At 40.3% G+C, this 101148-nt stretch overlaps 4 protein-coding genes across 4 annotated transcripts; all 4 read left to right on the plus strand.

The window, feature by feature from the left end:
* The first annotated feature begins 7166 nt into the window (after positions 1–7166).
* Positions 7167–18296, plus strand: LOC123249596 (keratin, type II cytoskeletal 75-like). Its single transcript, XM_044678670.1, has 9 exons — positions 7167–7673; positions 8358–8572; positions 10827–10887; positions 11500–11595; positions 12865–13029; positions 14071–14196; positions 14827–15047; positions 16426–16460; positions 18046–18296. Exons 1-9 carry the CDS (start codon positions 7167–7169, stop codon positions 18294–18296), a joined length of 1677 nt encoding a protein of 558 aa, XP_044534605.1.
* Positions 18297–20715: 2419 nt separating this feature from the next.
* LOC123249587 (keratin, type II cytoskeletal 5-like) lies at positions 20716–33662 on the plus strand. Its single transcript, XM_044678658.1, has 9 exons — positions 20716–21177; positions 24267–24475; positions 27157–27217; positions 28183–28278; positions 29293–29457; positions 30365–30490; positions 31424–31644; positions 33022–33056; positions 33460–33662. Exons 1-9 carry the CDS (start codon positions 20716–20718, stop codon positions 33660–33662), a joined length of 1578 nt encoding a protein of 525 aa, XP_044534593.1.
* Positions 33663–42971: 9309 nt separating this feature from the next.
* Positions 42972–56785, plus strand: KRT82 (keratin 82). Its single transcript, XM_044679250.1, has 9 exons — positions 42972–43376; positions 47640–47848; positions 50121–50181; positions 51079–51174; positions 51994–52158; positions 54035–54160; positions 55295–55515; positions 55857–55888; positions 56550–56785. Exons 1-9 carry the CDS (start codon positions 42972–42974, stop codon positions 56783–56785), a joined length of 1551 nt encoding a protein of 516 aa, XP_044535185.1.
* Positions 56786–75198: 18413 nt separating this feature from the next.
* Positions 75199–85316, plus strand: KRT84 (keratin 84). Its single transcript, XM_044679456.1, has 11 exons — positions 75199–75514; positions 75584–75828; positions 77729–77937; positions 78961–79021; positions 79460–79555; positions 80306–80470; positions 81890–82015; positions 82879–83099; positions 83748–83779; positions 84937–85080; positions 85114–85316. The coding sequence occupies exons 1-11, from the start codon at positions 75199–75201 to the stop codon at positions 85314–85316; spliced, it is 1818 nt and encodes a 605-aa protein (XP_044535391.1).
* The last annotated feature ends 15832 nt before the right edge of the window (positions 85317–101148 follow it).

Genomic DNA, 101148 nt, shown 5'->3' on the forward strand with positions numbered 1-101148 from the left:
TTTGCTTGGAAACTCTTGAATTTTGCAATGATGTTTCTTGGTGTTTTCCTTTCTTGATCGAATGCCGCAGGTGTTCTATGAATCCTTTCAATGTCTATATTGCCCTCTTGTTGTAGGACTTCAGGGCAATTTTGCTGAATTATTTCTGTTAGTATAGAGTCCAGGTTTTTATTAATTTCTGGTTTTTCTGGAAGACCAATTATTCTCAAATTGTCTCTTCTAGACCGGTTTTCTTGGTCTGTCACTCTCTCATTGAGATATTTCATGTTTCCTTCTATTTTTTCAGTCTTTTGGCTTTGTTTTATTTGTTCTTGTTGTCTTGAGAGATCATTAGTTTCTACTTGCTCAATTCTAGCCTTTAGGGATTGATTTTCGGCCATAATCTTCTGGTAATCGGCCATAATCTTTTGGTTTTCGGCCATAATCTTCTTGTTTTCGGCCATAATCTTCTGGTATTCCTTTTCAATCTGGTCATTTCTTGTGTTCAATTTGCTTATCAGTTCATTTGGTTTCTGAGCCTCGCTTTCCAGTTGCAAGATTCTACCTTTTAAGCTGTTATTTTCTTGCCAGATCTCTTCCATTTTCCTCAAAATCTCAGATTTGAACTCTTCCATAGGTTGTGAGGAGTTTTCCTTATTTGGGGAGGGTCTGGATGGTTGTTTGTTCTCCTCCTCTGTTTGCTCGGTTGTCTGGATTTTCTCTGTGTAGAAGCTGTCGAGTGTTAAAGACTTCTTTTTTTTGTTATTATTCTTTCTCTTCTGAATTTCCTGTAACTGGTTAGCCATCATTAGCCCAGCAGCTTCTCAGGTTTATCCTCGCTCTCAGTGTCTGTCTGAGATCTATTGGCTCCTGAGGACTGAGTTCTAGTTTTTTCCAAGGTCAAGCCCCCTGGTGGATTCCCTTGCTTGAACCTCTGCAGGAGGTTTCTTTACAAGTCTCAGGGAGCTACTTCCACAGTTGTATACCCGTCTGCACTGGTTCCCCACTTAGGCTTTAGTTCCTGGTTGTGTTTGCCTCCACCCAAGCCTCTGCTCAGCCGGCACCCACGCCTCTGCTCAGCAGGCGCTCCGCTCCCAGCGTCCGCTCCCGCGCGCGCGCGCTCAGATTTCGCGTGCGTTCTTGACTTAATGGGGTCCTAAGTCTTGCTGCTCTCAGGAACAGGTCCCGGAGCTGCTGATGACTCGATGGGTGCCCCAAACTTGCTCTATTTCTTTTTAGCTGGGTTCGGAGCTATAGGTGAGTGTGGAGGGGGTGGGGGTGGGGCGGTTGCTCAGCTCGCGCTTGAGTGAGAGCCCTTTTTAGCTTGGAAATGTCTCGATTCCACGTACCTTCCACGCTGTGCCCTGTTGTGGGGTTCCTCCGTTCGTCTGGACTTGTTTTTATGTCCCCTTGAGGAGTTTTGTGTGTTTCGGTCAGGAGAGGTTTAGAGCTGCTTCTTACTCTGCCGCCATCTTAACCCGGAAGTCTCAATGGTAACTTTTAAAAAAAAATTGACAACTGTATATCAATATAATTTTGCATTTAAAAACATTACTTTGAGCTTTTTTATGTGTGATGTGTGTATTCTGTCATGGCATGGAAATATGTATTGCAAGAAAGCATTGGCCTACTCTATATTAGATTATTTACTGTCTTGTGGGGGAATGGAAGAAAAAAAGGGAGGGAGAGAATTTGAATCATAAAATGTCAGAAAATAATTGTTTTTACAAGGGGAGGAAGCTGTCTTTGGTTGGAATGGTCCCGATATCATGACGGAGAAATTTGCCTTTTCACATATAGAACCAATTTCTTTGTCTCTTAGCTGTATGGATGGATTATATCACAGATTATCCCAGAGATTATACCACACTGGCCTCTGGCCTCTGCCATCTCTGCATCTTTCATTTTAATTTTTCCACAAGGGTTTGAATGAACTTTATTTTCTTTCTGGAAGCTAGGATTTCCAGGGAGTAGAGGACCCTCTGAGAGTTTATAGGCCTGAGAGAAAACTCCAATGCAGTGCATAGTAGTTTCAATTCAGTGCTCCCACTCAACTAGATCATAGTTCGTGGGTGCTATCTCTCACTACCTACCACTTTCCCCCACCCACTCAACCCTCTAGGAAAGCAACCTAACTCCATTCTTATCTCCTTCTGCCTTCTCCTTCCCAAGCTTCATGGTGGCCTGGAACACCTCTCCAATATATTTGGAACCCTTAGAATCCTTGGAGTGGGAGGAAAAGGGAAGAGAATATGACTCTTCCGACGTTGTGCCCCTGAAATATGTAAAATATTCCTTTGACTTAACATACTTCAAATACAATCGTTCTGTGGAGCTAACTACTCCTAGATACACCTCTAAAATTGGGTAGATGCGAATAAGATAGAGACTAAAGAATGAACCTTGGCTCCCAAGAAGATTATAATTGTTAGAATTGGGAGCCTCTCTTGCTGCATAATCAACAATCCAGATCAGTGATTTTTAACCTGTGTCATGAACTTAGATGAGAAATATTTTTTTGAAAATTTGAGTTTCATAAAAGGAAGAAAAGAAACAGGTATTTATTAAAGACCTTCTATGTGCAAGATACTGAGCTATTTTTTTTAACAAATATTATCTCATTTGATCCTCACAACAACTCTGGGAAGTAGGTGCTATATATAATTGATTTTCTTCATAATCATATGTATTGATATATTACTTTGAGGTTTGCAAAGTACTTTACATCTAAGTTGCTCAGAAGGTAGAGTACTGGACTCAGAGTCAAGAAAGCCTGAGTCCAAATCCAACCTCAGACATTTACTAGCTGTGTGACTCTGGACAAGTCACTTAACCTATCTACCTCAGTTTCTTCATTTATAAAAGGAGGATAATAATAGCAGCTACCTTACAGTGTTGAGGTGAGTATCCAATGAAAGAATATCTGTAGAACGCTTTGCAAACCTTGAAGTGCTCTATAATACTAGCCTTTTGTGATTATTATTGTTATCTCATTTTATTAAAAATACAGTATTGTTTGAAGGGGTCAGTAGGCTTCATCTGACTAAGAAAGGGGTCCATGACCCAAAAAAAGGTTAACAACCCTTGACCTAGATTGAACTCCTCCCTTTCCCATTTTGGAACCCTATCCAGGGTGCTGACTTTCTAGAAGAAGCTGGAAACAGTCTTGTCCTTTTAAGGTTAGCACAAAGCTCCAGGACACACGTAGAGAGAAACAAAAGTTAATACAAATATTCTAGCAGAAAGTCAATTTGTGTGTGTAAAGAAAAAGCAAAAATCAGTAGAATGGAACTTATCTAGATGTGAATAAATTAAAATTTTAAGAAAGATGTTAAAAGAGGCAAGGGACTTAATTTTGCAGATGGGTAAAGGGTAGAACAGGATAGAACAGCATTTTGCAGAAAGACTTGGGAATGAGTGGGAAATGGACCTACGTTGAAAAGAAGGAGGTGACATGGTTTGGCAGAGAGACCAGAAACCTAGGGAAAAAATTCAAATATTAAAGGGAAGGATCAAAGGTAAAAAGAATTGAGGATAGGGAAAAAGCATGTCTATTTCCATTGATGAGTGAAATAATATTGAATTGGGCAAATGACGCTCTTAGTGGAAAATCTTTCCAATTTCTAGAGGAGGCAGTGAGATCACCCACCTTGAAGGTGACATTTGAAGAAAACCCAGGATTACAATGCTTGGGAACAGGGTTCCTAGGACAAGGTCCAGGAAAGAAGTAGCATGACCCAGAAAGTCCCAATCCCAGCCAGATTCCCACAGGGAAAGAGTCAGCTGGGAGAGTACTGTAACTGTCTCCCATCTGATAGGCATGCCAGATAAAATGAGATAATTAAGCCAAGCTGCTCTCCTTTTAACCCTCTGCCCGTCTTTGTTCTATGGAAAGCTCTTCACATAGCTAATAAGCACCTCTCAGGAAACAAATGTTCCTTCTTCTGAGAGAAAGATTATTCCTGATAATTAGGCCTATAGAAAACAAAGACAATTATTATTTCCACTCAGGCAACATACACCACCCCTTTATGGCTGCTTGGTGAGACTTAGTTGCATTAACAACAAGATGAGAGATTCTCTGTGGTTCTTTATGACCTGTATCAACAGATGCTATGATTCATAGGCTCCCTATGGTAGGAGAGGGTTTCACAAAACAGCAATGGAGGAGATAACCCCCCTTGGTCTCATCCCTGAGGAGAAAACCATCCATAAGGATATCTCATTGCTGTACTGATTGATGGAGAATCTTATGAGACCATCCTTTGCCAAAACCCTTCTTCTAGTCCATACTTCCTAGGAAGAGGGGAATGAGAAGTTAGCAATAGAGAAGACCTATCATCTTATTTATTATGTGTGCCTCCTTTTGCCCTGTGGTGGGATCCAGGGATAGGGAACTGTAATGCAAAAGCCTCTTACCTTCAGGGAATATCTACACTAATTAGAAATGAAAAAGATGAGCCTTAAGCTTGAGGACACAGATTTTTGGAAGAGAGGCAAAGTTAGGATGAGGGACAACTTGTCACCTCTTTTTAGACCTGGCTTTAAATTTCAGCTCTGCCATTTATTCTGTGGCCTTTCCTCATTTGGTATTTTTTTAAATTTTATTTTGTTTTTGTTTTCAAATTTTATTTTTGTTTTCAGATTTCATGTCAATACAACTTTATTAATTGTTTTCTCACATTTTGCAATCCATGTTCTCTGTGACCCTCCCATCCCTTTCTCCTCAAATTCAGGTAATTTGATGTAGGTTGTACACATGTTATCATGCAATACATATTTCCAGGGTTGTTGTGTTGTGAAACAAGAGACATATTGCTTATGCTAGAGAAAAAATCATGGAGGAAAATAAATGAAGAATATTATGACTCAATTTGCACGCAGATTCCATCAGTTCCTTCTATTGCAATTGTTGCCTTTTTGTCCTGAGTCCCTCGGCATTGCCCTGGATCCTTTGCCTTTTTGATAATGATTAAGTCATTTGTTGTTGATCACATCTGTTGTTACTATATACAATATTCTCCTGGTTCTGCTCTCTTCACTTTGTATCACTTCAAATGATTCTTTCCAGTTGCTTTTTTTGTGGTCATTTTGTTTATCATTTCTTATGACACAATAGTATTTCATTGCAGTCATATAACACTTGTTCAGCCATTTCCCACCTCATCTGTTAAAGAAGTGGGTTAGACTAGGTGACTTCTAAGATCTCTCCTTGCTAAATCTGGGGACCTTAGGAAGTGAAATGGTGCAAGGATCCCTCTAGAATGGTAAAGAAAAAAGAGTGGAGCTAAGCAGAGAAAGTTTCCTGAAGGAGTTGTTTTAACTGACATCCAAGAAAATGGGTTCAATACTGCGTGGCATTTATTTTATGTGTAATCTTGGACAGGTCACTTCCCTTCCCTTCCCTTGGCCTCGGTTTTTTTTTGCACTAGTCGTCCCCCAAACTTGGCAGAAAATATAAGTTAACATTACACAATGCTGTACATATATTTTATGCATTTTGGAGTTTCTAAACTTTTTCTTGTTTCTTGTTATCTTCTGGCCATATGGCTTTTGCAAAAATCCACAAAAATTCCCACTTAATTTCTTATGTTGACTTGCAATATATAGAAACCATGATGGGAAAAGTCATGATGTGGAAGAGATACCTGTACTTGTTTCCTCCCTCATTAAAATGTAAGCTCATTGCAAGTCAGGCTTATTTGATTTTTTTTTTGTCTTTGTATCATTGCAGCCTAGCACAGTTTCTGGTACATAGAAGACACTTACTAATAAACTCTTATTAATGATTAATTGAAGATCAGGTCGGATTAGATGGCCTTTGAAATCCTTTACAGTTCTTAATAGTAGTATGACTTATAGGGAAGATTAGAAATTTACATGGTACAATATGCTGCCTTGTTCTCTGATTTTCCTATGGACATCTAGCTTGCTTCCTTAGACAGTTTCTTAAAAATAGAGACCGTGTCTAATCCTTCTCTTGTACTCTTCAGAGCCCTAGCTAATGTACTAGATTGAGAAGTAGCATTCAATAAATACTTGACTGGTGGCTGGTTTAGCAAGAGAAAACATGGTGCTTATTCTGAAAGCCCATTCGTTGTAAGCTACAATAATGAGGATCATCATAGCTCACATGTACAAACACATATAAAGATGTGTGCAGCCTTATGATTTACAAAAGACTACATCCATGATCACATTTTATCTTCAAACAATGAGACAGGCGGTATACATATTCTTATCTTACATACATATCTTAAGGGAAACTGAGATCCAGAAGAAGGAAGTGAGTGACCCAACGTCACATAAGTGATGGATGGAAGAATCAGTGTGCAAATCCAGGTCTTCTCGTTCCCAATTCAGCATCTGGCAGATGAGAAGTGTGTATGTGTGTGCAAGTGCACATGTGTGAGAATGCACATACCCTCCCAAAACTATTTAAAAGAGGAACCAGTATAAGTATGATGAACAAAGTAAGCTAAAAAAATATTGAGAGGGTGCAATGTTAAAGCATGGGAAGACATCTAAAATTTCCTAGAGAAGGTGAATGTAGATCAATGTTTTCAAGGAAAGAAATAAATGTTTGTTGAATTAGACTGAATGGAAGGAAAGAGAAGAGCTTAGGGATGGAAAAGTGGGTGACCTCCCCTTCTCCAGGTCAGAGGAGGTGGGAGTAAAAGTTAGAAGAATCCTCAGAGATGGGGAACAGTTTAAAGAAAAGGAAATAACCAGTAATAGTGACTTGTACTGGCAGAGTACGTTTGGACAGAAAGGAGTCAGTCTCAGACCTAAGAAAGCAGCTCAGAAATGAGGCATCTTAGTTGAGTTAACAGTTGTATTTGTTGTCATCATTATAGAGTGCATTACTAGGACATAACTGAAAGCAATTAGCATGCCTCTTATTTGTCTGCAAAACAAGTTGAGACTAGAAGCCGGTTTCCACACGAGGGCAGGATGCCAAAGTACCAATGATTTTTGCACCATTTCTAACCAGGAGTTGGCTGTGAGCTCAGTGCTGGCAAATGCCAAGAGGATGCCATCAGCAAGCCCTCCTTCATTAGCAATACCCCGCCTTCTTCTACTCACCCATAAAAACTGAGGGGACCTCCAACTTCTCAGCCATAGTGTCTCCTCTCTTTCTGCTTTTTCATTCAGCATTTCTTTTGGCCATCCTATTTCATCCCATCATGTCTCGCCAGTCCACTGTCACCTTTCAGACAGGGAGCCGAAGGGGCTTCAGCGCTGCCTCTGCCACCACTCCTACTGCTGGACGCTCCCGCTTCAGCTCTGTCTCCATGGTTCGCTCCTCAGGAGGCCATGGAGGGCTAGGGAGGATCAGTGGTGTGGGCACTGGCTTTGGCAGTCGAAGTCTCTACAATCTGGATGGGTCAAAACGAATCTCCATTAGTGGGTCCAATAGTGGCTTTCGGAGTGGATTTGGTGGGAGAGTAGGTGGCTATGGCTTTGGTAGTGGCATTGGAAGTGGATTGGGCTTTGGAGCTGGGGTTGGGGGTGGTTATGGGGGTGCTGGGTTCCCTGTATGCCCCCCTGGTGGCATTCAAGAGGTCACTGTCAACCAGAGTCTACTGGCTCCCCTCAACCTGCAAATCGATCCCACCATCCAGAGAGTGAGGAAGGAGGAACGAGAGCAGATCAAGACCCTCAACAACAAGTTTGCCTCCTTCATTGATAAGGTGAGACTCAAAATTTGATTCTGTTCAGTAAGGATGAATGAACTCTACAAAAAAGACTAGTCACATTCTCATGGTACTTGGCTACTGAACAAACTTCCTTTGGTTCAGGCTACCAATGCTATCTTCTTTCCCTGGGAAGGCACAAAAATTTAGATTCATTCATTCGATAAATAGTATGGAATATCTACTATATGCTTGCCTTATATACTCCTGGAGAAATGCTCCATTTTCTTCTAATCCCAAGTCCACACCCCACCATTTCATGAGTCTATGGAACTCATTTTCCCGCTATTTCTGGGTGAAAACCATATATCAAGAGATGATAACACTGGAAGTGGGGATAGCGGAGTATTTGTTGTATATAGAGTGAGAAAATTTCCACAGTGTAGAATTCTTTCAGGACCTTCAGTCACTGGAGAGAATTAGTTCAATGGTCACTCCTGATTTTGCCCCAAAGAATCTAAGCAGTGTTTTTTCTTCCATAAGCCACTGGGCTTCACATGGTCCTTATATCCAGCTCTGCCAAAGCTCTGGAGAACGTCAAAGTTGTCTTCAGGATCTTCTCTGATTTAGGTTTGGGTTGTGACTAATATATATTTCCTCCAGGAAGATTTTAGATGGAATTTGTCTATTTCTGTAGATAGAGCATCTCTCTGGACTTAACCTTCTTCTTATGGCCTTCAGGTGCGGTTCCTTGAACAGCAGAACAAGGTGCTGGATACAAAATGGACACTGCTCCAGGAGCAGGGTGTGAAGACTGTGAAACAGAATCTGGAGCCACTTTTTGAGAGCTACATTAGTGATCTCCGGCGACAGCTAGACACTATCACAAGTGAAAGGGGGAGACTTGACTCTGAACTGAGGAATATGCAAGATGTTGTAGAAGATTTCAAAGTCAAGTAAGTAAAGAATGTGTGCTTACAACCAACCACTGGCTGCAATCCTTCTCCTGGGTTGGAGGGAAGAGGCATGGGAATGCAAGATGGTACCATGTAGGCTTGAGGAGATTGTCTCTAAGCATTGGAAACTACCTGGTTTGGAGCAGCAATGTTAATGGCCAAATTCTGAACTAGCTTTCTGCTCTCCAGTCCTATTTTTTTAAACCTTTACCTTCTATCTTGGAATCAATACTATGTATTAGTTCCAAGGCAAAAGAGCAGTAAGGGCTAGGCAATGGGAGCTATGTGACTTGCCCATAGTCATACAGCTAGGAAATATCTGAGGCCAGATTTGGACCCAAGATCTCCCATCTTCAGGGCTGGCTCTATCCACTGAGCCACTCAGCTGCCCCTTTGGGATATGCTCTAAAATGTGTTTTCATTGATATAATGGAAAGGGTGCCAGATGTGGAGTACTGTAGGTTCTGATCTTAGTTCTGTGTCTTAAAACTTCAAGAACTTTGTATGGGTCATTTCCTTTTTCTACACCTCAGTTAGAAAACTGTAAATTACAGAGGAAAACGAGAGGGCCATATTTGCCCCCTGTGTACAACAACAACAATAATAGCATTTATATCATGCTCTAAGATTTACAAAGTGCTTCACAGATGTGTTTTGACTGTATCCTCATTATTCCCATTTAAAAGATGAGGCCCAGGGTCAAACAGCTAATAGATGTCTCAGGTCACATTCGAACTCAGGTCTTCCCGACTCCATTTCTAGTGCTCCACTGCGCCACCTAGCTATGGTGTGATATAACTGAAGGGTGTGTATTCCATTAGAAAGGGAATTCTCCAGCCAAATTTGTTTTGTCCATGTTACAAAGGCCATGGGAAATTGCCTTAACCACTGTATATTACAACAACAATATATCCAAGTCCATTAGACTCAGGACCTTTGGTCTCTCCTAACCCAGGATTGCAACCTGTTGCAAATTCAGGTCATCTGAGTACCTGAGTCCCAAGAGATCTAAGAAGTTGTCTAATTTGACCTGTAGCTTCCTGATCCCAAATAAGTAGCTGTCCAGCCTTGGATAATTTCATGTAATAGTGAGCTCATTACTTGTATAGCTTTGGGCAAAGCAACTTCACTTCTCTGGGCTGTAGTTTCCTCATCTGTAAAATGAAGAGGGGATGGTAGACTAGAAGAACTCTAAAGTCTCCTCTAGAGGCAGTTGGGAGTCAGGAAGACCTGAATTCAAATTCGGTCTCAAACACTTCATAACTGTGTGACCTGGGGCAAGTCACTTAATCTCTGTTTGCCTTGGTTTCCTCAACAATAAAATAGGGACAATAATAATTTCTACCTCCCAGGGTTGTTGTGAAGATCAAAATGAGATATTTGTAAAGCACTTAGCACAGTACCTGGCACTGAGTAGGTTCTTGATAAATTTTTGTCTTTCCTTTCTTCCTGTTCAAAAGCAATGATCCCTGAACCCCTGACAGATTCCTTTTTAGGAGAGCTCTTGTTAGTATTTTTTTCTTATATAAAACAAAAACCCGCCTTTTGGCATTTTTGCTTCATTGTTCCTACTTTTGCCATATGAAACTGAGCAGAAGAGGTCAAATGGCATTCTTTTCTCTTCTGGCTAAAACATTTTCGATTCAGTTCCTTTCCAGGTACTCAAAGGAAGTCCCAATTCCTCCTCCCCCCCTTTTTATATTTTGTCATTTTATTTGGAATAATTTCAAAAGGGTTATGAAGAAACTAATTCACTATTGAGCTTGATTAAGTATCCAAAATCTATTAATGAAGTTCACAATAAACAATAAGACATATTCTGAACTATCATAAACTGGGCAAAAAGTCAGGCTGATGCCCAAAGCACCCTGTAACATAAAATATATCTATGAAGGAAGACAATCTGTTGCCACTATAACAGGCACCAAGAGAGTCGGTCCGAAGTAGAAATTGGGTAGGGAGGGTAGATTTTTAGAGAAGGGAGAAGCAACACCTGTACTCTCAGTCCCATGAGCTCTGCGTATAGCTTTAGTTCTTGCTAAAGCTTTCTGACAGAAGATGAAATCATTCTCTTTTTATTGAGGAGGAGCAAGCATGTGAATCATACAAAGTCTCAGATTAAGTTGGCGGAAGAGATGAGCTTGACCCTAGGTCTTCTGACCCTTGTTCCACCATTACAGTCTCCTTTATGACTCCCAACACCCTCAGGTCAGGCTGGTTGACTTGCCCAACCATTTCTCCTCTTTCCCAACAGATACGAAGATGAAATCAACAAACGCACTGCTGCTGAGAATGAGTTTGTGGCCCTGAAAAAGGTGAAAGTCAGACATCTTCTCTTAAAAAAGAGAAAACAAAAATTGTGCCATGGACTTTGGGCATCCCCTTCCTACCCTCAATACTTGGGAAGCCAACAAATTGTTCCATCACTTTTATTTTAAACCCTTACCTTCTGTCTTCGAATTACTGTTAGGTATCAGTTCCAAGGCTGAAAGGGATAGGCAAATTGGGATTAAGTGACTTGTCCAGGGTCACACAGCTAGGAAGTGTCTGAGGCCAGATTTGAAAGTGTTTGATCACTTCTAAAACTAGTTCTAAAACAAAACAAAAACATCGCCCAACTGTCCCAGATTATATTAAATCAGCTCTTCCCCTCGCTCAGTTCAAAGGATTCCAATGTTCACATTGTGCTCCATTTTCTCCTTCCTTCTATCCAATACATGTCCCATCCCCATTACACTCTCTCTCTCTCTCTCTCTCTCTCTCTCTCTCTCTCTCTCTCTCTCTCTCTCCCCTTTGGAAATTCCTAAAAAGGAACCAGAAAAGAAAGGCTTTCCATTTCTTTTAAGCTTGTTGCCTGACTTCTTTCAGGCTTGCTATGAGGCTACAAACACAGACCTCTGGCTAAGCAATCAGTGATATCTTTTCAGGATGTCGATGGTGCCTATATGAACAAGATGGAGCTGGAGGCCAGAGTCAACTCCTTGACAGAAGAGATAAACTTTCTCCAGGTGTTCTATGAAACGGTAAGGAACTCTTGGATGCGTTTGTGCATAAATCCATACATATACACACAGAAACACACACATATGTATTCTAGGCAGAAAAAATAATATATTGAATTATTTATACATATTATAAATGTATATAAATTTCCCTCAAGGTAGGACAACTTCCATCAGGAGAGGACAATGCCCTGGTTGTCAGGATATTGGGCATCAGTCTTGAAAACTACCAGCTTCTTTCTCTACCCTCCCAAAAAAGTACAAAAAAGCACAGGCACTGACCAAATGCCCCCTTTCTTAGGAAGAGTTCCACAGTAATAAGCTTCTCTGTGTAGTTAGGGACCTAAGTGAAAGGGAAGAGAGAGGTAGGGAACAGTCTTATCCTGAAAATTGCCTGAGAGTAGAAGAAACCTCCTAGATAGGTCAGAGGAAAGAATAAAAGGAAACCACTGTAGATTAATACTAATTAGTTTCCCCTTTGAATCGCAGAAGCTGTATACTGAAACGACCCTCAGGAAGGGGATAGTGGGCACTTCTGTTTTGTTGCTAAGAGGGTCTGAAATCTAAGTCTTCCCCTAACAATCACAACAATACCAATAAACAAAAAGAAAGACAACTGACATTTATTATTTTAAACCATCAAGTGCTTTTTTGATACATGCTCTCATTTGAGTCAATGCTCTAGAACAGTGATGGGCAAATGTTCAGTCCAGCCCTGCAACATTATACCTAATTTGATGAATACAACGAGCAGGATACAATACAATGATACTTCAAAAGAGTTGCCTTAGAACCAGACTGACAGATGAGCATTTCCTTTCCTTTGGCCCCCTTTAAAAAGCTTGCCCATCACTGCTCTAGAAGGTTTCTCTGGACATTTTTTTAAACAGTGTAGGGACTAGAAATCTAAAGGGATGACCTCCAAATAGAAAGATCAGAGCCCCTGTGTGCAGAATGAGACAGGTAATTTTTGTGACTGAGTGATATGAGAATTTGTATAATTATATATTGGTTATAATGGTTTCATCTTTTTTTCTTTCTTTTTCTTTTTCAATGGAGGTAGTGAGAAAGAAAAACAAAATTTTATTCACTGAGAAAATTTAAATCTGAAAAAAAAGACCTATCAGAGACATATCCTTAGGCATCTGTCATTAGATTCTCCAATTAAGATTGTATAGTCAAGAATGTAATAAAAGGGGTTATTGTGCTGGGTTTAAGAGAAGACTACTAGAACCTCTAGGTTCTTTTCGGTTATGAGGTGCTAAGATCCTGGACTTTCTGGCTTGGCAGGAGCTGTCCCAGATGCAGACTCAGATCTCAGACACTTCTGTGGTGCTGTCTATGGACAACAACCGAAGCCTAAACCTGGACAGCATCATTGCTGAGGTCAAAGCTCAGTATGAGGACATTGCCAATCGCAGCCGGGCAGAGGCAGAGTCTTGGTATCAGACCAAGGTGAGTAGGGGATGCTTTGGAAATGGGCTCCAGTGTACTGTCTCCCTCAAATTCCCCACAGTCTTCATGATGATGAAGCCACAAAACAAAGAAGACTAATCCAGCTCCTTTGGAATCTGGGATCTCTGACTTCTAAGACAATGTTTGAAAACATTCTCAACAAAAGTAACCAAATGAGCCATCCATAGTGATTCCTCTTGAGCTCTATACTTGAGTTGTAATCAGCACATGATTGTCCTTGATGACTGTAGATTGTCTTTAAGTTACTGGGAGCTAGACCCCTGGAGGTGGGGGCGCCATGCTATATACACTACATGGAAGTGTAAAGGTACTAAAGGCAAAACCCATTCTCTGTTAACAGTCTAGGGAAAAGGCGAGGAAGGGACAGACACATGAATCAATAAACCAGTGAACAAATGTTTAATAAGCCCTACTGCATACCAGACACCATGTTAGGCACTGAGAATACAAGTATATTTGAAAAAGGAAAACATTACAAAAGAATAGAGAGCATATGATGAGTGAGTAGCTATAGCTGGGCAAGGGGAAGGATGAGGAAAGATAAGATGAGAAAATGGGAGCTTTCCCTGACACTCATTGTTTCTGGACTTGCCTCCTCTAGCAATGGTGTTTGTGGCTTTCTTGCCACTCCTGATCGTGATCCTCTCTGTTTACATCTCTGTCCTGGCCATGTATCCCAGCTCTTCCATTAGAATGAGTAACCTCACTTTTAAGGACTGGAACTGTGAATTCTATTTTTTCCCTGGTCTTAGAGGAAGCATGCCACGAAGGAAAGGGTATTAGGATCAGAATGAGAGAATATGAGTTTTGAATTCTTGTTCTGCCACTTATTTACATGGGTAACTTTGAGCCTCAGATTACTCATCTGTAAGATGAAAGAGCTGGTCTAAAAGACATCTAAGGTCCCTTCTAGCTTGAAAGCTATGACCCTATTATCCTAATGATTCCCCAAATAAAACTCATACAGAGAGTGCTCAGGGAAGGGCTGGTACTTGACTGAGTCTGCTCTTGGTGCTCTAGTATGAGGAACTTCAGGTCACAGCTGGACGCCATGGAGATGACCTCCGCAACACCAAGCACGAGATTGCTGAGATGAATCGGATGATCCAGAGGCTAAGAGCTGAGATTGACAGTGTCAAGAAGCAGGTAAGGCCTTAGCATCTCTAAATGACCCCTGGCCCACTGACCAATAAAGATGTACAAACTGAACCTAAATGCGGCCCCCAGGGCTAGATCTCCAAAGCTGGTAGTGTCAATGCCCAAGTCATCCTAACAAATAGCACCAAGGTGAGGACAGCTCTCAAACTGCCACTATTTCTCCTCCCATTGGAACATCTCCAAAATATTGGAGAGACAATACCAATGAGCTTAAGCCATATTTAGTCTTTCTTTTTTTTAGGCAAATGCAATTTAATTCAAAACAAGCAATAACTGAGAGCCTGCTAGGCTAAATGAAAAATCACAAAAAGAGAAGATTTTGTATTGCAAAAAAATTTGTTTTCTTTTTGGCGTTATCCCACTCTGCCAATGGAATTTCCATTCAAGAGGCATGAGAGCCTTCATGAATTATGTATGAAGTAAGTTAGTATGCTCTAGGGAAAGTGTATTTCCCTGGGAAACAAGAACCTGAGTTCTAGTCTCAGCTCCTCCATAAACTTATTCTGACACCTCTTATTCTGTCTCCTCAATGGCAAAACAAGGGAGTTAGACCATCTATTTTTTAGGGCTCTTGTAGCTCTGGAATTTAATCAGATGTGTCCGCTGTCTTCCCCGCAGTGTGCCAATTTACAGACAGCCATCGCTGATGCAGAACAGCGTGGTGAGATGGCTCTCAAGGATGCCCGGGCCAAACTGGTAGACCTTGAAGATGCCCTGCAAAAAGCCAAACAAGACATGGCCCGCCAGCTTCGGGAATATCAAGAGCTGATGAATGTCAAACTGGCCCTGGATATCGAGATTGCCACCTACAGGAAGTTGCTGGAAGGAGAGGAATGCAGGTTAGAGAAGCTAAAACCATGTTGGTCTCCAAGGCAGGCTGGTGACTAAGCTGAGTTTCCAAGGAAGCTCAGTATCTCCTTTGGAAAATCTCACAGAATGAATACACATGTTTGCAGGCTAGTCAGTGACTAATGCCAATAGCATGCTTTTTACTTCTTGAGTCCCTTCTAAGGGAAAAAGCTAGGGCTCAGTTCTGTCCTTCATGCCAGACTAGTTTCTTATTAACTCTTCATTTCAGAGATTAACTTGGTTTTTCAACATAGCACAGAATTCAGGTCTCACCTTGCACCTAATTCCTGGCTCTTGTTAAAGGCGGGGGGGGGGGGGATGTTCAGATGTGGGAAGCAGCAAGACTGTAGAAAGAACACTGAGATGGAAGTAAAGAGATATGGGATCCAGTCTTAGCTCTTGCCATTGATTACCTTTATGCCATTGGGCAAATCATCTTTGCTTCTTTGGCCTCAATTCCCTTATCTAAAAAATATCTATAGTTGGAGAGGGGGTTGTGTGTGATGATAATGGAATATATGATCTTTTCTAGCACTGACACTCTAGAATTCAAAGCCTAGCCTAGCTTTTGAATGGAGGCTAATGCAAAGGAACTCCTTAATGTTCTCATACAGAGTCACTAATTGCTGAAATAAGGATGTGAATCATCTCACATCAAATTTTCCAGAAGGAAAAGGAGCTGTATTTTGCCTAGTCAGTCTGGTAAGAGTATAGGCACAGAAATTACAACTTCCTGTTAACCATTACATGTAGAATCTATCCAAAGGAATAATGATACAAAAGGGCAACCAACTGATCGAAGAGACATCGGGGAGGTTTTAGTTTATAAAGGGGAAGGAAGGAGAAAGGGAATAAGCATTTCTATGTCATCTACTATGGTTCAGACACTATGCTGAGTGCTTTGTCAATATTATCTCACATAATCAAAGGAATCATCAGCCATTATTTCCAAAGGAAATAATGGGTTCCATCACATAGGTGGTCTTTGTCATTTACTTCTGGATCTTGTTTTGTAGAGTGCTTTCCTGATATGTTATGCCAACCTGAACGTTAGCCAAGTACCTGACAATAGCTTATTATTAAGATAAAGTCCCCTCCTTAGGTGAGAGGTATCCAGAAGCCTTGCCTTCAGCCTTGATGCCAACATATATAAAGATCCTTTCCATGAGGTGTTTGGCGAGTTTATATGAAAATAAAGTTCCATTGCCCAGATCATTGCCTTTCTTTTGATGTTTCCAATCCACACCTTTTTTCCATTATTGTATGATCATTATTGTTATTTTGATTGCAATGGCTGGTATGTGGATCATTCTAAGAAGCAACCATTTGCTGACTACAAGATATAACTTTTCTCTCTATTGTTCTCAGGTTGAGTGGAGAGGGAGTTGCTCCAGTTAATGTCTGTGAGTATAATTTCCTTGGTCTCCTTTGAACTTGGGGCAAAGGGGTATTGCAGCAAATTCCATTCCTTTGCACCCACTTTAAGAGATGGTAGCCGAGGCTATTAGTCAGTTAATTAATTTGGACAGAGTTTTTATCTTGCAATTTTTGTTGTTGCCCTGAGGTCAGGAGGTTTTGAAATAGAATGCTGTAGGTACCATACAGGGAGGGATCCAAAGACCTGTATTTTGTTCCTAGTTTAATTCCTGATTTAACCATGTTGAACTTCAGTTTTGTTTCTTATAAAATGGGACGTATCACCCTTGCCCTAGAAGTTCTGGGAGGATCAGAGAAGATAAACCATTTATAAGGTAGTTGATAAATGGGGAAAATACTAAATAAATGCCTCCTATCATGAGGCTTTTGGTATAATGGAAAGGGTTCAATATCTAGAGTTAAGAAGACCTACATTCAAATCATGCCTCTGACATTTATCAGTTGTATGATCATAGGCAATCCATTTGATGTTTCTGAACTTCAATTTCTTCAGTGGTAAAATAAGACTAGCAATACATCTAGTAACTAATCTCATAAGATTGCTGTAAAATTCGAGTGAGATAATGTCTATAAAACACTTTGAGTTTTATTTATTTAATTTTAGTTTAATTTAATTTTTTTTATTTTTTGAGATTTAAGTTGTTATTGTTGTTCACTTGTTTCAGCCTTGTCCAACTCTTGGGGACTCCATTTGTTTTTGTTTTTTTGGCAAAGATACTAGGGTGGTTGGCCATTTCCTTCTTCAGCTCATTTTATAGATGAAGAACTGAGGCAAACAGGAATAAGTGACTTGCCTAGACTTATACAGCTAGGAAGTGTCTGAGGTCAAATTTGAACTCAAGAAGATGAATCTTCCTGACTTCATGCCCAACACTCTATCTACTATGCCACCTAACTACTCAATATAAATGCCTATTATAACTACTACTGTTACTAGTATAATTTTAAAGTTAACTGATTTTTTTCCCCGTGCCCTTTATAGAAAGTGAAATATACTTTAGTACTGAGATATTTCCTCCAGAATCCTTTTTACCACCATGGAGTTTTAGACACATGCTACCCTAGAATCAGATTAATAGATGAGAAAATATCTGAGGCTCCTTTCTAGTCTGGATCTCTTAAGATTTAATTCTAATTTTAATTCTTCTTTCCATAGAACTCAAATTGGAGTTGAGAAGTTTTAAAAAGAAGAATTTTAGGGAGGATCTAGATGGCTCAGAGGATTGAGATCCAGGTCTAGAAATGGGAGGTCCTAGGTTCAAATCTGGTCTCAGATATTTCCTATATGTGTGACCTTGGACAAGTCATTTAACTCCCATTGTCTATCTCTTACTGCTCTTCTGCCTTAGAACCAATACACAGTTTTGATTCTAAGATGGAAAAGTTTAAAAAAAAAGTTTTTAAAAATTAAAGCAGTTTTTTTTAAACTAGAGTTTTTTAAAAACTAGTTTTAAAATCAGATATTTTGGCCTCTGGACACTTGCCCATAGTTAGGAGGAAATTAACTCCATCTGTGAATCTGATAACACTCGTCTCTTTTTCCTTTGACAGCTGTGGTCACCTCAACTATGTCCAGCGGCTACGGTAGCGGCAGTGGTGTCGGTGGCACTGGCCTGGGTCTGGGTGGGAGTACTGGCTATTCCTACACCACCAGTGGTGGGCACAGCCTAGGTGGAGGGCTGGGGAGCTCGGGCTTCAGCGCTAGCAGTGGCCGAGGTCTGGGGGGCAGCTTTGGCAGTGGCAGTAGTTCCAGTGTTAAGTTTGTCTCTACCACCTCCTCCAGAAAGAGCTACAAGCATTAGACGCCCTCCACCAATATCACTCCCAATTTCACTTCATCCTGGATCTTGGCCTAGCCTTCTTACTGTTGCCCACACTCAGGGGTCATTTCTCCACTCCCAGATGCCTGTGTCTTTTAGTATTATTTTCTCTTCCTTGCCAGCCAGTCAAACTATCCATCTACCCAATCTATATACATTTGATACTGCTGAGGAGCTGGGAGTAACAATGTCACCAAAGTCTCCAAGTCCTAGCCAAGCCCTCAGTTCTCAAATAAGTCTTATTCTACTCCTAGACACTTAGCTCTGCCACCCAAGATACCAAGATACCAAGCCTCTCTCTTTCAAGACAATTCAGTTCAACAAGCCTTTAGTAAGTGCTTGAAGAGTGCTAGTTCCTGAGATGTCCAGTAATGCTCAGATTGTCTTGTTGAGTCCCAATTCAGTTTCAGAAGCCTCCATGCATGCAGGTAGGGAGGATTTGAGTTCCAGATCCCATTTCTCCAAGATCATTTCCATTAGTGCTTTCAGATGAGTTCCTCTCCTAGGAACTATCTGTCCTGCTGATGCAGCCAATGCCACTTTGTCATCTACCCCATCCTGTGGTATGGTATATATAAGCTGCTCTCTGAGGGTACTCCCTCCTTCCTTTGCCTTCTAGGAAATTGTCTATTAAAAAGCATGTGTAATTTATGTGGGCTCATGGATTCTGTTTGGGATGGTGAAAGGCACCAAGGGAAACTGATGGATGGGTCAGCTGCTCTTTCTAAGGCCCAAAGGCTGGCTAGATAATTTCATATCCTACTTTCACTGTCAAGACAGGAAGGATTCAGAGGGAAGGAGGAGAGAGATGCGGATGGGTAGAAAAATGAAAGGTTATATCAGAGAAAGGGAATAATTGATGTAAAGAACTGTCTTTACCAGTCTTTTCTTTTATTCATATATTTCTGATCCCACCCCTTTTATCTTCTGATTTCCCATCTCTCACTCCAGATGGCATTGCCCTAAACAGAGACCCAGATCCCATCTCATGGAGCCTCCCAGGTTGAGGGCAGGATTACCTTTTCTTCCCAAATAGAAAATATGTTCCACAACAGCTGATGCGGGGCGACCCAGCCCTCTACACCAGAGAAGCAAATAAAGGGACAGATTGTTCCAAGACAGTTTCCAACATGCCAACAGGAGTGGAAAAATAATATGCTAGGGAGAAGAGTTAAAAGCCAACCCCAGGGGCAAAGTTTTCACAAAAGAAAGAGTTTAGGTCCTTAATTGTTAGACATATCCGGGAATCCAGCAAATTCCTGAGTTTACAAGTTTCCCAGATCCTTTCATTAGGGCTTGGCCAGGGGTGTGGCTAAAATGGAGCAACATCCAGGATAGTGGTAGTAGTGATGAGGAGGGGGATGTATTCAGAATGGTCTCAAATAGGGAGCATTATGAGGGTCATTTAGTCTTGGGAAGCTGAATGGGTGAGAGATTTTCCTAGGACTAGGGGACAGGAAAATAATCAGTATGAAGAGATTATTAAATTACCAAGGTGTGTGTGTGTGTGTGTGTGTGTGTGTGTGTGTGTGTGTGTGTGTGTGTGTGTGTTGGGTGAGGGAGGGTTGGTAGGGGGACATACAAGACACACAGTACTAAGGAAAATTTTCAAATATTCTTTCAGTCCCCATGGGTAGAGAACTAAGAGCCTGGAATAAAGGGCTAATGACTCAGGGGCAGAAGAATAATGGGGAAGAATAGCAGCAAAACTATCAAAATTTAGTGTTTTAAAATGACAATGGCCTAACTTGGTTCCAAAAGAGAGACATGAGAAGACACTTCATCCCTACTTTCTTTGAAGAGGTGGGAAATCATGAATGTAGAACATGGTGTATGCCAGATTCTGTGCTAGTCAGAATGACTGAACTGTTTTTCTTTCTGTTTTTAAATTCTTGTTATAAGGGATGGCATAATGGGAGGGACAAAGAAAAGATATTTTTGAAAATGTATATTGAAAAATATATCAATAAAACATTAAAAAAGAACACCCCAAATGGGGAGGATCTGGTTGTATCATTAGTTAGGCTTGGAAGAACTAGGAACAGAGAAGACATTTACTGAACATGGAATGAGTGAATGTTAAGTGTCAGAGTTTGGGGGGAATACTTGGGGTACTTAGGAATCTGGTCTTGCCACAGGCTCAGAAAACCCCAGGTCTGGTCCTGCCTCTGGTAGGTGTGTTCATGATTCTCTCAGTGATTATTAGTGGGACATGAACAATGGACCATAGCCAGACATGCCAAGGAGATGAATTCAAAGCAGTGGTCTGTGATTTTCTCTGACCAAGCCCAGTTTCCAAAGAGAATATAAGCCTAGGGTTCTAGAGGACAAGATCGAGAAGTATCTCTGTTCTTTTCTTTGACAGTCCTACTTCTTTAATCTCTCTGCATCCACTTTTCCGATGGCTCAAAGATCCGTCAGCATCAAGTCCACTGGTGGCAGCCGGAGTTTCAGTGCCTCCTCGGCATCACTCCTCCCAGGCTGCAGGACCAGCTTCAGCTCTGTGTCTGTGTCCCAGGGAGGGAAGAGTGGGAGCCGTCTTGGGGGTGGCTTTGGGACCAGGAGCCTCCACAACCTTGTAGGCGGCAAAAGGATCTCTGTCAGTGGGGCATATCGCTCCAGCAGAGCTGGTTATGGGGGTAGTTGTGGCTTGGGGTATGGGGGCATTGGATATAGGGTTGGGGGTTATGGATATGGAGGTGGAATTATGGCAGGATCTGGTGGCATCCATGAAGTTACAGTTAATCAGAGCCTACTGGCTCCCCTCAACCTGGAGATTGACCCATCTCTGCAGAAGGTCCGGAAGGAAGAGAAAGAGCAGATCAAGACTCTCAATAACAAATTTGCCTCCTTTATAGACAAGGTAAGAACTTGCTTCCCTGGTGGTCTATTGATTAATCTGTAATTTAAAAACTATTACTGGGGATAAAATTTGGGAATAGAGATTGAGAAACTTTGACTTCAACCCAAGAAATTCTACTCCATGGACAGGTTGTAAGGGTCTTGATATTCTTTGGTCTTTCTACGGATGAAGCAGAAGATAGAGAATATTTGGAATTCCATATTCAAGAATGATGCTATTGGGTTAGTCACATGTTTAGAAGTCTCTCTTGCCCATAATAAGATCATTTCTTTCTCAGTGGATAGTGACTGAGAATGAAATGGCTTTCTTGCTGATAGGAACTCAGGCTAAATTAAGCTAAAAAATAGAATGAAATGATTACAAACTTGGTCAAGGGTGGACGTCTGCCTAAGAGCAATGAGGTATCTGCCCAATAATTCAAGAAGGATTCAAGAAGGTAGAGGTAAAAATCTGCTTTTGGTCCTTCTTTCATGGAGAGGGAATAGGTGTTTTGAGCATTGGAGCGCACTGATTGGTTTCTTGGGCATTTCCCATAGTTCTGATATACGATTATCTCATTTTCTATTCCTTTTCTCTTTCTCAGCCTCCACTTAATACTGGAGGTGCTTGATCATCTTCTTATTCAAGAAATAACAGAGGCAATGACATGAAAAATTGAGTTCTTCTAAATTTGAAGAGTCTGAAACTACAATTCAGGAAATCTGGATTCTATTCTTCAATCTGCTTCTCTAATTAGCCATGTGACCTTGGGAAAATCACATCACTTACATGTCCTTTAAGAATCCTTCCAGTTCTAGAATTCGGTAATTCTGTAAAATATTTGTGTCATTTTCCAACATTGTTCTCTGGGTAAACTATGCCAGGGACACTGCCATGAAGGCAATTTTTAATTTTTTTTCATCTTGTGACAGTGCTAATCCTATCTGACATTTTCCCTTCTGCTTCTATTTCTAGTCTTCCATGACATCCAAGAAGAGGGAGCTAGATCTTTAGTTGGGTTCAGAGAGGAATCAGGGTGTGATCATTCTATCTAGTATTTCTATTATTATTTGATAACAAGGAGGAGAATGGGACATGTCAGATATCATGGTAAGGAAAGAATAATAATTAGCAACACAATATAATGAAGAAACCCCTGGTCAGTTGAGTTCTATTTTTTTATTGTCCATAAATAACTATGTGACCTTAGGTAAGTCATTTCTCTACTCCTGGGCCTCAGTTTACTCAACTATAAAATGAAATGCTTGAAAGAAATGGCTTCTGAGGCTTTTCTTTTCTTCTTTTTTTTCTCTTCTTTTCTGTTCTTTTCTCTTATTTAAAAAAAACCCTTACCTTCCTTCTTAGAATCACATAGTTCCAAGGCAGAAGTGCAGTAAAGCTAGACAATAGGGGTTAAATTACTTGCACAGGGTCACACAGCTAGGAAGTGTCTGAGGTTAGATCTGAACCCAGGATTACCCATCTCTGAGCTTGGCTCTCAATCTACTGAGCTACTTACCTGCCCCCAGATCCTTTTATTTTTCATTTGTGAGTCTAAATAGATGGATGATCCCATGGCTGCAACTGCCAAAAAGCCAATGGAGCCTCAGTTGCTTTTGTCTCCTGACAAAAAGCTCAGTTTAAAAAAATGTTATTTAGGGATATGAGTGATTAGAACCATCTTTTAAGCCACCCAGGCTGAGTCCCAGAAGTTTGAATGATGTCAAAAGCTTACATTGGGTCAAGATTTTAGTCAAGATCTTGACTAAATCTAGAAAGTTAAACTAGTAGCATGGGATCCTAGAATGTATAAGCTGTCAAAGATCTAAGAGATCATCTTATGGAATCCCTTATTTTGCAGAGGAGGAAACAAACTCAAAATGGGGAAGTAATTCATCCAGGGATATCCAACTAGTTCGAGAAAGAAAGCAGGTACTAGAACCCAATTCTCCTGCCTCAGTGGCCAGTGGGATTTCTATTATATTTCTTTTTTTTTAAACCCTTACCTTGCATCTTAGAATAAATACTGTGTATTGGTTCCTGTCTCTGGGCCTGACTCTCAATCCACTGTGCCACCTAGCTGCCCCCTTATTACATTTCAAAAGAGCTATTACTAGGAATATTGGTACCTGGACAAATTGAGTTGGGGGTAGGAGTGGGAAAGAATCCTTCAGAGTTTGGACTGAGCCACTGAGGGAGATGTAGTAGAAAGCAAATGGACTTCTGGGAAAGATAACTCAATTGAGCACAGAATTGTGAGGAGGAACTACTCATCTCCTTCCCCTCACCTCCCACAAATAGCCAGAGATAGATCTCGTTAAAGGGACCACTTTCCTTCCCTCCAACTCCTTTGGGGACCAACCATAAGAGAATTATGAAATCTGAAGTATAATATGTTCCCGCAGCATAATAGAGAGAAAGCCCACATCTTACTCTCTACAATCCTAGGAGTTGGGGCTGATCAGACCTGGCTTTGCTCTACATCTCACATTCTCATTTCAGCTTTCCTGAATTACAGGGAGGACCAAAGCCCTGTAGATCTGAACCAAGTCTGTGTAACATGAATGACATACAATTTTTGAAATATTTGGCATAGTCTTCTTCCTTCTGCATATACGGTGAAGAGAGACAAATGTCTTGGAAATGAAACAAAAGCACTGCTTCTCCTGGGCATTCCAAACAGCTTGGACTTATTCTTTTTCCACTTCTCAGATGCATCCTTTCACTCACTCTTCCTATTTCATCTCCCAAATGGAACCACCACCACACAGCTGTTTAACATCAGTTCTTTTTGAGAAATGGAAGACAGGAGGAGATTTGCTTCCTAATTTGCAATATTTCCACTTTGCTAACAGTAGGCTTTTTTTCATGCTCTAAATACAGAAGAGAGGTTTCTTTCAAATAAAGATATTTTATTTTACCAATTACATGAAATAAAAAAAAAACTTTCACCTATGTTTTCTGAAGTTAGGTAGTACAAATTGTCTCCCTATCTCCCTCCCATTCCTCCTCCCAGAGCTGGCAAGCAATTCAATCTGGGTTACACATGTAGAAGGGAGGTTGTTGTTTCAGAATGCTTAAGGTTATCTTTTTTTCTGGGGGGGAAACAGGTTCGCTTCCTGGAGCAGCAGAACAAAGTCCTGGAAACCAAATGGAGCATCCTCCAGGACCATAAGACAACCAAAGCCAACATTGAGCCCCTGTTTGAAGCCTATATCAACAACCTGAGGAGGCAGCTAGACAGCCTGGGTGGAGAAAGAGCAAGGCTAGAAACTGAACTGAAGAGCATGCAGGATGTGGTGGAGGACTTCAAGAACAAGTGAGTGTGAAAGGAACAAAAGCCAGAAACTCATTTACCTCTTCTTTGTCCTGAGCACTTCTCATGCCCACTCATATTCTAGGTATTTCAGAGACCTGGAGCTAGAAAATACGGCTCCTGATCTCAGGGACTACCTAGGCTAATGGGAGAGGCCAGGAACACTAGGTGGGTGAAGAATAGACTAGATTCAGGAGGCGGGGCAGAACTCTAGATAGACATCATGTGGGAAGAACTTGAAATTCATTCAGAGTAACCTGATAACACTGTTCCCATGCACCTGCCCCAACTCTAAATGCCTTCTAAAACCAGCTTCTTTGCACCAGTAATGTAGCTACTATTTGTAGAATCCAGAGAGTATTTTGGATTGATGAATTAATCCAGGAGCAGCTGGAAAGAGCTCTAGGCAGACATCCAGAAGTCCTGAAGTCAGAGATAAAGGGGTTTGTGCAGGGTATGGGAGCAGACTGACCTGGAGCTGTGGAAGGGTAAGAAGGGGGGCAATATAATATTGTAGATTTGAGATCTGGATCAGAATCCCACATCTGCTGCTTACTTTCTGTATGACTTTAGTCATTTCACTCCTTCAGGAACTCAGTTTCCTCACCTATTAAATGAGGGATTTAGAGTAGATCATCTTTAAGGGCTCTTTCAACTCTACATCTTATGGTCATTTAATGTTCCCTGTATTAACAAGTGGGACTCAAGTTGCAGATGATCCCAAACAACTCATAATGCAAAAGTCATCTCTGTTGAGCGGTGACCTAAATTATAGAGTTATCTTCCTCGTTCTGTTCACATTAGCCCCACTGACGTTAGATCTACAAGGCCCTTTTGGAAGTTGTCTAGTCCAACCTACCGGTTCAAGAGGAGAAAGCTGATGAACTCCCTGACAGAGTGACTTTTGTTCTCACAAATAAAATTGAGTGAATACTCTTGCTATGTTAAATTAAAAGCTTGCCAGAAGCAGCAACAGCAAGCAGCAGCAGCAGAAAGACTTCAAAGGGTAATCCAGAATTAATAACCCATTTTTGAAGATTTGGGTTAAATAATAGCAGTATTTTCTTTTCTGGGCACCTGCTGGGGGTCATGGACTAGAGTAGGGCTGGGATGCATGAGACAAAGAGCAAGCAAAGGAGAAGTCTGTGGGGACCACTCCAGCTCTAAATCCCAATAATTTTGAGTTTGAACTGAAAAATTGTGGGACCCAAGAGCCATTGGAAGAAAGGTGCTGGGCAAAGGGACCGTGAAACTTTAGATGAGGAGTTTGGAATTAATGGAAAGGCTTGATGAGGAAATAAACAGAATTTGAACCAACTAACCAAAGAAGAAAGTGCAGGGAGGTACTTCATTAAGTCTTCCAAGTCAGAGACAGCATGAACTGCTTTTTGCACATTCACAGGCAGCTGGGTGGCTCAGTGGACTGAGAGCCAGGCCAAGAGAAGGGAGGTCCTCTGTTCACATCTGGCCTCAGACACTTTATAACTATATGACCCTAGGCAAATTACTAAGTCCAGATTGCCTATCCATTGCCACTCTTCTGCCTTGGAACCAATATACAATATTGATCCTAAGATGGAAAGGAAGAGTTCTTTAAAAAAGATCAGGCTAAAGGGGCAGCTGGGTAGCTCAGTGGAGTGAGAGTCAGGCCTAGAGACAGGAGGTCCTAGGTTCAAACCCGGCCTCAGCCACTTCCCAGCTGTGAGACCCTGGGCAAGTCACTTGACCCCCATTGCCCACCCTTACCAATCTTCCATCTATGAGACAATACACCAAAGTACAAGGGTTTAAAAAAAAAAACAAAACAAAACAAAACAAAAAAGATCAGGCTGGGATGATACCAGGAGAGCCACAATCTAGCCAAGAAGATGGATTTTTAGCTTTCGGTGGGTATTAGGACACTTTAGGACTGTGGTCATACAAACCACACATGACTGAGATTTCAAGTTGAGTTCATCCAGCATTCTTTCCACTGCTAAGCTTTTCCTTCTTAATTCTACCTGGTGATTTGGGGGAAGTGAATGAACTCATAGGAAGCCTCCACCTTGCCCTGACAAGAGCCAGGAATTCTCAAGGTTCTTGTGAAGACTTCCCAAAAGGGAGATGACAATGCCTCTCAGCTCCTTTCGTTGTTCCTTTTATTGCTTGGGAAGCATGGGGTACAGGTGGGGGGAGGAGGGTTGATCCCTGGACTCATTCCACAAAAATGTGGTAAAGGGACTAGGAGCCAGGGGACAGATAATTCATTCTGTGGGATCCTGGAAGACTGCCCAGAGAAAAATAATATAATTAACCTTCCTGACATCTCCCAGTGAGAGGGAACAGAAAGCGGGATATCCTACCTCCCCTATGATAGAGTAAGGAAGCAAACCCAGAGACATTACATGATTTTTCTGAGGTCATAGAAAATAAGGGTGGAGTGAGAATTCAAGTCTGGTTTCTCTGGTCCAGAACAATGGAATTCACTGGCTATGGTGTGATCTCCTCCCCATTCCCCTCCCCCCATCTATTTTTTTTTTTCTCCTTAACAAGAGGCCTTCTCTGCCTGGTGGCTTAACATCCATGGAGTCTTACCAAGTTGTTTTGGAGCAATGGCCTCACCCTCCTCACCTGAAAAGCTTCCTTTTCCTTAAGCTCAGATTCCCTGATGTTAATGTAAATTAACCTCTTATTCACTCCCACAGATATGAAGATGAAATCAACAGACGCACAGCAGCAGAGAATGAGTTTGTGGTGCTCAAGAAGGTGAGGGGGGAGAGAAAGATGCTCGAATACTGACTATTCTGCCCAACATCATTCCCATTGAGGGAAAAATTCCCAATTAGCTCAGATTTCTCTAGAATGAAACCAGGGAGGATATTCTAGTTATGACTCCCCAAACATGTCTGGCCTGATGGGGAAAAGAGGATACATGCCCAGGACACAAAGAGACTAAAACAGAAGCAGATGGATAGTGCTTTGTTCAGCAGAGCTTGGGAGAACCGAAATAGGTTGTGAAGAAGCAAAGCTGGGAGTTTAGACTCCAAGAAGGAATTGTGGGACAGCACTAGGAATAAGGAAAGAGAAGAAGAGGGAGGAGGTCATTTTAAGGCAGAGATTAGTCTGGGGGAAGGTCTCAGAGGCTAGAGAGGTCAAGCTGTTTGAAGAATGGGCAGCTTAATTTCTTGATAGTGCAAACAGATGAAAATGGTGTACTTGGAAAGAAGATTCTTAATCTTTTTTTTTTGCAATGTGGACCCCTTTGGCAGCCTGGTGAAGGCTGTATAGCCCCTTTCAGTATTCTATGTTTAAATAATTGAAGGAAATGATAAATGAAGTTAATGAACTTAGAAGTTAATGAAAATTAAGATGCAATTTCCCCCAACTAACTTCATAGATACCCTTACCCTCAGTTAAGAACTCTTTGACCTAGAGATAGCACTACAACTGATAAATGTCCAATAAGTTTTAATTTCTCTAAGGTGGATCAGAGAAAGAAATTCCAGATCCTACACATCCCCTCAGGGACCCCAAAGTGCTATCACCCAAATAATCATCAAACCTCACCCCTAGAATTCCCACCCCTAAGCTACACCCCATAATCTAGCATTTGGAAACTCACTCACTCAGCTGAGTAGAAGTGGTTCCAACCAGCCTCGTGGGCCTGAGGGGAGAATTAAAATGTGGGAAGAACAAGAGCTACAACAATAATTTCTGATTTTGCATTTCAGGATGTGGATGCAGCTTACATGAACAAGGTGGAACTGGAGGCTAAGGTTGATGCGCTAACAGATGAAATCAACTTTCTGAGGGCTTTCTATGAGGCGGTAAGGAGGGCTTTAGTTTTCCCCTCCAAACTTCTTTCAGTTCATTTTCATCTATCTCTTGGAATTGCTTGCTGGATTGACTCATTATCACACAAGTGAAGGTACCACTTCCTCTCCTTCCCCTTTGTACTCTATTGGAAACCACTATATCTTGCATTCACAGACTCATTCTTCCTTTCAAGGGAAGTCTTTTCAAAGGGCAAAGAGAAAGACAGCTAGATGGTTCAGTGGTTTGAGAGCCAGGCCCAGAGATATGAGGTCTTGGGTTCAAATCTGACCTCTGTCTCTTCATAGTTCTGTGACACTGGGCAAGTCACTTAACCCTAGTTGTCTTGCCCTTACTGCACTTCTGCCTTAGAACCAATACTTAGTATCAATTCTAAGACAGAAGGTAAGGGTTTTAAAAACAAACAAAACAAATGGGAATTTTATTCAGACAATCCATTTAGGATTTGTCTATACTATTATCTCTTCCCATTAGCACAGTTAAAAGACTTGGCTATAATTCTGTTTATGCAATTGGGAAGGAAATTTGTAGGTAATATAGGTTATAATATAAATTATATAGGTTATATAATCCAATCCCTTCATTTTATAGAAGAGAAAAATGTATTGCAAATTGGCTTGTCCAAGTTCACACTGTAGGTGGCAGAGCCACGTATATCCAGTGATTCCTTTCAACTAAAAAGGCAGCTCTCAATACAAGATACAATACCTTAATGAGCTTTTATTTAATGGTAAATGTTTTTAAGGAAGCCAGGACATAATCTCTCTGTCTTTCAGTCTCTAAAGGGACTTGATAAAGTGTCTCTTTTCTTCTCTTTGTCTTGCTAACCCCTTTCCTTTTTCTCTTTTCTCTTCCGCTCCATCTCTCTGTCCTCTCTTTTCCCCCTTTGTCTCTATCTCTCAGTTTCTGTTTCTTACACACACACACACACACACACACACACACACACACACACACACACACACACCCCCCAATTCCCATATTTCTATACTTCGGTTCAATTGCAGGAGCTGGCTCAACTTCAGGCTCAGATCTCAGAAACTTCAGTGGTCCTGTCTATGGACAATAACCGCAAACTAGACCTGGACAGCATCATTGCTGAGGTCAAAGCTCAGTATGAAGACATTGCCAACCGAAGCCGGGCTGAGGCTGAGTCCTGGTACCAGTCAAAGGTAAGGAATTAAGGAAGAACTAAGTTGGAGTCAGAAATCCACTCACTAACTCATTCCTTGGTTTTAAATTTCTCCTGGGGGTGGTAGAATCTTGTTCTGAGAACTTGAGTGATGGAAAGGATGGAAAAAGTATTCAAGTCACTCCCTTAGAGAATCTCTCAGTCTGTCAAAGGACATGGATTATATATAGTCATACAGACAGAGAGATGAGATCAAGGAGATAAGAAATGATTGAACTGAGTTATAGATGTTTATGTTGGTAGATGAGAAGGGAAGAAGTGAAAACATTACGTTTCACAAAGAGAAAAAGAATGTGGAATAAAGTTGTAATGTAGAAGGGAGACAGGGCTAAATGGAAAGGGAAAATATACATCCTATATGGCAAAGAGAATACCATGGGGAAATTTTTGATGTGGTAGGAAAAAGAATAGATTTGACCAACTGGAGCAGAAATCCTAAACCCAGGAGTCTTAGGTGATAGTGAGGGTGAATATGAGAGGATGCCATAAAGACCAGGGAGATAACTGTAAATCTGTTATTAGAGACAATAGGGAGCAAGCACATGTCCTTGAGCCTGGAATGGATGAGATTTAGATGGCACTTGGAGAAGAGAGTAGAAGTCATGATTCTAAAATGAGAATGCCATCATGGCAGTCTAGACACATGGTGAGGAAGGTCTAGATTAGAGTAGTGGCTATAAAAATGGACGGAATGGAGAAGGGCTAAGAATATTTTATACAATAATAATTTAAATACAATAATTTTTCAGGATTTGATGATGGTCTGGGGGAAAGAAATATTAATGATCTAGTCACCAAGAAAACCTCAGCATTCTTGTTTCTAGACTCAGCTATCCCTATTCCTTTAATGTTACCTATATTTGGTGTTTTACTTTCTTTCTTCACAGTATGAGGAACTTCAGCTTTCTGCTGGTAGACATGGGGATGACCTTCGTACCACCAGAATGGAGATCTCTGAATTGAATCGGATGATTCAGAGGCTACGTTCTGAGATTGACAATTTGAAGAAGCAGGTATGCTGAGACTCAATAGAGTCATCTTAGTCATGATCTCAACTTCTAAAATACCTGCACTTAACCAAACCAGGCCGTTAAAATACCCTAGAAATAGGATTTCATGATTTCAATTATTCCATTGAATTCAATTCCAATTTCTCTTCAGAACCTGGGATATTAAGAAAGTCTTCCTGAGATTAAATAAATAGGTGGCACAATGGATGGAATGGTGGATGTAGTCAGGAAGACCTGAATTCAAATCCGCCTCAGATATTCACTTATTCAGTGATGCTGGGCAAGTCATTTAACCTCCAAATGTCTCATTTTCCCCATCTGTGAAATGGGAATAATGATAGCATCTACCTTCTAGGGTTGTTGTGAGTAAATGAGATAACATGTAAAACATTTTGCAATCTTTAAAGCACTATAAAAGTGCTATATTATAATTATTAACCTCAATTCCTCCTCCTATGCAGGGAAAATTGAACACCTTTTCAGATTAAACAAGCTATAGCATAAACTCTAGATTAATTGCCTTCTTATTTATTAACCAGAAAATGCCAGAGGACAATAGAATGTTAAAAAGTAATGAATTGCCCTCTGCCAGGTAGATACCTAAATATCCATGTTGGTGGTGTCAATCTGATTCTCAAAGGTTCTCAGAATTGGAGAAGCCATGACTTCTCTGGGGTTGACTCTCAGTGTTCGTCGTGAAGTCAAACCTAACTCTATCTTGTTATAAATTGAGTTCATATCAAAATATTATATAATTTTAAAGTTAGAGAAAACCTTAAAGATTACTTAGTCCAGCCCACTCATTTTGCAGATCCAGAAATTGAGACCTGTAGGAAAAAAAAAACATTTGTAAGACCACATGGCTAATTAGAGATAGAGCTGATCTTTAATATTCTTCTGTCCAGTTTTAAAAATCACATTGTCTTCTTGCACTAGTGTGCCACTCTTCAGGCTGCCATAGCAGATGCTGAACAGCGTGGGGAGCTGGCTCTTAAGGATGCCCGAGCAAAGCTGGCTGAACTCGAGGATGCCCTGCAGAAAGCCAAACAGGACATGGCCCGGCAGCTCCGTGAGTACCAGGAGCTGATGAATGTCAAACTGGCCCTGGACATTGAGATTGCCACCTACAGGAAGCTGCTAGAGGGCGAGGAGTGCAGGTGGGTACTCAGCTCTTTATCATCCATAACCTAAACAGCAGCATCACAGTAGTATGATAGTTCCACAAGAAAATTAGACAACCTCAACACATTAAGCAACTTTTTTGAATTTCCAGAGACTAAATCAATCAGCTAATCAACAAACATTTATTAGGCACCTGCTATATGCTGGACACTGTCCTAAGCACTGAAGATTCAAAAAGAGACAAAAGAAAGTTCCTGCCCTCAAGGAGCTTTCAACAGAGGAGTCAATATGCAAGGAAATATATACAAAGCAATCTAAATATAGGATAAAAAGGAAATAAATAAGAGAAATATGACACCAAAATTAAGGGAAAGTTGAGGAATTTTTCCTGTAGAAAGTGGGATTTTTGTTAGGAAGTCAGGGAAGTCAGTAGTCAAAGATGACAAAGAAGAGTGTGTTCCAGGCATGCAGAGCAGCCAGTGAAATGCTCAGAAGCAAGAGGTGGAATGTCTAGGATAAAGCCATTATTATTCCTTTCTAACCCCTAGAAAAGTGTCCGCCATTTCCTGGGGAAGTGCCCATTACTTTCTGGGAAAGTCTTGGTCTGGCTGCCAAATCCTGTACTCCTTTTGGTCACAGGTTCCCAAATCCATTGTTAAAGGAATTGTTTGTTCATGATCATCCATGACATTCTGAGCCTAATTGCTTAGCTCTTGGACATTTTTTATATTGACCTTCAAGAGTATCCCTTATTACATGTTCAAGTAAGTCCATGCCATGTCCCAAGCTTTGAAACAATTTTTGAAACAAAAACTTTTGGAAGTGGATCTACACCATCATTCTTACTACTCATTCAGGGAAGGAACTATATACCAGTTATCTCATAACCTCTAACTGTCACTGCCTGTACCATTAAGGATCATTTCCTTTTTTTTTTAAACCCTTACCTTCCGTCTTGGACTCAATACTGTGTATTGGCTTCAAGGCAGAAGAGTGGTAAGGGTAGGCAATGGGGGTCAAGTGACTTGCCCATTCATTTCCTTTTTGTCATTCTGTCCTTCTGCCTCTATTTCCATCTTTCTCTGACTTTTGCTTTCATTCTTGTTCCCTCTTTTTCTTTATGTTCTCCTCTCCTCTCCTCTCCTCTCCTCTCTTCTCCTCTCCTCTCCTCTCTTCTCCTCTCTTCTCCTCTCCTCCTCTCTTTCTCTCTCTCCCTCCCTCCCTCTCCATTGTTGTCTACTCCTTCACTTTCTCTTTGTCCCTTTTTACCCTTTACTTATTTTGCATGGGAGAATCTATGTACTTCAGGGTATCTCTCTGTATACTTCTCACAATTCACATGAAAGAAAAAGGATAACAAAATTACTCAGTTTCTCAATTAAATAGAATGTCTCTTTTCCTTCTCCCCACAGACTCACTGGAGAAGGTGTTGGACCTGTGAATATATGTGAGTAACAATTCTAAGACACTAGTGGACTATGAGTGATATGGGAAGGGGAATATAAGTTGTCTCTAGTGGGACGGAGAAGGATGGAGAAGAATCTGTGAGATGGAAATTTCTTGGAAAAAAATTCCTGCAAAGATCCTACTTCTTATTTGGGCACTTTTTCCCAATCAAAGAAATGTTGGGGATTCTAGACCAATGAAAAGAAGGATTTGGGGAAGGGATTGGGGGATTGAGAAGAGAGAACAATGATGTAAAGATGGAAATTATGAGAGACAGATTTTAGCTCAACACAATAAAGATATATCTAACAATTAGAGCTGTTCAGAGAAGTAGCATTATGGACATTATGTGCAAATGAGAAAATGAGAGGATGGTCTTTTCCTTCTTTTTTTTTCCCCTACAGCTGTGGTCACTTCCAGTGGGGGCACTGGATATGGCGGAAGCAGTGGCCTCTGTGTGGGTGGAGGTGGTCTCAGCAGCAACCTCTGCTATGGAAGTGGGGTTGGAGGTTTCAGCTCCACCAGTGGGCGCAGCATTGGGGGCAGCAGCTCCAGCATGCGCATCATTTCCAAGACATCATCTACTAAGAAGAGCTATCGGAGCTAAAACTTCTCTCCTTGACTGCCAACCTTCCCTAACCGAGCTTCCCAACCCCAAGTCCTGATATTCTGCTAATGACCCAGAAAGAAGTTTCATTTATACTGTCAGACACAGAAACAAAGGGTTCCTAGGCCTTCTAAGGCCATCTTGTCCATCTTTTTGCATCCAGGCAAGCCTTCTCTAAGACCACTCCTCAGATGAAGAAGGATACTTGTTTTCAAAGTTCTTCAGGGTCCATAAGTGCCTCCCTTAGGGTCGACTAACCCTCAGAGTTAAGAAGTTCTACCTTATCTCTAACCTAAAGCTGTATATTGCATTTCTTCTTATTTCTTGGGGTGTGTATGTGTTAGAAATTGACTCTAGTTTTCTCCCTTCCTGGGTCTCAGCAGGAATTGATATCTTCTGGATCAAGACTTTTATACTACCAACTCATTGTTAAAGCAAACAAAATACCAGCCAGTTCTTGAAGAACAGGAACATAAAACAAAAGGAAAAACAGGGTGGGTTCCTTATGCCCAAATTCATCATCAAAACTTGCCTCTTTTGCACCAAATATGTTACTGTCAGTGTCCCATATTATAACAACCATAAGAAACATCAGTTCCCCAGGTTCTTCTCTTCCCTCAGTTTTCCATTTCCACAAGTAGGATTTTGGAATATGGTCAGTTTTTTATTATCCATACTAACAAGCAGATCATACAACAATTCTGCCTGAAAGTCTGGAAGGCAGTAAATAATATTTAATAGCAGATTCTATATGCTACTTTTGTTTGTCCTTGAACTAATATTATAAATGATTTACTTTATGAAATATCAATTGATAGTAATAAAATACTTATAGGAGCTACCAGCCTGGCATGAAACATTTGAAAATGCTTAAATGGAAAATCGAATTGTCATGTATTAGGAGTCTTTCTATTCACATAATCACCTCTTTCCCTCCCCTTAAAATCTCATCTTTCAGTAATAAGGTTTTGGACTAATAATTTATGTTCCTTGGGCAGTTTTATTTTCCTCTTTAACTTCCTTCTCTCTGACTCTCTGTTTCTGACTCTGTCTGTCTTGCTGATTTTTCTGTCTTTCTTCCATCTTTTCTTTTCATTCTCTGTAACTCACCTTGTATCTAGATCTTTGTTCTCCTTTTTCTCTCTCTTCCTCTCTACTCTTTCCATCCTGTTCAGAAGCTAGAATTCTATTTCTCTTTGTGTCCTGCATATCTCTTCCTCTCCAGTTTATTCCTGGATGACAACCCTTTTGTCTATTTAACTCTTATTGTTTGGTATCACCATTGCTTCTATTGACTTAGACTTTGAGATGCAAACTTCAACACAACACTAGCCAGACTAAGAGGACTTTGAAATTAACATGCCAAAATTACTCACCTCATAAGGATGGAAGAATCCAACAAGGACACCACATTTAGGGCTCTGCAGAGGTTGGTGCTGGGCATCTCTTCTGCAAGGGATGGAATCTAGGGAGAGTAGAGAAGGGAAAAGATTGAAAAAATAGGACCACTTCTCAATCCTTTCAGCTACTGTTGCTCATAGTGAAACTTTGTTAGTTTGTAGTATTGTGAATTGCCAAAGCATCATACACCACCATAGTCCAAGACCAAAACAAGATAGATGTCATTCTCAAGACCAGCAAAAAGAACTCAAATATTTCTGCATGTTTCCTGTTTCTCCACTAGTATGGATTCCAGAAATAACTGTTAGCAGAGGAAAAGACCTCATTTGTTTCAGGTCCTTTTCTTATGTTCCCCCCTTTATGCCCATTTGCTCAAAGAGCTTGAATAAAAGGCAGTCAAACTGGCTGATTTAGACTGATTTTTGTGTCATATATTCTGATGATAAATGTACAATTGAATCCATCTTATAAATCAGGTTTCAGATCCAGATACTACCTACCACTTCTGCTATCCCACCTCTCCATGTCTGCCAGTCTTGGGCTGGGTCCCCTAGTATTGGAGAGGGACAGCTTCCTTTATTAGCTCAGATGGGTTTTCTCCTGTTATTCAAGATCTCTTGTAATTCTCATTTTTGCATTTCTTACCACTGTATAACCTTATTTCCTCCTTTTGGAAAAGGACACCATTTAATTATTTTTAAAAGCCTTTTAACATCTGTTCTTCATTAAGCAACTTTGAATGACTCAGAGCTCGAAGGGCCCTCTCATTGGGCATAATTATCACACTACTCCTGGCACCTACTATACTCATTTCTGTGACACTGCTTTGGATTAAGATAGGTTCCTTTCCAGACTATAAAAGAGTGATTCTTCATTGTGTATATCTACCAATCACTATCAGAAATGCTCTGATGCCTCTAAGCTTGACTGATACTTCTTCCTTCTCCACCAACTGTGGCTGGGAATCTGAGTTATTAAAAAAATTGGGATCAGTGTTAAGAAACAGAGTCTCAAAGATATAAAATTACTTGACTAAAGTCACACAGGTTGCTCTAGGAGAAACAAGATTCAAACGTAGTTGTGTTTTTTTTTTTAACTCCAAATCCAATGAGCTTTTCCTCTACACAGCTATTAAATTTCTCCCAGAAAGAATCCAAGGAATCTTGATATAAATAGGTAGAGGAAGATAATTTTCCTCATTTAACAAATGAGAAAACTGAGGCTTACCCCAAAAAGGTTAGGAAACTTATCCAAGGCCACAAACCTACTTATTGGTAGATCTAGGACTTGAGCCTGACTTCCTTCCATTCCAGGGCTCTTTTTCATGATACTACTTTGGGAGAGAAAAATAGTTGTTTTTGCTGTTGTCAGTAACATTTCTTCCATCAACTCAAAAAAGAATCTGTGTGGAGAGGCAGCTAAGAGCATAGTAGATAAAGGGCCAGGCCTAGAGTGCAGAGGTCCTGGGTTCAAATGTGACCTCAGACACTTCCAAGCTGTGGAACCTTGGGCAAGTCACTTAACTCTAACTACCTAGCCCTTACCACTCTTCTGTCTTGGAGTTGATACTAAAACAGAAAGTAAGGGTTTAAGAAAGTATCTGTGTGGAACCCACAAAAATATGGATTCCCCCTCTTCCATCAAAGTAGAAGCTCCTGAGGGCCAGCATCGATTCCATTCTTCTTCCCTCTTCCTTCTAGTTCTTCCCCCAGATCCAGGATAGGCTTTTTTATTATTTAAAGGAGAAGCTAAGGATGTGGGGGAGAAATTTAGAAATTGGCTGAATCTCTTCCTCATACAGCATGAGAGCTAAAAGGGCTCTTAGAGACCTCCAACTCAATCCTTTTCATTTACAGATTTGTAAACTGAATCCTCTCTGGCAAGATTGACTTTGTCAAGGTCACAGAAAAAATTAACTATGATAGCAAGGATTCAAGCCTAGTACTTATGATTCCCAGGTCCAATAATTATAGGATTTAGGGATCATTTTACAAATGAAGACATAGATCCAGAGAAAGGAAGTGATTTTCCCAAGGTCACATATATAGAAAACAGCAGTCAAGATTCCAACTTGGGTCCCCTGTCTTCAAATTCTATTTTCTAACCATTGCATTACTCTGTTGCTTCTCTATATGTCTATTCTCTACCTCAATCTCATGCCCACCCTTATAATTCATTACACATAGTGGAAGTTTAGTGAATGTGTGGATAATCTATCTTCTAGTGGGGCAGAGTTAGGGAAAGGGCTATGCTTGTGCTGCCTCCAGACCTAAGCCATAAGTTGATATCCCATGGCTCCCAAATGGCCATGACTTTGCTGAAGGCCACCATGAATGGATATCCTGTCCAAATACAACCTTTTCTTTGAGGACTTCCCTAACCAACTATCCATTGTTTACAGAAAGATCTGAAGTATGGTGGAAAAAAATCACAGGGTCATAGTTCAGGAGGCTGGCATATGGAGAAAGAATATGTAGATTCAATCCCTGTTCTTCTACCTCCTATTATGGGGAAAACCAGGGGAGTTGACTTAAATATTAAATGTGGGTCCAGAAGGGTGTGAGGGAGACAGGAATGACAGAAGGAGGGACCAAACAAGGTAGAGAGACTGGGTTTAACTGCTAAGGATATGTCTGTTAACAGAAGTGGCAGTTAGGTTCTACCTGTTACTCTGCACCATCTAGACAAGAGGCCTATGGAAACTAGCCAGCAAATGGCAAGAGTTTATAACAATTTTAATTAAGGGAACTATGGTAAAGGATGGGAATAGGGGTTTCTACACTTTTAGACTAAGGGCAAACCACAGGGTCAGGGGAGGGTCTTATCTACACTGAACTGAGACCTAAGCAAGACAGGGTCCAGAGAATAGCAGGACTGAACTGGGTATCCTCACAGCAGAGTCCAGACTCATTCCAGTGATGTTCCAGCTCCTCCAGGACCACTAGCTGTACTCTTTCAGCTGGGTAGATTCTGGGAGCTAACCCAGTCCAAGTTAACCTGCAACTCAGGTTGGGATTAATAGTCTCTACCAAGGAGCTGTGAACTGATCCAACCATTCTGGATGGCAATTTGGATCTATGCTCAAAGGGCTATAAAAGAATGCCTGCCCTTTGATCCAGCCATACCATTGTTGGGTTTGTACCCCAAAGAGATCATAGATAAAGACTTGTACAAAAATATTTATAGCCGCGCTTTTTGTGGTGGCAAAAAAACTGGAAAATGAGGGCATACCCTTCAATTGGGGAATGGCTGAACAAATTGAGGTATATGTTGGTGATGGAATACTATTGTGCTCAAAGGAATAATAAACTGGAGGAATTCCATGTGAACTGGAAAGACCTCCAGTAATTGATGCAGAGTGAAAGGAGCAGAGCCAGAAGAACAACCTGTATACAGAGACTGATATACTGTGGTAAAATAGAATGTAATGGACTTCTGTACTAGCAGCAATGCAATGACCCAGGACAGCTCTGAGGGATTTATGGTAAAGAATGCTACCCACATTCAGAGGAAGAACAGCAGGAGAGGAAACACAGAAAAAAATCAACTGCTTGAATACATGGGTTGAGGTGGACATAATTGGGGATGTAGACTCGAAACTACCACACCAATGCAACTATCAACAATTTGGAAATAGGTCTTGATTAATGACACATGTTAAAACCAGTGGAAATGCATATCGGCCAGGGGAGGGGGGAGGTGGAGGGGGTGTGAAGGGGAAAGTAAGAGCATAAACGTGTAACCATGTTAACTTTTCTAAAATATAAATATTAATAAATGTTTAAAATTTAAAAAAAAATAGTCTCTACCAAAATCTTCCACAAGTAGATGTCAGTCTTCCTTCAGGATCTCTGGAAATCTGAGGTCTCCTAGGGTCAGTTGCAACTTGTCCCAACCACCATGGAGTCCATCTCAGAGAGCAAGGCACACTTCCTGCTTCCCCATTCCATTTGGAATTCTCAAGCCCTTCCTGATAGGTCTCCTAAATAATAAGTAAGTAATCCTCCTCACAACACTACCACCAGTGTGACCTTAGATAATCTATTCCTCATTAAGCCAATTTCCTCCTCTGTAAAATAGGGTTTGTTAGATTAGATAATCTCTAAAAATCCTTCCATTTCTAGAGTTTATAAAAACTACAAACGGAGGGGAGGGGAGGAGAAATGAGAAGAAATGAGAAATGAGGAGAAAAGTTCCAAATTGACAAGTTTGCACCAAAATATAAGTACACAGGATCTAACTAGGACTTCTTCAATCTGTCCCACCCCATAGCTATTATAGATCCTGCCCTATGCAATACAATAGGTCTGTTCCCAAAGTTCAGGTCCTGAGAGTTCAGAAGCTCAGGCCTTTGTTGATCCTTGCCTCCCTTCTTCCTAATCTAGGAAAACTGTCTTCTGGGGCTCCCCTGCTCCATCCTGTTCCACTTTGCTATTGAAAATAGTTGCATCATTTTGAAGGAGCTTGACATCTTCCAGTTTGCTTCCCTAGTCTCCAGATGAAACCTGGAGCTTCCATAGCCCTGGGGCTATTTTAAGAAAGAAAACTTTATCCAAGACACTCCTAGCTTGTTACCTAGTCAAAATAAGTTCTAGGGAAGTTCCAAGCTTTCCCCTGATTTCTGAGCTATATAAGCAGAGTGAGGCTTCCCTAGAAGGCAACAGGATCAGGGTTTACTAAGAGAGAGCTATACTTTTCAGGGAAGAAGAATCTATGGCTTAAAATTCCAGATATTCTGATCCATACCCTCACTATCTAGAGAAAGAGAAAAAGATATCCTTTGGTCAGCAGACCTTAACTTGCCCCCATCTGGCATGGAACTCCCTAACCTTTTCCTGTATGGAACCAACCCTACTATCTTCACTCCCCCCCACCCCATTTCTCTTAGCCACTGTGAGAAGTATTTTGATTTGATCGATCAGGGATTTAGACTTCCTTTCCATTTGTTTTGAATTTGGGTCAATCAGCAACAAGGGAATTGATCCCACAGGCACATCCCCCACTGCATGGTGCCAGGCTAATTGAGGAATTGTGATTTGTTCCTGGGGAGTGATGTAAGAGAGCTAGTGGGCATAGTAAGGATTTATAAGATGAGACCCTGCAGAAATCTGGGGGTGGGGAGTGGTCAGGGTTGTTTTTGAGGCTGAAATTTGGAGACAGACTCTGGGTTCTTAGGCTTTAGGCTAGGTAATTCTTTACCTCCTTTCTATATTTCCCTCTCTTATTATCTTTGTCTTACTATAATACAGCTATTAGAGCTATTAACAGTCTTGTGACTTAAGGGTTAGTTTGTATAAATGATGACCACAACATTTTTTACTCTTATAATTTAGTCAAACCCATTCTAACCATTACACCACCATATAGTAGATCTCTTGAGAGGGTACAGATCCATGTGTCTTGAAGCAAATAAGGAGTATCAAAAAAATGGTTGATAGTTTTTTTTTTAAAGAAGAGATATGAGAAGACATCTCCACCCCCTCTTCCCCTCTTCTGCCCCTTCTCACATACTTTTAAAGAGGTGGGAAGTCCATAGATGTGAAACATTGCATATAATATCAGATTTTTTTTCCTATGTATTGATTAGTTTTTTTCTTTAAAAATTTCATTGTTATATGGAATGTTTCTATGGGAGGAGGGAAGATACAGGGAGAAGTGTAAGTGATATAAAAAGGATACACGTTAAAATTTATATTTAAAATAATTTAATATTTTAAAAATTTTAATATAATTTAAAAAAAAATTTCTTTCCACTCTAGAGAGTTTTCTCTCCTTATTCTGAAAGCTGAAAACCATCTGTTCCTAGTTGATCTCAAGTTTCTTCAAAGTCCTTCCTCATCACTCTCTTTTCCCTTTTCCTGCCCTTTTCATAGACCCCCTATCCTTCATTCTCTCCCCAGAGCTCAGAGAACAGCAAAAGATGCAGCTAACCCTGTCAGTTACCAAAAGAGAAGATTCCATGGAAAGTCATGAGTACAAAAGTTATCAAAATTAAGACATAAAAGATAATACCAAAACATCTGGCTTTTACTTCTATAGCTTAAAATTTTTTCTTTAAAACAACCTTATGAAGTAGAAAGTGTATTATTTCTCCAATATTCAGATAACAAAACTAAGGATTAGATCTATTTTCATACCAGTAACAATGACCAAAGTAAGAACTGGTGCTCAAAGTCAAGTTTCTTGAATTCTTTCCTCTATAGCAACATAAAATACTGAGTCAACTCATTCTAATCCAATCTAAAAAATCATTTATTATATGTCAATAGTAGCATCTTCAGTTGCTTTGATGAAACATTAGCTAGGACCTTGGGGTAATAGAAAGAACACTGGGTCTGGAGTCAGCGGAACTGGTTTCAAATCTTGGCTCTACTAATATTACCTTTGTGAAATGAAGTAAATCCCTTCTCTCTCTGAAATGGAGTTTCCTCATCTATAAACTGGGGAATTAAACACTTTATTTCCAGCTCAAAATCCTATGAAGTGCACAGTATCTATAAAGTAAGGGCAGCTGGTGGCACAGTGGATAGAGTTCTGGACCTAGAGTTAGGAAAAGCTGAGTTCAATTCCAGCCTCAGACATTTACTAGCTGTGTGACCCTGGGCAAGCCACTTAACATTTGTCTGCCTCAGTTTCCTCATCTTTAAAATAAGGATCAAGTGAGATAATTTTAAAGTGTCTAGGACATAGTAAGTGCTATATAAATGTTAGCTATTATTATCATCAAGCATTGGCAAGTGTCCATCCTAACTTGGGGAATCCTAAGAAGTATATTATATAGCTTTTATGGTTTTTAAACATTTGCCTTCCATTTTAGAATCAATGTAGGGCATTGGTTCCAAGGCAGAAGAGTAGCAAGAGTCAGACAATTGGGGTGAAGTGACTTGCCCAGGGTCACACAGCTAAAAAAGTATCTGATATCACATTTGAATCCAGGACCTCCTATCTCTAGGTCTGGCTCTCAATCCACTGAGCCACCTAGGTGTCCCTACTTTATAGTTTTTAGACCTGGTTTCCATCAAGTTTCTACCTGCTTTTTATTTAGTTCATGACTCAATTTTCTTTTGACTTTTTTGGGCATATTTAGTACAAAGGTCAGTCCATTGTACTAAATATTCTTTCCATATTCCACACTCCAAGGGCATCCCTAGCCAGCCTACCTTCAGGTAAGCTGGCTAAAAATCCCTCAGTTTTTATTCTGGGAATCTCTAGGGTAATCTGTTCCACTTGAGGTATTTTGGGGGGTATTTTGGGTCACAAAAGTGACCTAATGTTCTGGGGATGTACCAGACTGCTCTGGGAAAGTTATCCCATCCATATGAAGGTCATTTTCTTTGGGACCATCTGGATCTGGGAAACCATAGAGGAGACTTATGTCTCAGGAGTCCTTGAAGGTCCCAAAAGTGTCATTAGGAAAATAGACAGGGCATCTTGGAGCATATTTAATTTTCCCTGAGGTCTGAGGGTAGCTGAGGTATATAATCATTCAAGTAAAGAGCCAGTTTCCCCCTTCCTCACCTCCTATAAAATGAGATAAACCACCAACTCTCACTTTCCTTGGGGCTTTGCTTCCACACATCAAACGCATCTGTCTGGGCAGCCCCCTTCATCACCCTCATAAACAAGGAAGGGGAGACAACTGGGATTTTTATATAGTTCATCCATCCAGGGCATTGGTCTCTCTCCTCCATTCATAATTATCCAGCTTGGGTCTTAGCAGTTACTGATGCCCCAAGCTCATAAAAGTGATTTAATGGTTATTTAGGGTTGAACCTAGCCCAGCAATTCAACCCCCCAATCAGATAAAAAGGGGGGGAAAGTTCTGTGGTGACTTGATTGAGAATTGTGCCAGTGGCTGGTCCCCACTGTTCCTTTGCCCAGACCCTTTTGACTTGTGTCTCTTTTGGCATGTCTTGCCGTTCCTTCCAGATGGGCTCCAGGTGTGGTGGCCGGAGTTTCAGCTCTTGCTCTGCTGTCATCCCTAGGACAGTGACTTACTCGTCTATGAGTAAGGGGCCATGCAAGGTAGGGGGCACAGGGACTCTCCGATGGATGGGCTGCTTCGGCTCCAGAAGCCTATGCAATGTAGGCTATGGGAAACCCCGAATTGCCTCCAGGTGCAGCTTGCCCAGCTTTGGCTACCGGGTTGGGGCAGCCTGTGGACCTCCCCCCTGCATCACTCCAGTCACCGTCAATGAGAGCCTACTGATCCCTCTGGAATTGGATCTAGACCCCAGTGTCCAGCAGGTGAAGAGGAATGAGAAGGAACAGATCAAGTGTCTCAACAATCGATTTGCTTCGTTCATCAATAAGGTGAGAAGATTGAGGCAGGATTGATTGGGGAGTCCATGTTGGGATCTACCATAGTCCTAGAGGAAGTCAGGGTGACCAAAAAACCAGATATGCCCTCAGATAATCATAACCAATGGCTTCCATTTCTGTCACCTTGATTAACTCATAGGGAAACTAAACCTGGAGAGTCATAGATGAATTCTTCAAACAGGATACATTGACCACTTTGTGCCAAGCATTTTCCAAGTGTGCTATGAATAGCAGAAATCATTGGCAGCCAAAGATAATCAATGAGAGACATTGTGGTGCAGAAAAAGAATGCATTTGGAGACAGAGAACCTGGGTTCAGATCTCAGCTCATTTTTCATTCAGAAGGCATTTAAGTGCCTATTATGTGCCAGGCATTGTGCTAGATGTCAGACTGTAAGTAAAAAATGTATAAAAATATAAAATGGGGGCAGCTGGGTAGCTCAGTGGAGTGAGAGTCAGGCCTAGAGACAGGAGGTCCTAGGTTCAAATCCGGCCTCAGCCACTTCCCAGCTGTGTGACCCCCCATTGCCCACCCTTACCAATCTTCCACCTATGAGACAATACACCGAAGTACAAGGGTTTAAAACATATATATATATATATATATATATACATATATATATAATGTACAGAAAGAGAATGGGAGCTTGCATCCTGTTGGGGAGAAATAATTTATATACAAGTACATAAACTCCCCCCAAAATTTTAAGGAGGAGAAAGGGACCAGCAATGGAAGGATTTAAGAAAGATCTCATATAGGAGGTGGCAGTTGAACTGAATTGCCATTTACTATTTCCCTGATGTTGGACAAATGATTAATTCTCTCTGTACCACAGCTTCATCATCTATACATGATGAGTCGGGACTGGGGGGGGGTGTCTAAAATTCTTTCTATTCCTTAATGTATGTCTCTGTGCTCCAAAAACACATCACAGCAATAGACTTAAATGCCATCACCCAACTAAAGCATGGAAAAGCTTTCCATTGTACATACTAAGAGAGAAGGAAAAGAATACAGAAATAGCCTGGATAAAGTTAGCAATGATCCCATCTTAACACTTGTATTTTTTTTTGACAAAAACCTTTATACATGGTCTCTCATTTGAATATCACATTCCTCTAGGAGGCAGGCAGGAATCCCCATTTTGCAAAAGAAAAGCCCTACAGATGATCCAATGACTTAAGTGACTTTAGCCTAATCTTAATCTATACCCAGAGCTACTCACAAGGATACTTTTCTAAGGCAGCTAGGTTCGGTGGATACAGTGCCGGACCTGGAGATTGGAACTCCTGAATTCAAATCTGACCTCAGATAATTCTAGCTGTGTGACCCTGGACAAGTCACTTAACCCCATTTGCCTAGCTTTTGCAGTTTTGTATTAGAGTTGTTACTAAAACAGAATGTAAAGATTTTAAATAAAGTTTAAAAGAATAATTTGCTGTGTAAATCAGCTTCCTCTTCTTGCTCTCACACAATACTAATCCTATCTCTGCTGCTGACCTTTTCATCTCTGCCTCCTAGCTTCTTAGGTTTCCTTCAAGTACAGCTAAAATTCCACATCCTAGGGGAAGCCTTTCCCAATCTCTCTGAATTCTGTTGCCTTCTCTCTGGCAATTGTTTCTTATTTATCTTGTATTTAGCATGTTTGCACAGAATTGTTTGCATGTTGTCTCTCCCATCAGATTGTTTAGTTTCTCAAGAACGGACTGTCTTTTGCCTTTCTTTGTATTTTTTGCACTTAGGACAATGCCATGGTAGGTGCTAAATGAATACTTGTTGACTGACTAGTGTGACCCGTACAAATCATCTCCCCTCTCTGAGCCTCAGTTATTTTATTTGTAAAATGGGGTTGGTCTAGATAACCTATCAATGTTTTAACTCAATTCCAATTCTAAGATTATTTAGGAGTGAAGTGACTAACTCCAAAATTACATAAGCATCCATTCCTTCAATGATTATTTGCATGCCTTTTGAAAAACTTCCCCAACACTTTTAAGTATAAGTATATATAATATGTACTAAAGATATTCTGAAAATGAATGAATGCCTGAGCAAACAACTGAAAGAAATAACGTAGACAAAAACTAGGATTCTGCCTTAATTAACCAGAAGAATGGCATTCTAGCCCCTGGATTAGCCTGTCACTTTTCCTCCTTCCTCTTGTCTCTGAACCCTGAGACTTTAGAGGACACCAAGTCCAGACAATTCATTTTCTACTTGAGGAAATTGAGATTCAAAGAACTTTAGTGACTTCTCACAGCCACACAGCTGTAACTGTGAAAGGCAGGATTTTGACTAAGGTTTTTCTGAGTCTAATCCACCACTCTAGTCATGTCACTGAGACATGTTGCCTCCTTATTTCTGGAATATCATGGCTTAATGAAAAGAACTTCAGGAAAAATGCATTTTGATCCCAAACAAGCTCCTAACTCTTCATATAGCTTTGACATATAGTAAGTGCTTAATAACTTATCTATCTGTATTCATTTATTCATCTATCTGCCTAATCTATCTGTTTATCTATCTATCTATCTCCCTATCTGCCTTTGTCTGTCTTTCTTGATCTATCTCTCAGTATTTATCTGCCTTTTTATCTACCTACCTATCTCTCTGTCTGTCTACTGGTCATTATTTGTTTATCCATCTATCTGCCTATCTACCCATCTACCTACTTACTTACCTACCTATCTATTTATCCATCCATCTAGCTATATAACTTTTAGTATCTTTCTACCTATATCTGATTTTATCTGTCTGTCTCTATCTACTCATCTATCTATTTACCTATCTTTATCTTTCTTCTTACCTACCTGTCTATTTATAAATCTGTTTAATATCGGTCTATCAATTTCTTTCTACCTATTTATCTGTCTACCCATTTGTCTTTGCTTGTCTATTCATCTATTTATTTTTTTACTTATCTATTCATCGCTCAGTTTACTTATCTATCTATTTGTGTGGTGTGAGAAAAAATGCCAAACTTAAAACACCATCTAAATGTCTGCTGTTTCTGTCATCATCATCAGTACATTGAAAGCAAGCAAGTTTTAGAGGGAAGAGCACTGGGCAGAAAGTTGGAGACATGGATTCGGATTCTGACTCTGCCATCAATTGACTGTGTAGTCTTGGTCAAGACACTTGACTTGACTTGACAATAATAATCGATTTAGAAATGAAAAGAAGCAGTCATCTAGGCCAACACTTTTATTTTGCAGATGAAGAAACTGAGGCATAAAGTGACCTACCTCAAACCATATTAGTAATAAATAGAAGATCTGGGTCTTTGAACCTAAGTCTTCTAGCTCCCCATGAAGCTTTCTACTATGCCATGAAACTTATCTGGGCTTTCAACTTCGACTTCAACACTTTTAAAGTATCTACCACATGCCAGGGACTGTGCTAGGCACAGGGGATATAAAGATCAAAAACTATAAAACAATTCCTGCCCTGATGGAACTTAGATTCCACTGTGGGAGGGGTGGTTACAACACAATATACTGATAAGTAAATGCAAAGAGTATTTAGAAGTAGGGAGTAGGGATTGGGATGGAAGCTGAGAGGATTGAAAAAGGCCTGGTATAGGAGGTGGCACATAGGTTATACTTTTTAAAAGATTGAACTTTCTACAAGGCTAAAGTGATGAGGGAGTCCCTTCCAGACTTGGGGTAGCATCCATGTTTTCTCATTTGAAAAATGGGGAGATTGGAGTAGATGATTCCTAAGTCCCTTCCACTTCTAACATCTAGTCTATATGAATACTTGTAGCTCTAGGATGCCTACAGTAGCTCAAAGGACCTAGGAAGGACCCCTAATCCAAACTTCTCCCCTGGGTGCCCTCTAACCCATGAGAAGGGTTCAGGCTACCTCTGAAGCCTTCCTCTATAAGTATAAAGATGCACTGGAAGGTCAGAACTGGAGATGTTTGAAGATTCCCTTGGAGATTATGTCACATTCCATTTTCTAAATCAGACTGCACTTGTTATATAATAGTATGTATTATCCAAGTTGGTGTCTTCATTCCTACTAGACCATAAGCTCCATGATGTGCCTGATCTAAAGTGTATCTTCCTTAAACAAATAAATAAATAAACAAACAACAAATAAATAAATGAATGAATGAATAAATAAATAAATGAATGAATGAATGAATGAAGTGTATCTTCCTCAGCTCCTAGCACAAAGCTACACCTGCTAGACATAGTTCTCCAGGCTTTCCCTTCTCCTAACAGAACCTCTGGCTATTTGGTTGGTAGGTGCGCTTTCTAGAGCAGCAGAACAAGCTTTTGGAGACCAAATGGAACTTTCTACAGCAGCAGAAATGTTGCAAGGCCAACATTGAACCCATATTTGACACCTACATCAACACCCTTCAGAAGCAGCTGGACTGCGTGGCAGGGGACCGAGTGAGGCTGGAGACAGAGCTCAATGGTTTGCAGAATGTGCTGGAGGGCTACAAGAGAAAGTAAGTCTACTCTCCTCCCTCACTCCAGGCAAGGAAAAAGTAGATGCCAGGAAATTGTGCAAAAAAGATGGAAGAGGTGGCATATTTATGGCCAACCAGATTCCTTAAGCTATCTAGTCTACCCTGAACAACCCTTGTGTGAGGGGATGACCCTTGTCTGGGTAAGGTGTGGCAGGGCAGGTAAGAGAAAATATGATTCCTATGTTGTGAGAATTATAAAAATCATAAAAATAACAGGTATGGCTTATATAGCATTTTAGGGTTTGTGAAACATCATAACAATATTATCTCATTTGATCCACACAATAACAGTATGAGACTATTATGATACCCATTTTGCAGTTCAAGAAAGATGAGTTGACTTACCTAGTTAAGTATCTGGTGCAGGATTCAAACTCAGATCTTCCATTGTGCAATTCCAAGTCTAATACTCTATCCATTGTTCCACCTAGCTGATGAAAGTGAAAGGACATATACTCAGGGATTAAATATGGAAACAGAGAAATATGAGCAAAAGAAGTATAAGAAACTCAGTGGGTAAGCTGAGTACTTAGTAAGTACACAGAGAGTAATGATGTCAAGTAGAATTAGTCGAAGAAGGGTTCCTGAAAATAGAGAGGCTGGTACAGACTTCAGAAGGAGAGGGAGAAGAGGTGGCAAAGTGGAAAGAAGCCAGGTAGGAACACACTATATAATATATACCAGAGGTAGGATGACTACAAGACAGCAGAAATCTTGAGAGGGATGTCCTTATAGGAGAACCACAAGAAATTATATTCATTTGGTGAGGGGAAAGTGGTAGCAAGAACATTAACTTGAGCAAAGAGGTTGGACGTGGATATAATGGACAAGAGAGAGAATCACAAAAGATGCTTGGGCAGGAGGCAGTGTTTGAGGAAGCCATTTATGGGTTCTGTTGGAGAGAGATAAGAAATTATTTTAAGGATTTACTAACTGGTTCACTGGCTAGAGAACTAGGCTTGGGAGGTCTTGGGTTCAAATCTAGTCTCAGACACTCCCTAGCTGTGTGACCCTGTTTGCCTAGCCTTCTTCTGCCTGGGAACCAACACTCAGTATTGCTTCTAAGACAAAAGGTAAAAGTTTAAAAATAGAAGTTATTTTAATCTCCAGAACCATGTGGAAGTCAAATTCAATCATTCTGTCCCAGTATTAAATTGTGCTCATATTGGGTGAGGTTAAATAAGTCTCAAATTTCCTTCTGGAGCATTTACAGATGAGGACGCAGGCTCCAAGAGGTTAAGGGATTTTCCTAGGGTCACATTAGTCAGAAGACTCCAATGTGACCCTAGGAAAATCCCTTAACCTCTTGGAGCCTGCGTCCTCATCTGTAAAATGGGGGCAATGCTAACTACCAACTGGGTTGTTGTGATGCAGATGCTTCCTAAGCTGTAATCTTTGACTTAAATGTAAGCAATGGTGAAACTTGTTATTACATGGGTTCAATGAATTGGGTAATGGACACCCCTCTACTATCTTCTATGTTTAGAGGGAGGATGACATTTGGCTCAGCTAGCAAGAATCAGGAATTATATATTAGCGTTCAACACAGGGTCACATTCATCAGACAACAGCTCCCTCTTCAACAGCTACCATTCAATTCTTCCCCAGTTGCAAGTAGAAAGAAGAGAATAAAATGGACTTCTTCAGACCAGTTCTTAGGATGAGAGTTCATACGAGGAAGAACTTTCAAAAGAGTAAGAGGGACACTAAAGGAAGTGTGGCTGCTGGGTTCATTGAGAAGTAAATCCTGAACCAAGCATTGAAGTAAACTAAGGATTTTAAGAAACAGAGGAAAGGTGATAAAGCATTCCAGACACGAGGGAAATTAAATGCCCCTTAAAGTATTCAATTCAACAAATACTTATGAAATACATTTCATGTGCAAGGCTTTGGACTAAGAGATTATCTTTATTAAATGCCTTCATTGGTTTCTAGGTGGATTTCTAGAAATCTATCTGCCCAGAACTAAAAGATCTTGTACTAGGAGGGGTAGGGTAGAAGGAAAGGAGGGAACACTGGATTTGGGGTTGAAGGAGCTGGTGTTTGAATCTTAGCTTTGGTACTATCTCTGTGATCTTGAACAAATCACATCATCTCTCTACATCTCAGTTTCTTCATCTGTTAAAAAATAAAAGGAGGCAGAATTAAATAATCACTAAGAATTTTTCCCATTCTAAATCCCATAATCGGAAGAAGTCTCCTCCAAATGAAACAAACCAGGAGAAAGCAATTTTCTCTCCTTGCCTTTCAGATACGAGGAAGAACTATCCCTGCGACCCTGTGCTGAGAATGAATTTGTGGCTTTAAAAAAGGTGAGGGAAGGCAGGGCATAGAAACTTTCCTAGAACCATCTGGGTAGGTTCCCCAAAACACCAGGACTCTGGACAGTACTCAGTAATACTATCATTACTCTTCCCCTTGTCTGTCGCCCAAAAGGAAAGGCAGATGGTTAACAAATGCCTCTTGCCTTCTGTCACATCATATGATGAGGGAGGGGTTGGCTAGTATTTGTCCACATAATTCCTTTAAATTCAAAATTATTTATTAGGCAGCTGCCGTATTAGCACGATGTGTATAGATGAAGGGGGAGATACAATGAAGAGGCTCATGGTTTGACAAATAATAAAAAGAACTTTACTAAAGTACTCAGGTCTTCCCATGTTGAGAAATCCCCTCAATTCATTAAGGCTAACAACTGAGTTAATACTAGAACAAATTTAAAAGACTCCCTCTGACACCCAAAATCAACTTTGTCTAAGATGCTCAGATAATTGAAGGTTGGCATATATACACAAAGAATGCCCTAATAATTTTTCAACTATGCAGAGACACTTCAAGCAAGGAAGTTCCAATTAGGTCAGGATAATCAAAGCTTTGGGGAACTATAATATAGGTATTCCCTAAAACCAAACCAAACCCACCTAAAATCCTCTCCTTCCAAAGCTTTTCCTAGTAAATGCATCCTTACTCTCCTCCCTAATGACAAGTTGTGATATATGGATGATCCCTCTTCCTTTGTTTATAGCATCCTTTAATTCCTCCATCTATTGGAAAAAAGAACCATAGGACCCTTTCTTCCCTCTGCTAAACAGTCTGAAAAATCTGCCCTAATTAGTGACTCGCCTGTTGCTGAGGGAGGATTTGGAGACTCTCAGCAATACCTGTGAGATCCCTAGCTATAGGATTTCATATGTCTTATCTTTTTTCAGGATGTAGACACAGCCTTTCTGATGAAAGCTGACCTGGAGACCAATGTTGAAGCTCTGGTTCAGGAGGTCAACTTCCTGAGAAACTTGTATGAGGAGGTAAATGAACCCATGCTATGGTAATATATGGACTGGGTGTGATTTTGGCTTCCATCCCAAGAGTTCTTAACCTGGGGATATATATATATATATATATAGTTATAGTTATATAGATATAGATATAGTTATATAGATATAGATATAGATAGATATAGATATATATATAGATAGATAGATAGAGATATAGAGATATAGAGATATATAGATAGATGTATATAGATATATAGATATGATATTGGAAGAGCTCAACTTGTGTGGGAAAAGTCATGTCTTTATTTTCACTAGCTTTTGGTTTCCTTTGTAATTATATTTATTTTATTTTATGCATTGAAAATATGATTTTGAGAATGGATCCTTAAATGTCATCAGATTGCCAAAGAGGTCTATGATACAAAAAATGGCTAAGAACCCCTCCTGTAGCCATTGAGGACATTTCCATGCAAAGAGTTCTAAAGCTGTTATCTCAATGATATCAGGACCAATGGATATTGGGCAGCAAGCCTCCTAGAAAAAGAATCTTCTTGAATTCTCTCAGCTTCGATATTGGTTTTAACCAGAGGACAGGGGTTCTCTGAGTATCTGGTCTTGTGTTTTCTGCTCTTTAAATGTAAGCAGTGATGATGCTTATTTGTGAAGAAGGGAGGAGGTGAATCAATGAAAAAATATTTGAAAAGGCAACAAAAATATAATCATTTGGTAATTAACTCATTTTGGAAAATATTATTTCTGGTATTGTCCAAAGTTGGTTCTCTTCCTTTACCCCAGCTCCTTGCCATTAAGATCTCATTGACTTTCCAATTCTGTTCCCCATTTGTTCAGGAGATCTGCTTGCTCCAGTCTCAGATCTCTGAGACATCAGTCATTGTGAAGATGGACAACAGCCGGGCTTTGGATGTGGAAGGCATCATTGCTGAGATTAAGGCTCAATATGATGACATTGCCAGCCGGAGCAAGGCTGAGGCTGAAGCCTGGTACCAATGCCGGGTAAGGAAAACCAGGAGTTCCTTTGGCTTCTGTGAGAGTAAGGATGCAGGGAAGAGGGTGTCTCCCCTAAAAAACTGCAGATGGCTAACTGATGAAGTGCCAAAGCCCCTGGAAAGTGACAGGGTGCTCAGTAAATTAAATTCCAGATAGTGTTGTTTTTGGTTGCTAGGAGACTGAGTCCCAGCTAGGGGATGTGGGAGGGAGATTGTTCCAACAGACCAGACCCATCATCAAGGAGCAGAGGGTGCCCAAGCTTTATTTACCCTAAGACTCATTGGACGTTCCCAGTCCAGGCCCAGCTTTTAAGTTGCCCTCAATAAATACCACTTGGCAATGATATGATGCTAAAGGGCTACTTACTGGGCGTGAGAGAGACTGGAAGAATGGAATAGTTACTAATGGCCAAGCAGAAATAATGATTAATGTGGTTACTAATTTGTGCAATCAGGCAATTAGATGTCAAGAGGGTAGGAGGTGAGATAAACATTTGCACAGTGACCTATAGGATATTGGAGGTGGAGGTCTAGACATTAAGAAATGTTTTAAAAGTCATCTCAATTATCTGTTCTATGGTTCATAATAGCCTAAGTTTCATCTCAGCTTGACTCTTCCCTATTCCCTTGGGCTGCCCTTTGCCCAGGTATACTCAAGGGATACAAACTCATTTCTGTGTTCATACCCTTCTCAGCTAAACAAAATTAAAAGGTAAATCTCCCAGAAAAGGAACAACAACAATAACAAGAGTGAGTTCCAGAACCATAGAGAAATGGGCTTTAGAATTATTTGGTATGAGGAGCCAAACATTCAAATCAGTTAATGTCAACTGAGAAAACTTCTTCCTACCAAAGTCATGATTCAGAACTTAGATCCAGAAAACAAAGACATTTTTAATTGGCAATTAGCTAAAGTAATTCTTTCTTTAAATCTCTTTGGTTTGAGTTTCTTTCTACGAAAGATTAAAATGAAAAAAATGTAAAATTGATATCAGATTGCTTACCATCTCACCACCAAAGAGGAGCAAAGGAGAGAAGTCAAGACTCAAAATTCTTTAAAAATGCTGGAAACTATTTTTGCATGTAATTGGAGAAAATTAAATTAATTTTTTAAAAATTAAAGCGAAAGCTGTTGAGTTTTTTTTTTGAATGACAGAATCTGAACAGAGCCAGTCTAATTCTGGAAACTAGTCTTCAGTTCAGTTGGTCATATTGGAATCTGAGCATACTGACTGTGAAGTCTTATCCTGTGTGCTTGCTTCCCACCTTCCTCCAAGGAAGGAGAATGAGGGTGGTGGTAGTCAGCAAGAAAAGATTCTCTTGGCAAGCTTTCAGTCTGATGGACCTAGATTGATAGAGACAGGACCCAGATGGAGTCAAGGGCAGGGTAGAGATAAATGTACAGAACTCTGGATGTTAGTATTCAAGTTAAAAGAGGAATAGGACAGAAGAGAACCAGGGGGCTATGGATTAAGATTTAGAAGAAAGGAAGGATAACATTGGGGCTAAAGACAAAGGAGGGAATGCAAAATGCTAGCTACTCTGGTGAGCATTCTGTGACAGTGCTCTGAGTTGAAGTGTGGACAGAAAACAGGTTTTTCATGAAAGGAGTATGGAATCTGAGTTGGGGCAATCACTGGATATCTATCTAATATCTATATATTTATCTATCCTATATCTACATGTATATGTAGATGTATAGATTTTCTTTCTTTCCTGTAGATATATAGATTTGCTATAGTTTTATAGATTTGTTGTAACTCTATATATTATATGTAATTATATTGGCTATCTAATATCTATAGCAAGTGCTTAGATAGGAGCTGGATAAGGAAGGAAGAGTACTGGAATTAATCCAATTTGGGACTTCTGTACTCTGGCAGTATGAAGAGCTAAGATTGACAGCTGGAAACCACTGTGAAAGCCTGCGGAACAGCAAGAATGAGATCCTGGAAATGAATCGACTAATCCAAAGACTACAGCAAGAAATCGAGAATGCTAAAGCCCAGGTGAGGCTCTGGGGAGATACCAGGAACTCTGGCTCTAACCTGTTCACTGAAGGTAAGAGCATGCTGGCAAATATTTAACCAGCTCTCCATGGAAAAACAAGGATAGGTTAACATTAAACTTAATCTCTATTATAAACATTTTCTTAAAACTAGACAGCAAAATAATAAATCAAGCCCCAATTTATGGCATTTGCTGATTTCCAAGCCATAAACACTCACGTCGCAATGGAAATTTAACAATTAGCTCTTTCTAGCTGCCTGGAGCTAGTTTCAACACACCCTGGCAGTAGCTCTGTTCTGAATTACTAGCCCATATTCTGGCTCATTTATTCATTTAGGACCATTCTTGAAGGGCTGTCACATAGAAGAGTGGGTTGTTTCAGAAGGTGGAATTAGAACCAAGGAGTAAATTTTTCAAGAAGGTAGATTTTTAGATCAATCTAAAAAAGAAGTGCCAAACCAGAGCTGCCCAAGAATGGAATATGCTGTCATGGAAATGTGTTCCCCATTACCAGAACTCTTCAAGCAGAGTATGGAAGTTTATCAGTTAAGGTTGCTATAAAGGGGATTCTCACATTAAATGGGAGGATGGAATAGATGGCCTCTGGTTTCCTTTCAACTCTAAGAGTCTTTGATCTTATGATTATAGGTCTGGTAGGGGTTTTTCAACAAGTTGTGAAATCAACTTAACTCTCTTACAATCCAGTGAAGACCAGCCATTAGACATGCATCAATTTGCTCCAAAGCAGTATCCTACTTCTTAAAAAGGAAATCTGTTCTTGGAATAGATTATTCCTCAAAGAAACCAAATATAGTCGCCATTTTCTGTCTATGGTCTAGGAAACCCAGTTCATTCTTTCTTTCCTTTAAAAAAAAAGTCTTACCCTTCATCTTAGAATCAATACTGTATATTGGTTCCAAGGCAGTAGAGCAGGGCTAGGCAATGTGGATTAAGTGACTTGCCAGGTGTCACACAGCTAGGAAGTGTCTGAGGCCAGATTTGAATCCAGGACTTCCCATCTCTAGGCCTGGCTCTCAATCCACTGAGCCACCTAGTTGCTCCCTCCTACACTAGTTCATTCTTATTAGTGATGCTGGTGACCCCCAACAATGCTACTCTGTGTCTTACTTTAGCGCTGCAAACTCGAAAATGCCATAGCTGAGGCTGAGCAGCAGGGAGAGTCTGCCCTCAATGATGCCAAGTGCAAGCTGGCAGGGCTGGAGGAAGCCTTGCAGAAGGCCAAGCAGGACATGGCATGTCTGCTGAAGGAGTACCAACAGGTGATGAACTCCAAGTTGGGGCTGGACATTGAGATTGCTACCTACAGGAGGCTGCTAGAGGGAGAGGAACATAGGTGAGCAGAATGATTAGCAGTTAAAAGACCATCAATCAGTTCAAGACCAACCTTGTGGATTTTCCAGGGTTTTCGTTTTTGGTTCTCTTTTCTATTGTCCTTCTATTTTAGCCATTTCCATAAGAAGTTAACTTTGGATTACGTATTCTAGCCAAGGGTAACAGAGGCAAAGAAAACCTTACAAAGGAGGTTATTCCAAAACAATTTCTTTGGTTCCTTCTAGTCTGGGGTGGGGTGGGGGGACACAAAAATACAGGATCATAATGTTTTTATCTTCTTCATCCTCTTTCATTGTGATACTCCAATGTCTCTTCATCCTTCCTTTTCTCCATTATTCCTAGGTTATGTGAAGGTGTAGGACCTGTGAATATATGTAAGTAAACAAGTGTCCCAGGTAGTTATGGGATCTTGTGAATTTGGGATGTTAGCTATTGTCCAGGAAGTCTTGGTCCATTTCTGGTATTTGTCCATCAAAGAAGTCAGCCCCATGTTCTAGTGCCTCCTGGGGATGGAGTCTTTTTCTGAGTCCAAGGGAGGGAATACTGAGGAAGAAGAAAACATTGTCCCTGACTTCAGGAATTATCTATTCTGGCAAAAGAGATAAGAGGCAGACAGCACTGGGCAGAGGCTTAAAGAAGGTTAGGACTAGGAGCCCATTTGTCAGAACTCTGGACTTTGATCCTGAAGGAATAGGAAGAGATTAAGAAAAGCAGAGCCAGTGGGTCTATTCTGTAGGAAAGGAATGTGAAGGAAGGTTTGGAAGGGGAAAAGAGTCAGGGCTAGAGAGAGATGGAAGGACATTGTTCCAAGTTGGGGAAGTGATCTTTTTCAAAGCCTGAGAGGTAGAAAGAGGTCTGTGTGACAAATAGGAGCAGATTTACTTGACTAGAGCACCAGGTAACATTACAGAATGGAGACTGTGGATGAACAGGATTTGCAGTTCTAACTGAAGTGTTTGATTTGACATGGGAGTTCACTAGAACTATGCCCTGGATAAATATTTTCCATCCTTCCTCTCTTTTTCTTTCTCACAGCTGTCAGCAGTTCTAAAGGTGCCATCTTGTATGAACCCTGCATGGTGAGCACACCCATGCTAAGTGGCATTCGGAGCAGTGGGGGCTGCAGCTCAGGCACTGTGGGGAGCAGCATTGTGGTGGGCACTGGTGACCTCTATGTTCCCTGTGCGCCTCAGGGTGGGTTCAGTTGTGGGAGCGGGCGGGGCTCAAGCATCAAGCTTGTGTCTAGTGGCTCAACTGGCCACAAATGCTAACATCCTCTGACCTGGTTAGGGAATATCCTGGGACCTCTCAGTCCTGGATTCCGAATCAGCTTCCAGCATAATTACAAGCTCCAAACTTTCTGCACCGACTCTGTGTTTTTTTTTAAATGTTTCTTTTGTTTTTCAATTGACAACTGTTTATTTTCTCTTTCTCCCCTCCCCTCACTACCACAAAAATGTAAAAACAAAAACAACCCCCCCTACCAAACATGCATAGTCAAACAAAACCAATTTCAACACTGCCTATGTTCAAAAATGGAGGTTTTGTTCTACCTCTTCAGTGCATCTCCTCTCAATCAAGAGGCGGGCAGTATGCTCCAGCATTGGTTTTCTGGAGTCATACTTAGTCATTTCTTTCATCAGAATTCTTTAGTCTTTCAAAGTCATTTTTCTTTACAATGTAATTGTTTTCATTCAATCGTTTAGTCCAGTGATGGGCAAACTTTATAAAGAGGGGGCCAAAGGAAAGGAAATGCTCAACTGTCAGTCTGTTTCTAAGGCAACTCTTTCGAAGTTTCATTGTATTGTATCCTACTCATTGTATTCGTCAGATCAGGAATAATGTCCTGTCGCTGGATAGAACATTTCAGGGGGCTACATCTGGCCCACGGCCCTAGTTTGCCCATCACTGGTTTAGTCCCATTTAACTATTGGTGACTCTCATTTAGGTGTTTCTTGGCAGGGATACTGAAGTAATTTGCCATTTCCTTCTCCAGCCCATTTTTATAGATGAGGAAACTGAGGCAAACAGGGTTAAATGACTTTCCAAGAGTCATACAGCTAGTGTTTGGGGCCAGATTTGAATTCAGGAAGATAAGTCTTCTTGACTCCAGGCCAGGTACTTTATCCACTTTGCCACCCGTGATTGCTGTTTTATAAATAATTCTTCTGATTCCACTTCCCTCGTTCTGTTAGTTGATAGGAATACTCCCAAGTTTCTCTGAAATGAACCTTTTCATAACATTTTTGGTGGTACAATAGTGTGTTTTCATTTAAAATTACTCTTCAGTTCTCCATGAAATGATGCACACATATTCATTGACCTGATATTGTTGTGTAAGTGGGGATAGCGGTAGAGGAGCGGGCTGACAAGATTCGAGAACATTAAGGCACAGACCTCCACCTCAAGGAGCTGATAATGTACCTAGGCAGCTGGCAAGGTAAACAAAGGATGTTCTAAAATAGCAGACAGGGGACAGCTGGGTAGCTCAGTGGATTGAGAGCCAGGCCTAGAGACGGGAGGTCCTAGGTTCAAATCTGGCCTCGGACACTTCCCAGCTGTGTGACCCTGGGCAAGTCACTTGACCCCCATTGCCTACCCTTACCACTCTTCCACCTATAAGTCAATACACAGAAGTTAAGGGTTTAAAAAAAATAGCAGACAGCTTTCCCCAATCTTTTCACAAAACAAGAGCATTACACAAAACACTGAATCATCAATTTTGCTCAGTTCTTTTTCTAGCCAAGTATTTATTCTCACCCCATCCTTCTGCAACCAGGTAGCTTCCCAATGACTTATCTCTTAACAAGCCCAGGGAAAGTAAGTTCATTTGAATAGTTACCTAAACAAAAAATAGGAATTGGGTTCAAGGGAGGCATCAGGCAATGGGAAGGGCTTTGGAACTATTTTCTCCCTTCTGCTGGTTTAAACAACTGAAAGTTGACTCTATAGAACATATTTGGCTTTGCTGAAGTTTTATCTAACTCCTTTTATTATTCCCATGTCTGTAGTCTAATGGTAATGGGGACTGAGGCTGGCAGGAAAAGCTTGGAAAAGCCTGGCTAGCATCAAGCAAATGGTTACTATGGGTGACTAATAGAATTAATAATCTGTAGTCAGAGAAACTACATCAGCCCCTCCAAGGAAATTACACTAAATCTTCTCTTCATCCTCCCTCCCTACTTCATCTCTGCTCATTGTGTGCCTCTTTCCTGCCCGCTCTCCTCAGACACTCCTCCCCTGGTTCTTTAATATTTATGCTGCTTTATTGGACTCTCGTAGACTCATTTAGAGCCCTAGAGGGTGCTCATGAGCAAGAGCTCTGCTTCCAGTAGTTACTTGCATAGCTAGTATCTCTGGAACCCAAGTTCCTCTACAAAGGTACTCAGACCCAAGACAGAGAAAAGTCACTAAAAAAATCAGAGAATATGAAGATCAGTATCATTCAGCCTGAGGGGAAGCTTTTTTTTGTGATGGATGAAGGAATGTTTAAAATGGGTGAGGTGGTGGAGCAGCTAGGTGGCTTAGTGAATTGAGAGCCAGAACTGGAGATGGGAGATCATGGGTTCAAATCTGACATCAGATTTTACCTAACTGTGTAATCCTGGACAAGTCACCTAAACCCTTATTGCTCTTCTGCCCTAGAACCAATATACAATGTTTATGCTAAGATGGAAGGTAAGGGCTTAAAAAAATGTGTGAAGGACTCTAAGATTTGAATAAACCCTCTAAAAAGTGATATGTAGAAGATGGGACACTGATTAGAGTCCTTTGGCCAGAAAGGGGACAGAAAAGTTCAGGATCAGTTCTTCCTGATAAAAGTCCATTTATTTTCATCAAGAAAGACCTATGGGAAATATTTATAGATCTATGCATGACTTTTGTAATATGTATAAATAACAACACTCCAGTTATTGCAATTCATGGACATGTGCCATATAAACTTCTACAGACTGATATTTTAACTACATTTATGAAGGCAAACACCTAGTGAGTACTATGGCCATACCTGGGAGCTGTCCGGTCCCCAGGTTCTCAGTGTGTGTGTGTGTGTGTGTGTGTGTGTGTGTGTGTGTGTGTGTGTGTGTGTGTGTGTGATTGAAGTGTTCTGCCCTGGGGGAAAGAAGTGGAGAAGCTAGAATGTGCAAAGATAGTTCATCCCAGAGTCTTCTCTGTTATATGTTCCTAGGCAGCCACGAGGTGAAGTGAATAGATTGCTGGACCTCAAGTTGGGAGACCTCAGTTCAAATGCAACTTCAGACACTCATTACTTGTGTGAACCATTTATTTTCTATTTTCTTCAACTATAAGATGTGGTTAATAATAGCACCTATCTCTCAGGGTAGATGAAATAGAATTTGTGAAGTGCCTATTGCATCATGGGTGCTGTGTTAATGTTTATGTAGGAACAGCTAGGTAGTACAGTGGATTGGTCCCGGAGTCAGGAAGTCTCATCTTCCTGAGTTCAAATCTAGCTTCAGACACTTCCTAGGTGTATAACCCTGCGCAAATCACTTAGTTGTTTGCCTCAGTTTCTTCATCTGTAAAACGATCTGGAGAAGGAAATTTCTTTACCAAGAAAACTTCAAAAGGGATCATGAAGAGTCAGACAAAACTGAAAATTATTGAACAACCATAACAAAATGTTTCTTTCCTCTCCTCCTGGTGAAGGACACAGAGAGGTAGGATCCCATGTTGAATCTATAGCAGTTTCCCTACAATGACCAGGATTCCCTGTTCTGAGCTTCATATAGTGGATAGAGCCCTGGATTTAGAATCAGGGAGGTCAGGGTTCAAATCCTACCAATTTCCTAGCTGTATTATTTTGGGGAAATCACTTACCTTCACCTCCTTAGGTGTAGGACCCAAATTTATGTTCCTTTGATCCTTATGCACCTCAGTGGGTCACAGAGTTATAAGGGTTTGGAAAACTCATCTGATCCAACCTTTTCATTGAACAGGTGAGGAAACTGAGACCTAGAGAATTAAAGCAGCATGCCTGAAGTTACACAGCTAAAAAGAAGCTGAGCTCAGATAGAAGCTTAGGTGTTTGGACTCCAACTTCAGAGCTCTTTTGCTCTATGCCAATTGCTGCCTGACACAGAATTACCTCATCTCATCAGGTGGCTATCACTCACCGAACACAGACCTTCGCCCACTAGTCAGAGTCACAAGGTCAGGGGTTAATAGCCAGTGCTGTCTGATTGAGGATCATGGACATAGACTAATAATGCCAAGTCTGGACTCTGGAGTCAATTGGTCCTGGAAATCCAAAGAAAAACAAATAATAATGGTCCTTGGAGTCAGCTCAGTGTATACAGAATCAGACCTGGAAATTGGAGGTCCTGGGTTCAAATTTGGCTTCAAACATTTGCTAGCTGTATGGCCCTGGGCAAGTCACTTAACCCCAATTGCTTAGCCCTTACTGTTCTTCTGCCTCAGAACCAATACTTAGTATCCATTCTAAGGCAGAAAGTAAGGGTTAAAAAAATTTTTAATGGTCCTTGTCCTCAAAGAGCTCACATTCTAATGGGCAGACATCATGCAAACAACTCTGTACATAGAAGATATAGTCATCCCTCACTATATCACAGTTCACTTATCACAGTTTCACTGAATTATGGGTTTGTAAAAAAAATCTAATTCTGTATCACTGGGTTTTTGCTATATCGCGGGATGAATGCCAAACTATAACAAGAGAAATGCAGTATTCCACTGCCACTTGCACAAGTTTGCCAATGTGAGATTGGCTGATGGAATGAAAGGTGACCAACCACAGTCCTGTGTTCTGTATCTTGGATACTGATTGGCTCAGTGTTTATAAGATTGTGGGAATGGCTAATAAGAGTGTGGAAAAGGCTTATAGGAGAGTGGGAAGGGTTTATAAAGTATATATATACATACATACATAATAAATATAACACCACTACTTCATGGATTTTCACCTACTGTGGGGGTCTCTGGAATGTAACTCCTGTGATAGGTGAGGGATCACTGTTCATACATAGAGTGTCAAGTTGACAAGTATTCATTAAGCACCTTCTATATACCAGGCACTGTACTAAGTCCTAGGTATAGAAAAAAGAGCAAAAATATAGTCCTTGCTCTCATGGAGCTTACATTCTAAAAAGACAACATGCAAAAACTCTGTACCTATAAGATACACACTCATACTGTGCCAAGTCAAGTCAACAGGCATTTATGAAGTGTTCGCTCTGTTCTAGGCACTGTGCTAAGTACTGGGGATACAAAAATTACAAAAACATGATCTCTGCCTTCATGGAGTTCATATCTTAATAGGGGAAACAACAAACAAGAAAACTGAACATGCAAGAAATACAGGGTAAATGGGAGGTCATTTCGGAAGCAAAGTACAAGCAGGGGAACAACCTCTTACAAAAAGTGGGGATTTGAATTCTCTTGAAGGAAGCAGGAGAAGCAAATGAGGAAGGAGAATATTCCAGACAATTGCCCTTCCTCTGTGCTTTTGGACCCCAATCACATGTAAAAAGTCACCAGGGCAAAGCCAGAGGAAATAAATTCATTCCAGGGTTCACATTCATCTCTTTGCCTGATAATTAGGAGACACTCCGTACTGAGGCTTTGTTGACACAACTGTAGAACAAATGGTGATAGATGGGCCTGCTGTCCCTATTCTTGGAGCTCATATGATCTTCCAGGATTGGGAACTTTAAACTAAGTGGGCAAGCTCCTCAAGACCTTAACATGCTTTAGGATTTGATCTTCTAAAAAATGTGTAGTTGGATATATATATATATATATATATATATATATATATATATATATATATATATATATGGATACATATGGAAGAGGAGAAGAAGGGCAGATGATCTTCTTTGCTTGGGGCCTTCCACTAATTTTTTTCTTTTTAAAAAACCTTCTACCCATTCCTATTAAAAAAACATTAGAAAGCATAGGAATAAATGGGTCATTACTTTAAATGATAAATAATGTCTACTTAAAACCTTCAGCAAATGCCATCTGTAATGGGGATGAGTTAGAAACCTTCCCAATAAAATCAAGGGTGAAGCAAAGATGCCCATTATCACCACTATTACTTAATATTGTATTAGAAATGCTAGCTTTAGCAATAAGGAAAGAAAAAAGAAAATGAAGGAATTAAAGTGGGCAATGGGGAAACAAAACTATTGCTCTCTGCAGATGATATGATGGTATACTTAGAGAATCCCAGAGAATCAACTGAATATAAAATACTTGGGAATCTACTTGTCAAGGCAAACACAGGAATCATATGAACACAGTTACAAAATACTTTTCACACAAATAAATTCAGATCTAAACAACTGGAAAAATATTAATTGCTCATGGATAGGTAGGGCTAATATAATTAAAATGACATTTCTATCTCAATTAGTTAATTTATTCAGTGCCATATGAATCAAACAACCAAATAATTATTTTCTAGAACTAGAGAAAATAATAACAAAATTCATCTGGAAGAACAAAAGATCAAGAATATCAAAGGAACTTATTAAAAAAATATGAAGGGGGGGCAGCTGGGTAGCTCAGTGGAGTGAGAGTCAGGCCTAGAGACAGGAGGTCCTAGGTTCAAATCTGGCCTCAGCCACTTCCCAGCTGTGTGACCCTGGGCAAGTACTTGACCCCCATTGCCCACCCTTACCAATCTTCCACCTAGGAGACAATACACCAAAGTACAAGGGTTTAAAAAAAAATAAAATTAAAAAAAAAATGTGAAGGAGGCCTACTAGTACCTGATCTTAAACTGTACTGTAAAGCAGCAATCATCAAAACAACCTGGTACTGGCTAAGGAATAGAATGGTAGATCAATAGAGTAGATTAGAGACACAACATATAGGGGTAAATGACCTTAGCAATCTAGTGTTTGATAAACCCAAAGATCCCAGCTTTTGGAACAAGAACTCACTCTTTTATAAACACTACTGGGAAAATTGGATGGCAGAAGCTTAGCATGTACCAATATTTTACACCCTATACCAAGATAAGGTCAAAATGGACATATGATTTAGATATAAAGAGTGATACCATAGCTGAATTCGGAGAACATAGGATAATTTACCTGGCAAATGTTTGGAAAAGGAAAGATTTTTTTAATTAATTAATTAATTTGGAATATTTTTCTATGTTTACATGATTCATGTTCTTTCCCTCACCTCCTTCCTCCCCTGTCCCATAGCCAACAAGCAATTCCACTGGGTTTTGCAGGTATCATTGATCAAGACCTATTTCCATATTATTAATATTTGCAATATTAATTGCAAATATTAATATTTGGAGGGTTGGGCGTGGGGCTAGCAACCCCACCCTGTAAAAAAACTACATCTGCTAAAGAAACTGCAACCTAAAGTAGGGGCAGCTGGGCTAGCTCAGTGGATTGAGAGCCAGGCCTAGAGACGAAAGGTCCTAGGTTCAAATTCGGCCTCAGACACTTCCCACCCAGCTGGGTGACCCTGAGCGACTGTGTGACCCTTTGCCTACTGGTTGTGGCCCTATGCTCCTAGAATGGAGTCCCAGGATAAAAAAAAAAAAATATTTGCAATAGAGTGATCATTTAGAGTCTGCATTCCCAATCATATCCCCCTCGAACCATGTGATCAAGCAAATGTTTTTCTTCTGTGTTTTTACTCCCGCAGTTCTTTCTCTGGATGTGGATAGTGTTCTTTCTTATAAGTCCCTCAAATTATCCTGGATCATTGCATTGCTGCTAGTAGAAAAGCCTATTATGTTTGATTGCGCCACAGTGTATCTGTCTCTGTGTGCAACGTTCTCCTGGTTCTGCTCAATTCCTGGAGGTCTCTCCAGTTCGCCTGGAATTCCTCCAGTTCATTATTCCTTTTAGCACAATAGTGTTCCATTACCAACAGATACCACAATTTGTTCAGCCAATCGAAGGGCATTCCTTCATTTTCCAATTTTTTGCCACCACAAAGAGTGCAGCTATAAACATTTTTGTACACATATTTTTGAAGGAAAGAATTTATGGCCAAACAAGAGACAGAGAGTATTATAAGATGTAAAATCTAACCTGACCAAGATTAGAAAGAAAACAACAAACTGGGGAAAATTTTTTAATAATAAATGTCTCTGTTAAAAGTCTAATTTCTCAAATTTATAAACAACTAAGTCAATTTTATAAGAATATAAGCCATTCCCCAATTGACAAATAGTCAAAAGGATATGAACAATTATAAAATGAAGAAATCAGAGCCATCAATAATTATTTGAAAAAATGTTCTAAATCATTCTTGATTAGAGAAATGCAAATTAAAACAACACTGATATACCACCTTGCATCTATCAGGTTGGTCAATATGGCAGTAAAGGAAAGTGGTAAATGTTGGAGGAGATGTGGCAAAATTGGGGGACAATTTGGAACTATACCCAAAGGGCTATAAAATTGGGTGCACCCTTTGATCTGGTAATACCATTACTTGGTCTGTATCCCAAAGACATACAAAGGGAAAAGGGGAAAAGGACCTACTTGTACAAAAACATTTATAGTAGCTTTTTTTTTTTTTAATTTTAAACCCTTAACTTCTGTGTATTGACTTATAGGTGGAAGATTGGTAAGGGTAGGCAATGGGGGTCAAGTGACTTGCCCAGGGTCACACAGCTGGGAAGTGTCTGAGGCCGGATTTGAACCTAGGACCTCCAGTCTCTAGGCCTGGCTCTAAATCCACTGAGCTACCCAGCTGCCCCCTGTAGTAGCTTTTTTAATATTGGCAAAGAATTGGAAATTGAGGGGTTGTCCATCAATTGGGGAATGACTGAACAAATTGTGTTACATGATGGTGATTGGATATTATTGTGCTATAAGAAATGATAAGCAAGATGATTTCAGAAAAAGCTGGAAAGATCTATAGGGACAGAGCAAAACAAGCAGAATTGGGAAAACATTATATACAATAACAGCTATTATCTGTGAAAACTTGACTACTCTCAGCAGTGCAAAGATCTAGTACAGTCCTGAAAGACTTATGAGAAGGAATGCTCTTTGAAACTTACAACTTTGCTCTTGAAACAATGGTCAATATGGAAGTGTGTTTTGCAGGACAATAAACATAAAAAGAAAAAAGAAAAAACCTTCTTTTATTCTGAACTTAATAATACCAAATAATGGGGGCATTTCTAAATGTATAGTAGTACAGAACAAGAGAACAGTATATGAACCTGCAGGAAAAAGGAAAAGGAATAAGTACCTTTTAAGCACAATGTGCCAGGCATTGTGCTAAGTCCTTTATTATTTTATTTTATTTTATTTTATTTATTATCTGTAGATCACTATTATTTTCATCTTATTTTTCTTAATTAGGATGCGCCTAGTACTTGGACACATCCTGAGACCAGGGACATCCTCAGGATGGCTATTTTCTTAGGAAGGGCATGTGCCTCTAGGAAGAACTTATCCCACTCTGCTCTTTCCCTCTTCTCCATTTGTTGTTGTTCAGTTGTTTTTAGTCATATCCGATTCTTCATAGTTCCATTTGGGATTTTCTTGGCAAAGATACTGGAATTGTCTGCAATTTCCTTCTCCAGCTCATTTTATAGATAAAAAAAAACTGTGGCAAACAGGATTAAGTGGCTTGCCCAGGGTCACACAACTAGTAGTGTCTGAGGATGGACTTGAACTCAGGAAAATGAGAATTCCTAACTCCAGACCTAGTGCTCTCGCCACTGTGTCACCTAACTGTTCTCTCTTATTGACTAAGAATTGAGATTTGAAGGAGACAAGGACAACAGATACCACACCCTAGTGTTACTTTTGTAATTTTGTTTGGAGTGAGAGGAGTAAGAAGCAAAGCCAGGTCTTCTGACTATCTCATTTGTCCTTGGCAGATGATAATCTAAGGCATCTGACTTTTAGTCTAATTAAGTTAATGAAGAATGTGGAAAAAATGAAGAGTAATCAGAGGAGAAATATGAGGGAAAGAACAGAGAACTGCTCTTATTCAGATCCTGAGGGCCTCCCCTCCATCACTTCTAGTCCTCCATCCATCTCTCCCAATCACTTGGGTTTATACTTTTCTGATGTTGTTCTTATGTCTACATAGCTTCTATTCTCCTCTGTCCCCACTCAGTTCTATTCTATAGTTATAGTTGCCCACTGCTGCCATTTTTTTATATACTCTTCCCCTCTCTCTAATTGCTCTTGGTCTCACCTTGGTGTCTGGCATCATTTCCGCCCCGCCCCCCATTCCTTTATTCCCCTTCTCCTCAAGACTTCATAAAATCACAGAATATTAGGACTTGAACTAGACCAATTATTTCATTTTATGAACAAGGAAACTAGAGGGCAGAGAGGTAAGTTAACTTGTCCTAGGTCATGCAGCATGAGGGGCAGAAGCAAAAAGAAGAGGCTGCCAGATTCAGGGCTCTTCCAACTGTACTTGATTCATCCCAGTTCTTTTCAGTCTTCTCCCCTCTGGGGACATAGAAAATATGGGCATGTTTCAGAGACATGTTACTAAAGATGGGAAAAGCTGCTGGAAAAAGCTGCAAAATTATCTCTTGTAGGTGGAAGGGTAAGAGAGGGAAAACAAGAAGAGAAAATCTAGAAAGGGGAGATCTAGAGAGTGGTGGAATAGCCATTTTCAAGTCTATGGAGAATGACCAGACAGTAGAAGCTGACTAGGTTCTTTTCAATTGAACAAATACTGGTCAAATACCGATGACTTATACAATTACTAGACTAGGTATTAAAGGTAGATAGAAAATTTAAAACTCATTTCTACCCTGGAGGAGTTTACATTCCACTGAAGCAATACCACATGCACACGGATAAGTAAATCGATTATCTACACTTTTAACATGGCCTCTGCTACCACACAGGTGCATCATACTCAAGGGGGTATATTGATCTCGATCCTCAGCTCACAACCTTCAGTTTCCACTGAATCTGACCAAGTCAGAAGAAATATGGCATAGTTCATAGAATATTGTATTAAATAGTAGAGTAGGGTAGAATATGGCATGGTATGGTGTGGCTTGGTATGTATGGCTGAGGAATAGAAAATTATTGAAGCAGAAATTTAAAAGGAATACATAAGAGGAGAGGCCCATCAGTTGGAGAATGGATAAAAAAGTTGAGGTATATGATTGTGATAGAATGTGCTCTAAGTAATGACTAAGGGGATGATTTCAAAGAAAACCTGGAAGACATATGAATTGATTCAAAGTGAAGTGAGCAGAGTCAGGAGAACATTGTAGACAGTAATAGCAATATTGTAACAATGATAGTCTGAGAAAGTCTTAGCTACTTTCATCAATAATTCCACAAGACTCATAATAAAACAATGCCATCCACCTTCAGAGAGAGAATTCATGAATTCTGAATACAAGTTGAACTCTAATTTTTTACTTTATTTTTCTTGCTTTTTCACAACATGGTTAATATGGAAATACTTGGCATGATTTGACATGTATACTTAATGTCATATTGTCTTCTTTCTTTCTGGTTTGAGTTTGTTTGCTTGCTCATTACATTGAAATGCCCTCCCTCCCTCGCTCCCTCCTCTCTTCCCATTAGAGAAATCATCATTTGAGAAAAAGATAAATGAATAAATAAAACTATGTTTTACTTATTTTTGCTTAGAGAGGAAGAAAATTTGGGAACTCAAAAATTATTTTTAAAAGAATGTAAATAGTTAATGATAAAAAAATAAAAAGGAATAAGTAAAAGAATGTTAAATTAGTCAATTATTAACTCATTAGCATTATAATAATAGCTAACATTTATACAGTGCTATATGTGAGGCCCTTTGCTAAGTGCTTTACAAATATAATTTCATTTGATCCTCACAACTACCCTGGGAGGGAGATGCTAACATTGTCCCCACTTTACAGAAAACTGAGACAGAGGTTGTGACTTGCCCCGGGTCACCCAGGCAATATCTGAGCTGATTTTGAACTCAGGCTCTCATAACTTCAGATCCAGCACCACCTAGCTGCAAGTATTACAGTGTGAGTACCTTGGGCCAAATATTGTACTAGTCACTGGTGATACAAATACAAAAAAAAAAAAAATGAAATAATTCCCACTCAGGGAGCTTAAATTCTAGTTGAGGAGACAAGTGCCCATATAAGTAAATAGAGGATAAATATTGAAGGAGTAAACACAAGTTAGTTAAATTCAAGGAAGTTAAAGTAGGAGATCGCTAGCTACTGGGTAGGGCAGTCAGGAAAAGCTTTATGGAGAAGGTGGTGCTTAAAGCTGAATTAGAGGGATTCTGTGAAGCAGGAGTGAGGAGGAAGTACATTCTGGGAATGCTGTACAGCCTGTACAAAGGCAAGGCAACAGGAGATGGAGGATCAGGCGTGAGGAACAGAGAGATGACCAGTTTGGCTTGACTGCCAAGTCAAGCATCCAACCCTCTTAATACTCCACCGGAGCAAATGCCCATATAGGACTCCTAGGCAATGTTCTTCTTAGCTCTTGATTAGTCACTCTAGACCCCTCCTACCAGTTCCACAACATTGTAGAAGAAGCTTTTCATCAAGTCACATATGACAAGATGTCTGGTTAGTATCTGCAACAGCAGAATTGATAAAAATATCTATATAAAATATCTGGATAAAAATGCTAATATCATTTTCAGTAGGGGGCTAGCATGGTAACCAGTTAGTCTCCCAGAGGGGATCTTTGCTTTCCTATCACACTAACCAAGCAAATAGGACTTCAGGAGCAGATCTCAGCTGGCATTTCTTCCCCATTTCCCTTTAGGTTCTTTCTCAAGGTGAACTACCAAGCATTCTTTACTTCAGAGAGTACAACCCCAGTGGGCTGGCCACATTTGAATGCTAGATGGATATTTGCTTAAAAGACTATTTTATAGAGAACTCACACAAGGCAAGCTGTGGTTGCCTTGTGTGGCAAGGCATTGGAGGTCGGAAGAAGTGATACAAAGACACTCTCAAGTTCTCTTTTAAGAATTTTGGTATTGATTCTGAGACAGGGGAGCCACTGGCACAGGACCGTCCCAGGTGATATGTGCCCATATCCAAGAAGGTGGTGTTCTCTTTGAGCAAAGCAGGTTGTAGTCATTCCAAAGAAACACCAGATGTGCAAGATCAGAGACATCTCCATCCAAAATGTTCATATGGGCTCCTTGTGCCCGCCCTACAATAGAGCACCCTGTACATTGTACATTGACCCAGACACGAGGTGGCCATTTTGGTCCTCTCTGAGTGTGAAGGACAACAAATGAGTGATCCAGACTTCAGGCTTCTTCTCATCCCTTCACAAGATACTCTCTCTGTGTCCCCTTCTGAATTGGCCTCACTAAGCCTCACACAAGCTTCTGAGAAGTGTAGTCAGTCAGTAGATCAGTAAGTTAGAAAATAAACATTTATTAGGGACTTGCCATTCAGACACAATACTAAGTACTACCAGATCTCTGCCCTCAAGAAGCTCATATTCTAAAGATGAGATAACCTGTAAATAAATAGATACAGACAAGATATATAAAGAGAATTGGAGTGGGGGGGCAGGTAGGTAGCAAAGTGTCTTAGAGGTGTGACCTTGGGCAAATGACTTAATCCTAGCTGCCCAACCCTTATAATTCTACAACAAAAGGTAAGAGGTTTTTTTGTGTGTGGTTTTTTTTAATCATAGGAAGGTAAATTTAGAGGGGAAGGCATTAACAGTTGAGGTAGACAAGAGGAATATCTCCTTCAGAAGGTGGGATTTGAAATGTTTTAAAGAAAGGCAGAGAAGCTAAGGAGCATCTAGATCAGTGATTCCCAAAGTGGGCATCACCGCCCCCTGGTGAGTGCTGCAGTGATCCAGGGAGGCGGTGATGGCCACAGGTGCATTTATCCTTCCTATTAATTGCTATTAAAATTAAAAAAAATTAATTTCCAGGGGGCTAAGTAATATTTTTTCTGGAAAGGGGGAGGTAGGCCAAAAAAGTTTGGGAACCACTGATCTAGATGATGCAGTGGATAGTGTGTGGGACTGGAATCAGGAAGACTCATCTTTTTTAATTTAAAGCTTGCTTCACTTTCTTACTAGCTATGTGATCCTGGGCCTTAAATCCTATTAGCCTTGGTTTTCTCATATGTAAAATGAGCTGGAGAAGGAAATGGCAAACCACTCCAGTTTCTTCACCAAAAAAATTCCAAATGGTGTCATGAAGAGTTGGACCCAACTAAACAACAAAGGGAAGCTAAGGGGTTCAAGGTAAAGATGAAGAACATTCCAGAATAGGAGATAGCCACTACAAAGGCACAGAGATGGGAAGCTATTGATATACTTGTGGGCAAGTCACTTAACCTCTCTCTCTGCCTTAGTTTCTTTTTCTGTAAAATAGAGATGTTAATAGTACTTAGCTCTCAGGGTTGCTGTAAAGATCAAATGAGCATTTAGTACATATATATATATATATATATATGTAGCTTATATATAGCACTTAGCACAATACTTGGCACATAGTAGGGCCTTAATAAATGCTTGTTTCTCAGCCTCCCATTGGGTATTTCATTCCCTTCTCTCATCATCAATTCCAACACCTCATGCCCATCAAGGCAACATGGCACCTTCAGTGTGACTTTCTCATGATGGGTTGATACCCAGACCTCAGTTTTTCACTCACATTTCATAAACCTCAGATGAGTAATTTATTTGCTAGGAACTTAGGAAAGAGGATATGCTAGCTTCATGATCCAGACTTCCATTGTAACATTTTACTAAATAAGTCATTTTCTTATGTGCAAGGAACAGTAAGTATACCAGTATAACTAGATAAGAGAATGAGAAGAGAGCAAAGTGTACGACTGGCAGAGTAGGAAGGGACCAGGTTTGATGTGATTTAATGTGAAACTGAGGATTTGAGCCTTGAGATAATAGTCAGTACATTTTCCCAAAAGACTCATAGAATAGGGTCAGTCAGTTGTCTCCATGGATCTGGAAGGAGGAGGACCTAGGTTCAAATTGGGGCTCAGACACTTCCTAGCTGTGACCCTGGACAAGTCACTTAACCCCCATTGCCTAGCCCTTACCACTTTTCTGCCTCATCAGTTACTTGTATCAATTCTAAGAAAGACAGTAAAGGTTTTTTTTTAAATAGAGAGGCTCATAGAATATATACACATATTCTTGCATAAATAAATTAAATGTTGGATCTCCCAACATCACTCAGGAAAAAGGAAAGAATGTTTTGTTTTGTTTGTGTTTATTTATATGATTGAAATGAAATTTTTTTTAAACCCTTAACTTCTGTGTATTGGCTCCTTGGCAGAAGAGTGGTAAGAGTGGGCAATGGGGGTCAAGTGACTTGCCCAGGGTCACACAGCTGGGAAGTGGCTGAGGCTGGATTTGAACCCAGGACCTCCCGTCTCTAGGCCTGGCTCTCCATCCACTGAGCTACCCAGCTGCCCCCTTGAAATGAAATTGAATGGGCATTTTGACAGGTAGAGAGTGGGGAGCTTCTCTTCTCTAAGTAACTTACAAGGAGAAGAGAGAAAAGTGGGAGAACAAAGTGATACAGATACTAGAGTAAGTCAAGGGCTATTAGGGGAGAGAGGCAGGGTGTGTAAGGAGTCACTAGAGGGGATACCTAGAGGTAGGAAACAATGGAGAATAGAAGCTAAGCATACATAGAAAGAATAGGAGATGCTCTCCTACACACACACTCATATTTATATACACACACATACACACACACTTTCTCTCTTTCTCTCTCTCTCTCTCTCTCTCTCTCTCTCTCTCTCACACACACACACACACCCCCCCCCCCCCCCCCCACACACACACACACACACATTCACACGCTCACACCCCTCTCAAGTCTTTAAATCCAGGAGAGATTCTCAAGGGTCTAGGAGTCAGTCCCACTTGAGGGCCAGGCACTAAGGGCTAAATACCATACTATTTGTCTTCTTTCTTTTCCCACCTGGAGAGTACAAAGCTTCCTTACAAACAAGACCAGGCATACCAAAACAGGTAAGCCTCACCAGATCAATTTTCATCTCTTCAGCAGAAATGAGTGCCTTGTCAAATGAAAGGCATTCCTGCTATTGCAATTTCTCCACATCCTCCTCCTCAGCCACTTACATTAGGACTATCCCCAGCCAAGGGGAATCCAACCAACAAAAAGTCTATTTCCGCCTCCACCCTCTTCTACCTGCCTCCACCTTCCTCCACTTTCCTCCCCCTTCTCCCTCCCTAGGGCCACTTCTCCATCTCTCCTGCTCTGTATCAAGGTTTCACCACTGTCCCAAGAGCCATAAGATAGCATCCTGATGAACCAGCAGTCAATTGCTTGATGTTAATTCCTGTCAGCTGTTGGGGCTGGGCTCCTACCATCAGATATCCAGGATTACAGGCTGACAACAGTCAGAAGAAACTGTCACAGCAGCAAAATCAGTACAGCATCCCCTCCTCCCTCCTGAAGCAACAGATGATTGTGTTATGCAAAGTTGGGAGAAATGATGTCTCAGACCTATAAACTATTGCTGGGGACAGCTCATCAGGAGGGGATTTGCTTGACTGGATCTCAATTATTCCTCCTCCCTCCTTCAAACTAGTGAAGGAAGCCAGGGTGGGACAACCTCACAAATGCTATAACAAACATGTAGAGATAATCCTTACAGAACAATAGGACCTTGGGTCCAGAACACATAGGAACCCAATTCATTGTAATGGAAGGAGGGAGTTTAGGGGGAGTGGTTTATCCAAAAATGAGAGAATAGGGAAGGGGTAATGAGAGTATAGAGAGAAGGAAGGAAGGAAGGAAGGAAGGAAGGAAGGAAGGAAGGAAGGAAGGGAGGGAGGGAGGGAGGGAGGGAGGAAGGGAGGGAGGGAGGGAGGGAGGAAGGGAGGAAAAGAGAGAAAGGGAGAAAGAGAGAAAGAGAGAGAGAAAGGAAGTTGAGTTCTCTGAGTAGCCTCTGACTTTCTCACAGAGAATGTAGCTGAAGCATAGAAGCTTTTCCCCTCAGTAGCTGGGACCCTTTTCCAGGTAGCCCAGTCTTACAATCTCCCTCTACCCAAGTATAAATAATACAGATGCCTGTTAGGTTCTACCGCCACTCTATATTCCTCATTTTATCTGTTTATACATGAGAAATGGAATTAAATTCCCATGGTTCCTTCAATTTCCAAGTTCTCTCATTTCTAGAATTACATAGAGGCTACAAGTCTAGCTTGCTGAATCCTTCCTCTCCCTATATTTTTTCCTAACTTCCTTTCTTTATTGCCTTCCTCTTCTTTCTCTTACTTATCCATTTTTTTAATCTTCATTTTACTCTTAATCACTTGTCCCTCTTCCACTTACAACATTTAGTTGATGTCTCTACATGAGAATAAAGTCCTGGATCTGAATAATTTACAAAGAAAAACAACTACTTTACAATGCTTTACATATGTCCCCAATAAATGAATGCTGAATTGAATTGATATCAACACTTTACCTTTCTGTCACCAGAATAGGGAGTAAAAAAAAAGTCAGCCATCAAAATGTTTATTTAACATAATGCTAAACATCTTTAAGTTTGGAAATAGCTGTATGATTAATTGAATATTCCACTTTCCATCCTGGCATTCCCAGTCCAATCAATCCATTTCGACAATTTGGGATCCAAAAAGCTGTGAAGGCATCAGTGTAGGTAGAAGGGAAGAGGGTAGGGAGGGGAAATGGGAGAAAAAAGGGCAGAATAGTATGGTCCAGTAAGCTACATAGACCCAAGAACTCCATTGGTACCTATATCTCCATTTTGCCTTGTGCCATAAAGATTATCCCTGGGAAAGGTCCTTAAAAGAAATCCTTTTCCTAATTAAATTGTGAGTTCAGTAAGAATAGGCACCATATGATTTTTGGATCCCCAACAACGTCTAGCATGATGAATTGCATATAGTAGGCATTTCTTGAATTATGAAAAAGAATGACTATCTGTGAAGCATCTCATATCAGGAATGTGTCTACACTGATCTGAGTGACCTAGAATTTGTCAATAATCAAGCTCATTGACTCTATGGAGTCTACCAAAAAGGTTCATTGAGGCTAAATAAACTCCATTTTCCCAGACTTCAACTATACAAAAGATCCTTTGTAAACGTGAATGAATAATTGGCCTACCCCCTAGAGTCACATTAATTCAAAATATTTTCACATATTTCTTCCCCTTTGGGGTTTATAGACTCAACCTTTCCTTATTGCCTGTCCCCGCTTCCCTCCCCCATTTTCTCTTATCGGGCCATATGTGTGTAGATACTTTTATTCCCATCCTCTTGCTCAAATCAGTTACCATTCTAACTTTTCAGTGGTTAGCCACATTCACAGAAAACCACCTTACTGGTTTTATGGCAATAGCACATTAATGTCCCCATAAGGGCAATTGTGGTGGACTTGTGGAGAAGTTAGTATTTTAACGTTTATGTGTTCTTAATGTTTATGAGTTTGATGTTATAGGCCATAATGAAGATGGGAATAGGTGTGCCTCTGATTAGCTCACTGTAAAGGAGGTTATAGGCATGAAGAGTTTCTGCTAACAACCCAAGCTCATAAAAGCCACTAAATGGCTTTTCCCCCATTTTTATGGGGCCAAACCTCACATCCCCAAATGCATAAAAGGGTTGAGTAGAATCCACTAGCTCCAAAGGGACTCCCAGCACCAGCTTGCTCCATTGCTCCTTGGTTACCCTCAACTTTCATCTCAGAAGCCACCATGTCTTGCCGCTCCTTTCGGGTCAGCTCTGGCCGCCGTGTTGGCAACTTCAGCTCTTGCTCAGCAGTGGTTCCTCAAAATTTGAACCGTTACCATACCAACTCAGTCTCCTGCCGAAGTGGTGTCAGCTCTCGGGGATTAGGTGGTTTTGGAAGCCGGAGTCTATACAATGTTGGATCCTGTTCACCCCGAAAGGTGGCAGTGAGCTCTTATCCCTGTGGGGTTGGCTTTAGATCTGGTGGAAGGATTGGTTTTGGGACTGGAAGTGGCATTGGCTTTGGCTTTGGACCTAGCAGTGCATCCTGCTTTGGGGCTGGTAGCAATAGTGGCTTTGGGGCTGGTAGCAGCATTGGCTTTGGGGCTGGAAGTGGCATTGGCTTTGGAGCTGGTAGCAACATTGGCTTTGGGGCTGGAAGTAGCATTGGTTATGGGTTTGGCAGACCTGGTTTTGGGTATAGAGTTGGTGGAGTCGGAGTCCCGGCTGCACCTTCCATCACAGCTGTGACTGTCAACCCAAGTCTGCTGACACCTCTCAACCTGGAGATTGACCCCAATGTTCAGAGGGTGAAGAAGGATGAGAAGGAGCAGATCAAGACTCTGAACAACAAATTTGCTTCATTCATTGACAAGGTATCTACACATCCTACCAGCTGACTCTCTGGGTCCTGGATAACAAAATAAATGTCTCTACTGCAAGAGGCCAGAGTATGGGTCAAGCCACTTGTGCTCTCCAGATCTGCTTTGGACATTTTTTGTATGTTTTCTGGGTCAACCTTCCAAGGCACAGGATACAAACTGAATGGACTCTTTTAAAAAACACCTTATCTTCCATCTTAGAATCAATACTGTGTATTGGTTCCAAGGCAGAAGAGTGGTAAGGACTAGGCAATGGGGGTTAGTGCAGGATCACGCAGGTAGGAAGTATCTAACACCATATTGGAATCCAGGACCTGGAATCTCTAGGTCTGGCTCTCAGTCCACTGATCCACCAAGATGCTCCCAAGTGGACTCTTAGTTGAATAAGGTGTGAAGCAAAGTTCATGGTCTTATCTATATAATATCAAAGATTCATAGGAAAACTGGAAAATATTTAGGGAGTCTAGAAATCAGCTGGATATGGGAAATATCTGATGATTGACTAGATCTTTCTGTTTTTCTTGTGTAAAGCTACTTTTTAAAGCTTGAGAGGTTTGGTACTGACCACACATATATGAAAAGCAAAAAATAATGGCACAGGTGATTGAGTTATATGAGATGCCCACTTCTAAAGAGCCCTCTGGGTCTTGACTCTTACCTTCTGTTCCCCCTATCCATACTTATTTGAATGTCAAGACCCAAAGGATCTTGGGGGTTTGAGGGAAGCTATACCGCCTCAAACCCACAGAACAACCTTGGGGTTCTTTCTCTTCTTAGTTCTATGGGTGTTATTGAAGATTTCTGGTTTTTCTGAAGCTAGGTTTTTCTGTCCTTGTATGCAGAGTTGGAAATGGAGGACTAAAGCATTGATTTCGATAATTCATCCTACAAAACAAATTCCACCTTTGATTCAGTAGCCTGAATGTGGAATAAGTCTTTCTGTGTCTGAATGATCCAGATCAGTGTATCTCTCTCCTTATTATAGGGTGCTGAGAGTGTCTACCTTCCTCCAAGTAGAGTATAAGCAACAGTCTTTTAGGATCATAGCTATAGATTTTGAAGGAACCTCAGAGGCTGCCCTGTCCATCCTTATTATTTTTTACAGATGAAGACCATGGAAGTTCATTTAAAATAATTTGCCCAAGATCACCCAGGTTAGAGCCATCTAAGTGGCCAAACTAGATTATTCAAAAGGAATACAAGCTATTCTTTGTGGCCTGAATAAAACTTATTTTGGACCATGAAAAAGAGAGAAGCCCCTGCTTTGTTTCATTTGGGGAAATGCAGATTTAGTCCATTTCTAGGTGTGAATGGGCCTAATATATTAAGTATATTCAAGGACAAACACAGTTAACTTAGAATTGTCCCTGCTCATGACAGAGAGTAGTTTCTGCTTCATGGATAGCCTACAACATCAGATAATCCTCTAAGTCATCTCTATGTCACTCTGGGGTGTTTTTGAACTTCTAGAAGGCTGTTCTACTGATTCGACTCTATGTGGATCCCTACTTTCTTCTGGAGAAAGCCACCATTACCTTTTAGACCAATGCCAAAGAGCCCAAGAAGAGAGACATTGCCACCACTGGCCTCTGTCTCTTTAGGCAACTTGTTGGCTGGCTTTTCCAAAGGAAGAATAAAGGAAGGTGATTCTTAAATGTTTGAGTTGTAAGGGCATTTCTATTCAATAAGCTTGATTATGAGGAAGCTGTATTCTCCCACCTCTTACTGGAGGTGGTGGTGGAGTAAAAATAAAAATCAGTTGAGGAGATAGCTATGCCAACAAGTCACTGAAAACAAGAATGTATCACAACCATCTGAGATGAAGAGACCAATCCATTGGGTAGTTGACGTGTGAAACCTTCACACCTCGTGTTCCTCTGCCTGGTGGGTTTAGGTTCGATTCCTGGAACAGCAGAATAAGCTCCTAGAGACCAAGTGGAACTTTCTCCAAGACCAGAAATGTGTTAGGAGCAACCTGGAGCCACTCTTCGAGAGCTACGTCACCAATCTCAGACGGCAGCTGGATGTGGTCAGCAGTGACCGAGCCCGACTGGATGCTGAGAGGAACCACTTACAAGATGTTCTGGAGGGCTTCAAGAAGAAGTGAGTGTGAAATGATCATAGAGACTTCAAGAGAAAAATCTCAAGAATCTCAAAGTCAGTTCAGCAGCTGAAGGGAACAGAATTAGAGGGGTTTTTTCCCTTAGAATGTGCCCTTATCCCACTAGTAGCAAAGCACTCTCCTCCACTACCTTTTCTTCACCCTGAGAAAAATGGACATTTTTCTAAACTTCCCCAACTGATGTTTCTTCTTTAGGGAAGTTCTCCACAACCTCTAATTCTTCCCTGACCCCTTTAGCCAGTGGAGCTGTAAAGGTCCCTAAGATTGAAGACTTAGAGGTGGAAGGGACTTTAGAGATTATCAGATCCAATTCCTTCACTTTATAGATGAGAATAGTTGGTCCCAGGGAGGCCAAAGGTCACAAAGCTGCTAAGTAACCAATCTGGGCTATGAAAAAAGGTCCTCTAACTCCAAATTCACTGTCTGAAGCTATCATTAATGGTTGTAAAAGAAGGTCAGAGATTTTTTTTAATTGTAATAATTAGGAACCCCAACCTTCACCTTGCTGTTTTCCTCCAGAGTACAGACTCTTGTTGTGGATATTTGGGGGGAGTAGAAGGGTAGATGGAATAGAGAAAGGAGACATGGTCATCTCTCTTTAGGAGTTCTCTCAGCTTAATATGGGGTGACAAAACTAGAAAGAGAACTAAGTAAAGGCACTTACAAGGCAATTTGTTTGTGCAAATGAATTTAAATGCAAACAGCATACCAGAACTGGGAGTGGGCAGAGAGCATTTTGATTCTGGATAGGATCAATCAGAGAAGGTTTCCTAGAAAGAAGAATGTATGGAACAAGGCTGACAAGAGAGAAAGGGATGGTGCTGGGGGAAGAAGCAAGAGGAGTACTGTGTCTCAAGAAAGGAGTTAAATTGTGAAAGGGTTTGTAGGTAATATAGGTGAAGGGTGGGTAGGGGACAGAGAACAGGCTTCTGGAGAATCATAAGCAATTTACATTGGTTTGGTTCAGGATAAGTAACTCAGTTTCCTTGTTCTTGCCATTTCAGGTATGAAGATGAGGTAGTATGCCGGGCCAATACAGAGAATGAGTTTGTGGCTCTGAAGAAGGTGAGTGAGGACTATAGGAAAGATAATTCTCAATAGATTTGGCAAATATTTTATATACCAAGCACCCTCAAGATGGATCCCAGAGCCACCTTACTCAGACATCAGAACCTTTGGGGAAGCAGAGATTGGATAAATTGGCCTTCCAAATCTGGATTTTCAGGACTATCTTTTGTCTTTATTTGTCTATTAGAACAAAATTTGAATCTTAGAAAAATGTCCCTCTAGCATTTTCTGAGCATTAGAGGAGAGAGAAATAATGGCTGTTGACTTTCATCTCCTTCAATGCTATAATACCCACCTACTACAATACTATCCAGTGGTCTCCTGAGTCCATCAAATCTTATCTTTCTAGTCTCAGGTTGTCCCACCTCCTTCAACCCTGGTCCTAGTTCTTGGGAGTGGCAAGCATAGGTCTCCTTCCCTCTCTCCTTCTCTTAGGATGTGGATTCAGCTTACTTAAACAAGTCTGACCTGGACACCAATGTGGAAGCCTTAATGCAGGAGAATGAATTCCTGAGAGCTCTGTATGAGGAGGTAAATGTTTCTTCTGTAGTCTTAGAACTACAAACCCTATTTCTCAATAGCCAACTGGAAAATTTTCCCATGACCAGAGAGCTGATGGCTTTCTCTGACTTCACCAACTACTTGATGTGGCAAAAACATTTCCAAAATCAAGCCCAAGGAAATGAGTGAAGAGGCTAGAGAATGTCCCCTCTCCTGCCTATATTCTGTGGTTCCCCCAAGGTTTGGGGACTTTTCTTTCTTGAGATGTAACCTGCTCTCAAGTATCAATGGGTGGATTATACACAGAACACATTTCAATGGAAGTGGGCTTCTCTCTAGTATATCTGTGGGCCATTCATTCCAGCTCAGCTGATGTGTAGGCTCAAGGAAAATGATAAGTTCACTTTTTGCCTACACAATTCAGAAAGGTAAATAGATCTGGGCCCCCTCAAATTACCCAAATAATTTCAAATACAAATAGAAGAGACTGCCATTATCCACTCTTTTATATTATCTGCAATTATTTGTCACCTCTCCTACCTAGGGAAGATAACTAAGAGTTGGCTGTGATTTTCTTTGTTCTTGAATGAGATCTGATCTTTCAAGCTCTAGCAAGGTAGCAGCCCAAAAGGCAAAGTGCTCCCTGGTTATGTTCCTCTTGCTGACTTGTCTCGAGAGTACATTTGTTTGGTTTGTATCTGCTGCACCTGGCACACAAGTAAGGGTTTGATAAATTTTGGTGTTTTGATTTGGGAATTGATTGATGATTAATTCATGCAGGAGATCAGGTTGCTCCACTCCCAGATCTCAGAAACATCTGTCATTGTGAAAATGGACAACAGCCGAGACCTAGACTTGGATGGCATCGTTGCTGAAGTTAAGGAACAATATGAGGAGATCGCCAGGCGAAGCCGGGCTGATGCTGAATGCTGGTACCAGTCTAAGGTGAACTAGATGAGATCTCCCCTCAGAAGTTAGTGGGGCATGTGTTGGGAAGTGGAGTTGGATAAATGGAGAGAAGGGTAAAGGATACAGATACAGGTCTCCCTAAATCTAGACCTTGCAATTGTCCCTAACAACTTTTCCTTCACTGCTAGAAAAAAAAAATGTATTGCTCTCTGAACCCCCAGCTCCTGATATCAGCCTCCTAGAGCTGGACCTCTGAGCTAGCCGAGTTCTCTAAATTCAATAGTCTAGTCTTATGAGAGACAGTGTCGTATGATGAATAGAGTGATACACCTGGAATCAGGATAACTTGGGTTCAAGACACTTAATAGTAGTTAATAATGATAATAACAAGTATTTCTGTAGAGTTTTAAGGTGTCACCAATTATTTCATTTTGCTATAACTCTGAGATAAGTGCTTCTCCTCACTTTTTATTTTTACTTTTTATCCTCATTTAACAGAAGAGGAAACTGAAGTGGAGAGAAATTAAATGATTTGTTCAGTGTCACCTAGCTAGTAAAGTGTCTAGCATAGGCTTTGAGCTCAGATCTTCCTGACTCCAGGTTCAGAACTCTACTCTACATTATACCACCTAGTTTCTTCTAAGGCAGGCAACCATTTATATAGCTAATTGAAGAGGAAATAAGGAAATTTAGCTGTGATAGTATTTTCCACCTCATCAATCAGAACCATTCAAGCCAATAAGTTTCCCCTATGGGTTACATAAAAGGGGTCGGGGGCTTGAGCTTTTTGCACTTTTCAGGAGATAGCTGTCCTACATGGAATGTTCTGACAGAACTCTAGCTCATGACCTGGTCCCTTAGGACCTGAGACACTAACTATTTGACCCAGGGCAAGTCACTTACCTTAATCCACTGGAGAAAGGAATGGCAAATGTCTCCTATATCTTTGCTAAGAAAATCCCAGACAGGATCACTGAAAATCAGACATGACTGATCAACTGCTTAGCTACTGAAAAGAGCACTGAACGTCACTGTAAAAAGATTCAGTTTAGCTCGTAAGGGAGGGATCTGGGGTCCAAAAGAAATCAATCAAGTTCAAATCTAGTTTCAGACACTAGGACAGAAAATGTTGGTCAAATCACTTGACCGCTGCTGTTTGCCTCAGTTTTCTCATCTGTAAAATGGGGATTACAATAGTCCCTATCTCCCAGGGTTATTGTGAGAACCAAGTGAGATAATATTTTGTATCAGCCATGTAGTAGTGCTATATAAATGCTAGCTATTATTACTCAAATTATCAGCTAGTCTACTTAAGGGAAATAGAATTTCCCCAGCTTCTCCCTTTAGGTCTCTCTGGGTGGGTTCCTGGATTCTGAGGGCACCGAGATGAAGCACCATGAGACTAGTGGTCTGACTCATGACTCCTCTGCCTTCCATCTGACTTCTTCTTTATAGTATGAGGAAATGAGAGTGACAGCAGGCGTGCACTGTGATAACCTTCGGAGCACACGTGATGAAATCAATGAGCTAAACCGTCTGATCCAGAGGCTGAAGGCTGAGATTGAGCATGCCAAGGCTCAGGTAAGCCCATCATCTGGAATTAGCAGTCATAGAAGAAAGGAAAGAGAGTATAGACCAAAGGTTTCCCCCTGTGGGGCAGATTTTCTGAAACTAAGTGAGCCAATTAGCCCCACCCTCATTGGTCCCATGTGTGTACACATTTCCCTTCTAAATACTGAGGATTAAGCCCAGGGAGAAAGAAACAGGTCTTTCCCTGTCCTGTCCTGTCTTATCCTGCCCTGCCTTGCCCAATTCACAAGGCACTCCCACAAGGATGGAGGGATATGCAACATACTCCAAGTCACAGTTACAGAATGATACACATGCCATCATTAAACATTGCTAGATAGAGCTCTGAACTTCAATAATGGGATGATCCTGAATAAATGCATATTTGGGATGGGGATAAGGGACAACTAAGCCAGGGGATTGGCTTAGAAAGACTATTAAGAAGGACTATTAATAGGAGCAGAAGAGCATGTTAAGGAAAGAGGGAAAAAGCAAAGCTAGTTAAAAAGCTGAGGGGAAAGCATCCCAGACAAGAAGGGCAATATGAATGAGACTTAGAGGTGGGAGAACATGAGAAGTGTGGAAACGGAAGACTGGTTTGGATACCTGGAGCAAAGAATATTAGCTGATAGAGACATAGTGCTAGACTTTAGAAAGGTGAGATAAGAAGGAGTCAGTTGAAGGGATTAACTCCATCCCTTAGCAGCAAATCATTTAAGAGGTCACCAATTTTTTCAAGCCTTACTAGAGGAAGCTGATCTCAGTGCCTCAGCACAACATGTCCTTGACATTCTTTCAGAGGATCTTTGACCCTATCTAAGTGTTAGGGACATATAAATCCATATGAATATTCACTTTCATTTTGCAACCCACAGCGTGCCAAGATGGAAGCTGCTGTCGCTGAAGCTGAGCAACAGGGAGAGGCAGCACTCAATGATGCCAAGGTCAAACTGGCTGACCTGGAGGCAGCTTTGCAGCAGGCCAAGCAGGACATGGCCCGTCAGCTGCGTGAGTACCAAGACCTGATGAATATCAAGTTGGCTTTGGATGTGGAGATCACCGCCTACAGGAAACTTCTTGAAGGTGAAGAGAACAGGTGAGCAACTTTACTGTATGTAGCAAGGACAGAGGTTAGACCTTGGGGAGCACTAACTTTCTAGAGGAGTGGAGAGAGGTGGGCAGAGAGAAGGATCATTAACAGGGGACCTATGAAACAAATTACCTCTTCAGAAAGGGACAAGTAGGCTAATTTCAGTAGAGAAGGATGAATTTGGCTCACCAAGATCACTAACTATGTGATCCTAGGCAAGTCATCACCTCTCTCTGAAATACAGTTTCTCCATCTGCAATATAAGGGGGTTAGTTGCATTGGGGGATCTTGAAGATTCCTTCCATCTCTAAAATTCAATTCTACTTTTAAATGTTCTCCCAAATCAATAAGCTATGATATCCCATTGTGGAGTGCTCTCCTGGATCACAGTTGGTGATTTCTGGGAGCAATGGTAATATTGATCAAATTGTCAACTCATAGATGTCTTAGGAAAACCTGAGAAATCTGGGACAATTCCCTCATTTTATAGATGAGATCCAGAGAAAAGAAGTGACTTGCTCAAGGTCACTAGTATCCCAGTCAAGATTAGAATCCAGTCTCTTGAATCTCAGTTTAGTATTTTTTCCAATACACATTTACACATTGTTGCTTCTCCTTGATTCATCTTTTTTTTTTCATCTCTTTTCCCCTTAGGTTCTGTGAAGGTGTTGGACCAGTGAATATATGTAAGAAAATTGTCTTTTTTTTTCCTGTAGGGAATGGTGGAGGGGTGGAGGTGGGGAGGCAAGAGTTGGGGTAGTAAGGATAGTTACTATGCTCAGAATCACATTTGGGGCTAAGGCTGAGGTAGGTGCCATCATGAGCTAAGGGCTTGGCTAGGGTTTGGGGTCTTCTCATAGATGTCCAGGATTTCCCCCCAGAGGCCTCTAAGGCTTTATGGAAAGCAAATGAAGTTCTTAGAAATATTTGGCCTGTTCTAACAAGTCACAGACCTCACCCTCCATGGGTAAAACCCTAGAGAATGACTTGATGGAAATCCATCTTCAAGTAGGTCTGTTTGCCCTCTAGTGGATGGCTGGAGGTAAAGACAGAGCTGAAGCCTAACCTTTCTCAATAGAACCTTCTAGTAAGCCTTTTTTGTTGTCAACCTAAATGCTCAGGGCACTGTACCTCCTCGGGTCTTGGTAAGAGAAATGCCTGAGAACCAAGACATCAATTTGTCAAGTGCTTATCACTATTGCCAGAAAAGCCTTCTTGTAGATGTTTTCAAGTTGCAAGAGATACAAAGAATAAATGCTGTAGGAATTCAGAGAGGGACATCATCAGGGTAGCATGGAGTAGTCAAGGCAGGGGGATTGGGCTTCATGGAAGAAATAGCTAATTGAATGTGGAGTTGAAGGGCTGGGAAGGATTCAGATAAATATGGTGAAAAGAGGAATGTATCCCAAGGCTGGGGAGATCTATGTTCTAAAATGTTGAGTAGGTGTTTGGTGGCAGGGTCCTATCTTGGTAACGTTGGGGAGAAGATCTTACCCTGGCTTGGGAGAAGCTTATAATCAAGCTGGGGAGGGAGAGTGCTTTGAGAATACTTACTGAAATAACACTGAATTTACTGAAGAAAATGATTATGGACTGAGTAGACAAGAATTTTAGTCGTATGATTAATGCCCTCCTTCCCACCCCATCCTGACTAGAATGAGCCTTGGAGGAATAAGTATGTGTAGGGTGGGATGGAGATCACACTTTCCTGGAGGGATGTTAAGTAGCCAGTTCACAGAGTTGAGCCTGGCAGTTAGTCTGGCAGAAAGACCTCGGAAACACCAGCGTCCTAGAAGTCATCATTCCTCTCTGTCTTTCTCTGATGATCCCTTTCCTTCTCCAGCTGTGAGCAGCTCCAGAGGTGGTGTGATATGTGGCTCAGAACCCTTTGCCTCCAGTTCCTCCTATGCCCGAGGTAGTGGGCAATGCTTCTCGGGGAGCAGCAATATCCGTACCACTACTAGCAGCGGGGTCCTGAGTTCTGGGGGTGTCCGGAGTTCAGGTAGTTCCTGTGTCACAGGCCTGAGCAGGGGGTCGTCAAGGATCTCTGCTGCAGGCGGGGATGTAGCAGTCACCGGCGGAGGAAGCACTATGATGGTTGGTGAGGCATGTGCCCCCTGTCTCCCCACTGAGAGTTTCAGCAGCAGCAGCGGCGGCCGGTGTGCCCGCAGTTCCACTGTCCAGTTTGTCTCTAATACCTCATCCCGTCGAAACAAGTACTGAGTGAAGAACCAAGGAACCGCTACTGCCTGAGAGAGAGAGAGAGAGAGAGAGAGAGAGAGAGAGAGAGAGAGAGAGAGCTGTCTCTTATACANACTGTCCAGTTTGTCTCTAATACCTCATCCCGTCGAAACAAGTACTGAGTGAAGAACCAAGGAACCGCTACTGCCTGAGAGAGAGAGAGAGAGAGAGAGAGAGAGAGAGAGAGAGAGAGAGAGAGAGAGAGAGAGAGAGAAGCATATTTAGGAATCCTGCATTGGTCCCCAGAGGTGCCTAAATATGGACTTTGTGGATGAGATGCCCTTAAACTAATCCCCAACTCACTCCATCTGAATAGGCCGAGAAATTCTCCCTTCTCTAGAGGTGCTATCTGTCTTGTAGATGATGTGGATAACAACTGGTCCCAGGATGGCTTTCCCCTGTGTCCCCTGGCAGCTCCCATCAGTGTGTAGTCAGGAAGAAAATTACAATTAATTCGCCCATGACAAATAGGATTAGAAAAGCATATCACCTGCCAACCAATGTGTCTTTCAAAGCCAAAGAAATAGAGAAGGAGGAAGTGTGGTAGAATGGAGCCATCACTGACTCTGGAGTCAGAGAATCTGACAGGATCAATTATTAGCCTTTTCATCTCAGCTAAAAATTGGTTTGAGTTTCAGTTTTATTATCTGGTAAATGTGGAGTGAACTAGATGACCCATCTCCCTAGAAATCTTTAAGCCTATGATATTTTGCATTCACTTTAAATTATCCCTGCCCCTGCTTCCCTCTACTTGAAGAAGAGTAATTGATTATGTTTTACACAAGTTTCTCGTGTCCACACTCCCTTGGCTTCCTTTCTCTCTCCCAGGAAAAAAAGGAAACAATTTTTGCCCTCTTTCCCTGATAAGGGATTCAGAAGTCTCTGCTATCCTAGATCCCTCTGGGTTTGGTCTCTCACTCAAAGAGAGACTCTTGGCTTGGAGGTTGGGGCTATCCCCGAGGTGATTCTCTCAGGAGCTGTGTCTGTCCAATTTGTGTATGAGTATGCCATATTTCTCTTGCTGGGTTGTTTGACATTGTAGGACCTAAAGTCTACAATTGAGTTCTATTTAGGGCTGTGCTTGTTATTTCTGGGAAGGACAGAGTCTCAGGAAGGTGGAGGGAAAGTCCTTGCTGAAATGAGACCAGTTGATTGGGTTATCTCTGGATGCTTCATCTCTCTTCTCAGCTCTGTTTAGAGACCTCAGATTGCTTGCTGGCATCTGGAAGGTCTCTATCATAGGGAGGAGAGAAGGGAAGGAAGGTCCTTGAACCTATGAATGTATGTGTTGCTCTATGTTATCTGGTGTTTCCAATAAACTTGCCAAGCTGACCACATGCCTCGCTCCTTTTGGGATTCTTTGTGGGAATGCAAAGAGGACATTAGAGAGGTATCTAAGCAATTCAGGCACCTTTCAAATAACCAGTCCCTAAAGAGTACCGTCCTGGGGATTTAAGGACATGTGGCTTTGAGAATGCTTCAAAGCTATATGCCACCCAAGTGTAGCCAGTAACTTACTATGTGGTTTTGGACAAAATAATTTTTCTCCCTGGGCTTCAATTTCCTCATCTTGAAATGTGATTTTTGGACTAACTGATTGGCTCAGTGGATAGAAATCCAAGCCTAGAAATGAGAAGACCTGGATTCAAATTTGGCTCCAGACACTTGGTATGTGACCCTGGACAATTCATTTTGCCCCCATTTCCTAGCCCTTGCCACTCTTCTGTCTTGAAACCAATTTCTCAGTATTGATTCTAAAATGGAAAGTAAGGAGTTAAAAAAAAGAGTAATTACCTATCCCAAGAGGAGAAACAATCATGGACCCAGGCAGGGAACAGATTCCACTGGACAGAGAAGAGGATTATGACAAAACGAGGCAGCACCTGAATAGGAGGATCCCTTAGACACCCACTACTCACCTTTCTTCATTTCCTGGTGCTCATGATCTGGGCACTTGAATTGAGATATTTGTTTTACAAATACCATGCCCTGGTGTTCACAGGATTGCCCATTTTCTTGGCTTTTCTTTAAGCTGTGCACTCATGTGAATGTTTATTCTCCAACATACCTATTACAGTACATATCATCAATTTAAACACCTTCAAATCTCTACTGCAGTATGGCAGAATTCTGGCTCCCAGAGATTTTTAGGTAGGTTTGTCGGCAGTTCTTTGCTCCACAGCTCTGTCCAGCTGTTTGTGGGTCTACTCTTGGTTCATTTCCATTTCTGCCACTGCGTGGATGTGCTGGGTGTCCCATCTCTCATTGCATACTAGAAGCTGCTGAAGGAAGGGTACTTTGTACCTCATAGCCTGTTCTCCTAGTCAAGCATTTCAGCCTGGTTGTAGTTTCTCACTCTTCTCTGGAGTTTTTTAAATTCCCTGAGCAACTAAAGTATTCACCAACCTTCAGAAGTCAAGTGATTTGCCCTCTGTTCCACTCCATAGCCGAGTAGAAACTTTGAAATATGAATCAAGAGAAACTTAAGAAGGATAAATGTATTTGAATATTTGGAGAGACTAAACAATAAGTAAGAGATTACATAGAAATAAGAGATGAAGAGGAACATGTCTTTTCAGAATCCTAATGTTTTCAAGAGTCATGATCTCACATACAAGTGTTCTGATATTGTGTTCAAACCATAGAACTTCACTTCTATAATGAAATAGCAACATGAAAAATCATAAAGAAGTCCAGTTCTCCCACATTTATTCCAGAAGAGATTAAAAAACCACAACAAATCAAATAAGGATCAAGATATCCAAAGACAAAAAAATAGAAAGTACCTCCATCCAGACCAGACTACCAGAAGCCTGGAGGCATTGGGGAAAGGATCTTTTGCCAAAGATTCCAGCATGACTTCAGGTAAACAGGTTATACATTTGACAATGCTCTGACATACAAGACATGTCAGCAACTACCATAAAGGAGAGATAAGGATAGGACTTGAACCTGTGACTTCATTGGTATAGGATTTCCTAAGGAGGTTCTTCCTAATAGTGCAAGTATATACTTTCTCTGTAATTTGTAGTCTTAGAGAGTTAGCTAAAGCACTGAGTGAAGTCTAAAGCTCTAAAGTAACTTGTTCAGGGTTATACAGTCATTAAGTTTCAGAGGCAGAACCCAAACCCAGATCTTCATAGCTTCAAGGTCAGCTCTTTAGTTACTCTACCATGCTTCTTCTCGTTATAAAAAAGAGAAAACTTTAGGACACAGTATTCCAAAAAAATAAAGGCTTACAATAAAGAATAATATACCCTGTAAAACTGTTTATAAGCCTTCAGTAGACAAAAATAAATCTTTAGTAGCATTCCCAATAGAAAGACCATGGCTGAATAGAAACTTTGAAATTCATATGTGAATTTAGAGAAACTTAGAAGGATAACTACATTTGAACATTTGGAAGGGGCTAAACAATAATTAAGGAGTTACATTGAAATAAGAGACAAAGGGAAAATGTCTTTTCAGAATCCTAATCTTTTCAAGTTATGGGGAATATGAAATGAGGTAAGTGCAAGGAGTGATTTTATTCTTGTTGGAAGAAGAAAAGAAAGGGAAAGAAAAAGAATGTCCCAGGAAGAGATATGGAAAGACTAAAAGGTATCTCTTTTTTCTCATGACTGGGTCTGTGGAACAGAAGAATACAAAAAATCTGAAGGAGGAGGTGGGGGAAGTAGGCATTCTATGGAACTTTCTCTTATGTGAATCAGAAGAGATAGGGTTGAAGTCACAGAGATATATTCAATTCAGCAGAAATAAGAAGAGGGTAAAGGGAAGTTTAAGAAATTTAATAGTCAGGGAGGGAATAGTAGCAAGTAAAATAAACTCATTCAGAACATGAGTCATAAAGGAAATAATAGGAGAAAACAAAGAAAGAATAAGAACCAGAGACTGGGGTGTGGAATGAAGAGAGGATAGGCAGTGGAGTGGAAGTAGACCATGTCAATCATAGATTCCTTCTCTTCCACAGCCTTCTCTTCATTCTACAGAGGGGTGAGAGACAAAGAGAAGAAAATGTAAGTAAAAGAGGATTATGATGGAAGAAAATACATCAAAACCACAAACATGAATGAGATGAACTTGCCCCAAAAATAAACAAGGACAATAGAATGTATGAGAAGGCAAAGTCCAAAAATACGTTGCTTTTAAGAACACTTGAAGCACAAAGATTCTTGCAGAGTTCAAATCAGAGGCTAGAGCACAATTTATTATGCTATAAGAAAAAATTTAAAATGATGGGTAACAATTATAATCTTGGTCAAAACAATAGTAAAAATAGACATAGTTAAAAGGAACATTGAAATTACATTTTACTTAAAGACACCATAGAAAATGACATAATATCAATTCTTAATATAATGACATTGCATTTAAGTGCTTAAAGGAAAAATTAATTGAATTGCAAAGAAAAGTAGATTAGATGGCAAAACTATAGCTGGGAACTATGTACCCTTTTCAGAATTAGAGATTTAATATAACAAGGTTAATTGTTATTAATTAACTATTATTACATGTTAATAATATATAAATTAAGATTTGAATAGAATATTTTAAAACTTAAATATGATAGTTTTCTGGTAGTCATTGAATGGGAAGAGAACAGAATATACCTATTTCTATGCTTTACCTAGTACATTTACAAAAATTGACCATATAGCCTTAGGAAATTTTTTAGAAATCACTTAGAAATTCATGGGGGTGGGGGGCAGCTAGGTGGCTCAGTCTATTAAGAGCCAAGCCTAGAGATGGGAGTTACTGGATTAAAATCTGACCTCAGACACTTCCTAGCTGTGTGACCCTGGGCAAGTCACTTAACCCCCATTGTCTCTTACTGCTCTTCTGACTTATGAATTAGAACACAGTTTTTATTCTAAGACAGAAGGTAACGGTTGAAAAGAAAAAGAAAAAGAAAGAAACACATGTAAGAAATAAAAAATATTAAATAGATCCTTATTGATCACATTGCATTTTAAAAATACATAGTCGCCCAGGACAGCTCTGAGGGATTTATGGAAAAGAACGCTACCCACATTCAGAGGAAGAACTGCAATAATGGAAACACAGAAGAAAAGCAACTGCTTGAACACATGGGCTGAGGAGGACATGATTGGGGATGTAGACTGGAAACTACCACACCTATGCAACTAACAACAATATGGAAATAGGTCTTGATCAAGGACACATGATAAAACCAGTGGAAAAGTGCATCAGCTAAAGGCGGGGGGGGGGGGGGGGGGGGAGGTCAGGGGTGAAGGGGAAAGTAAGAGCATGAATCATGTAACCATGTTAACTTTTCTAAAAAATAAATATTATTAAATGTTAAAAAAATAAAAATAAAAATACATAGTCAATAAAAGGTACTTGAAGAAAGGATTTAAATTTAAATGAAGATTAAATAACTTAATCCTAAAAAATTGATGAATCAAAGACCTTATGGAAATAACATAATTTCATCAAAGAAAATGATAATAATGAGCTACCATATCAAAATTTTGATGTCTGATCAAAGCAGTACTCTCTTTTTTTTTTTTTAATAAGATTTCCCTATCTTGCCAGGCCAGAACCCTAATCAGCCTGATTGCACTACCAAATGGCACTAGAGTTCCTTTCTGAATTTGAGCTAGACTGACTCTCCCCTCTTTAGGCAGTCTGGTGCCTCTCTCTCCTTTCCTGAGGCTTCACCATTTTGGTGCTAGGTTTAGTGTGGATAGTTAATCAGGGTAGCCCCACTACAACTCAAAATTCCTAAGCTCTAGTGATTTACCAGTCTCGGTCTCCATTATAGCAGAGATCACAAGTATGTATCACTCTGCCTGACCCAAAACAATCCTTAGGAGAAATTGATGTTTAAACCATCCATTCTCAAAATGTGGTCTGTGGACTCCTGGAGGGGGGTCTCCAAGTCTGTTTCAGAGGAAGTTAAAACTACTTTCATAATAATGCTAAGACATTGTTTACCTATTAAATACTCACTTTTATGATAACATATTTGTGTAAAACTGAATTTATAACAGATGCTTCAGCTAAAACAACCAGTCAGAATATATTGAATGCAAAAAAAAGCAGATTTAGAATGGAGCTGTTCTCTATTAAGTCACACATTAAAGAGATTTGCAAAGGTGGATAAAACAATACTACTTACTAATTTTTTTGATGGAAAATAGTTATTTTTCACAAAATATGTTTTTTATGTTAACATGTAATGGGGCTTGTTACTATATTTTAAATTTTTAACTATTTAAAATTTTAAATCAACCCGGCCTCAGCCATTTCCCAGCTGTGTGACCCTGGGCAAGTCACTTGACCCCCATTGCCCACCCTTACCACTCTTCCACCTATGAGACAATACACCGAAGTTAAGGGCTAAAAAAAAAAAGCTATAAATTAAAAAATAAATTAAATCAAAATGAATTAACAAGTAAATAATTTTAAATTATTTTAATATCTAATATAATAAATATCAATAGACATAGCCCATATAAGTAAAAGCTGTTTGGGGTATTCAATAATTTTTTTGAAGTGTAAAAGACTCCTGATGCCAAAAAGTTTGAGGACCATCTCTGTGACACTTTAGTCAACAAAAGAGAAACAAACAAACAAACAGAATAGTTATTCAAACAACTAAAAGGACTAAAAAAAGAAACAAAAAGTAGGTACAAAAATAGAAACTCTAAAAAGCAGACATTGTTGAACACACACACACAGTTAACTAATAAATGAAACCAGGAGATGTTTCCTTTAAAAAATAACAAAAAAGGCAAAGTGTTTGCTAATCTGATATTTTATTCTCTATTTCCTCTCTCTTTCCTTTTCTCTCTTTTTAAAAGATTCTTACCTTCTATCTTTTTTTTTCACCTCAAGAATTAATTGAAGGGCCAAAGAATTTGATTTTAATGGAATAGTAAGGCATATCCATAGATTAAAACAGTTTGTTCTACAGACAAAAAGGGAAAATGCATTTTTTCCCTTAAGAATCTTAAATATGGAAGTAGTGAAGCCATTACTATACCTCTCTAACAGATCACATCAGACATCAGTCAGAATCAATTTAATTAATTACAAGGCAGACGAGCAGTGATGTCTAGGCAATAGGGGTTAAGTGACTTGTGCAGGGTCACAGTTAGGAAGTGTCTGAGTCCAGATTTGAACCCAAGACCTTTAGAACCTGACACTCTCTATCCAAACAGCATGTGAGCCACTTAGCTGCCCCTCATAATTTGTTTTTAAAGGTTAAGAAAAACCAACCAATATAGTAATTTGATCAAGCAGCATATTCTCTATTCTACTTTTGTAGTCCCCTGTCTCTCTATATATGGAAAAGTTTGAGGTTCATTTCATTCAGTTTTACAGGACTGGAATTCTTTACTGTATTCATCAGAATTCTGTTTGACTTTATGATTATTTCTATCATTACAGACACAGATGCTGCTTTCTTGGTTCTGCTTTCTTCACTCTTCATTACCTCACACAAGTCTTCACCTGTTTCTTTGAATTCCTCATATTCATTGCTTTATATGGCACAATAATATTCCATTACATTTATATAACATAGTTTGTTTAGTAGCTTCCTAATTGATGAGTATCCAGTTTATTCCTGGCTTTTAGCTTCAATGGAAAGTCCTACTCTGACTTTTTGTTGTATATGTCAGCTTTTTTTTTTAACTGACATTGTTCTCCTTGGAGTTTAATCCTAAATTGTGGTCAAAGAATATAAATAGTTTTCTCATCTAGTTCCAAATTGTTTTTCAGCCAGTTGAACTAATTCACGGCTTCAAAAAGAGATCAGCATTTTTTTAAGACACAAACTTTCTCATCTTTGCTAGGGTGGAAAATCAACTGGTGGCTTCCATTCCCCACTAAGAGAGAGCTATAACTAAAATAGAATGTCCAGAGCTTTAACTCTTTGTATCAAAATAACAACACTTGAAGTCTTTTAGCAGCAGAGAAAATAACTGAGATTAGCATCCAATTAGCAAGGATAATTAAATTAGGAAACTACTAAAAAATAGCTTCTGTGCCAAGTAGCATGTGAGCTCCTTTCCAGTTCAGATTTTAAATGAACTTGTATTTGATTAATCATAACACTATCTATTTAAAAAATGCATTTATCAATGACATGGTATTTACTTAGTCTACCAAAGGTGTGTTTACTTATTTATTAAACAAAGTCATTTTATGCTATGAGGGATGCTATTACATTTCAACCTTAGATCTTGTTCCTCATCCAGTTTGTTTTGGAATTTTGGTTTCAGTTCAACAAATATTTAACCCATTGGTGGTATTCAAGACTTGGAAGCTCCATGTTCATCTTGATCATTTAGGCAGAAAAGCTGAGCAAGTTTTTTGTGCTCTCTGTGGTCCCAAAGGTCAATAAGCATCTTTCCTCCTACTTTGCTCCTCTTTATGGTTAGATTTACTATGAGCTAGGAGTGTAGAGACATCTACTCAAAATTAGCTCTGAGCCCCCATCCACTGAGAAATTCCTCCTTCCTTTTGAATGTCTAATGAAGGTTCGTCCTATGACCTTGGCAAAATGGAGTTGTTCTGTGAAAGCAGTTAAACATTCTAAAATTCCACATAGAATTTTTTACTCTTAGCATAGAATCAGTAAGTAAATAAACTATGCATGTAAAGAAACAATGAATAATAATGAATTTCTAATGAAGTGAAGCATCTTCCATTCTCCCAAACTCTAGAAGTTCCCTCAAGCATAGAATTATAAGTGCTAAGTATAGTTTAAACCCTCTCTTGAACAGGCTAAGAAGTACCCCAGAGGTTTGGCTCACATATCCCATAGAAATGGTCATCAAACACAAAAACTGACCCTCTAGTCTGAGTATCAATTCATTTATAGTCTGAGAGTATTCAAAGAAGTACTCAATGAGAACTAGAACCTAGAAGAATTGGTACTTTGATCTTTCAGATGTCTGGATACTGGAAAGAAATGCAGAAGTTTAACCTGTCACAGAACAGGGTATACTGAATGGTTTTTATCCATCAATTGATTTTTTTCAACAACTGTGATCTTCCTAACAGCATGGGGTTGTCAAAAAATCATTAATAACAATAATGAACTCTGCAATTTAGGTTTGAGTCTGCAAAAACCAGTTTTCTTTAATATACAGCCAAGCCATGTCTACTTCGAGGAGAGAGAGAGAGACAGAGAGAAAGAGAGACAAAAAGAAGGAGAGAATGTCCAAAATGACATTAAATCCCCCATGCCAACCTGAGACTGTACCCAAGAAGATATCAGGAAGCAAAGGGATTTTGAACAAGAAAATGATAGTATATTAAAATAGTGTTTGGATTTAATACTCCAGAATCATCAATACTCATTTCCTTCTTGGATTCCTTCCCCTTTAAGAATTCCTTCCTGTGACTAATATCCTAACTTCGGATTTCAAATGAGAAGACAGGAGGGTCATGGCACCAAATCACTCAAACTGATGGATTGGCAATCTCACCATCTAGACCAGAGTCAAGTTTGGTTATGATGCAATCCAATTTTACAGGAAGATCTTAGTTTTTACTCTTATATTTCCTAAAGCAAAAAGTCTTTAGGTTGGAGAAGTATCATTTCTTAATATTTTTAGAAAAACTAAAAAAAGAGGTTTTAAAATATGTGTCCACAGGATGCTAATGACTTATGAGTTTCTGCCTGAGGAAGTGAGATTAAGTGAAGAATTGAGTCAATGTTATTTTTAATATTGTTGATGTCAATTAGTAGTAGTCTACCACTGCCACCATCACCACTACCAACTACTTATTAATATTGTTAATGATAATAATACTAAAATGGCAACCCTCATTTTGGAAGACTCCTAAGCAGAAGACACCTTTGTAATGATTTATTAAGTATGATTTATTGTAATACTTTTTGTTCACATGGTGTTAGCTTTCTTTGAAGTATTACAGCTTGTATCCTCATAAGTTACATGTCAAAGGTAAGACAGGGTTCATTTTTGCCCTTCCTTGTAATTGTTTTTACCCACATATTAAGATAATAGTAGCTTTTCTCCAGACTGTCCTTTAAATAATTATTAGTACCTGAGTTGAGCACCTAATAGCTGCCTTGAGATAACCTCCACCTCCCACTATCATTGCCTGATTATCATCCTCGAATTATTTATGAGTTTTCATCATTGGTTCTCCCTGCAATCCTTTCCCCTTTCCCCAATATCTTCTGAAGCTGTTGAAGGTTTTGAACATGTGTGACATCTTATGTGTCTCAGAGAGAAGACATAAACGTAGAAAAGAGGGTCTACGAAGTCAGGCATATGTTCTCTGATCAATTAGGGCACACAGACAACCAGGGGTCTTTAAGATAAAGAGTAAGTTCAGATGCAAAGCTTCTTTTTCTATATAATGAGCAAGGGTAATGCAGCCTCTGACTGCATTGCTGACAAAGCCTTGTGCTGTCACTCTCACTGAGGATTCTAGCAGTTGTATCAGCATGGAGGATGCAACAAAAACTCTCTAGGATCAGAGAAGCATGTCTACAATCTAGAAATATGGCTGCTTTTATACTTATTGTACAACTTTAAGTTGGAGAAGTATTTTTTTTGTTAGAGCTTTTGCTTTGTTCTTCCCCTTTTGCTCTTTTCCATTTAATTTTTCTTTTCTTTTCTTTATTTCTATTTCTTTTTATTTTTCTCTCAATCTGCACTTGCTTTTGATCTGAGATCCTTCTCTCTATAATCCAAATCCTGCTAAAACGACAGTCCTCCTCATCTACAGTAGGCATTTCCCATCTCTCCTTTAGACCCTGTGGCCCTGAGAAGTCTCCTTTTTGGTTCTAATCATAGATGGTGGAGCTCCTACAGCCATGATAACTTTGGAACCAGAATTCTAGGTTCCATGTTTACTGTCATAGCAGCAGCAAAGACCTGAGTAACCAGGTACTGAAATGGAAGGGAACGTTTGGACTTGGAACTTAGAACTACTACATATAGGAAATGAGTTAAATTGAGAAATGAATCCCTTTCCCAGAGACTCAAGTGTTAGGGAGGAGGGAGAGAAGGGGATGTTTTTATGTTTCCTATTGCTTTATTTTGAAGTGAATATTTCTTTGAATAAACTAATATGGCGGTTGAGTGATAAAATGGAACTAGAATTCTGGAAACTCTTAAAATTAAGGGGCTTAAGTTATTAGCAGAGATTAGACAGTTCTGGGATAAGCTTGAGAGAGGGGTGAAAATTTAACACTCCTGGCTCCCAAGACTGCTACCCTAGCAAATACATTCTTGAGGGCAAGGACTAGGAGACCTAATGAAAGAATACAACAAGCAGCTAGGTGGTACAATGGATAGAATATTGGACCTGGAATCAGAAAGATTCCTTTTTCCTGAGTTCATATCTAGCCTCAGGCACTTAATAGCTGTGTGACTTTGGGCAAGTCACTTAACTCTGCTTCTATTTTCTTATCTGTAAAATAAGCTAGAAAAGGAAATGGCACTCTAGTAGCTTTGTCCAGAAAACCCCAAGAGCAGGATAGGGCTGAACAACAATAACAAATGAACGAATGTGATCCTAAATCCCAGAAGTATATCTTGCATCTTTTACACCCTTCCCAACCCTACCACCCTTCCTTTCCCATCTCACTACCCAAGCTACAAATTCCTGAGGGAGTCAGAACCCTGAGGTCACTACACTAACTAGCCTTGGAATTAGAATTCAGTTTAATAAACATTAATTAAGCAACTATGCAAAATACATTTTCAAGGCAGTGTGGAGTAGAGAATAAAGTGTTAGCCTTGAGGTCAGGAGGACCTGGGTTTGAGTGCTGCCTCTAAATATTGTCATTATACTTATCATTTATCACTTGAATATATGGGTATATGAATTGGGGTTTTGGCTTTAAAAGAATGCTCTATAGTAGTGATTCCCAAAGTGGGCGCTACCGCCCCCTGGTGGTGGGTGCTGCAGCGATCCAGGAAGGTGGTGATGGCCACAGGTGCATTTATCTTTCCTATTAATTGCTATTAAAATTTTTAAAAAATTAATTTCCAGGGGGCTAAGTAATATTTTTTCTGGAAAGGGGACGGTAGGCCAAAAAGTTTGGGAACCATTGCTCTATAGCAAAAATGAATAATATGGAAATAGGTATCAATTGATAACATTTGTACAACCCAATAGAACTACTCGTTGGCTCTGGGAGGGGGGAGAGAAAGAAAATGAATCATGTAAACATGAAAACAAATCTTGTAAAAATAAATAAATAAAAATTTAAAAATATATCATCATCATCTTCATAGCTAACATTTATTTTGTGCTTCCAATGCCTGGCTAAGTACCCTTCACAATCTCATTTCATTTCACGTGATCTTTGCAATGATTACATAAAGTAGGTGCTGTTATAACCCTCATTTTTCAGATAAGCAAACAGAGGTTAAGTGACTCACTTCTCTGGGGTCACAGAGCTTGTCGTAGACTGGATCTGAACCCAGGTCCAGCATTCTATCCATTTTGCCATCTAGTTGGCCCTATATACTACAACTATGTAGTTGTAGTACGGACACATTATTTAATTAAGTTGCGAGGTTGTTTTTCTGTTATGTCTGACTCTTTGTGATCCCCTTTCAAGTTTTCTTGACAGATACTGGAATGGTTTACCATTTCCTTCTCCACCTCATTTTACAGATGAGGAAACTAAAGCAAATAATGACTTGCCCAGAGTCACACAGTTAGTGAGTGCCCAAAACTAGATTTGAACTCAGATCTTCCTGATGTGTATCCACTGTGCTATCTAGTAGCCCTGAAGTTGTGAGATACAGAGAGAAAAAGAAAACTGAACATGCCATGAAAGACCTTACTACTCGTTTGGGAAGAGGAGTGTGCTGGAAACGGGCTTGCCACATGATTGTTAAATTTTCGGTACGTGCATCTATACCCTAGAAATCACCCTTCGCTACAGTTGAGGGCTTGATTTATTGTTTTGTTGATTGTCTAGAACAGGGATAAGCCTTCTGTCTTTATAAGAGCAGGAGCTAAGAATGGTTTTTACATTTTTATACAAAGTTTTATTGTACTTAAAAATGTTAAAAAACCATTCTTGGCTCTAAGGGTACAAAAATAGTCTGAGTCTGAATCTGGCTCAGGGGCTGAAGTATTTTCACTTGGAGTCTAGACTTCAGAAAGTGTTAATAATGCAGATTAAACTTAAAAGTAAGAGTGTATGCATTTTTTAAAAATCCACTTGCTAAACTTTTATCAGCACATCCCTGAATAGCTCTTTAACCATTGTCTGAACTCATAAGGAATTCACAAGAAGGTTCAAGGAATGAAGTTATTACCAGACTGGAAACCTGGTAACTATTTGATTGCTAAGATTAAATAGTAACAACATCAACAGCAAATGCATTTGTAAAACAGCTTTAAGGTTCACAAAGTGCTTTAATGTCTCATTTGAACTTCACAGCATCCCAGACTAGCAGGATGTAGCAAGTGTACAGATAAGTAAATGCAGCTATATATTGTTTTGTTGCGCTTTGCCTTATTGAACCCCACAGATACTGGATTTTTACAAACTGAAGGTTTGTGGCAGCCTTGCACTGAGCAAGTCTGGGGGTATCATTTTTCCAACAGCATGTTCTTAGCGGATGTCTCTGTGTCACATTTTGGTAATTCTCATAATATTTCAGACTTTCCCATTATTATTATCTCTCTTGTAGTGATCTTGTGTGATCAGTAATCTTTGATGTTACTATTTTAATTGTTTTGGGACACCATCAACTACACCCTTATAAGATGAAGAACTGAATTGATGAGTTCTAACTGCTTCACCAGCCTGCGGTTCCCCATCACTCTCTCTTTGAGCCTCCCTTTCTCTGAAGCACAATGTTGAAATGAGGTCAGTTAATAACAACAATGGCTTCAAGTGAAAGGGAGAGTCCATTGATGGGGCAAACTTCATTGTATTCTTATTTTAAGATGGTACCACAACCACCCCAACCTTCAGCAACTACTAACAGTCAGCAGCCAGCAACATCAAGGCAAGACCCTCTACCAGAAAAAAGATTACAACTCACTGAAGGCACAGATGATGGCTAGCCTTTTTTTTTTTAGCAATAAAGTATGTTTTAATTAAAATATGTACAGTTTTTTAGACATGACACTATTGCACATTTAATAGACTACAGTAGAATGTAAGCATAACTTTTATATATACTGGGAAACCAAAAAAAATCATGTAACCCCCTTTATTGCAATATTTTCTTTAATTTAATTTATTGCTGCAGTGGTCTGGAAATATCTCTATATGCCTATAATAATAGCCAGCCTCTATATAGTGCTTAAATTTGCAAAACACTTTACAAATATAGCTCTGCTGATAGCAACAAGCCTCGGAGATCAGTGCTATTTTTAATTCCATTTTACATATAAGGAAATAGGAAATTGAGTAACTTGTCCAGGGTCACACAGCTCATAAGTATCTAAGGTAGGATTTGAACTCGGGTCTTCCTGATTCCAGGTCCAGTACAATACAAAGTAATTTCAAAAGAGCCAAAGAGAATACCATCGCCAAGAAGCAGGGAGAGTGGTGTGAGGAAGGCAGAAATGTCACGGAATCTTAGTTCTACTAGTCAATGATCTGAGTCACCTTAGCATTGGGGGATAACGGAGTAAGTTATAGTGTATGATTGGAATTAGAATTGGAATGATTGGGATACTCCTGTGTCACAAGAAATGACAAGCAGATGGAGCTCTGAAAAACCTGGAAAGATTTACAAAAACTGAAGCAAAGTTAAATAAATAGAACCAGAGGAACATTGTTCACAGCGACAGGAATTCTGTACAATGAACAACTGTGAATAATTTAGCTATTCTCATCAACACAATGACCCAAAACAATCTCAAAAGATTCATGATAAAAAAAAATGGGGGGCAGCTGGGTAGCTCAGTGGATTGAGAGTCAGGCCTAGAGATGGGAGGTCCTAGGTTCAAATCTTGCCGCAGACACTTCCCAGCTGTGTGACCCTGGGCAAGTCACTTGATCCCCATTGCCTACCCTTACCACTCTTCCACCTAGGAGCCAATACACAGAATTGAATCCAAGATGGAAGGTAAGGGTTAAAAAAAATGCCATCTGCTTCCAGAGAAAGAAGATGCAATCAGAATCTGGAGCAAAGCAAACTTTTTTCACTTTCTTAATTTTTTTTGTTGGATTTTCCTTCCACAAAAAGATTAATATGGAACAAAGTTTTACATGATCGCACATGTAAAATCTATATCAGTTTGCTTAGTATCTCAGAGATGGGGAGGGAGAGAATCTGAGATCTCTTTTTTAAATGTTGGAACTATTTTTACATGTAATTGGGGGGAGGGGAGGGTTAATTTAATACAAAAACTTAACTCTTCATTTGTAAAATGAAAAGGTTGAATTACATTATAACCAGAGCCCTTTCCAGGCTCTACAATCTGGTTTTGGGTTTGCTTTTCTGTAGCTCTAAATCTATATTCCTAAGCCTAAATCTGCCTCTCTGTGGACACAGAACCTCAGATACAAGCTCCCAACCACCTATAATTGCAAGGGTTTGCTGCTCTCTGCTGGTCACAGCTTCCATGGCACTCCCTAGGAGGGAAGGGGCTCTGCAAATTAGACAAATTAGGTCCCGGAGGTACCTGAAAGACACCCGAGTCTGAATGCTGAAATAACACTAGGTTCAGCCCATATCAACCACTCACCACATGGGATTCTGGACTCTCCATTCCTTGCAGGATCTACACACTGCCCCTCCCAATCCCACTTCAGGTCTATGATGTGGTAAGTAAGAAGGAGAAAGGAAGGAAGGAAGGAAGGAAGGAAGGAAGGAAG

The sequence above is a fragment of the Gracilinanus agilis genome, chromosome 5, assembly GCF_016433145.1.
Source record: "Gracilinanus agilis isolate LMUSP501 chromosome 5, AgileGrace, whole genome shotgun sequence".
NCBI lineage: Eukaryota > Metazoa > Chordata > Mammalia > Didelphimorphia > Didelphidae > Gracilinanus > Gracilinanus agilis.

Coding starts and splice junctions, on each gene's coding strand:
- LOC123249587 (XM_044678658.1), top strand. CDS start 20,716: ATGGCTCAAAGATCCGTCAGCATCAAGTCCACTGGTGGCAGCCGGAGT. Junction 28,279..29,292: donor TGAGGGCTTTCTATGAGGCG/GTAAGGAGGGCT, acceptor GTTCAATTGCAG/GAGCTGGCTCAACTTCAGGC. Junction 30,491..31,423: donor TTGACAATTTGAAGAAGCAG/GTATGCTGAGAC, acceptor TTCTTGCACTAG/TGTGCCACTCTTCAGGCTGC.
- KRT84 (XM_044679456.1), top strand. CDS start 75,199: ATGTCTTGCCGCTCCTTTCGGGTCAGCTCTGGCCGCCGTGTTGGCAAC. Junction 79,556..80,305: donor TGAGAGCTCTGTATGAGGAG/GTAAATGTTTCT, acceptor TAATTCATGCAG/GAGATCAGGTTGCTCCACTC. Junction 85,081..85,113: donor CGGGGTCCTGAGTTCTGGGG/GTGTCCGGAGTT, acceptor CCTGTGTCACAG/GCCTGAGCAGGGGGTCGTCA.
- LOC123249596 (XM_044678670.1), top strand. CDS start 7,167: ATGTCTCGCCAGTCCACTGTCACCTTTCAGACAGGGAGCCGAAGGGGC. Junction 8,573..10,826: donor GTAGAAGATTTCAAAGTCAA/GTAAGTAAAGAA, acceptor CTTTCCCAACAG/ATACGAAGATGAAATCAACA. Junction 13,030..14,070: donor AGTCTTGGTATCAGACCAAG/GTGAGTAGGGGA, acceptor TTGGTGCTCTAG/TATGAGGAACTTCAGGTCAC.
- KRT82 (XM_044679250.1), top strand. CDS start 42,972: ATGTCTTGCCGTTCCTTCCAGATGGGCTCCAGGTGTGGTGGCCGGAGT. Junction 47,849..50,120: donor CTGGAGGGCTACAAGAGAAA/GTAAGTCTACTC, acceptor CTTGCCTTTCAG/ATACGAGGAAGAACTATCCC. Junction 55,889..56,549: donor TGTAGGACCTGTGAATATAT/GTAAGTAAACAA, acceptor TCTTTCTCACAG/CTGTCAGCAGTTCTAAAGGT.